This window comes from Cololabis saira, chromosome 16 (genome assembly GCF_033807715.1).
Source record: "Cololabis saira isolate AMF1-May2022 chromosome 16, fColSai1.1, whole genome shotgun sequence".
NCBI classification, from domain to species: domain Eukaryota; kingdom Metazoa; phylum Chordata; class Actinopteri; order Beloniformes; family Belonidae; genus Cololabis; species Cololabis saira.
The window spans coordinates 12,943,005-13,048,290 of NC_084602.1; the positions used below are offsets into that span (position 1 = coordinate 12,943,005).

Genomic DNA, 105,286 nt, shown 5'->3' on the forward strand with positions numbered 1-105,286 from the left:
GGTAAAAATTGTTGTTTTTTCCAGTGATGAGTCTTGTTTTGAGTGTAATGAGATTTTTTTTACTAAAATAAGACATTTTAACTAGAAATAAGACAAATATTCCTGTTAAGGGCAGCACGGTAGCTTAGTGGTTAGCACTGTTGCCTCACAGCAAGAAGGTCCCCGGTTCGACTTCCAGGCCCGGCAGGGGCCTTTCTGTGTGGAGTTTGCATGTTCTCCCCGTGCTTGCGTGGGTTTTCTCCGGGTACTCCGGCTTCCTCCCACAGTCCAAAAACATGCATATTAGGTTAATTGGTGATTCTAAATTGCCCGTAGGTGTGAGCGTGAGTGTGATTGTGAGCATGGTTTGTGTGTTTATATGTGGCCCTGTGATGGACTGGTGACCTGTCCAGGGTGTAACCCCTGCCTCTCACCTGAAATGAGCTGGGATTGGCTCCAGCAGACCCCCGTGACCCCCCAAGGGATAAAGCGGTTATAGATAATGGATGGATGGATGGATTCTTGTTAAGATTTTGAGTTTTTGCAGTGATCCATTTTACTTATCCTGTGAAGGACAGACGTATATTTATAAGTTCATAAAACTGTTTTTATTTTTGTGTTTTGATGTATTAGATGTAAGCCCAGTGGATATTTAAAGCTTAAAGGCATTTAACTGCTGCTATGTCATTCCTGCAGTATTTTTGCAGGTGTTGTGGTCAGTGCTATTATTTGTAATATATTATATTATTTATAATCAGCACAAATTATCTGTCCCCATATGATAAAATCCACCATCCCCCCTGATTTTTTTTACAACTTGAGTACTGATTAAAATGCATATGCTTAGAAAAAAACAATAATAAAAATAATGTATTCCAGGTTTCCTCCACAACAGCACCCCCTAGTGTCCGCGGGGAGTATCGCCCCCGCGCCTCTGAGCAGCACCAGTGTGAAGATGGCGGAGGGTGAATTGAACGTGGATAGCCTCATCTCTCGGCTCTTAGAAGGTACAACTATCTGATAAGTAATGCGATATTAATATATCGACACAGCCACAACGGTTGAGGTTTAGTGTCTCTAACCTGGGTTTCAGAGTAATGTCACGGTTGACTGGAATACCGCAGGAAAGAGTTAGCTCCCGCCGCTGACGCCAGGCTAGCCTCGGCTAGCGCTAGCCGCCTGTCGTGTTGAAGACTGATTTATGGTCCCGCGTTACACCGACGCAGAGCGTACGCTGTAGGTACGGCGTAGGTTCTGCGTCGATTTAACGCGGAACCATAAATCCGGCTTTATAAACAGTCTACGCCTACATGTTTCTGACAGCTGTTTGCCCAGCGCTACTCCTGGCATTTAATTGATCAGGCCGTGGTGTTTAAGGTGTAATTAAAGTAAATCCCGGGTGGTTTTGGGCTCATTTATTTAGCAGAAAGGGCTGGTAGTCAGGAGGGGCAGGGATGTGTTTGTCTCGGAAACAGACAGTCTAGTTAACACGTTTAAGATAAATAAACTAGAGGGAGACTAAAGTAAAACCTGACCAATAAATCAGCTTTTGTTGTGAGGAAATGTGCGTCAAATAGCAGTATATATATTTACCTATGTAAGGGGATATTGGATGTCTTTATCATACTATTTAAGTGCTTAAGAGTTTATGCTCTGTACCTTTTTTATTTCTCACTTGGTTCACAAGTGACTTTTTCGTGCTCACTTAACTAGAAACTAGAACTAGAAATTAACATTTGATTTGATTTATTTTGTTTTTGTACATGTAAAAAAAACAACACTTCATGAGAAGTTTAAGAAAACAAAACAAAGAATTTCATCCTTTAAAACTTGCTATCTTGATTTACATGTGCCAAAAAAGGAGTAGGAAGAAGTGTAAACTTATTTAGTCCTACCCCCACTCAATAATCATTTAACCTGTGTTTATAAATATCCACACACTGTACTCACACTGCTAAATAACCATATTATTATTAATTATATACTGTAATTATACTCACACACATACTTATACATGCATACATACTTACACATGGGAAGGAACATAGTTCCTTTGGCATCTCCACATACACAAAAACACATCTTCTCTTCACAAACAAGCATGGAGAAGGATCTGCATTAATGCTTTACTGGTGACATTACATGAGCTCCTGAGAAGGAGAAGGAGAATGAGAAGGGGTTTTCTGCTCCCCTGAGGGATATTCTGAGTCAGACCACTAAGGTAAACTCAGATGTCCTTGGCATACTTTCCTCTCTTACCTGAGACGGTCAAGATTTTTTTCTTTTCGTTTTGGGCTTAGGCAGAAGATTTTGTGTGTTTGTTTACCTGACAGACGTGTAACGTGACCATGATGATGCTATTTGTGATCCTGACTAGGGTTAAACAAATATAGCAAGTGGATGGATGAAGTAATTTTTGTCAATCAAGTGTAATTAAAGGTTTAATGGGATACTTCGTTTTTGTAGAGCCGTTGGTTTAAGATCAGTTTTTCTGCCTTCCATCACAAAATTGCCTCTGAGGAATTATTTGACACCCTGTTAGATTTCGGTTCAAGTCAAATTGTGCCTGAAGGGATACGGTAATTCTAGTTAATGAGCACTGAAGTGGAATTGATAACGTCCTGGATGTATAAGTTATCAGAACGACTGGAGATAAGTAACTCTTTAACCATTCCTGAGGAATGGGACTTTAAGTAACTAATAAAATTATAATATTTAATCTTAACAGACCTTATTCAGTTCTTCATCGTGGAAATATATAGTAAAAGTGAGAGACACATCTGTGTTATTCTAAGAGTTTAACTTTGTATTTTCTATCTTTTTGCTGGAAAACACTCACAATATGACTCATGTTTTTCCACTAGGTTTGTTTTTTACAGATTAAATGTAAATTAAATGAAAATATACAAAAAATGAAGGGCCTCAGAATCTGTAATAAACTTCTTTTTGATATTCTGCTCCATTCTGAAACAAAATCACATATGTCGTGTAACATATCATGTTTACTGGCCACTTTCATGCATAGGTTGTGGTTAAATGATGCACTGGAAATTGTATCTTTGTCCTGCTTCCACCCTCTAGATGTGGATTCACAATAATCTCATGAAGGTGCAATTTTTTGAAAATCAGCATTCGATCACTCGCTTCTGAATCAAATCTTCATCAGATTAATCAATGTCATATCTTATGAAATATATGATTTACACCCATACTGAGTTTCATTGGCTGGTCAATCATGCCCATTGAATTGGCAAAAATACTCTCATGTGTTATTGACCAATAAAAATACTGACAAAGATTATTATTATTATCATTATTAATAAGCCAAGTTTTTTGTGTATGCCACAAATCTCTGATTAAATTCTATCACTGTATCAATTCAGAATCTTTCATGTCCACTGAGTGCTGCATCCTAAATTTGAGAAATGTCCACACCTCTGTTATTGCAATAAAAATGTACAGGACATAGTGTAACTTTGACCGGATACATATACAGTCACACGGCTGCATGTGTGCTGTCTCACATAGAGAAGTGCAACAGTTTATGATGGTTGCAAATCCTTGTCATTGCTTCATTTCAGCCTTTGCCCCTCAGTGTTCTTAAGAACATAATCTCTCCTAAAAGAGCCAGCCTGCAGATTGCCAGTGCAAACCGCAAAAGGTTCCGTGTTAAAGCTGAGCAGGCTAAGCATCCAGGCTTAACTCACTCTGCTCTGATGAAGCCTGGAAAGGAGTCCTGCTTCTGCAATTTCATGCTTCATGCAGTGCACATTGTTCAAGTACGCGATAGATGAAGGATAAGTAATAAACCAGCAAGGGTGGTGGAGCCCTCAAATGCTTTACGGCAGTGAGAATCATCCTCTGCAAGGACCCATTTTTCCCTGTTTACTTTAACTGCTCTTTGCTTTGGTTTAATTACATGTCTAAGGAGACAGAGTTTGAAGAGATTCTTCAGTTAGTACTCTTATTTGGGTCTGTATTTATAAATGCTTGGAAAAGCATTCCCTGAGCTTTCAGAATTGTGAAAGAATAAATCCAATTTAACTGCTCCTGTTGGCATTATGTCATTTCTCAGAAACGAAAAGGCAATAGAAAAAGGGTGTCAGCAAACTTCCTCACTGAGTACGATGCATTTGTTTCACTGGGCTCTGCCATCCTTTAATAGACTCCAGTGGGCGTCCAGCTGTGTGGCGATATAGAATTAGTTATATAATTCCTGAGTTGTGGAGTTGCTCATCAGTTTATTTATTATTATTCATTGCAAAAAAAAAAAGTTTTCAGTGTTAGTTTTTATGTTATTTAACTATTTATCTAGGGTTCTGTGGGACACTCTTTTAAATCTCAGGATTACCCATACCATTTACTATTGACCATTTTTACATGCTCAGTTTGTAATTTATGCTACTGTCAGCTGTGTGAAAAGCGCACAACAAATAAAGCGTGGTGGATTGATGAATTTAAAATTTTCGTGCAACTCCCTGTTTCAGCCGACTTTCACCATCGTTGACAATTCTTGCTTTTCTTTTCAGCTTTATATGATAAATCTGAGTTGTGGCCGCAAAGTAGGCTTAAGCTAACAGTGTAAGTACACAGGCAGTAAAACCACTCTGCTGCTGAAGATGCGGGCTGTTCTCATGGCGTAAGCAGTGGCCTTTTTAAGTATGGCTGAGACTTAAGCGGTTAAAAGCTATGGAATCATAACGTCTCCAGTTCATCAGCTTATAAGATGGCTTTGTGGGTCTATTTGAAGATTTTGCTCCTCTGAGTTAGAAAGTTGTTCTGCCATTGCATTCATCTGATGAACTTTGTGGTACAGGGGACTTTCAGTTTTGTTTCATAAGAACTAACTAATAATATCAGAAACACTGACATAGTTTTTCTTTTCTCACCAGTGCGAGGATGTCGTCCGGGGAAGATAGTCCAGATGACAGAGGCAGAGGTTCGGGGCCTCTGCATCAAATCCAGGGAGATCTTCCTCAGCCAGCCCATCCTGCTGGAGCTTGAGGCCCCCCTGAAGATTTGTGGTCAGTTTTTTAATTTTTTTAATTTAGTCCCTTGTTTTAGTACATTTTTTTCACCATATTCTGCCTTTCTTGCTATTTTTATTTCAATTTCTCTCATGATTTCTGTCTTTTGCAACCTAATGTCCAGTAGTGTCCTACTGTAAACTCTGCTGGACTTCTGAATTATACGCTATACGTGCATAAGAATTAAAATAAACTTTATAATCCAAAAATAACCTTTAAAATATAATATAGTTTACTGAAGGATATTTAGGACCTACCAAATTACTTTTTTCCTCCTATTGCTTTAATTGACGCTGCTTCTTTTTTGGTATTTTACCCCTCAAATTGTAATGCAAAAGGACAATTTAATTATAGCTTTGAGAAAAATAATAGAGCACATCTACAGAGTTAAAAACTGAAGTTTTCTTTCAGCTTTCTTTCTGGTCCAGTAATTTGTTTCAGAAGTACTGTGTGTGTGTGTTTGAGCATTGTCATAATGATGTCCACAAATCTTAAACTGGACCATTTACATTTTTAAAGAGCAGCTCATGCAGAAAGGTACATTCTGGCTTTGAAGGGTTGGGAGCACCAAGGGCAGTCTCCCACTCAGCAGAGCAGAGTTTGCCACAAAATCTGGTCTTCCTACCCTCAAGCAACAGCGTATTACTTTGATGCTGCTCAAGAGTTTCTTTTGTAACAAGGCTGGGTAACACTTATACAACTAGGACCACATTTACGTATCTGTTCTTCCTTTGACTTTGCTGCTGGATACTTACATAAACAGAGATTGTACACCACTGGGGCAAAGACACAGTCTAATTCAGGGAGTTTCAAAACAAGCAAAGAAGCCCACATTCACATGTGTGCTCTTATCAACAGCTAAAAAAGCTGGCTGGCTTCTGCGTATCTCAGCAAACACTGGCATACTTAATGTCTTTCCTCAAGTGTAGCATCACAAACAACTCACAGAATATATTTGCCATTCTGAGAGAAAACCTTAACGGGTGTCATGGATACCAGTCTCCCCCTTTACACACATTTGAAACTGTTAAGTATGTTTAATACTGACCGTATCATTATCACATAGTGTGATCTGTTTTGTAGTAAATGCAAAAAAACAACTGTCTCTTTAAAATCCCCAAATGAGCTCTTCCATGTATGCTTGATTCTGAAATGTACACACGTTTGAGGTGGTATTATTTATCACTGTGGGAAAGTTCATGGGCTTTCCTTAACCTCCTTTTTTTCTGAACTTTTAACCCGCGGCCGATGAGCTGCATGTAACCCACTGCCCTGATGCCAGGCCTCCTGAGCACCAGCAGTGAACATGAAGACCAAGCAATGGATGTCCTTAATTATTTAGATTAGGTTCTGTGTTAGCTCGGTATCAAACTTTAATCTCAACCGTTTGGCTTTATAGTTTAGTTGTTTAAAAATGTTTATGCTGTTTTTGCAGTTACATAGATTACAATATTTTGGCTAACAAAAAAACAACAACAAAATATTGTTAGCATGAATCGCTGTGGTTATAATTATCTGCAGTTGGTTCTTTACTGAAAAATGCAGATTGTCATTTAGATTATGCAGTGTAGTGCATAATTCAACAAAATAACATTGCACGGACTTTATAAAATAAATATGTTCAGAAAAAAATAACATATTTTTTCACCTTCAACCACATCCAGGTTTGTTTTAACGCAGTCTTTTCCTTGTTCTTTGTAATAACATTCAGTGGTTCCTAAACCAGTGAAAAACTTGAATAGCACGACAGCCTTTCATGTTCAGATGATGTTTAATGTTCCTCTATCTCATAGACTGATTTCTTTACTTTTTTACATTAATTTTATCATCAAAACTGAACCAATTCTGGTCCTTAAATAAAGGTAATGGTTTACTATGCTTAACTATAGTATACTTTTCTAGATACTTCAGTAATTAGTCAATATTCTTAGGAAATGTAGTTTCTTGGGGGCTAAAAGTTTTCGCTATAACTGCATATGAAAGCTGTAAAAGTTTTGTGGTTTGTGTCCCCCTGTTGCTTTTCAGTCATTTGGTGTGAGACCGCAACAACTTCAAAACTCCAGATCACAGTTAAACATATGTATAATGTGCACAATATAACAATCCAGTTAAGTAGAAACACATGTTGTACTTTATGTACTTGGTTTTAGGAAGATGGCAAAAACATGACGAAGAGTTTTACTTGAAATATGATGTAAAAAAGCACATGCAAGGAACAAATCGCAAACAATCTGAAGAAACGTAAACAAGACTAAATTGTTATTGTTCTGACGGGTTTCCTGCTTCCGCTTTGTTGACGTAATAAACGATGTAGGGTCCTGGCTCTCCGGTGCTCACCAACCAGCGGAAAAGCAGGCCAGTTATTTGTAGAACCTGTTTGGAACTGGCTCTTGCAACAGGCTAGCACCAGCACCGATTTTGAATTGGTTGAAAAGCCACAAAAGTTTCCACTTAACTTGGACTTTATAACAATTATCCTGTATAACCACCTGCTAATTGCAGACGTTTGTTCTCCTCAAATCAGCTCACTGAAGTGAGCCTGATGTGCATTTTCCACGAAGGAAGAGTTCAAAAGTTTGTTTCAGAATAAAGCCAGTCATCTTTAACCAGGAAAAACTGCATTATAGCCACTTTGTGGTTGCCCCTTTTTTCCTCAGTATTTCCAGTCCCATGATTGTATTTATTTATTTTTGGACACATTATTTATTAAGAAGTTACATAAGATTAAAAAGAAAAGGTTTTTTGTTTGTTCTGGATTTATTTTTGTTTTGTTTACACCATATGTACCGTACTATTCATTTATGTTTAACATGAGGCAGAAACAGTTTACAACTAAACTTTCTATTCCAGCTCAGCATGAAACACAGTCCATGGAACAATGACGGGTAATCTTAGCACTAAAAGTACTGGAGCAGCAGAACAAACATTTAATCTGAGTCTCACACTTGCTTTTAAAGTGCAGTTTTAAACTTATAAACGTCTGGGGAGTTTGTCCTCCTCTGGTAGAAGAAGTCTCTTGATTGCCACTGTGAGTAAATCAATTTATCGCAGCACCCAATCAGTTTTTATGTGGGAAACCAGGCATTAATTTAGGACAGATTTGGAAACTTGCAAAGCTTTCCTTTTAATTAAGAAGTCTCTTATTTTCTTGATTAAAGAGTATGGAGTAGATTCCAAATCTGTCGGATAGACTCAGGGTAGATTGGTTCCATATATTCCCCATCTAAGTTGTTAAATCGTAGAATATGACTGTCAGTGGTTTACCAGACAATTCGATTATATTTTATTCGTTCAACCCTCCTGATATACATTTCATTTATACTTGCATACATTTAGGTTTATCCACTTAATTCAATAAGAAGTGACCTTCACTGAGAAATGCTGTCATGGTTGCTGTCTCTAGTACATTGCAGCATCTTTGAAAAAGCCTGTTTAGGATAATTGCTGTGCTTTCTCATTGTAATGATAATTTAATAGCAAGGGCTCTTTTTTCTGCGTTCTTTCAGTGAGAACAGGCAGTCTGAGGTTGGTTAAACGATCTGGAGCAGGCATCAGCAGTAACGTGGCAACAGTTGTACCCCAAGAAGCTCTGCATGCGATCATGTATTGAGATGATGTATCTGCATTGAGACGAGAGGGGCCTGTTAATCTTGATTATGTGCGTGTAAGGGCCGGGACACACCGAACCGGTTATTTGCCGTTGGACGGAGTCGGGCGAGGTCGTGACTCAAGTTGGGTTGGTGTGTCCTGTGCAGTCGTCCGCCTGCGTCCGTGTTCATTTGGCCAATTCGACATGTAGAATCAGACACTAACCATCCAGAGTTAACCGGAAATGACGATGGTAAAATTACTAAACAGTAATGGCACAGACACTACAGTACACTCTATTGTGGCATCGGTTTGGATTGTGTTTGATTGTGTTGTGAAATCCAATATATTTTAATTATTAGCAATCGTATTTTTGATAATTTTTGACTTCTATCAGAAATGATAATACTGACTTATGACATCGGGCTCTGTTCAGAACTCTAGACTAGAGTCATCCTTCATTTCTGGTTGTTCTTCTTTCCTTTTCTTTTTGGGCGACTTAACAGATTAGTGCTGCCTGCAGTTATGGGGACGTATTACGCCTCGCACATGCGCAGAAAGTATGCTCCAGTTGGCGTAGGGTCGGTGTGTCCAGGAGTCATTTTTTGAACAACTCGGGGAAACGGGAGCCGACTTTCAGTTCCACTACTTTTCTGCCGATGGTCGGTTGTCGGGTTGGTGTGTCCCCGCTAGGGATGGGCAGTATGGACAAAAAGATTTATCACGATCATTTCTGGCATTTATCCCGATAACGATAAAAATGACGATAGAAAAAAAACCAATTCAACTCCACCCTTGTAAATATAAATCTATCACCACATTCAGTCTTTGGAACCCCCAAATCACTGCTCTAAAAGAATACTAAATGCTACTAAACTACACCAATTAAATTGAATTAATAAAAACCAATTAAATTAGTACACCTGTACTGCAAAACTGTAATGACTCAAATGAAACAAGTTTGAAATGTAAGAACAGATTCGACATTTAGTCAAACTGCATGGCTTAAACAGTGGGATAACTGTGCAAACAGCAAAAGTACCATTGTCCTTCAAGTTTTCCTAGCTTATAAAATCACAAAGTAGAAAAAAATACAACCTGATAAATTGCACTCACTGTTTTTTTGCAGACTCTGCATATAATAGATGATGTTTGCTCCTCGTCACTCTTTTTAGATCCAAACCAGTTCCAGAGCTGGAGCCGGAGCCTCGTTTAACAACGAGCTCCTCGCTCTCAGATCCGCCATGTTTGTTACACAAAAACGTCATCAACGGGAATTTATCCTTTTTACCGTGAATTTACAAATTCTTACCGTGGGGAATTTTTTTGACGGTTTATCGTGAACGGTAAAATATCGCCCATTCCTAGTCCCCGCCTTGACACAGAGAGAAGAGCTCACTCGCTACACTCAAGAGAGAGCTAAAAACATGATTAAATACTAAATATGTGAAGGGTTCACCAAACAAATGTTACATGTGAGGCCATCTGTGCACCTGGGTGAGCTAAACTTGAAGTTGAAAATCAGAAACCATAACATCTGATGAAAATGTAATTTTCTTTTTCTTTCTTTTCACATTTTTAATTTCATTTTGAAAAGGGAAGTTTTATCCATCAAATTAGACATCTTCTAGCTATACCTAAACAAATGCTCCAACATGCATTGTTTTTAGTATATAGCTGAGGGTTTCCCAGATTATTTTCTATTTCTCTACCTTGTATGACGACTAAGATAAAATCTTTTTTATGCTTTTGGCTTGTAAAACACATCTATGAACAACCACAGGTTTGCATTATTTATTCATTTTAAATGAATGGAAATTCTCCCCACTTCTTCATCCTGGAATGTTACACAGCTGCTGTCAGCTGTTAAACCCTGCAGAAATGGGTTAAATTAAGGGTGTAATCACTTTGATCCCATAATTCTTTGTAATAGGGCATGCAGAGTCTGTAAGATAAGTATTTATCACAACTTCACTTTCATAGCACTAACTTGGCCGTGCAGCTGTGATTGTGAAGTAGGGGATACTTGCTGTGAAACTGCTTTGAGCTGCAGTTTCTGGAACCAGATATTAGTTGAAAAATCAGATGTTTTTCTACCCACCACAGTGCTTTAAACATACGATGTAACAAATATATTTCTGATAAAAAGGTAGTCGCAGCCACCGGGGAACTGTGGACTATATAAAATGAAATGACAATAAAAGTCAGCTGCAAAGCTGAATGAAAGAGGAGTGTTTTATAATCCAGTGTGCCCATGTTTTACCACAGTACTGAGTTATCCCTGCTAAGTCCTGCTCAAGCTGCAATTCACTCACCTCCAGCTGTCATATCAGAGTTCAGGATATGTTTACATGTAGTTTCAAGCATGAATTTGCCCCTACAATACCTTTTTCTTTTTCAAAGCAAACACTGGTAGCTCATATGGACAGCTGTGATTGTGTTGTGTCCATTTCTCTTTTTCTGTTGACACAAGCAAGAATTATTGTATTGTGCCATGACCTCTGTATCTAGTTCTAATTCTGTAGTTCAGCGTGCGTTGCCATTTAACTGCTCATCATCACTTTCCTGTGCAAACTCCAAATCGGTTTCAGATAATCAATTTAAGCTATGTTTTAAAAAGAGTCACTAGTTGCATCAATGTTAAACAACCTGAAGCTGCGTGCCCGGGGAGAGGGGGTAAATAGGAAAGCAAAAATATGGTTTATACTCAAAACAACTGGCCAAGGGCACGAGGAGCACTGAGTATAAGGTAGACCAAAACTTCAGTCAGAATAGTTCTTAACTCATTCATTTGCAAGGAACATGTGCTTTTGCGTCCTAGCATATATACAGAAATAAGTGTCGGCTTGTAGCCATCTATTTTTTGATGCCAGTCGTGGTTTGGGTTTTGGTGTATAGAAATGTGACTGGCGCAGTGAAATTGGGAAATACCGACTAGTTTCACGACCTCGATATGAAGCAACCGTTTTGTTGGTCAGTTTAATCTCAAGGCCAGACAGCTGCGTAGCTTAACAAGGGCTTTTACTTCACTTTAATTTGTATTTGGTGCGATCTCGTAATGAAGCATTTCCTTAAAAAGAGTGTGGCACATAAATTAACATTCCTTCTTGGTTACCATAAAGCCGGTTATTATTGTCCTGTTCTGGTGGGGCTCTCTTCAGTCATCTGTGTCTGGAGCACTTAGCCCAAATTAGAGCGGCTCTTAAGATGGCGCAAAGAGATATAAACGGAAGCAGGTCTTGGCTGGGTGATGAAGTGAGTCTCCACTGCAGAGATCTGGGCTTTCGTGAGAGCAGCTCCAACTCATCACTCCCTGACTGATGTCACAGATAGAAGAGGTCGACCCTAAATCCTGGGAGAACTGTTCAAATTAATGTTAGTTGTGTGCGCTGTATTTTCGTGACTAACCTGGATTGTGAAAGTTCTTTCCCTTGGTCGCTGATTTCCCCTGGCCCACAGCATTGATCTTGTGGACTTTTATCCGGTTCTTGTTTGTATAAATGTCCTTCGGATTGTTGATGCAGCTTCATTAAATCACAGTCACGCTCATGTGTCCCCATCAGCCTTCACGAACTCGGGCGCGGTTCTTAATATCACATCTTCAAAGGTAAAGAAGTAGGTGTTTACCTGTGTGGAAACTAGAACGTTAGTTAAAATCTGAAGTTGATTTATAGTGTAGTGTGTTTAGATCCTATTGCTGCTTTTAGTAATCTTCCTCTTTTACTCACATTTTTTTCTTTTTCCACCATTTGCAAGATTAAACTTCTAAACTGTCAAATTGACGCCTTGTCTTCTCTCTGTTCCCTTTGCCTCCCACACTGTTTTTAGGAGACATCCACGGGCAGTACACAGACTTGTTGAGGCTGTTTGAGTATGGCGGCTTCCCTCCAGAGGCAAATTATCTTTTCCTGGGCGACTACGTGGACAGAGGGAAGCAGTCCCTGGAAACCATCTGCCTTCTGCTGGCCTATAAAATCAAATACCCAGAGAACTTTTTCCTCCTAAGGGGCAACCACGAGTGTGCTTCCATCAACCGCATTTATGGCTTCTATGACGAGTGTAAGTGGAAGGAAAATCAAGCTGCACAAACACAGTTCAGAAGCGCATGAACGAGAATGTGTGGTTTCTACGTGTTTCCAGGCAAGCGCAGGTTCAACATTAAGCTATGGAAGACCTTCACCGACTGCTTTAACTGCCTCCCCATCGCCGCTATTATCGATGAGAAGATCTTCTGCTGCCACGGAGGTGAGGTGTAACACCTGCTCTCATTCCTTTACTACACCTTTAAACTGTTGCCTCTTCATGTTTCAAACTGTTGCCCCAAATCTACAGTGTAAAGCAACCGTTTTATTCACCTGTTTCAGGGCTTTCACCTGATTTGCAGTCTATGGAGCAGATCCGCAGGATCATGAGGCCCACAGATGTGCCTGACACAGGTATTGTTTGAGTCTGCATGTGCAAAGACAAGAAAAAGTGTAACGACCTTGGAACTAAAGGATTCCCTGCATTAACTTGCTAAAATAAGTGATATGATCTCTCATGTCCGTACTGAACACACCCATTAAATAGTCACAGAGCAGGTGATAAAAAAATAAGTGAACCCTTTTGGGTTAAGAGCAGGGAAAAGCTCCTGTGACTCCAAACAAGCCGAGCTTTAAACTTCAACCCGTACAGAGTTTGGGAAGATTTTTTTTTACCTTTCCTCACTTCAGCTCAGACCCATTTGTAGGATATCTTGCGTGAATGGCTCTCATTAGAGCATTGCATCAACAGGTCCACACCAGCTTGGTTGCAGCAGGTGGAGGCTCCTCCACGTTGCTAAAAGCAGTAACTGGTGCCTCAAGTTGAGTTACTAACTTTGTGACAGTCAGTCCAGCCTCTTCTCAACATCCTTGTGAGGGATTTGTTTTAGAGATTGCACCTGTTTATGGGTCAATGATGTGACGCCTATATTTTCTGAAAAGCAGGTTTAAATGGATAAAAGAAATACCAGATATATGAACTACCTGTCCCAAATATGGACTCACTTGAATTTTACAAAAAATACTAGTTATTTGGGATTTTGTTGTTGTTTTAAGCGTCAAAATGTCATGTGGTGCGACCGTCCGACCATGACTCTTGTTTTGAAAACGTATTTGAAATCACTCTAAATATTTTTAAATCAATCTTCTGCCTTATCTGGCATGATTTCTGAAGTGTCTTGTAGTGTGTAAGATTGCAACACATTTGTATTTATATTTCCATCATAATATACAAACAAGGTTTGACTGATGTCCATTTTAGGAAATATCATGTGGCGCGAACATTAAAAAACAACCATTTTTGTATAATACTGAAAACTTGTAAAAGAAAAAAGATGTCAAGATGTTAAGGAAATTAATTTATTTTAATATGAATCATGGTTGCACCACATTACCTTTTTTTAGGCTAGTGCCAATTCATCTTGACAAAAAACTCTGAAATCACTTAATTTAAAATGTTTATATGAATGTATGTGTACACAAAATTCTTAATGTTTGAACTACTGCAATAGATGTTCTTTTTTTAAATTATTTTAAAATTGTCCTGTTGAAAATCCTTATTCGTCATTGACTCCAGTTCACACAGGACTCATGTTGCCCCATTACAACCCTGTTCCTATGTACCAAGATGGATGTTGGGATGAAGTGTTCTGCTGTTCTGACTAAGAACTGACTGTGTGAACGGAGCTTTAGTTTCGTCAGCAGCACTGTGAATATTCAATGTTTATGTTCAATAAATGTACCTGATAGCTAATTAATACAGAAAATCTGTTAATTCCAAGTGTTTACGTTTTGTTTCTCGCCACTTTGTGAGAGAGGGTCTTCTGTGTCTCCTTCATTGACGCTGTCTTTTCAACGCTCCCTGGGTTTATATGTGCTGTTCTCAGTTTCTGCTCTCCGTCCGTGTCCACCAGGCCTGCTGTGTGACCTGTTGTGGTCCGATCCAGATAAGGATGTACAAGGCTGGGGGGAGAACGACCGCGGGGTCTCCTTCACCTTCGGGGCAGATGTGGTCAGCAAGTTCCTAAACCGCCATGACCTGGACCTCATCTGCAGAGCCCATCAGGTAATGAGGAATGACAATAAGATGACCTTCCTGTTTTTAATCATGTCTCATAAATACAAGCACTTGTTCATTTCAGCGTACGTTTCTCTCTGTTGAAATTGTTTTCAAACCAGAATGACAAGGCACTTTGTGCTCATGAGTTCCTGTTAAATGGACCAGATCTTATTTCATACATTGATTCACATGTAGGTGGTTTTGTGTGGTCAGTCTTTGCAGAGAAGGTTGGTTTCTGGTTTTTGCTGAGGATTTGTTGGTCTTGGTATTGATCGCCGTAGGCGTTGATGTAATGTCATGTCTTCAAACAGGTTGTGGAGGATGGTTATGAGTTCTTTGCCAAACGCCAACTGGTCACACTTTTCTCTGCTCCAAACTACTGCGGGGAGTTCGATAATGCAGGCGGCATGATGAGTGTTGATGAATCCCTCATGTGCTCCTTCCAGGTAGTCTGATATCTATTAGGGCATGTGATATTTTTCATGTCATTTCAGGGGAAAAAAAAGAAAAACATCACTCACTCTCTGCTTTTCTCTGTCTCTTAAGATCTTAAAGCCCTCGGAGAAGAAGGCCAAGTACCAGTATGGCGGCGTAAATGCTGGCAGGCCCGTCACCCCACCCCGCACCGCCCAAGCCCCAAAGAAGAGGTGAACCCTCAGCCATGACCCCTGCCCCCCAGCCCGTCTTACCCCCCCCCGGTCTGCCACTGAGGCAACCCCTGTAAACACCCGCTGTAGAGTGAAGATACTGGGCTTATCTAGGTGCCCAAATCTTTCTCCTCTTCCTCCCCAACTCCCTCTTCAATTCCACTGACAGCTCTTTTCTTAATGTGTATGTGTACATAACTTTGCTGTGACCAGTCTGTTTTATTATTATTATCATTATTTTTGCCTGTTTGTTCAGATTTTTTATATTATTAACAGTCTTTTTGGTGGTTTTACTTCTAATGCTATGTGAGATTTTCTGAGGTTTTTGCATTCTGTAAAGACGTGACGTGACGGAGAGACAACAAATCTCTTTCAGTTGTTCGGAAATGATAAACCAGATTGAACATTATTTTGCCTTGACCTCCCAAGAAACAGGGAGGATCCTTTGTAGGTGTTTCATTTAGGACTATGGTTTGTGAGCAGAGCAGAATCCACAAACATAAACATTTATTACTTTATAAACTTTAGATATTGAACCTTTGTGGATCCCTCCATTAGTTGCATAGAATGTGAACATACCAGCTTTAAAAGAATATAAATGCTAAATCACACAGCACGTGATTTAGCTGAACATAACGTCCTCTGGGCATCGATTTCTCTGCTCTGTTATCCCTCTCTGTGCCTCGACTACTCCCACACAGAAAAACACGCCGCTTTACTGACAAAGCTGGTATTGAGCGCTTCCTTAATCTATTTATGATTCCTTCTAATAACGAGAATTTCCCCTGGACTAATCTTCTTGTTTTGATATGAGAGCCGAGAGTTTTTGATTACTCTGATTTTAATGAGACAGTTATGGATTTCAGAGCAGCAGGTAAACGTGTTTATAGAATTGTGCTTTGTAAATCTGAGACTGAAGGAAAAGAAATGTGGCACGCTTGGTTGTAGTTTTGCAAGAATCGGACTTATCAAGTATTAAAAATGTAATGCAAGACAAGCCTCACAAAATCCTCCATAATCTTAGATCTGTTTAGTGCAGTGAGCATGTAGCACTCCGAGAGAAAAAAAAAAGTTTGCTTTTTGAAGCTTGGAGTGAATTGCCAGCCTTAATCTCCTATCACCCAATCTGTTGAGGTTCAGGGTGTGAAAACTGGTGAATGTGGGTGGAAGTCGAGGCTGCTTTAGAAAGGCTGGGTGATTGTGTTGCCACCTGGTGTGTAAATACTGCACTACAGCGCAAAATATTGCACGTCCCATGTTTTGTAAATTTGAAAAGTATAGGAGGATGGGCTTGTCATTACATCGCCAGTCAGTTACTGTCATGAGGTACCACAGTTACCCTTAGCAACAGTAAATCTGGTGAATGTCACAACTTCGGTTTGCTGCAGATGCAGTTAAAACTTTAAGGAAAATAGTTGCCTCTTTTACCGTTTTCTTTTTGTTTTTATTTGCTTTGTTGTTTTGGATGTGTCTGTTGTTTTTACTTTGTTCTCCATTCACATCGTTTACTTTGAATTCACTTAATTTATTTCCTTAATGAAGGTAAGATAAACAAAAAGGTGTTATCAAAAGTTGTTTTGCAATTTGTACAAGTTTGTTTGAAAGTATATACATTCAATAAAATGGATGGAACCTAAACTTTGTGTTATTTTGTGTTTTGAATAATGGAATTGGAAATCAATGAAATGCAGAGGAGTGGTTTAATTGAATATTCTGGGCTGACCTGGTTAAGGAGATCAGGTAACTTGACCTTTTAGATGCTTAGTGTCCCAGTTCAGAGCGGTCTGCGTTGGCCCCCAGTACAGCCAGATGATCAGCGGAAGGAGAAAACACCCAAGTGGAGGTGACAATACCCAAGCAAAGGCAAAACACACTGCCGCTCTTAAACAGAAGAGTGTAGTAGATGATGTTCTGAAACCTGAACCTGAGTTCTGAGAATATAAACTGTTTCAATACCATAAAATGATACAATGCTTTTTTCCTCTAATAATAAATCTGTCTGATTGTCTGCAGCTGCTACCTCAGTGTCTTCAAAGCCTTAGCGGTCATGTAGTAGGTGTGATCAAAGCAAGGCTTTCTCTTCTCTTTTCTGCATCTTAAAGATTGATGTGGTTGTAATTCTTCAATATTTAAAGTCAATATATGTATGAATGATCTTTGGATGCACTGAAGAAGTGATTCTAAATGTCAAAACATCCGGAAAATATGTTAACAAGACCCCTACGTATAAAATCAGCTAAGAATATCCCACAAGTTAACATTACTGTTTACTGAGGCGTACTCTAAATAAGACCATTTTATTTTATTCACACACACACATGTGAATTGGTCTCCTGGAGAAGCTATCAAAAGCTTATGGTAGGAGCCAATGAACATAAATATATACCTGCTGTACTTTACTGCCCTTACTTTTCAACATGTGCTTTTTATTATTTTACCTCTTTTCTTATCATTTTAATTCACTTTATTTGTTATTTACTGTTTAATTGTGTCTTGCTGCTTTTAATGTTGATGTAAAGCACTTTGAATTAACTCGTTGAATTGTGCTATACAAATAAACTTGCCTTTCCTTACCTTGCCTAACTATGAGTCAAACTCAGTTATAAAGCTTTTTTTTTAATATGTAATTGATTATTCCATTTAAAAAGCACAGGAAGCTTGATAGCCAAGACATTTAATTTTTGATTGATTTGTAGTCTGCATTACTTGTGCTGCTGAAGCAAATACTGCAGCAAGACTAACACTAGTGAGAACTTTTTCAAAACAAGAGCACAAGATTGAAATGTGTAATTCGCCCTCCAAACAGGTGGGGGCGACATAGATCCAGATAAACGGCCTCTGCGGCGGCACTGACCGATGGGTCAAATCAGTGGTTAGTGCGCAGGCGCAGCAGCTGCTGCTCAACCAGGAAGTAGCCCAGAGCTAAAATGATTTATGAAGAGTCGTTTGAGCTGTGAGACTGATGTCTTTAAACAAAAAAAATCTATTTAATGTCCCAGCTTTACCTTAGCGAGCGACATGTGTGAATGTAAATGCAGGATGACCGATGTTGACAAGTGTAAAGTTCAGAGCAGGTAGAGTTGTCATAGCTGTAACATTGTTTCATAAGAGTAAGAGGCTTTAACTGCATTTTTAAACTGTTACTATGCTATAATCATATAACAACAGCTGTCAGCTCTGCATGGTTGCGTTTTTTTATTGTTTTCCTCATTCTAGTAAAAAAAATACGACAGCGCATAAAGACAATATTTAATCTGTGATTTATTAAATGGGCATTCAAACTAAACTGTCAAACATCTAATATACAGTAATAGCATAATTTATGTGCTTGTATTAAGTTTTGAGGATGTAATTAGTTATTTTGCCTTAAATTACTGGAACATGAACTAGAGCTGCAGCATATGGTAACTGAATTTATTCACTTATGGAAATAACAATAACTGGAAACTTCTTTGAATGTCATATCAAGCAGGTTTTGTCAATGTAATCAATCCGATATCTCGAGAAAGAATCTTCACATATATACAACAATACTTTATATCATATATTTTACCATTACAGAAGATTGTCTTGGCTTCAGATATCGCTCACATATGTCTTTTTCCATTGTTATGATACGTTTTCTAAAGTAAAATTGTATATTATCAATATGGTAATACTAAGCATACGCTGTGGTTAATTAGTTATGCACGTTACCCATGTCAGTTTTCTTATTTCAGTAGATTGTTGATTATTACCCTTACATAAAACGCATCTCACTTGTATCTTCAAACCCCCAGGCTGAACAAAAGCTCAGACGGAGATTGAATGGCACCACCTCCAACACTTGTCCCACACTGATGCCTCTACAATGATCCGTGGAAAAGCTCAAGCCCTGAGTGAAGAATGGCAAGGTTTAGGCGCAAGACTTGCATCACATTAATTGCCTTGGCGTTGCTCATACTCATCATAACTGTGGTCTTAAAGGCGCTCGAACCTGAAGACCCTCCTTTCGGCGGCCCAGACGGCTTTGAGCTGTTTCCAGACATAAACCATGACCCACAGATCCACAGAGACGTGGAGAAAAAACCAGAGAAGATCAAAATGAACGACTCAGCTCAGTCTGTCAGGGATGCAGAGCTTGAAGCCACGCTGAGGAAGTACCCTCCTCCAAACTACTACCTCCATGCTTTCTACTATGTGTGGTATGGAAACCCCAAGTTTGATGGCAAATACATCCACTGGGACCATCCACAGCTACCACACTGGGACTTTAAGGTGGCTCAGGGATATCCACAAGGAAGACACAGCCCCCCTGATGATGTTGGAGCCAACTTTTACCCATCTTTAGGGGCGTACAGTTCCAGGGACCCCTCTGTCTTAGAGTCTCATATGCAGCAGCTGCGAACAGCAGCCATCGGTAAGACAAAAGTTAATTAAACTTGTACCTAAAGTGTAATCAGTCACTCAGTTTGTCATCTCAAAGTTTCACATTTACCGTTTTTTTGGAATTTATGTAGTACTTAACAGCACTCTGGGACCTTATCTGCTAACTATAACCCCAGTTCCCAAAAAGTTAGGGTGCTGTGTTAAATGTAGATAAAAACAGAGTGCAATGATTTGCAAAGCTCATAAACCCATATCTTATTCCCACTAGAAGATAAACTTTTTTGAAATTTAATGGAAAATATTCGCTCATTTTAAATTTGATGTCAGCAACACATCTCAGAAAAGTTGAACAGGAGCAACAAAAGGCTGGAATGATTCAGTCATACATCCCTTGATGCACTCGGATGCACTTCTGTACCTGGGCTCATTAGGGGTTTGGGGTCTTTCAATTTGAGACCCCGTCTCCCAGGCAAACCGGCTTGAAGTGATCAATTCCCAGCCTGAATCCAAGTAGCACTAACCCATGGCCCTCATGATCCAAAGCCATCTTGAGGCCTTTTCTGCAGCTTGTGCAGTCTTGTTGATGGCTTTCCTTATGGGCAGTACTCCAGTTGTAAAAATAATTCAGGGGGGATGGTGGATTTTATCATATGGGGACAGATAATTTGTGCTGATTACAAATAATATAATATATTACAAATAATAGCAGTGACCAAAACACCTGCAGAAATACTTCAGGAATGACATAGCAGCAGTTAAATGCAGCCTTCTGTAAACTTTAAATATCCACTGGGCTTACATCAAATACATCAAAACACAACAATAAAGAACAGTTTTCTGAACTTATCAATATGACTCTGTCCTTCACAGGATAAGTAAAATGGATCACTGCAAAAACTCAAAATCTTAACAAGAATATTTGTCTTATTTCTAGTTAAAATGACTCATTTTATAAAAAAAAAATCTCATTACACTTAAAACAAGACTCATCACTGGAAAACACAAAAATTGTCACCTGTTTCAAGTAGATTTTCACTTGAAATAATTAGAAAAATCTGCCAGTGGGACAAGATTTTTTTGCTTGTAATAAGAAGATAAATCTTGTCCCACTGGCAGATTTTCCTACTTATTTCAAGTGAAAATGTACTTGAAACAGGTGAAAATTGTCAAATAAGTTATTTTTCTGGTGTTATTTTTCTGGTGATGACTCTAAATGTTGAAATAGCAGTAAAACCACATTCATTGATGAAATGACATAAGGGATGGAAAGGGGGGATGGCAGTTTTACAGGGGGGATGATTTTGACAGTTTTTATTTCAGGGGGGATGCCATCCCCCCCTCAACTCGAGTACTGCTTATGGGGGCCCCAGTGATGCAACAGGTCAATAGCATGAATGGGTTGAAAAAGACCGTTTCATAGAGTCAGTGCCACTCAGATGCAACGATGGGCAGAGGTTCACCAATTAAAATGGTAAAGTATTTGCAAAATACTTTAAAGCTCAAAAGAGTCAGAGAATCAGGAGGAATCTCTGTGCACAGGGGACAAAGCCATGGATCAAAACTGGATTTTTTTTTATCTTTGGGGTCTTGGACAGCAGTGCATTTAAAAACATCCATGATTTTCTACTGGAAATCACTGCATAGACTCTGCACTTCCAGACATCGCTGTCTGTGAGCACAGTTTATGCTGCAATCCACATAAGCAGCTTATGGCTCTATCATGCACAGAAGTAGCCATATCTGAACACGAGTACACTGCCATCTTCTTTGGGCCAAAGCTCATCTAAGATGGTCTGAGGCAAAAGGGAAAGCTGCGGGACTATCTTGCTAGTCATCAGCGCTGAGTTTAAAAGCCTGTGTCTCTGATGGCATGAGGTTGGATGAGTACAGTACATATGGCACGGGCAGTTCTTTCAGGGATGGCCTTGTATTCCAGCAAGACTAAACCTCACTGTATCCATCTAGGTGCTGAATTGGCCTGGCTTCAGTCCAGATTCTTCACCAAGAGGAAACATTTGCGTATCATGAAACAAAAACTGTGAAGAAGAATGGGGCAAACCTTCCACTACTAAAACTCCAGCAACTAGTCATCTCACTTAGCAGATGTTTACACTTTTAAAAAGTGGAGGGAAAGCTATTAAAACTTGTTTTTAATCATTTTGCTGCCCTCAAATTCAAAATGAGCTAATATTTGCCCATGAAATGGCAAAATGCCTCAACATCTACTTTGTTTTTTTTCCAATGAGAATATAATATATTATAATATATATAATATAATATAAGTTAGATAGATATGGAGATATGGAAAACATTGCATTTTGTTTTTATTTGCATTTTACACTGCGTCCTAACAGTTTTTGGAACTGACGTATGTCATGGCAGAGGAAACTGAAGCCCTAATTAGACCTGAGTGATCTGATCACATGTAGAGAGCATGTGTTCACAACTGGCACTAACATGCATGTTCACAAATGTCTCAAGTGACAAATTAAGATCGGGTCTGACGACCCCTGACGTCCATGCAAATAAAGAACACAATTTCCACCTGCAAAGATGGGGACCATTGCTGTGTTTTTAACTGCAGGAGGCAGTAATGCACTACACTGAGCCTCGTCAGGAGGATCTGGCTGCAGACTGTGGAGAAAGTGGAGCTCCACTCTTGACTAGAAACATGTGACCACTCTGGAGCCAGTGCTCCATTTACAGAGGCTTAAACCCAGGTTCGAGTCCTGACCTTTGATCTTTTACACCATCGTGTAGGCAAAAACAAACAAAATCTGGTTGTGCAGATGGAGCCTTGAATGCATTGTTTGTATATACTGCTGAAATTATGTGACCACATCTGATTGTAATTTTTACACTTGTATTTGAGATTGGATCCCTCAGGTTGGATTTTAAAAAACCAAGAGTACAAAGGGCTTAAGAAACTGAGGAGGAGGAAATGAGAGTAACTTCCAACTCCTCTCTGCTAAAAATTGCAATAGTTCATGGCCCTGTTGAACATGTCCTAATGTTATGAAGCTAAAAACATCAAATAAAGCTTGTAGAGCACACAGCCCGCAGCCACTGCTCTTTCATTGTTGATGAGGGAAAGGCATGCTCTTGATTATAGTTCTAAGACATAAGAACAGAATACGCCTAAATCTTTGAGGGTTAACCTTTTGAGAAATTCTGATGTGGGCAAGAAAATAGTTGTATGAACCTGCTGAGTTGTCTGAGATCAGGTTCCTCTAAAATCTCCTCTGTTGTCTGTTCTCAGGTGTCATCGCTGTTTCCTGGTATCCTCCCAAGACCAATGATGACAACGGTGAGCCCATAGATGAGATTGTGCCTTTGTTGTTGGAGGTGGCACATAGGTACCACATTAAGGTGTGTATAAGCACAGCTGTGAGTTTGTTTTTCTTTCATCGTCATTGGAAGTTGCTCAATATTAGGTTGAAAAACAAAAGTGAAACAGAACATTTGTCTCGGTGTTTCTAATTTTCTGTCTTTGTTATGTTTCTAGGTCACTTTTCACATTGAGCCATATAAAGGAAGAGATGAAGTCAACATGCGCACTAATGTCAAATACATCATTGAAAAGTGAGCTTGGCTGTGCTTCCTCACGGCAATCATTGTTTTATTTATTTATTATCCCTGTGTTATCAGTTTAATTGCACCCTTATCTTTATTTAATATTAGTCTCTATTTCCTCAGATACGGAGAGCATCCAGCATTTTTCAAATACCGCACAAACACTGGCAAACTTCTTCCACTTTTTTATGTGTATGACTCGTATCTGATGAACTCGGAGCAGTGGAAGAAGCTGCTGAAACACACGGAGAGCAGCAGCATCAGGGACACCCCGTATGACGCCATCTTCATCGCCCTGCTGGTTGAGGACAAACACAAGAGGGATATCGTGACTGCAGGGTTTGATGGAGTCTACACCTACTTTGCCACTAATGGGTTTTCCTATGGCTCCACTCAGCGTAACTGGGGCTCCATTAAAGCTTTTTGTGAAGACAACAACCTGATATTCATTCCAAGTGTGGGGCCAGGATATATTGACACGAGCGTTCGACCCTGGAACTTTCAAAACACTCGAAACCGCATCAATGGCAAGTATTATGAAACCTCTCTGAGTGCAGCGTTAGAAGCCCGGCCTGATTTCATCTCTATCACATCTTTTAACGAGTGGCATGAGGGGACTCAGATTGAAATGGCAGTTCCTAAAGCCAGTCAAACTGTGTATCTGGACTATCTGCCCAATAAACCAACTATCTACCTGGAAATAACTCGCAAATGGGGAGCGATATTTGGTGGTGAGCGACGAAGATGGCAGGACTGATCGAATAGATTAAATGACAATAAAGTGTAACTTTATCTGCAGAAAATGTGACAAAACACAAATGATGAATACTTGTATGATAAAAAACCAAATGATTGGCAGAGTTGACTACTTCATTATAATTTTGGCTGCAGTGTTGTCTGCGGTCTCAGATAAATTACTTTCAATTCACCTATTGTCTTATTATTTGTCGTTTACAGACCATACACATTTAGATATGATTCATGGCTGTCCTCGCATAACCTGAATAGAAGTGAAATATGTCACCGAGAGGAGAGAAGGCGGTTGGCATCTGCCTTTAATACAAGTCAAACTTGCTCTTTCAGGTTCCTTCCCGGCTAAAGGATTAACTCCCTTTAACTTGTTGATGCAGGTAGCCGATGAGTGACAGGATCGCAGCTTTGTCCTTTCTTTCCTTTTCTTTGTTAGTTCACCGTCTCATGAATGCTGTGTGTGTTGTCATGGTATCAAAGTGGTTGCATGAGTCACCGGAATAAACTGATCAGATATTGGAACTGCATTGCTGCTTATATTTGTCTTCTCAAGTTCACATCACAAACCAGATCTATGCGTGGACTGTGACAGGATTTTCTTTATTACACCATAAAATGTATTTGAAATGAAGCAGATGAATCACTATTGGCTGTAAGAGAAATGGCCTAAGAAGTATTTCCTATAATGTCTTATTCGCTTTATCTAGCGTCTTATTAATATTTGAGTTAATAGTAGATGACTTTACTGTTGGTGCTTTCAAAATCAAGGACATCAACACGATGCAATGTATAATAAAGTCACAATAAGAGTTGTTTTTATTAGATAAGGCTATGGATGAGCTGTAAACTGGGTAACGTAAAGGCCTAAAAGATAAATAGGGGATAAGTGAGGTGGAATAATTGGGTTAAGACAGGGATCAGCAACCCGCGGCTCCGCCGTAGTGGCTCCTGTAGCTTTTTGCAAAATGTTTGACCTTTTTTTTCCTTTTTTCTCTTTTTCTTTTTTCTTTTTTTCTTCCTTTTTCCTTTTGCTTTTTAATCTCGACATTCTGACTTTTTTCTCGACATTTCGACTTTTTTCTCGAGATTGTATTTCAACATTAATCTCGACATTCTGACTTTTTTCTCCAAATGTTGACTTTTTTCTCCAAATTTTGACTTTTTTCTCGACATTGTTCTTCAACATTAATTTCGACATTTCAACTTTTTTCTCGACATTTCGACTTTTTTCTCGAGATTGTATTTCAACATTAATCTCGACATTCTGACTTTTTTCTCAAAATGTTGACTTTTTTCTCCAAATTTTGACTTTTTTCTCGACATTGTTCTTCAACATTAATTTCGACATTTCAACTTTTTTCTCGACATTTCGACTTTTTTCCCAAAATTTTGACTTTTTTCTCGAGATTGTCCTTCAACATTAATCTCGACATTCTGACTTTTTTCTCAAAATTTCGACTTTTTTCTCGACATTTCGACTTTTTTCTCGAGATTGTACTTCTACATTAATCTCGACATTTCGACTTTTATCTTGACATTTCGACTTTTTTCTCGACATTTCGACTTTTTTCTCGACATTTCAACTTTTTTCTCGACATTTCAACTTTTTTTCTCGAAGTGCATAATGAAAAAAAAATCTAACCCCAGTTATAACTAATATAGATACATGCAGCATGTGTTACCTTCATTCTAAGGCTTATACAAGACTTTTCATTTTTTGAGGCTCCAGACATATTTGTTTTTTGTGTTTTTGGTCCAATTTGGCTCTTTCAACATTTTGGGTTGCCGACCCCTGGGTTAAGAGAAAGCTAAATAAATTAAAAATAAAAGCGACATAACGACAAAGCAGCTGTCCTCTTCTGCCTGCAGGAGCTCCTTGGAGTTGCATCCGTAATGGCAGCCGAGGTTTTGTGGAGTTTGTAGGCGACTCACACATCCCCATGTTGGTATAGGTGCTAAAACGTGAAAGAATATTTACTGAAATGCCGTCCCTCAGGTCAAATCTGAACAACCTTGCACTCAGCATCCTCAGCTGTCAACAGCAACGTGCTTATTTTTGCTGTCGCCAGTAAAACGAATGCTGATTCTGCGCTGTGTGTGTCTGAAAATGGCTTGTCTATGCACATGGGGGCGGGGGTACCTGTAAAGCTGATACAGAGTTTTTATATCCAAATAGTTTGTTTTATGTTTTAAACCCACATGGGTATGTGTGCCAGCATGTTGCACAAAACTGTGGCTCCGGTGTCAGAATGATGTCATGTTGATGGTCTCTTATTTAACCCTGGTGCTGTCTTTGGGTCAAAATGACCCAATTCTTCTATCCTTCTTTCCTCCTGCTCTGTCCTTCCTTCTTCCCTTCCTCTTTTCCTCCTTTTTTTTACCCTCCTTCACTCCTTTTTCTTCCTACCTCCCTTTCGTCATTCGTTCCTTTAACTTCTTTGCTTTTCCTTCTTTCTTTCCTTATTTTCTCCATTCCTTCCTTCTTCCCTCCCTTCTTTCTTCCCTTTTCTCCATTCCTTCCTTCCTCCCTTCTTTCCTTCCTTTCTCCCTTCCTTACTCGACGATATATATATAGAGGTGAACCTGAAGAAAATAGAATATGTCAGTACTGTGAATTAAATGTGGTGGAGAGTGAAATTCATTTTCTTTTATATTGTCCTTTATATCATGATTTACGTCATGTTTTGTTTGAAAGAATTTATAATCCTGATTTAGATCTGTTGGGTATGGAGGAAGGCGTTTTGATTGAGTACCTTTTTGGAAATGTTTTTGTTTTTTTCTGAGTTTTTATTTAAAGCCTGGGATAGAAGGAGAAAGGTAACTTATATGGGTTAAAATCCTCAATTTGTGTGTGTTTCTCTGTGACATGGACTGCATATTATTATTGTATGGATGGGTTCAACTGTCTGTAAGGGCTGGTATTGGCTGTTGTGGAGTGAGTTATATGGTCTAATTATGGACTTGGGTATGGGGGGGCTGTGTGCGTGTGGGTCGGTATTTCTGTGGGTGTATTCTTTTTGTATGTTGTTTTGATGTAATTAATGTGTCTGTGTAATCCCATGAGGGATGGGTCATTTAAATGTCCGGACACGAAAATAAAATCAATCATTCAATCATTCAATCATTCATCCTACTTCCTTCCTTCTTTTTCTCCTTTCTTCCTTCCTTCATTCCTTCTTTTCTCCCTTCACCCTCCCTTGACCCAAAGACAGCACAAGGGTTAAAAAATCCTAAGGTCTGATGATTATAAATTCTCTGTAGGTGTGTGAGAATCCTTCGCTGACTCAAACAATTTCTTTGTTTAATTCAACTTTTGTTTATGTGACTAAATTATTGAACAGCTTTCAGAACTGCAGCCATTTCTTAAATAGCACCATCATGATCACACCTACTGTTTGACTTGTGATGGATGAGCCATTTCGCACTGAGGTGGGGCTTGTTAGCTTGTTATTTGACGTTATAACGTAAGAAAATCAAAAGTTTGAAAGACATTCGTAGCTCGTGATAAACCTTTGGTAGCGTTTTGAGGAAACTCTTGTCATATGTGGCTAAAGAGGTGATGACGTTAGAGGAATAGCCTGACCATAAGCTGAATGAAACTCAACAGACATCAAAGAGATCTCATGTGTCATGGCTGAAGGTCTGCGTGAGTGTGCAACGATAGCACCGACGAAGTGCAGAGACATGTGCTTTTACTGTCAGCCAATGCTGCAAAACTAGGGCAGCCCTTTACAGGACAGGATAATGACTCAAAATATACCCTGAGGTGATCCAAGAATCCAAGAGCTTTTTAAGGAAATGAAATGAGACATTGTTAAATGGAGAAGCTACAAGGAGGCAACAACAGGAGACAGAGACCTCAAATGCCCCGGCCGGAAAGCATCCGTCATTTGTTGGTGATTAAGCAGAATTTGTAACAAAATGCAAGAGATTTTAATTTTTTTATGATTCTATTGTTGAGGTGTTTAGTGTCTATTACGCTGACCTGACCTGCTCTGTGTCCAACCTTGTTTTTGCTGTACCAACAACAGGGACAGGTCGGCTGGGAGAACAGCCTTACCTCTACTTTTTCCTCTGTATTTCTTTGATCAAACATTGCTTGTCCTCTGTGCTCGGTCACAAACAACTATAACAAACAGCTTGACATAAAGAAAATACCTTGAGTGAGTTATCGCCAGCCCAGTGGATTAGAGGTGACCATCACCACTGAGATTCCTCAATTATATTTCAGAGAATGGTCACCCTGATTCAAAGACTTAAAATACAACACTGCACCCTTGATGATCTATGTTTAACAGAGGAATGGACTAGATTAGGTAGCCTTGGTTTGGACTACTGTGGTTGTTCATTTTCCTGAATGTCTCATCTTGGGATGTGTGTTGTGTAATTGGAAGCTGGTTGTTGCAGGTGAGCGTCTGGCCTGATAGTCCAGGGGCCAGAGCCCAACATTTCACTTGTCAGTACCACTCAAGGTGACCAAACTTGCTTATATTTTTTGAAAATATCCATAGATTATATTTTGGTATGATAACCTTCCTGAGTGGCAGCTGGATCATAGTTATCAGCTCATGAAGTTACCCACCCCCTTCAGAAAATTACATTTTAGATGCTGCTGCATATCCTGGTTAAGACTCATGTACAGGATATCTGTCAAAGTTTCACTATATTGTCCTTGGTATCATTTTAAAGGGGACCTTTAAAGGAGCTTGAGGCTCCTTTTAAGAAATGAGACTCTCTAGCGCCACCCTTCACCACGACGGCCGTTGGGGGTACTGCAGCCAACAGTGAAGCCGGCACGGGAGAACGGGGAGAACGGGGAGAACGCACATGCAGCGTCATGTGACGTCACATCCACAGGGCAGCGTGGGAAATTCGGGACCGAATTGCAGCACATTTTGCAGCACACAGCCTGTTCAAGGCAAAGGAGAGATACACTAGAGGAAACATTCTTTTGGGTTTGGAACGCTTCATCTGACATTATTACTAGAAAAATTAAAATGTATACAGATTTTTTTCATAAATCTTGCTACAATCCGGCCTCAAGCTTCCTTTTCCCTTTCCTGAATCCTTATGTTCCTGTGAATATTCCAGTTTTTGTATTTTGTGTCTCTGTTGTTCCTAGATGACACAGGGATAAAAGATACTATATCATTTAGGCGAAAATTGTGTAAAAATGTGTGTTGTTTATAGTTTAAAGGGCTGCAGTGACCTCGATGTTGGTCAGAAAGATTCACATCTTAGCTTGAATGAATGCTTAAAATGATACCAAAAACAATATAGTGAAACATTGACAGATATCCTGTACAGGATATGCACCAGCATCTAAAATGTAGTTTTCTGAACTTCATGAGCTGATAACTATGATCCAGCTGCCACTCAGGAAGGTTATCATACCAAAATATCATCTACAGACATGGATCTTTTCAAAGATTATAAGCAAGTTTGGTCACCTTGAGTGGTGCTGATATCTTGTCTGGCCCATGGACTATGAGGACATGGTCATCAACAGGAGTGGGTAAAGATGTGGTAAAATACAGCATCATTTCCACGAAGACACAACAGATGAACCAACATTAGTGCCGAGCTGTCTGAAAGGATCTTTTATCTTTGTTATTCTCCGTGAACAGCATTGCTTCTCCTTTTTTCTTCCCGCTCACACTTTGGTAGACCGCTTCCGCTCTGCTCCATCACACTGCCATCATTCTTTGCGATGAATAGATAAAAAAGACAGTCTCTTTATTTCAGTTTCAATTAAACTCAGCTTCTGCAAGAAGCTGACAAATGAACCTCTCCCATCCTTCTGTGGATGTAAAAGCTTCAAAAAGCCTCTGCTCGTATTCTTTAGTCAGTTTTCCGTGCAGATAGTTTCACTTTCTGAAATGTCCTTTTGTCCCAAATGAACCCAGACATGTCTGAGTCATGGGAATGTTAAGGGTCTCCAAAAACTATGTACAGTATTTCAAAATGCCTCGGGGTCTCGCTCGTTGTCCGAGAAATTACTGTGTTACAGTCTTGTCTTCGTTTCCTGAAATATTCTTTTGTTTGAAATGCTTGCTGTGGAAAACTAAGTGATCTCATCTGGGTAACTTCTTTTTGACTGAGAAATGATTCTGCTTTCCATTTTTGACAGAGTACATGATATTTGCATCCAGAATTTGCTTACGTTTTTTTTAAATCCATTCCCATCGTCACCACCCCCCAACCTTTCGTTCTCTCTTCTGACTTAACCACCTGTATCTGGGTTATCCAGATGTTGCTTACTTCAGATATTTTACATTTGTATAAAAATCCAACAGGGCTGGATTTGTTTCCTGGTTGGCTCATTCCTGAACCAGCTCTGTACTTCTGCTGGCTCGTCAGCTCGCCTTGCTGTTATGCAAAGCTGCTTTTGGCCTCAGTGAGTAATGAGAGACTGATATACAATGTAGGAGGGTTTAATATTTTGGATTTTTCATTCATAGTACCCAATCTGTACGGAAGTATTTGAATCTGGGTTATTCCAGCCTCTCACTTTTGATCATTCATGTTTCCAAGCATCTCTCACCAGTCCTCCACCTTGGAAGTAGGCTGCAATCTTTGCACATAACAGTTGCTTCTGTGCATGATTAATTTATGAGATTCTGAAAGACTTAACGGTAAAAACCACATTCATTTACCCCTTTCTAGATAATTTATCCCCATTGATTTATTGGTACATTAGTCTAGTCCGTTAACTTCGACCTGAATGACCTAAGTTAATGAGCAAATCTTGTGAAAAAATGTTTGAAATAACTCTCTGCTTGATTCCTCATTGTGCTTTATAATCGCTAACTGATGGCCATAGTTCATCTTTTGATTTTCTGACATTAATGTTAATAAGTTTATCATTTTTGAACATGCAAAGGGAGACAAAGTGTTTTGATACTATGCTACCTGGCAGCAGAAATATGCAAATGAGAATCATGACCCTTGTTTAGTCTTCTTTGTATGCAAAAAAACTCATAAACACCTGAAATCAAGTATTTAATTGAATTTTACAATGTCAAAGCCATTGTTTTTAATGAAAAAATAAATGTTATTCGTCAAAAGTTATGTGAATATTTGAGTTTTTCCTCCTCGCAGGGCTGACAGGCTGAATTTAAAATAATGAACAAGTTTCACAGTCTTTCTAACATCTATCTCATCCCTTGCCGAGTCGGTGGCTGACGTGTTTGGATCCTCAGGTCGATGTTGGAGACCTGTCAGAAATGCCCGCTTTCAATGTGCGGCGTTAGACGCAGAGCCGGATTAAATAAATGGACTACACTAGGCAGACTGTGATTTTTGGGCCCCCCTCCATCGATCTTATTTATGAATTGAAATCTTAAACTTACGAAAGTTACTAATAAAAGTTAATTCACATTTTACATGCCTGCCTCATCATCATCTCTTGCCTCGACGCGGGGCCCCACGGCTGCTTGAGACCCGGTCGGATCAGTGATTTTTGTAACAAATTTATCAAACGAGAGGCATTAAACTCTTCAATTTTCTTTAGTTTTTTTCTTTTTTCATTCCCTGATGGAAATTTCTTGAATCTGTCTCGTTCTCTCGACATTGTGTGAGGTTTGTTCCAACTCCCCCCGTCTGGATCACAGAGCAGCTTGTGTCTGCGCTTGGTCTGATCAGTTGTATTGAACAACAGACACGCGCATCATTGCACATATATTTATTGATATGCACAGACTAGTACACATTTAGGTCTGTAATGGAAGGTGACTGTTGATATTTATAAGGGAAAAAAGGAAAATAAAAATAAAAAAAAAATTTTTTTTTTGAAAGAAAAAGAAAAAAAAAACGGCCCATAGCGCGAGGCCCCGTGCGGTCGCACGGTTCGCACACCCCTTTTGGCGGTATGTATGCGTATATATATGTATGTATACTAAATATAGTAATAATGCACATATATATATGCCTTAGGTTTTTTACCGGCATGGTATCAACCATTAATATGTGTGCAAACAAAAAAAAAAAAAAAAAAAATTTTTTTTTTTTTTGTCCCTCTGTCTGGGCCCCTCCCCTATCAATCGGGCCCTAGGCACATGCCTAGTTTTCCTTTGCGTTAATCCGGCTCTGGTTAGACGTTCCTGTCAAAGCTGCTACTTTAGTGGACGTTCATGTAGGACTGGTCTTGTTCACCACCACAAAGGCATTTCATGAGGAAACCTGCATTACATTACAGAGGATAACCAGGGACCAACGGGCAGCATCACCTTATAATGGCTGTCCACACCTCCTTCACTGCAGTTGTTCTCCACAATGAAAGCTGGCCCACTGTCCTCACTTTTACTGACATCAACTGCTGTCTGCAGTGTTCTCAGGAGGACCATATTCTTGTTCTTTTCTTTTCTTTTTTTTTACATGTAAGAAACTGGAGCTGGGGTGAAGATAATGGTAAATTTCCTGCAAGCAGTGCAGGCGGGAGATCAGACTTGTTCTCAAGCACGCCCCAACAAAAGTGATCTTCCTCTTTAGGTGCTGCCGTCGTGGTTTACTGTATATGAGATAAAGAAATGATCACATCTTTAATATAGCCCACCCGCTTATTCCTGTACAGGGTCACATGAATCTGCTGTCCCAGCTCTCTTGTTTGGATGACATGTATAATGTGTATTTATTCCAGTCTCTTTCAAACAAAATCAGAAAATACGGGAAACTGGATGGCTCACGTAGACCTACATTTGGAAACACATTAATCTCTTTAATGCGGCACAAAGAAGATTTTGCAGATTTTTATATATTTATTTTTGTGCCCTCATTTCCCCCTTGAATCCTTTTTATTTTGTTTAAACTGATGGCAATTATAGGAAAGGGCTAATAATGTTGTTTTTAAATATAATAATCGGCCATTATTTAAAAGTGATGTAAGAGGTAGGCCGATTGATTGATCAACCGATTAATGAAAAGTGGGTAGAGTCGGCTGCCCTCTGAACTGGAACGGTGCCGAATCAAACTCTATGCCATGAGCCAAACTGTCCTTGGGCAAGACATTGAACCAAACATGCCCCCTCTGCTGCTCCATCCATTAAGGGGTCACATGACAGCGCTCTCCAAAAGCACATAAAGCCCAAACGGGGAGTGTTGTACCAGGAAAGGCAATCCAGCATAAAACCTATGCCAAATCAATATATGTAACATAAGATTACTGTGGGGACAAATGTGTGATATAAGAGTTTGTTTTGTTATAAGTTATTTATTTTTTGAGCAGCATATATTACAGCAATTGCAAAGGCAAGGCAAGGCAAGTTTATTTATATAGCACAATTCAACACACGGTAATTCAAAGTGCTTTACATCGACATTAAAAGCAGCAGTGGATATTTAAAGCTTACAGAAGGCTGCATTTAACTGCTGCTGTGTCATTCCTGCAGTATTTCTGCAGGTGTTTTGGTCAGTGCTATTATTTGTAATATATTATATTTGTAATCAGCACAAATTATCTGTCCCCATATGATAAAATCCACCATCCCCCCTGATTTTTTTTTTCACAACTCGAGTACTGCCCTTAATTCTAGCAATGTTTTTTAGGTGGTAAACATGTCAGTAAAATCACACTCAATATATAACTCTACACCTAAATGAGTTAATGTAAATGTATTTTAAATGAGGGTTTTTTCAATGCCTAGCTGTGGTGGGGGGTGCCTAAGGCTCCAGCATGGTGGAGACCGGCCCTGGCTCCAACACAGCCTGCAGACGCATTATTAAGGGTGATTTATGGTTCCGCGTTACACCAACGCAGAGCCCACGCCGTAGGGGAGCGCGTCGCCGCGTACCGTATGGCGTAGGCTCTGCGTCGATTTAACGCGGAACCATAATTCATGCTTCAACGGTAAACAGAGCAAGGTAGCGCATGGGCAGCCAGCAGGGAATTATGCCGCATCATATCACATCTCCGAGCATACATGGCGCCCTCTAACACCGTGACTTTAGTGTGCAGGATGAAGAGTTAACCACCACATTCCCCCCCCTTTCTTGTTGTGGAGATCTCGGCTGTGCCTGCGTCGGTGTGCGGCAGAGAAGCGGCGCATTGCTGGAGGAGAATAGAATAGAATAGGTATCATCACTTCAGACCGAGACGACGGATGTGGGCTCATCCCGTCCTGCTGCTGCAAACACACAGATCTGCCTCGTGTTTTTATTCCATCCACATCCCCTCTATGTTGCTAGGTGTCTTTGAAAAGGATGCGAACCTCTGGGGGGAATTGAGATGAAAGCTCCGTTTTTACTCGCGCCTGACGAGATGGTGAGTAAAATGCGTGTATGATTTTGTGCGCTGTTTTTTTTTTTTTTTTATTCTACACTCCATGGCAATTTGGTTAATTAGCAACGATTTCAGCTGAAAAAAATTGCACAGATATAGCAGTGGTTTCAGATATCGTATTAGGGGTTTTGTTGTTCTTTTTTTGTAACACATAGATTTTTTTTAATGTAATAATTTAAATGTTAGATGCATCGGATAGATATAAAAGTGATGTGTATTTTAGGTCATGCTCTCTTATGGCTTCAGTGTCATTCTCAGGGTTATTTTCCAGGCGTTTAGGCTACAAAAAAGGGTATCGTTTTGGGCAACACATTATTATATTCTAAAGATTGTTCCTCTGATCATTATATTTTCAGTGTTGGAACCATTTTAAGAGTGTTTCCATGCATCATCAGGTTTTAAAATGACCTTCAATGCTCGGTGCCTGGAAATGAATTCTCACCTGGGATGAAGTGACAGCACAATCGGAGCGTTGTGCTTCTTGAGAGAAAGCTCGTAAATCTGACACCAACATTTACTCAATAAATATACGTAGCCTATGTATATTTGCTGGGAATTAGAGGATTCAATTTGCTCTTTATTCTACCTGTTAGTTAAATGAAATCTTGATGTATTTCCCTGACTGATGCTGCCAAAATGAGCGTGTGAGTGTTTTTTCCTGCAGTCATCTTAAACGTGGCCCTGCAGACACTCACCCATGCGCCGCTCGTGTCCCCAATACATCACAATGCATTTACCAAAACCCGTGTTATTTAAAACGTGAATGGCTGCTTGAGCTGAAAGAGTTTTTTTTCGGCTCACCTTGTTCCTACTGAGATGCAAAGGGAAGGAAAACCATTATTATTAAAAGGGACACAAACATATTCTTGAAAATCACTGAGGAATGAAGATACCTAATTATGGAATTGGGTTGCCTAATGATCATTTTGAGCTACAAATGAAATATAAACTTTCTTCATGAATTCTAAAATGCTTGACCTTAAATTATTAATTAATCCAGACTTTCTTTTGAAAGAAAATGTGTTTAGCAATTGCTAATTAACAATGACTTTGAATAGTCTGGATGCAAACAGAGGGACAGTTTGGCCCAGATTTTTTGGAAGGATGTCAATTTCATGCCAGAGTTGAACTACTGTCAGCAATTCTGTTTATAAACGTCCTGGACAGAATTAGGTGCAGTCAAGGGGTGGAGGGGGCCCGGTTTGGTAGCGTCCGGATTACATCTCCGCTTTTTGTAGATGATGTTGTTCTGTTTAAGCTGTTGTTCTCAGCTCACATTGGAGAAGTTTAGCCGAGTGTGAAGCAGCGGGGAGGAGAATTAGCAGGAAATCTGAGATTATATGGGTTCCAGTCAGGTAAGGGTTGAATGTCCTCTCTGGGTTTGGAAGTGAGGTGCCTCAAGTTCATAGGGATCCTGTTCATGACTAATGGAAAAATGGATGAGGAGATTGACAGGAGGATCAGTAAGACTCTGCAGTATTGTGGACTTTGTTCTCATCTTTTATGGTGAAGAAAGGTCTGAGCCAAAAAGCCAAGACTCTATATTTACTGCTCTACATTCTGACCCTTGCATATGTTCACCAACGGGATCTAATCAGATTGCAGATATAAATGGCTGAAATTAGTCTCCTCTGTTGGGTGGCTGGAATTTTTCCATATAAATGGACTGATCAAGAGAACCCAGTTAAGGTAGTTTGGGCATCTAATTGGGATGCCTTCTGGACATCCTCCTGGGAAGGTGTTTTGGGCATTTCAAACCAACCAAAACACGGGGCAGAACTGGGATACGCTGGAGAGATCTTGTCTGTTTGCAGACTTAAGAATGCCCTGGTATTCCTCCCCAGGGCATGGCCAGAGAGAGAGATCTGGAGCACCTACGTTGCTGCCACTGTGATCCAAACTTGGGTATGTGGAAGTTAATGAAGGGATAGATGGCTGATTAGTTACATACAAAACAAGTGAGGAATTCATTGAGGGTGACTTGATAATGGATAATTAGTAATACTTCCCTGGTATTTTTTAAATAAAGGATCATAGTAGATAATGAGCTGCTAAAAACAATGTCAAATATTCTATGTTAATTAAGGATCAAACAATAATTGGATAAAAAGTATCTGTCACTCTGTCATACTTGCATTCTATTGTGAGGTTCTGGATAACTGAGAAACCTGAAAAAGCATCACAAAACTAGCAAAACCCCATCGGTACTACAGACTTGAGCCTTAGTTATTATGTTTCATCATCGCAGCAATGATTTCAGGAGAATCATGCTGAGAATCATGCTGAAAAAAGATTGACAAATACTGAATCAATATTTCATGATTACCTGTCTATTAATTGTCTTTTTTCGTGTTCCTTTCTTGTAAAGTGAAACTTTATAAGTTAGATTCCCATCAGCTGATTGACAAGGATTGTTAGGAACCTCAGGGTAAAAAAAAAACAAAAAAAGGTAATGCAGAGGATCAGGCGCCAACCAACTCATCCCCCTCAGCGTTGGTCTCATTTTTCCTGTTTTTTTCTTAATTTACTTAATCTTTGCAGTGTTCTTCTTTTATTTATTGGTAGTTGGGCAAACAGCCACCGTGCTGCCACCAAGTATTATAGAGTTGATGTTTTTTAAGGCCACGTTTACACATAGCCGGGTATTTACAAAAACTGATATTTTCCCCTCTACGTTTTCAAAAATATCCTCGTTTACACGGACCCGCATGAAAACGCTGTTAACGTCATGCCAGCCAATCAGAATCCTGGAAAAAACATCAACAAATGACACGTGTAACTTCCAGTTAAGGCTGATTTATGGTCCCGCGTTACACCAACGCAGAGCCTACGGCGTAGGGTACGCGGCGACGCACACCGTACGGCGCGCATCGCCGCCTACCCTACGCCGTAGGCTCTGCGTTGGTGTAACGCGGGACCATAATTCAGGCTTTACTTCCAAGACGGAACGAGAGTCTGAGAGAATTTAAAACAGGTAAAATAAAATAAAATATTGACGGTAGCCAAACAAATTGTAAACACAGGTCGCACTCATGACGCTGCTGGTGACGTTTCTGTCGCATAATGTGACGTAAATCTCTGTTTTCCTCCGTTTTCTCTGTTTTGACGCAAACGTGAAAACAGAGTTTTTGAAAATCTCCACTTTGGCCGGAGTTTTCAGAAATGGTCGTTTTTGGGGGCTTTGACCTCCGTTTTCGTGTAAACGAACGGCCAAAACGCATGAAAACGCCTCCATTTTTGCCCCGTGTAAACAGGGCCTAAGTCAGTAGATCCTACCAGGTGCTCCACTGTAATGGAGACACAATGGCTAAAAGGATCAAGGTGGAGGCCAGCTCTGTTACAGTTCTGGCTTCCCATGTTTTACACCACCAAGTAGTAACTCATTACTTCATTGTTAGCTTGTCTGTAGCTATGGCTTCATCAACAGATATGCTCTTTAAGTAATTAATTTGTAGCTTGAATGAGGACTCCCAGGGGTTCCAGATATGTTGCTTGTTAAATATCCATTAGTTATGGTTCTGCAGTGCATCAGCGAGCATCTTTGTCAAGTGTGAGTTGTTGAAATATGTCAGTTTTCATTGACCCACTGGTGAGCTCTGACTGGACATGTGTTGCAGAGTACCTGCTCAATTCCGCTCAGGGAAGATGTGCATATTGTACAGTGTCTAAAAAAGTTTGTGTTAAAGAATTCATAATTTTTCTCAGAAAAGGAAAATAAAAGACCTGGAGCTAGTTTAATATCTTTTAAAGGCTCCTCGCTGAGAGAAGTGACCTGGAAGTATCAAAGTGGCAGCCATGATAAGGCAAAGGAATTTTATTTATTGAATTGTACATTTCCGGCCCATGGGTAGTTCAAAGTGCTTCACAGCATATAGATTAAATAAATTCAAGATGTTGCACATTAGAAATCATGTACAAGAAAGATATTGCAAGAACAAGTATATGAGAAGTTAAGAGAAAAAAATTAAACATAACAATTTAAAAGAAAAAAAAACAAAAAAAAACCTTTTGGTTCCAGTAGTTGTAGTATAGTGTAGTATAGTATGTATTATAATAATAACGTTCCCATATAACTTGGTTAATAGAACATTTTACTGCAGTTAAACAGTTCATTGAACTGTTTAAATCCATCTGTTTTCACCTCTGAAACGACTTATCATTTCCATACAGTAATTTAACTGTGATGATGTGGAAGGATGAAGCACGACTCCAGAGGTTGGTCAACAAGCCTTTATTCCAGACAACGGAATAACCACTTACAACTGGCAACTGACAATTGACAATTGACAACTGACAGCTGACAGAGAAGACGCGTAACTAAGCAACCATAAATCTCCCCGTGACCACGCCCCCTTCCCTACAGTCCTGATGGGTGCGAGGTCCATAATTCTGTCCGCCACACAGTCTACCCCCAGAACACCCAGAACGTTGTCCTGGAAGGGCCCATCAGTCCCTCACTGGTGGCTTAATCAGCCGACCATAACGGCTGCGCCGTCCTTCCTGTACCACAACAGGAGCATCACTGTGAGCAGGACACTGAGGGGAAAAAACAACAGTGTTAGGTGGTAAATTAGAACATCCATCCTTTGCAGCAACGACAGGAGGTTTCAGAGGAGGGCGTCCACGACAGGGAACCTGGGGGGGGGACCACAGCTTCATCTGCGTGTGTGCGGGTTTCAGCCTATCTAGTGCTCTTTGCAGCCACCTAGGTCTAGCAAAAAGGCCTTAGGGCCTCTCTCGAGGACTCTAAAGGGACCATTGTATGGAGGCTGTAGAGGAGAACGATGAGCATCATGCCGCACGAAGACAAACCGAGCCGACTTGAGCTCCGATGGGATGAATGCTCGCGGAAAACAGTGGTGAATGGGCCCCGGTGTCAAAAAACGATTTGATGCTTAGGAACTGCTTGCTGGGTGAGTTTGCAGAGCCGAACTTTCAGGCAAAAATTCTCCTGGCACACGAAGCGGGTAACCGAACCCGAGCTCTGCGGGCGCCGCATTTAAATCTTCCTTCGGGGCCGTGCGCAAACCGAGCATGACCCACGATAAGCGGTCCACCCAGTTAGCATCAGAGAGCGCAGCACGCAGTGCTGCTTTGAGGGACCTGTGAAAACGTTCACAAAGGCCATTAGCTTGTGGGTGGTATGCAGTAGTACGGTGTACCTGCACTCCCAAAGCTTCTGCCAACGACGACCAAAGTTCTGAAATGAACTGGGGCCTCTGTCAGACGTGATGTCAGACGGGACACCGAAACGTGAGACCCAGGCACCCAGGAAAGCACGCGCCACATCTTTTGACCCTGTAGAGGACAGAGGCACTGCCTCGGGCCACCTGGTGGTACGGCCCACCATGGTGAGGAGGTGCGTATAACCCTGCGATGGAGGAAGAGGGCCCACCAGGTCGATGTGGACATGGTCAAACCGCCTGGCTGGAATGGGGAACGGTTCCAGGGGCGCCTTTGTGTGCTGGTGGACTTTAGCCCGCTGGCATGCTACACATGCGGCTGCCCACTCTTTAACTTCCCTGCGGAGGCCGGGCCAGACGAACCTGGCCCCAACCAGTTTCACCGACCCCCGGATGCCAGGGTGTGAGAGGGAGTGTACTGAGTCGAAAACCGGCGCCAGGAAACCGGGACCATCGGACAGGGCCGACCAGTGGAGATGTCACAGAGAAGGGCTGGACCTCCGACCACCAAGTTCTCCAGTCTGAGACCGGTACCTGCAGACTTAAGAGTCGCGATGTCCTGGTCATCGGCCTGGTCAGCAGCCATGGCAAAAAAATCAACTCCCAGATGTACAAGGCACACGAGCGCGCATGACAGGCAATCGGCCACAAGGTTTGCTTTACCCGCCACATGCCGAATGTCCGTGGTGAACTCTGAGATGGACGCTAGATGGCGCTGCTGCCGAGCGGCTTATGGTCTACATATGCTGTGAATGAACGGCCTTCTAAGAAAAAACGAAAATGACCGGTTGGCGAGGTACAGCGCCAACAACTCACGGTCAAAGACGCGTAACTAAGCAACCATAAATCTCCCTGTGACCACGCCCCCTTCCCTACAATCCTGATGGGTGCGAGGTCCATAATTGTGTCCGTCACAATGATAGGATTTCCAACTTAGAGTATCAAGCAATATTTAAGCTTTTTGGTTTAAAATTTTCATGTTAAAAGCTCAGGAGGATCCTAAAAGTGGCTTTCTGATACAGTAGATGCACACACCAGGCATCCCACTTGTGTGGGATGCGACCATAAGATGCATTGCAAAAAGAATAAACAGATTAAATATATGGCTGTTGCAGATTTATTCAGTAAATTACAGGGAACAAAATCATTATTTAGGTCCACATTTTTTTTTGTTCTTTAAAAATAGACCTGTCTTCATCTCGTCCTTGCAATTACACTGTTATATTTCGTTTTTTCTATTTATTTTTTTATTCTGCCCCCTTGAAAAAGTAAATAAGTAACTAAAAAGAAAACTATATATGTGGAAAACACTGTGTGTTAGCATATGGCTAACTTTGCTGCATTTTAACCCAATATTAGTCAATCCACGACTTTTAGAGTTTAACTTGGAGCTTCCTCAAAGTACAGCAGAGAGTCAGCATTAATCATGCATTAATAAATGAATCAAAATAAATGCTTGCAGTAAATAGTGAAGGACACCTATTGAATTATGTCATCGTTTTCTGTCGTTACGGGAAGTGATGTGATGATTTAATATCAACTATCTAATTGAGCACTTAGCCTGGCTTGTTCTTCATTGACATGTGCTGACACTATTAAAGGGTACTTTGAGACACACAGAGAGTCAAGACATGAATGGACATCCCAGTAGCCAGGAAGAACAACTAAAGTCTGTTGATATGATATTCAAATTTAATAAAAAGGCTGAATAACAATATGCTTGCACTGCAAATGCACATTTTTCTGTTGGTCTTTCACTTGGAAGCAGCATCTCCCAAAAGCTTCAATAGGATGAATAAAATGACTGTGTCGGGTGTGTCAGAGAAAAGACAGGTGAGTGCTAAAACTCACCTGTATCAGATTTAAGCAAACATGCTAGAAAAAAGACTTCTAGTGGTTGATTTGATCTTATTTAATTACATTTTAAATATTTTTTTTTGTTTAGTCAAAGTCAAAGTCAAAGTAGCTTTATTGTCGATTCTTGACATGTCAAGACATACAAGAAATCGAGAGGACGTTTCCCACTTCCCACGGTGAAACATATAAACATATAAACATAAAGGGCCTGATTTACTAAAGGTTTGCGTGCGTAAAAACGTGTGCAAACTTGACAGCACCCGCAAACCAATGTGCAAGCTGATCTACTAACAGCGTGCAAAGAGGACTGCGCCTCTCAAATGCGCAAAATAGCACACGCTGTTCATTTAGTACTTTTGCCCTGATGAATAATCAATATGGGGCGTACCCGCCAGAAATCGCTAAATACTGGGAGGGGAAAATGCAAATAGGTCAATTTACCACACGCAATGAGATTTACCAAGCCTGAAAGTTTTTGCGGGTATTGTGATTGCGTCTGTATTTAATACGTTCGAAAGGAAGGTGCTAATCTGCCCAGCATTACGCACCGATGGCTGCTGTTATTGTGGCAAGGAGGCGACATCCAAAATCAAAGAATACGCAGAGAGAGAGTCTTTATCCTGCTGCATGCTATTTTAAAAATGGTTGCACAAGTTTTATTAAAGGCCACTTTTTCTTTAGTTCTCCGCCTTATATCTTGCCACCTTCTTTTAATGTGCCCCCCTCCACTCGCCCACAAGCAGGCCAAGCCTTTGTGCCAAAACTTTGTATTTTATTAATTACTTATCTTATTGAACGTGAAATCATCCTTCGTAAATTACATTTAATTAAAACCCGTGCTTATTAATCACAAAACACAGGTTAAACATCATGACCAAATCCGCTCCGACCCGCTGTGTCAGTATCAGCGCAGACAGACTGCAGCTTCGCCTGAATTATGATTACGTTAAATCGACGGCGTAGCCGACGGTGTAGGGTCGCGGTGCGGTGTGCGTCGCCGCGTACCCTACGCCGTCGGTTCTGCGTTGGTGTGACGCGGAACCATAAACCAGCCAATCAGGGAGCAAGGGGTTGAGGGAGCTGGGTTGATGTTGATCCGCGGACAAAACTTGTTAAGGAGCATCAAACTCACTCTTATCTATGCGGAAATAACGCTAAAATATAAAGAAGGCTTCCCAAAGTGTGATCTATGGTGAAATAGGAAAATTAAGATGTGCAACTCTTCTAAAGGTGAGACATGCATTTAATTGACTTCATGGCGCCAGCCTTGGCGTTTATTATTACGCAAATGTGGAATGTTTGGGTCTGTCTAATTTCGTCAAATTAAATTTGGAGATTCACCGTTCACATTTTTATGTTGTATGAGAGAGAGATGGAGAGGGCGAGGGAGGGAGGGAGAGACGTGGCCTGTACGTCGTTGTTTTTTGTTTTTTTGCAGTTTGGGAGCACAATACACTTGTGTGTGTGTGTATTAAAAAGAGATTTTGCAGTATGTTGTGTAATTGAAACTGGTTTGCTGTGATCGTTGATGGCAAACTCATATTAAGCATTTACATCGCTGGTTATTATGTGCCCCCCAATTAGATCTGTTCTGCCGCCGACTCTGTTTTAACCTCATCTGCCGTTCTTTTTGCATTTATTCTATCGCAGTTTTTCTCCGATATTGCGTTTCTTTTGGTAATGTTTAAATTTCTTTGCTGTAGTTCATGAATGTGTTTATTTGCCTCTTCCACTAATATCTCTAACTCCAACTCGTCAAATTTCATTTTGCGCTTGTGACTTGTGACTGTGCTTTCCATCCAGACTCTCCATGGCGCAGAGTTTGCGCCGCAAACCGTAACACACGCAACACCTCATTTAAATACTGAGGTTTGCACGTGTTATCAATTGCGCGAGCATTCTTAGTTGATCACCCGCAAAACACACAACAACAGCACGTGCAAACTTTTTCAGTGCACACGCAATTTAGTACTCTTTATTTAGGATCTTAGTAAATCGGGCCCAAAGTGCGCAGGCGCAGGCACGACAGATAGGCAGACATTCTTAAAAAGTTTCACATAAAATAAATACAACACAACACAACACAACATTTACTAGTACTAGAGATGAGTGCAAAAGGCAATTTTTGTAAAAAAAGGAAGAAAAAGAACCATATTTGGGTATTGTGTGCAGTATTTAGACATAAACATAAACATTTGCATGAACAGTAAACGGTAAGTAAAGTGACACAGTGGTGATGTTTCATAGTCCTGAGTGTTCATGTGTTCCTGCTGTATTCGGTGCAGCTACCGCCCCACACAGTGATGCAGCTGGACAGGATGCTTTCAATGGTGCCCTGGTAGCAAGTCTTCAGGATGGATGTGGGAGCTCTCGCTCTCTTGAGCTTGCGGAGGAAGTAGAGGCGCCGCTGGGCTTTCTTTCTTAGTAGCTGTATTCAGGCTAAGTTTCAGATGCAGTTTAAAAAAAAATTACCACAATGCAACAAGGTTTAAGAGGTAACATCAGAATCAGAATCAGGTCAGGTCAGGTTTATTAGGTCAGCTTAGAAAACTGTTTTTGACTTCGGATACACAATGGTATTGTGCGCCTGTTCGCACATGAGTTTCTTTTGTATTACTCCTTGCCTCCAGTGAGTGTGAATGTGTATGAATGTTCCGGTGGTGGTCGGAGAGGCCGTTGGCGCGGATTGGCTGCCACATTTCCGTCAGCCTAACCCAGGGCAGCTGTGGCTACACATGTAGTTTACCATCACCAAGTATGAATGGAGTGAATGAGCAATATAGGCTACGACCATTGTAAAGCGACCTTGGGTTCATTGAAAGCCACTATATATAAATGCAAGTTATTGTTATTACTGTTACAGTGGGTTGAGTACTTGACCTTCATTGGAATGAAATAAGCCCCGCCCCTTCTTCTGATTGGTCAATATTTGATAGATTCTATTTTCTGCCATAACTTTTGAATGGTATGACAAACAGAGTCGTGGGTGGTGTCATCGGACTCGGTTTTGACTCCTTCACCTTAATTGGTGCATATTAGCCCCGCCTCTTCTTCTGATTGGTCGATATGTGATAGTTCCTATTTTTTTCTTTTGAATGGTTTGACATAAAGACTCGTGGGTGGTGTCATCGGACATGGTTTTGCGTCCTTGACCTTTATTGGTGAAAATTCGCTGCTTGCAGCTTTAATTGTTACATTATGTTACAAGGGGTTAACAGGGAGCAAACCTCAGGAGTTTCCCCCATTGAGGGAATAATAAAGGATTATCTTATCTTAACTTAGAGCTAACAGGATCACGCTTTGTCTGTCTGCCAGTGTATTAATCCAAGTAAGAGTTTGTTTGCAAAGGTAAGAGGCATGACATATGGCTCAAGTGCGATCACTGAGGTGTTATGTGTACATAACATGGTGTGACTCAGAGTCGCCACCTACTCGTGGATGTCGGTGACTGTGTGAGCACATATGAATAATTTACACTACCAAAACAGAGTAAATGTCTCCAGTTGGTGAACATATTTTGAGTTGGTGAAAAGAAAACAGAAATTCACTCATTTTTATTGTAGTAAAGGTACTGCCAGCATATTACAAATAAACAGCAAAAAGCAATAAAAAAATTGGTTAGTGGTAGAGCATACAGGTATCTGTTTCCTATGAAGTCCATGTAGGTCTACGGACGGGGTTTGTTCACTGACTCACACCCTTAACATCATTAACACCACACAGCGACTGACATCAGGTAACGTTTCCCTCCGTCGGCACACCCAATTCAAATGAATGGGTTGTCAGGTTTTCATTAAGGTCCTGTGTCTCCCTCTCTGCCTGCAGCTCTTTGAGTTTGCTCGGACTCCGGAGCGAGAGTCACATGGACGTGTTACACTTTAACGTGTCTTTCTCGGAGGCTCGCAAAGTCCTCCTTGCTTGATGGGAAATACCAAGGTCCCGGGTTGGGAAACACTGTGCTGATTGAGGCTGAATGAACTGACTGACTGAAGAGCGTAATGCAGTTAAAACTATCGCTGTACCAAACCACTTTTTTTCTTTTTTTGCTTATTGTTACTAAAAAAAAAAGAATAAAAATAAAACAGAAATAAAAAAAATAGCTGTCTGATTTATCCAGTGCTTGATGTTTTTCTGAGTATTAGATAAATAGTTTTAAGCAAAAAAGTAATGTGTTGATCAGGGCTTAATTCAATTTTCTGAAAATGATATACAGCATAGACAAAGTAAAATCATCAGTTTTTATATCAAGACACAACAGAACGTCTAATTTGATGATAAGAAGTCATTATTAATTTTTTTAAGAATCTGGAAAGGCTCAAGACGATTAATCTGACCAATATAGCGATACATTTAAGTAGAATAACTCACCTGTTATGAAGCTTGTACAAACATATACCTTCTTATAGAGATGTGGAGAGAAATAATGTTTCAAAATAAAGGTATAGACTCTGTAAAATGCTGACGGTTTTAAGGTTTCACAAATCCTACAAAGTGATGCCTGCTTTTAAATATTTGAATAGGCTTACATTTTTAATTATGTAAACTGTCACAAATGTAATGTTTGCCACTTTTAACATTCAGAAAAACGGACTGCAAGGTGTAAAACGAGGATGGATTTTGGACAGACTCTAAAAAACAAGTGACAGTACTGAGGTACTGTCACTTGTTTTTTAGATTTAAAACCACTCTATGAAGCAATACCTCCTCTGACCACATGGGGGCACAAACAGCTGCTGTGTTGACAAACAATGGTGGATATCCCATGTTTTTAACGCGCAGGTCTAACCTGTCCTTTTTACACTGACCAACGCTGGGTGGTGTGTGTCGAACTACCCTCCTCTGAGGTACACTTAACCGCTGGGCAGGTCTAATGTAAACAGAACTAACACGGGGTGGCGGGTCGTGGACGGGGTTTTCTGATCACGTAACCTGAGTACAACCCACCAGGGGGAGGCTTTTTAAAAAAATGTTTTATTATTATTCTATAAAATAAGGAAGTAGCTCTTGAGAGTAACAACAGCAGCAGAGCGTCACAGGTAGGGCCTATATTTGCAGGATGAGTAACTGATGACACAAGGAGATCCGCCAGCTACTCAGCGTCTGAGCCGAGGACGCCATAAACCAACATATGTCCGGAATCACAAAGGATGGTTTCCATTGTTTGTGGACAAAAAAATGTAAAACCAGGGCTTTGCAAGTAAAAAAACAAACGCTTATCCTTTTGAAAATGGCACCTGTCTGACGGTGATAAATCTTGCTGATGTGGGGATAATACATCTTTTTACACGCCCAAACAGGTTACATTATGTTTCATGGATAAGGCATCCCGACTCGCCTTCCCTGCCCTCAACTCGCCTTCAGGTATAAGGTGACAAATAACACGCCATGCATATATGTATATATGTATATATATATATATATATATATATATATATATATATATATATATATATATATATATATATATATATATATATATATATATATATATATGAATGATGAAAACATGTTTAACGTACGTTGATATACATATATATATATATATCAACGTACGTTAAACATGTTTTCATCATTCAGCGATAATACCAGGATCCGATCTAAAAATGCTTTCTGACAATACTGAACTAACTGATATGACAACATTTATACAACATTGTTCTCTTTTCCTTTTTTTCAAAAAAGCACTAACATTGCCAAAAAAAATCTAATTTCCACACTGAGCCTGGATAGGAACAATCAAAGCTTCTCGTACACACGTATCACTAAATATAGTCTGCAAAGTCTTTCTTAATAATAATAATAATAATAATAATAATAATAATAATAATAATAATAATAATAATAATAATAATAATACATTTTATTTGTAGAGCACTTTTCATGTATAATCTCAAAGTGCTTACATCAACAAGGGAAAGTCAGGACACATAAAAGACCAGAAGTAAAAAAAAAAAAGCATAAAAATAAAAACATCTAAAAAAGACCAGGGAAAGCCTTCCTGAACAGGAAGAAGAAATCTTTATTTATGTTAGATAACACTTTTATAAATATATGATACTCATCACCTACATTCCTACGTGATAAAACCAGGTAAGGTAACTATTACAAAAGCACTAGAACAATACAATGATAACAATAGATGAGATAATCTACAGGTAGTCACCTACGTGTTCAGGTGATCAGCCTGGATACAACACCCTCACTGTTTAATGCTACGTTAGAAATGTTGCTGAAAAATGAGGCCATTATTTAAGTTTTTTAATCAATGAATGCTTTAATAAGTCCAATTGTACTGCAAATTATATTGAATTTAGCGCAGCCAACCATTGGAATTCACTCCTTCCTGAAATGCGTCTGGTACCCGTTGCATTTACAGCCATTTTCCCCGGTACAGAACCTACCGAGCCATTTGCAAGGGGCCGGGGGAAGGAAATCAAAGCTCAACTGCACTCCATTCCAATCACACATTCACTTATCTTGTTTTGAGCATTGTTTTGAGTTAAGTGCATTTACATTGACAATACTGTCTCTGGGAAGTGAACTTTAAGTACCTTGACGAGGTACTTAAAAAGGTCAGATAATTGAACGTGGGGTGCTGCACACGTTTCTACAATCTTGTTGAAGTAGTGGACGGGGTGGGAGCCTGCTATGCCTTTGGATGAAACGAGGACAGTGGTCCATCTTCGGCACCAACGATAGCTGTCATCATTTCCGGGAAAGCCATGGTGGCAGTTTTACATTTGGAACAAAACTTTATTCCTTGTATTGAAGAGGAAAACAATTAAAGGAGCATGAGGCTCCTTTTAAGAAATGAGACTCTCTAGCGCCACCCTTCACCACGACGGCCGTCGGGGGTACTGCAGCCAACAGTGAAGCCGGCACGGGGGAACGGGGAGAATGCACATGCAGTGTCATGTGACGTCCAATCCGCAGGACAGCGCGGGAAACTCGTCCCCAGCACTGCAGCACATTTCGCAGCACACAGCCTGTTCAAGGCAACGGAGAGACACGCTAGAGGGCTCATTCGTTTTGGTTTGGAACGCTTCATCTGACCTTATTACTAGAAAACTTAAAACGTTTACGAATTTTTCTCATGAATCCTGCCTCAAGCTCCTTTAAGTTTTGTTTAAGATATGTAGAAGTAAAACTGGAGCCACATATCCATACATTTCTTATATATCAACGAGCTTCCTGTTGTGTGTACGCTGCCTTAGCAGTTGGAAGATTGGAATGTCTCTTTGCACGTGTACTCTGTGATTAAAAGCAGTTGCACCTATACCTGTTCTCCGTAACTGGTTTAATGGGGGAGTGGTGGAAGCTCAGGAATGAACTCTACCTGAGGAAACACAAGGGATTGTGGTAGTGCAGTGTTCCTCTTGTCTTTGCACTGCATACTTTCACATGTCATGAGAATGTACAAAAGACACTCAGTGGTTAAATCCTGGGGTGCTTCATCAGTCATATCACGCTTGCTTTTGGCTTATGACATTTTCATAAGTGTATGTGCTTTAAGAGTTTTCACCAGCATTTGCAGCGGTAGCTAGGATACCGCTACATAAACTCAAAACATAATGTAAATAGAAAATTGTTTTGCAAAAGAAGTACAACAGCTCATTATGCATTTCATGTTTAGAGCGAGGAACCACTAATCCATAACTTGGAGTTCTGAGGTAGATTCATCTTATTGAATCTCACATTCATCTTGCAATCAGACTTTCCTGTGAATGTGACAGCACTGATGTGCACCAGATACATTTCGGCATGTATCCTTTGTATCTACAACAATAGACAGTGTTTTCTTTCAACATTCAGCTCCAGAAAACAGGACAGACCTGCCCAGCAACATGTGTATAGTTCAAGGTGGAGGAGTGCAAAAATGTGAGTGTATTCTACGTGCGTCCTCTCATGTCACACGGCTTTGCATATATATCCAATCCAGGACCACATATTAAAGTGGCAACATGACAATCTAATATATTGATTAATAATTACACTCCAGTTCAAACATGAAATATTGGATGTTTGTTACTTCAGCCAGATATTTACAACAGATCCGTTTCAGGAAAACTGTGAATGCACCCAGTGACCTGAGAAATGTTATTGTATAGATTATAATATATTTAAACATCCTATATAATGCTTTCTCCTACTTTACGAGGTTCAAAATTGGCTCAAACGTACATGTTACCTGTGTTTAGGCCATCTAGTTGTCATTTTATCATGCTTTTATTGAATCTGTTTTAACCTTTTCACTAGCATCATGATTCGGAAACCTGCCCCTAAAAGAAAGTACGGTAGCTCACTCAAGCAGATCATTAAATGGTCGGCTGATTGGGGAAACACAGGTGGACCTGGAGTCGCTGTACGGGAAGCAGTTGCAGCGGCTCCAGCTCCATTCCCAGTGATCCTCCCATCCCTTAGCGAGTGAGTTCCAGCTACTGCCATCAGGACGCAGATTCATAGTCCAGAGAACTAGGACCACACGCTACAGGAACAGCTCTGTCACTGCTGGTGTCTCTCTTTTAAACAATTCCTAACACATTTTATTTATTGCTGAGGTCTATCCTGCTATTAACTTTTTGCTATTAATTTTTTATTTCTATTTATAAGAAACCCTGACCTTGGTTCTACCTTTATTTATTGTTCTTTGCCTTGAAGGCTATATTTACTTTTATCCTGTTCAGTGAGCATTGTGAGTACCTGCCATGTCTGTCTTGTGCCGTCTTAAACCTGTTCTCTCTATTTGTCCTGTGTCAAATTAATGTCTGTAAAGATTGTGTGTGTAAAACAAATCTAGCTATGGCTACGAATAAAGTCCACTTGAACTTGAACTTGAACTTGATTTTTAGGTTGATTAACTATTGAAAACCAGGAGCCTCCAGATATTTTAGTTTTTTTAATCCTTTTTTGCTTTTTGTTCATTTTAACATTAATGCTGGTTGCTGCTCTGAACTAGCATAATTAAGTCCAGTCCATTCATTGATTAATTTTCAAAGTACTAAAAAAAAAGAAGAAAATCATCCCCACTTGATTGGTGGTAAACAATGACAGCCCACTGAAATTGAAAACGGTGTCACATGTGCATGCAAGACTGAAATATTATTCTGGCTCCTTACATTTTGATGTGTTTTCAGTTCGGCTGTATATTACAATATTGATGCACATGTTAACTTCTAAACTTATACAGCTGACGATTAATAATGTCTTCACATTTTGCAGATTGTAACTGCTGCTATTGAAACTGGGACTCTTCCTGAAAGCAGATATAAAACTGATAATGTTTACCATCTATGCTGCCTCTCAAGTTTGAAGACGACACTGGAACATGTACAGATAAGATAGCAGTGTTTGCTCGGAGAGCCATTGGTGGTCCCCTGAGCTGGTTTTCCAGCTGGGTCTCTTTTAAAACCCGCTGTTTATTGTTCTACAGCAGTATGTGTGACATCACTGACCAAGCTGCAATATAGATATAAAAAGATGTGCAAATTCCCAGCCTTCCCGGTCCTGAACAAAGGCCAGCTGTGAAACAGGAATATGGTGACAAACGGCTGCCAGTTCCCCTCAAAGCTGAAGAGTCCCTAAAACAGCAAACCAAATCACATATCTCCCATGAAGAAAAAGAATAAAAGGTTCTCACTTTTCTAAGGGCACTATTAAATCACTTTTATTTGCAGTGAACTATAATCAATTCACTTTGTTTTTATTCAATAACACTTCATTAATCCCAATGACAAATTACAGATTTGAAAAATAAAAAAGGTTATGTCCTTTATGTGTCTGCATATATATGCCTTGTAGTCAGCGTATATAACGCTTTGGCATTGTCTTTTCAAGACAAGCATTATAGGTCTGTGTAAGTGACAGCATGGTAGATTTATGGCAAGTAAAACAATATTGACTGAGGGGCAGATTTCTGAATAATCCGTGCTTGGTTTATTATAAAGCCAATATAACATGGACAAATATTGTATCTCAAACATCAAATTGCTCAGGTGTCTCACATGTATGCAGCCACGGCAAACAACAGTTGAAAGGGGAAGGCTCAGAGTATCTTTTGAGAGACCTGAAGTGGAGGTGCAGTCCATGAGACTGCATTTAGCCTGAATGCAAAAGCTGCTTTAGCCAAGTGTCAAATAAAGGATCTGGGGCCTCATTTAAAATGGACTGCGTAGGAGTCATACTAAAAGTGCACGTACGCTCAAAAGCCGAAAATGGCGGGCGCAAAAAAAAATCCGGATCTATAAAACCGCGTGCACGCAGACTTCCACGTAGGTTCTCTTTATAAATCACAGTCCAGCTGGAAGGCTGCGCACGTGAATCCGCCTGGTATCCCGCCCCCTACACGCCCACTTTCTACCGAAAATGGAATCATTTTGCATATGAATGAGCCTGCTGAGCATGCGCAGTGGCTTCCTGCAACCTGTTTGGCTTCAGAATGAATGAATGAACATGTCGAGCCACCGTGCCACTGAATTTCACTGAGATCTGAGATCTAGATGTTGTTGATGAGGAGGAGGACAGGAAAACCACATTATTTTGTGGTCACAGTAAAAGTAGAAAAATAAATAGTATAAAATAAAGCGAGTGAGTGGCAGCACGCCGTTGCTGCGCGGAACGCCGTGAGTTCCCCGGTGCAACAGGGGGACACACGTCCCCCCGTCTTTTCAAAATCATGTTTATTTTCCCCTTACTTTTTACAGTTTAAAAACTAACGGTAGGCTCAGCCTTAAATTGCAAATTATCAAGACACTGTATGAAAGCGATACGAGAACGGCCCCGCAGCCCCGCTTCGGCCCCGCAGCCCCGCGCCCCCCCCCCCCGCTCCTCCTCCTCCTCCTCTCCCGTCTCCCCTCAGAGCGGCTCAGGCGGGTTTATGGTTCTGCGTCACCAACGCAGACCCTACGCCGTAGGCTCTGCGTCGTTTTAACGCGGGGCCATAATTTAGGCACCATACACCCGCACGTAAAGGTTTCACGCGCCCGTAAAACTCATATGAAAACAAATCTGAGTTCCTTTAGGGAAGAAATGAGGGGCTCCGTGGGGCTCCCTAAACGCAGCCCCTCATTTGTTCTGTCCTAAAGCGGTGAAGGAGGTTCCCGGCGTGTCCTGCACCGCGGCTGCAGCTCCAGCAGCACCAGAGTCCTGACTGACAGCTTCACACACAGAGGGACACGATCAGCGCTATATTATTTTATTTTATTATTTTATTATTTTAAGTCTGATATATTTTGTGATATGTGATGACATTATTAAGAGTATGACATGAATCTGGCTTCATTTCACCACCTCAATCCCTGCGTCGCCAGTTCTCCGTGTCTTAAGTAAATTCTTACGGGAGGGTCCTAGTTGCCGTAAAGATACGCAGATTTTTCGGTTAGTTTTTTCTTTTTAGATCCGAGGATTTGCGTAGAAGGCGGCTTCCGCAACTTTCAGGCGCTTTTTCTGCGCAAGCAAGCTTTATAGATGAGGCCCCAGATTACATGTTTTTCATACTGCTGCTTGGCAATATGAAAAGATATGAATTATGCCAGCTTTACATAATCATTAAAGCTATGACAGCACTCTTACATAACACATCACATTATGTATGCCTTTGCACTGAAATCTCAGAGCAGAGCTCTGCCACTGCACACTGTGTGAATCTTTGTTGCTTTCTTCTTAGTTGAATAAATGAAAATCTGTATGGTGAGCTAACACCACTGACTCACCGTGGTAGAAGACAGGAGCTGGGAAACTTATGCCAAAATGGGTTTATAACGTTGAATGGGACATCCCATCACAGAGACAAACAAACATGCACACTCACTTATTAAGTCACCTTTGGAATATTTTGTGGGGAGTGCTTCAGGAGTAAGGGAGACTGGGTGCATCACTGGAGCCTGTACAGTCTTAAATATCTTTATTAGTCAGGTTTGTTCCAGGGGAGAGTTAGACTCTGCCAGGGGTTGGCCTTTGTCACCAACTGCTTCAAGTGGAGGAGTCTAAGTACGTTGGGGTCTTGTTCATGACTTGGGGAACAATGGAGTGGGAGATTGACAGATAGATCAGTGTGGCAAGGCAGGTTTTTTCGTATAGATACACATTATAGATATAGATATACGTTGTCCAGTTCAGTGGTCCTCAACCTTTTTTCAGTGATGTATTCTGTGAAATATTTTTTCAGCCAAGTACCCCCTAACCAGCGCAAAGCACTTTTGGTTGTAAAAAAAAAGACCTAAAACAGAGCACTGTGCCATCAGTAACTGATTTATTAAACATAAAAATATTGCTGCTATGCTTCAACCACGACTCCATCGTTGGTCCAAGTGATTGACAGGTGAAGCCAGGTGATTGACAGGTTAGGTGGAACCATCCTGGTGTGGGGGATGCTCTGGGGTTTTAGGATAATAAGTTGAATAGCCTACTCCTGAAGATAAAATTAATTTTATGAATTTAGACTTATATTTTCCTCAATTATTCATGAAATATTTATTTTTTAAATGATTTTTGCATGGATGCTACTTTTTTAAATATATGTATATTTTAAAATCTCACGTACCCCCTGGAGTGCCTTCACCAACCCCCAGGGGTACGTGTACCCCCATTTGAGAACCACTGGTCCAGATGGTTCTTTTTCAAGAGTGGTTTGATGACTGCTGTCTTCAAGGTCTGGGGGAAAACACTTGCCGAAAGGGATGAGTTTACTATTTGAATCAGATGACATGACGGGTAAAACTTTCTTCAAGAGAGCTGTGGGTAAAATATCGAGACATCAGGAGGATGAGTTTAGCTGATACACAATATCCTCTATGTTTTTGTAGCTGGTTTGGTAAAATTGTGTAATTTTTTACAAATTGGTTTTGATTGGACACAGCACTGTTCCTGGACTTAATATTGATACTGCTTTGGTGACTTGGTGAAGGGTTTCATTTAAGTTGTGCTTCAAAAAATCTTTTTTTTTGTAACTTCTCTTTGGCTAATTGAATAGATGGAAATGGTGTTTTCAAAAAAAAAACAGAAGAATTCAGCTGGGGCAACATCAGTCACAAAGACCTTGGAAACGCTATGACCCTTACTGTTTATCAAGTCCTAAGCATTGGTTCGTTGCCTGTTTCACTTGTTGGGTCAAACCAAAACGTTTTATCACATCACATAGTTTTTTAGTTCCTCTGTTTTGGGGGGTGTCAATATGGATGTTAAACACATATCACAGACAGCAGGTCTTGACATTTTTGAAAAATTTTGCATTGTGTTTTGGAGGCCTGTTGACATTCATCAACATTGCCTTAGAAGGAGCTTTTAGCTGAACAGGCAGATATTCTTAGGACTCAAATTTTCCTAAGAAGAGCTTTTAACGCTTCAGTAACTCATGAAACAATTGGTATTGTTTTTTGAGAAAGTTGTGTTTGACAAGGCATATACAGTATGTTAATGCTTGTGTTCTGTTTCTAATCTTAATACCTTTTTTTTTCTGTCACGTATCAGCACAGATATTTGACAGCATTCTCCTATTTAGGGCCCAAGCTTTTTCATGGAAAGAGTCAGTGCTGGTAATCTTTCCACCTGGACCCAGTACATGTCAGTTTGTTCTGAACACAAAAAGCCTTGTCCTCCTTGATATGCTGAGGTGACAGATCATGGTGTTACCTTGAAAGAACAGTTTGTTGAGGAGGAAGCTGGGCAGCTCGGCGACTTTTGGCGGATGCTCGTTTATGTGATGGAGGTTATGAAGAGAAAACATGAGACTTGGCCGTGGTGTGAGTTGGATTCCAATCCTGATCAGGTTTTTCATCTGGTCACTGTAATCCAGGAGAGGGGCGTCAGAGCTGAGGGAGGAGGGTGGAGGAGGAATGTTTCGGGTCCTCTGTCGGGGCTGAGGGGGACACCACATGTTGTGCTGTTGGAGTCTGGGGAGACTCCACTTATTGTGGTGACGTTTCAGTCCCTTTCTGCGTCTGCTGCCTTCTGTGGTCCTTCCTTATCTCAGCAGGCTGTAGCAGTTGTCCTTCAGAACACCATCTTATCAGTTGTTGATTTCCTTGCCCCCTGTTCTGGGGGCAAGTTTATCTTGATTCACAGGATAAAAACGGTTTGAGCTGTGTACCAGATTTCTTAAGACAGAATCTATCTTCCTCAAAGAGGCAGAAGATAAGATAAGATAAGAGGCAGAAAATGTTGAAATTGTCAATAAAATTCACTGATTGTGTAGCAGGTGTGCTGAAGGTGGGCTGAACCACAGTTAAATTGCATGTGGGACTGTAAATAACAGAGTGCTTGTAAATGTAGGTGAAGCATGTCGCAGAAAAAAAATGAAAACAAATGTTTCCATGCCAACCTTTCTCGATCACTATATTCGCTTTTGTTAGAATTAAGAGTCAAACATGCAGAAATCCAACTTTGCTTCAATGTTCTAGATCAGTAGTCGGCAACCCGCGGCTCCAAAGCTCTTTAGCGCCGCCCTAGTGGCTCCTTGGAGCTTTTTCAAAAATGTTTGACCTTTTTTTTTTTTTCCTTTTTTTTCTTCTTTTTTTCTTTTTTCTTCCTTTTTTTCCTTTTTTCTTCTTTTTTTCTTTTTTCTTCCTTTTTTTCCTTTTTTTCCTTTTTTTCTCGTTTTTTCCTCCTTTCTCCTTTCCTTTTTCTCAAAATTTAGATTTTTTTTTTCAACATTTCGACTTTTTTCTCGAAATTTTGACTTTTTTCTCAGCATTTCGACTTTTTCTCGACATTTCGTCTTTCGCCATTTGCCTTCATTCTAAGGCTTATACATCTAAGACTTTTCATTTTTTGCGGCTCCAGAAATATTTGTTTTTTGTGTTTTTGGTCCAATATGGCTCTTTCATTATTTTGGGTTGCCGACCTCTGTTCTAGATATAACTGTTAAGCTGCAAAACCTTGACATTTCATAAACACACAAGGTGACTCAATGATTGGATTTTTAGTGCAGGTGAAGTCATTGTATGTGTTTTCTCTGCTGTCGTTCCTGCTCTGGTACCAGGTGCTGAACACTCGGTTTGAGGGAAGTTCCCACCAGGCAGCTCAACTCCTCCTCCATCCCGTCCCTCGTGCTCCTCTGGAGTGTGGACGGCTGCAAGGATGAACATTAAAAGACACAGACAAGAAGAGCGCCGTCTTCCGAACAGAGACTCTTAGCAGACGGATCTGTGCAGCCCCTGCTGAATCATCGGAGACCTTCCTGAACGGCATCATTCATCTCTCTTGTGCCCGTTCAAAGATGCAGTGGGTAAGACATCCATTTGCATATACGGCATTTTTCTTAAAGAAATGATAAAGCAGAGGATATTGAATCAAGTCCTGGAGACTGTTTGTTTCAGGGCTCTCCTGCTGTCACACAATTGATTAAAAGGTTCATACTAATGTCAGGCAGCTAGTTTATTATAGATCCATCTTTGCATTTCCGAGCTGCAAAACATTTCGAAAAAATTGGGACACTGAAGCTTTTGTAATCTTGCCACTCCTTCTCACAACATTATAAAGGCATGATGGAGAGTTCCAGTTGCAGTGCCGTCCCATTCATGCTGCAAACACGTCTTAAGATGTGCAAAAGTATGAGCTTGTTGCATGTTTTGTTTCATAATCTTTAACACATTCTACATAAGAGAAAGGTCAGAGCTACAAGGCAGGTCAAGACTCGTATCTTTAACCTCTGTTTCCTCAGCCATCCCTGGATAAGATTTTTTATCGTCTTGTTAAAAAATGCGTGGACATTTCTGGAAAGAAGTCATCGTGATGGACGCAAAGATAGCTCTAAACTCTCAATGTACTGTCTACAGTAATCACAGAAGTGCAAATGATGCTGGCAAAGGGACAATAATCAACGGCACACCATCACAGGGCTTGGCAACAGTCTAGATCGTCCTCTTCTTCATCAGGCCAGTGCACACAGCTCCCGTTTCCTCCTGAAGAGTTCTGTCTACTGAGAGAGTTCACCTCCGTTACCTGCTAATGGTGCATGCAACATTACCGGGACAGCTGTTGCCTGGCAACAAACACAATACTGCAGTGCCATCATTATGATCTTTGGAGATTTCAACCACACTTATCCCTCGTCTACACTGCCTTGTGTCTGTGACGCTCAAAAAAAAAAAAAAAAGATCAAGGGCGGCCGTTCACCTTTATAAAATACACCGTAGTTGGGCAAACTTTTCTTTTTGAATGAAGTTTTACATAGAAAATAATGAAACCTGTTAAAAAGTATGATAATAATAATAAATTAAGTCAGTGATTTTTGTTTGTTTCTTTGTTTGTCAGTTCGTCAATTGATATGTATTCTAATACATTTTGTTTTTTCAGCATCTTATACATTGTACTGGTGATGTATGATTCAGTTCAACGTGATTCAGTTAAATTCAGTTCAGTTTGTAAGAAGCTTGACAGAAGTTTCCCACTGTAATTCCTTTAGCATGTGATCATTTCACTTCTTGACTGAACGATGGTTCAGTGCCGTCTGAGGGTTCAGGGACCACTTGCTCTCTCTTGCACGTGTGGGAAATATGCAGACATGCACTGCTTATGTTCGTTTGAAATAGCCTCACCTGCATCATAATTCGATAAGATAAAACATAAATATTCTGCATTCATCCTTGGGGCAAAGTTATAAATTGAAAGTTGAGCTTATTGTCCCAACTTTTTCTGACTCGAGGTTGCAAAGTCAAAGATGCTGAAGGCCAGTCGTGCTCCTGATATGACAAAGAATAAAAAAGTCCAAGAGCCTTTGTGCTTCTCTCAGCCTTAAACTGTCAGATAAACTTTTGACTTAAATTCATGTTTGAAATTAATAACGTCAAATAATACTTTATACAGGATTAGCAAATTAGTAAATTATTCATTTATGCAGACGAAGACTATCTCTGTGTGTTGACTGAATATATTTTTGTGATGTTTTGTATTCTTTCACTCTCCTTGCTTAATTTGTTCTCTTATTCCTTCCCTTCCTGCTGACGTAAAGGAGGCATCATTAGGACAACCTGCTAAGATCAAACGCATCTCATTTGATCACTGAGGACTATAATTATTCTGCTGAGGAGCGGAGAATCATCTCTCATCTGGGACCTGCAGTTTTTCTCTATTTTTTCTTTTTTTTCCCCCCTTTTTATGAGCACTGAATCAAAAAGGAGATCGATCCAGCTGCCTGTTCCTTCCGGCTTCCACAACGTCTGCTTTTGCATGGGTTGGAGAATACAATCTAAACCAGGTTTGTACAGCACTATGAAAAAGGGCTGGGCGATATGGACCAAAAGTCATATCTTGATATTTTCTAGCTAAATGGCGATACTCGATATATATCGATATCTTTTCTGTGACATAATTGGGGTTTCCCCCAAAGCATTGTAGCATAGCATCTCTGTTAGCTTCATTTTTTTCTGAGGCAAACCCTTAAAAAAACAGTCAGTTTTAATACAATGTCGTGCCAAATGTCACACAGGTACCTTTATTAACAGAGGTCTGCACAATATCAAAATGTATAAAACAAATGAAATAAAAATAAACTGCCTGCATATATAGAATAAAAATGCTTCTTGAATAAAATAAAACAAATATCCCTTTCCTGCATAACAATTAAATTAAAATACACTGTGCAATTAATACAATGTAGAGACAGTAACAGGCAGACTTTTCCACTGAGGTTGACAGTTTGTGCAAATCTCAAATAAAACATTCAAGTCAATTTGTCACAAAATAAGCTATATCAAAATCATAAAAAAAAAAATATATATATATTTTTTTTAATCGATATAAACGATATTGTCTCGTACCATATCGCGTTTGAAAATATATCGATATATATTAAAATCTCGATATATCGCCCAGCCCTACTATGAAAAAGGATTCATCAAATCTGAACATGAATCTAACTGGATTTAATGCATGAACTTGATTTTTCTGTTGTTTCTTGTTTGCAGGACAGAGTATGTCATCGGCAACTTTTCACAAAATCCTACGACCCCTTCTGCTCACAACCTTCGTTCTGGGATGTTTCGTGACAGTGTTTTTGATGTATTTTAAACCGTCCACAAGCTGGTTATATGGTCCGGTGGAGTCAACGGTCTCCACGGACAGGGTCAAGAACCTCTTTTCCACCAAGAGTGATAAAAATGTGACCACGGTGCTGGTCTGGCTTTGGCCCTTCGGACAAACCTACGACCTGAGTGTCTGCGCCTCTCTCTTCAACATCGATGGCTGTTTCATCACAGCGGACAGAAACCTCTACAACAAGTCGGATGGGGTCGTCATCCATCACAGAGACATCTCCAGCGACCTGACCAACCTGCCGCCGCTCCAGCGGCCGTCCTTCCAGAAGTGGATATGGATGAACCTGGAGTCACCGTCGCATTCGTCCCAGCTTCCTGGGATTGAGAACATGTTCAATCTGACTCTGAATTACCGCCAGGACGCTGACATTGAAGTGCCTTATGGGTCCATCGTAGCAGCAGAGACTGAGGAGGACTTTGTACCGCCGAGCAAAAACAAGCTCATCTGCTGGATTGTGAGCAACTGGAACCAGGACCACGTGCGGGTCAAATATTACAACGAGTTATACAAACACATTGAGGTTCATGCATACGGACAAGCTTTTGGAGAGTACATCTCTGACCAAGACTACTTTCCCACCATGGCCAGCTGCAAGTTCTACTTGTCCTTCGAGAACTCGATCCACAAGGACTACATCACCGAGAAACTGTACAACCCGCTGTCCGTGGGCACAGTCCCGGTGGTTCTGGGTCCAGCCAGGCAGAACTATGAGAACTTTATTCCAGGAGACGCCTTCATCCATGTGGATGACTTCACTTCGCCCAAGGAGCTGGCCGAGTACCTGCTGCTCCTGGACAAGAACGAGGGAATGTACCTCAGGTACTTTGAGTGGCGACAGCACTTTAAAGTAAAGAAAGCCTACTTCTGGGCGGAGCACACGTGCCTGGCTTGTGATTACCTAAGAAGGCACAAGGAATACAAGGCAGTTAATAACCTTGACAAGTGGTACTGGGGCTAACAGCCCTTTAAGGACTACTATAGTGCCCATCACCTTTTCGGAGAGTGGATCAAAACTGAAAAAGTGGTAGCCCTGCAAAGACTGGCATATACGTAAAGATATATGTGATAAGTGAGGCATTATGATAAAAAGAAAAAACAAACCATCTCACCCGTGCTAGTGATGCAGTCACCTATGCAGCGTACTGAATTCAAATGTGAAGGTGGTTCAGTAGTGTCATGTACATATCTTTGGAATTCCGTAGCTGTAAAATGTCCATATATTTGGAAGTTTGCATTTGCATTGCTAATCCAACAGATTGTTGTGATCTTTATGAAGATTTAGAGTGAATATTACTTTAAAACCTAGGTCCTACTGAGCGGCGCCCCACAAGCTGCTGTAACTCGCAGCCATTTAAGTCAATGGTCGCAGTCTCGCTAGAAGGGCTAGACCGCGGTTTAGAGGTTTCCCAGAAACCTCTAAACCGCTTCCTCTTCACTCTGCTCTGCACAAGATATGCACTGAGTGTTTTTTGACACTCAGCTATGGCTGAGCCATGTCGAGTTACAGATGGCTGATGGAGCTGGCAGGCTTAGACAAACCGGTCAATTTTCAAAATACCATGATTGGGCTCCGACTCGTACACTGACAAGACATTTTATTTTGACACCACTCATCATTTTTTAAATGTGGAGTAGCAGAAAGGACATAAACATAGCAAGAAGTACAGATTACCATATGACTCTCACGTGATCTCAAAAACCTTGTGCAAACACATAACTTTACAATTCACGAGAACAGGCAACGCTTCGGTTGAGACTTGTGGTTGCAAAGAGGATGGAAAAAAAAAGAAGCCATGCTTCCGCACTCAGTGGGACCCAGGTGTGATAATCTCTCTAAATACATGAAAGGTTAATATTTAATAATGTTTGAACTAGGAATGGGTGATATTTTACCGTTCACGATATACCGTCAAAAAAATTCCACACGATAAGAATTTGTCATCTCGCGGTAAAAACGATAAATTCCCGTTGATGACGTTTTTGTGTAAAACTGATTTATGGTTCTGGAAGGAAGGAAGGAAGGAAGGAAGGAAGGAAGGAAGGAAGGAAGGAAGGAAGGAAGGAAGGAAGGAAGGAAGGAAGGAAGGAAGGAAGGAAGGAAGGAAGGAAGGAAGGAAGGAAGGAAGGAAGGGAGGGAGGGAGGGAGGAAGGGAGGGAGGGAGGAAGGAAGGGAGGGAGGGAGGGAGGGAGGGAGGAAGGAGCGAAGGAACGAGCGAACGAACAAAATGAGCCTGAAAGAAAGAACGAACGAACGAAATGAGCAAGAAAGAAAGAAAGAAAGAAGGATAAATTCCTGTTAATTACGTTTTTGTGTAACAAACATGGCGGATCTGAGCGAGATAGATTTATATAAAAAGATGGAGTTGAATTGGTATTTTTTTTTATCGTCATTTTTATCGTTATCGGGATAAATGCCAGAAATTATCGTGATACATTTTTTTGTCCATACCGCCCATCCCTAGTTTGAACTGCTCACGTGGAATGTGTGAGATTTCAGTTGGATTCCACATAGATAATTTGACACAACAGTGCAGAACAGTGCAGAGCAGAGCAACATGAAGCCCCTGCTGTGGTGATGTTTTTCATTTTGAAAAGGCTGACATTTTTAACTGACTGAAACGAGCACAAAAATCAACGTAACAGTTACTTTTCTGTGCTCTGCACCCTTGTCTGAAAGTGGTACCTCAAATTTGTGATATTTATTAAAACATTTTACCAGAACATGTTGAATTGAAGCTATCATGGGAGGAGGGCAAAAAGAAATTGCAAGATTTATTGAACGATTATCCACATTTTTCTCTGGGACTTCTCCGCAGGTCAACGGTTGCATGCAAAAGAATTTGTTCTGTATTTTTCTTTGTTTATCTTTGTTTGTCTTATTGTTTACAGCACATGCACATGCTCAACACCACTCTACAGTTCAGTATCTGTGGTTGTCATTTTTAGGGAACCTCATAGTAGTCTAGCAACTGAACAATTATTTTAACTGCACTCAGAACTGTTATGTAATTTAATGATTTTATCTATTTATTTATTTTCGTTTCACAGCAAGTTCTGAGCAAAAACAATGTCAACTTTTTATGCAAAATGAGTCGGCAGCTTCTTGGTCAAATTCCTAAGCATACGTTAGGTTATCATTTTGATAAAAGGGACCAGTGTTTGTAAAGTACCTTCATTTATTTTTCTTACTCAATCTGGCCCTTAATGCCATAAAGAAACTTGTCCATGAACCTTGTAGTGAACTGGGGTTCCAGCTGGATCAAACCAGCCCGATTATCCGAGATCATTCCTGTGTGCGCAGCAGTCTTGAAGCTCCAGAAGAGGTCACATTTATAAGAAGAAAGAAAAAAATAAATAAAAAAACATACAGCTTGCTGTATATATTTTAAATGTCCAAAACTCTTTATAAGATGTACATGTTGTCAGGAAGTTAATGTGATTCCACTTTATCTTTGCAAGTAATGAATGGTGCTTCAGTGGGCTGTGAATAAAGGGTGGAAGCTGAGGGACACTCGTAAAGTAATCACAGCGTCATAGGCAATGCTTTCCATGTATGTGTGTGTGTGTGTGTGTGTGTGTGTGGGTGTGTGTGTGTGCGTGGAGGGGGGGCAGGGTTGTATTTTACATTTACTTAGTTTTTGTATCATGTGGTGATCGTTTTGGCATGACCTAACTGGGAAAGTTGTGCCATAATGCAGCAGATATAGCACTTTTTATTTGTGTGATAATCTGTAGTGTCCTGTGCTTTGGGCCGTCTTAGACGGAGCTGTTGAGAGCTGAGACTCTGCTGAGACTCAACAATGAAACTCTGGATCATGGTTTTCTACTGTACAGTCATCATGTTGTTGTTGACTTTGAGGATCATATTTTTATTTCTTTTTCTATGCTTGTTATTGGTCTCTTTCATCCTCTCTTTCACTCTTTTTCCTCAAAAACCAATTTGTGGCTTCTTTGTCCCCCTGTCCGAGTTTGTGAGTGCGTCGCATCACCAGAGAGTCAATCAAGATGTCTCTTAAATACTATCTGACAAGACTCTGACTTTTATTGGTGTGCTTAAAAACACTGTATACTGAATGGGATGAAATTGACGTGACATTTCTTTAGAAATGTAGATGCTCTGCCAGTTCACTGAAATGATAAGTCAGTCAGTTTTTGCCAAATCATTGCATTTTGCCAAATGTAGTAAATGTAGATGTCTGATATCGTCAATAATGAATGAATTAAAAAAAATGACATGGCTAAATGAATACAATGATGACTGATGTACATTCTTTTTGAAATCACAAAACACCAAAAGACTGGGGGGAAAAAAATATCTACATCACCTCCTGTACCTGCAGATCTGACCCTCTGTGTTTTCATGCAGCTCCACTTCATCTGATATGAAGGAGTTTTACTTATTGTACCATTGGTGTTTGCTTGTTATATAAAGTATTTCAGAGGTTACATGCTGCATTTTAAGGTGGACTGGTTTTCATGATACACAGATTTCTCATAAATATTAAGCTGACAGTCCAGCGTTACCTTTAGCCAATCATCAACAACTGTAGACACAGAATATAACAAAACTATTTACTGAATCAATCAGCTCACTTTTTCTTTCATCCAAGACAACACAATCAACTGTGGTTGTTGCTGCCGTTTCCTTTCATTTTCAAAGTCCCTCTACTGCAAAAACCGCATCACTGACTGACTGCAGCATATTTGATGCCGTTGATGAGCCACGAATCTGCATGTGACTTTATTTGACACAGATGGCCATGCGTGTTCACAAGAGCAGTCTGTCTTGCTCTGCCTTTCTCCTTTCCTGTGATTTTTCCTCTTTCTGCAGACAGTCTCTTAAAAAAACTAATATGTGTTTGGAAGTAAAAATTACCGTGGCTCCCAGTTTCTTCAGCCCATCCAGATAAATAGATAGATAGATAGATTTATTATAGTACCCTTGGGTAAATTTGGTTCACAGTGAGTGATTCCTCATACAATCTAAAAGCATACACTCAACAACACAGGATAATATAAAGTGACAACAGTGCGTTGGCTAAAAGAACAAAGAACAAGAAGGACGGCCCCAAGATAAGAATCAAGATAAGTTAAAACATCAGTAGATAAAAACAATAAAAATATTAGAAACCAAGCAAAAGGATAAAAAATGTGCCTTTTCATAAAAACAAGATAAAGGAAACAATACAAAACATAAATACAAAGTTATGTGGCAGTTCCCTCACTTATTAATGGCACTGATGGCTGCTGGTACAAAGCTATTTTTGTAACGTTTAGTTTTACAAGCAGGTACCGTGAACCTCCGACCTGATGGAGCAGCTGAAACTCACATTTAAGAGGGTGGGAGTTGTCTTTTAAAACAGAGCCAGCTATCCTCTGTAACTGTTTAGAAAACAGGGTTTCTGGCTGAAACCGAGACCCCGTCCACACGTAGCCGGGTATTTTTAAAAACGAATATTTCCCCACTCCGTTTATAAAAAAAATTGCATCCACATTACATCGTTTTAAAAAAAAAACCCTTCCACACGTAACCTAAGATCTGCGTTTTCGACCACATTCATAAGCATTCTAACCTGTAGATCATCTGGTCTTCCGGGGAAGCTGCACCTCCGCGGGGGCTCCGCGGGGGCTCCGCGGGGGCTCTGCGGCTCCGCGGTCGCTACGCCGTAGGGTGCGCGTCGCCGCGTACCCTACGGCGTAGCCTCTGCGTCAGTGTAACGCAGTAAACGGCTGTCCAGACCAGAGACCATTTATTTAATAAATAGCTTGGAGAACAGATGCTGGATCATCTGTAGTTCTGTAGTGAACAAAAGTCGCACGTCAGAGCAGATTTGTTGTTGTTTTGGCGCATAATGTGACGTTCGAAAACGCAAAACTCCGGTTGTGTGTGTCTACACGCATCTACATAAACAGAGTTTTCAAAAATCTTCACTTTGCCCGGAGTTTTTTTAAACATTCGTTTATTTGCGTTTTCATGTGGATGACAGGTCAAAACGTAGGAAAATATCTCCGGTTTAGCAGATATCTGCAGATATCCGGCTACGTGTGGACGGGGTCTGAGACTCTCCAATCAGCTTGCTCGACCATTTCACGATTTGGTTTAAACAGTTTTTGTTTTTAAGGGACACATTTCCAAACCATGAAGCAAGACAGAAAGATAAAACTGATTCTATAAAAGCACGATAAAACAAGATCAGCATGGTCCTGGAAATGTTAAAAGTGGACAGTTTTCTCAAACAAAACAGGCGCTGGCGTCCCTTTTTGTACACAGCTTGACAAGTTTGCCTCAAAGTTCAGTTTGTTGTCGATGACAGTTCCCAGATATTTATACACTCCACTGCCTGACCTTTTAAAACTGTAGCCTCTTGGTTGGGAGCACTGTTTTTGCGAAAGTCAATGATCATGTCTTTTGTTTTAGAAATGTTCATTTGAAGAAAAGACTTACTGCACCAGTCAAGGAAATCATTGACAACTGGGCCGTGGCTCGTCTCATTGTTTTTCAGCAGGCTGACAATAACCGTATCGTCAGCATACTTTAAAATGGTTCTATCCTCTCTGCTGCTACGGCACATATCCGTATAGAGGATGAACAAGAGAGGAGAGAGCACACATCCTTGTTGGGAGCCAGTGGAGGATGAAACCTGCTCTGAAACAGTTCCATTCACTCTCACTTTCTGTGTCCTGTCAGTTAAAAAGTTCAGAATCCAGCCCACAAGATTTGTGCTTATGTTAAAATGTTCTAAAAGCCTCAAAGCTAAAACATGGGGTTGAATTGTATTAAAAGCAGATGAAAAATCAATAAATAAAAGTCTCGCAAGTGTTCCTTTCCCCTCCAGATGTTTAAAAAGCAAATTTAATAAAGTGACTGTGGCATCTTCTACCCCTCTGTTGGGCCTATAAGCAAATTGCATGGGATCAAGGTCATGCTCAGTTGTCTTCAGAATTTCTGATCTGACAAGTTTTTCAAAAGATTTCATTACAATCGATGTCAGTGCGATTGGTCTCAAGTCATTGAGGCTTTTGGGAGATATCCTGGAGATAAAAAAGTGCTGATCATCAATCACTTTATGACTCACTTCCTGTGTTTCCTGACTAAAATCAAAAGCATCAAAGCGAGTAGAAAAACAGTTAAGAGCATTCGCAAGTTCAATGTCCGTCTCAAAGCCATCAAAAGAGATAATACGAGATGATAAGAGATCAGAGGAGCTGCAGAGCTGCTGGCCATGTTTGCCGCGGAATATTCTATTTCAAATGTGGTTTCGACGGAAAAATCTGAAATCACTACTGCGTTCAGCTGATGCTGCAATCGTACAAACGGACAATTGCTTTGCTAAGCTTCACAGCATAATGATGACTGGTAATGATAATGGTTAGCCACTGGATAGGTTGGCTGTCAATCAAAAAGTCTATAAATAAATGTGTTGCTTCTTAAAAATTCACCCGAAGAATCTACCCCCTCATTGTTGTCATTCAAATACAATTCAAATTTAAAAAAAATACTATATTAATCCTCGAAATTAATTGTTGCATTAGTAGTAGTAGACATCACTAGAATATTTTTTTTTTTTATTATTATTATTTACTACTATTATTATAATAGAAACACAGGCACAAAGTAAGCTAATACTTTAAACCCAATCAAATCTAGACAGAATATTGAATATTTTTCTTAAAAGACAAACAAACCTGTTGAATTTTTAAGCTCAGGATATTGTGTGCTCTGTTATTTTTGTTGTTGTGTTGCAAGGTTCAAGGTCTGTTCTGTTCTTTCTGTTTTTTAGTTTTTTTGTTTAGTTGGGTTGGGGGGGTTGTCACTAAACCATGTGTAATAGCAGCCTATCGCCTGAGGACAGGTGGTTGAATATTTCCTGGCCTGGGTTTGTGGAGTCCAACATCCTGGTTGTTGCCCTAGTTCTTCATCTACTGTTGAGTGTTGTTTTTTAAGCAGCTTGGAGCACTTTTTGAAACACTTTCTTCCCAACCACAGAGCAGTAGGAGAAAGATGACGTTCTTGAGGATGTCTGGGTGCTCTCACGCCACATCGATAAAAAGAAGTCCGGAAAGGAAGTCAGCACAGCCGTTGAGCTCCTTTAATCATTCACTTTTAATGTTACAATTTCACCTTTTGGAATTGGCAAGAAGAATCAGGATTCACAAAAGCAACTTCTGCATTTACACTCAAATCACAAGTTTACCATTAGTTTGTATTTTTTTTAAATATAAAAACGCAAAACAGCTCATTCATAATTTCAAATAATTATAATAATAAAACCAAACCACAATGTTATTATAAAGTTTGTACTTGATGCCAGTGTGTGTTATGTATACATGTATTTTGTCATTTCAACAAATATCTTTTGCACGCATATACATAGACAAAAACTCAATAATCAAACATAAATCGAAGGAGGAAGCTTATTTGTTAAATATTCAATTCTCGTCAAACTCCTCCTCCTGTACTCCATTGTAGACAGATAATAAAGATTGAAAAAAAAAAAAAAGGTGACATGTAAAGCACGTTTATCCAGGAACTTCAGCAGATAAAATATGTCCCTTGGGTGCAGTCATCAGTCATCGGAGTCGTCTTCTTCTTTCTCTGTCAAAAGAAAAATAAGGTAAGACAAGCTCCACGCACCCTCTCAGCTTACTTGTACTCTTCCATCTGCACCTTTTGATTTGAAGCAGTTTTATTCCAAATGATTTAAATACAAAATGTCAGAGTGTAGTAGTAGAAACTGGCTGCCTGGATTTGCTTTAAATCTAAGTTTCACTTATGGATTGACTGTTTTATGTGTGTTTTAGGGATTTCTTTCTTTCATAACTGGCATTACAAGGTTCTAGTTCCGTTTATAGTCTTCATCTTTCCATATTCCCACCCTCATCACCTATCAGTCAACAGGTTTTTTATTTTCTATACTTTTTAGAAAATATCTAAATCTAAGCAGAAATTGCAAATCATAGTTTAAAATAAGTATTTTTTATTTTCTTTAGCTCCTCTCCTTTTGGGAGGAACTTTATTAGATACTTCTGAGCGATGGCTCAGATGTATTTACAATGAAAACGTTGCATGACGTGCCTCCGACTCAGACTTCAGCTGTCCTGTAAATCAGGAAAAACAGCATCTTGTTACCACAGACAACAACCTGTTGCGATGCAAATGTGGTTCTGCGCCTTTAACTTCTGTAAAAATGAAAGGGTGGAAATACTCCTGCAAAAAGCACATCTTTTCTTTTGTAAATTTCAAATAATTTTTTAAGGATACTACAGTTTAAACGTTTGAACCCTTTCTCATTCATTAAAATGGGAAAATGATCTACACTTTTGTTGGTAGTGTATATCTACATGACTTTTCCTTTTTCCAAAGTGAAGTAATGCTATCCTGATATTGTTTTCAGTCTTTTGTAAGAGAGTAGCAAAAAAAAAGGCAAAAAAAAAAGTGCACTGACAATGGCGTCATCGGTAAACCTGTTTTCCTTGTATGCAAAGTGAAGTTGGGTGGGTTCAGATGAAGAATGTAGGCTGGCTTGATCATGGGCCACTCTGTGATTGTTAACACTGTCTGAATGGTGCTTCTTTGGGACCGGGCAGAGAAGTGGCTGATTTAAGGACATTAGTGAAGACACATGCAAGTTCATAGGTGGAGGCCCTGAATATCTTTCTGGGTTGTCTGTCCAGGCCAGCATCCTTGGCGGCTTTTAAGAGTTCGTACCAGTAACAGGAGGAAAGGTTTGTGATTGTGGAGTTTTTGCATTAAATTGCATAAAGAGGCAGGTGAGGTCTCCTGCCAGTTCTGGGGGATGATTTTAGTGAGTGCTGCCCTTGTAGTTTGTAATCTGTTTGGGCTGTTTTATATTTCATTTGAGGTACAGTAATGTCTTGGAGTGCTGTAGAGGGCATTAAAGGCCACTTTTTTAAGATTAGACTAGTTTTTTTTATCTTGCTTAGTTCTTAGTTCTTTTTCTTGTATTGTAGTTTTAATTAAAAAATATTATCATCATAGCTGAGCAGGTTATGTATTCTTTAAGTGTTCAAAGATGTCTTAATCAGTTCATGCAAAACAAGTTTGTAATTGCGAGACAGCCTTAAGGTTAGGTTTTAAAAGTTTGCTGCCGCAAGACATACATACATAATAATGGGAGTTATTATTGGAAATTTGTCTCTGTATTTCTTTAGTTCTGAAGATTAGAGAGTGAAGTTGGATGAGGTCAATCAGACTTTTGAGGAGGAAATCCAAGAAGAGGTTATTTAAGGAAGTGGGTGTGGCCTAATTGAATTTTCTTTGTCTGGGACCATGCTTGTAAGTTTGCTTGCTTCTGCCAGGTGTTAAGGAAGGTAGAATGGTTTTGTAGGTTATGTAAGGGGGGTTGTTGTGTTGGTGTGGAGCAGTGAGGGTTGGCAATAGAGGAGTGACTCTGGGACGACAGAGATCACCGTTCAGCCTTCTGGAGGTGTCATGGGACTAACTAAGGAAAATACTGGCAAAAGAAGGTTCCCACTTGAAGACCCCTGAGACATGACAGTTATTGCTGCTCACAGGTATATTGTCAAATTGTGTCAAGGCCTTTACCGAGTGCTAAACCTTGAGCACAAGTTTCTCGTGTTTTGTTTATTTATTTTCTGAAGTACAGTCTCTAAGCATAATTGATCATAAAGTCACCAGTGATGACAAGGAATCCATAAGGGTGTTTTGTTCATCGTGCAGAAAGCCGTCAGTGTTCAACTGTGTTTCATTAAAAAAAAAAAAAGACGACCAAAATACATGCATTATCAAAATTTGTTGCATTACTTTTCTTAATCAACTTAAGTTCTTGTAAACATTACAGGCTTTTAATTTCTATCTATTCTTTATAGCCTGTATGCCTCATTTACCTGAGCTTATGCATCTTGAATTTGATCTCTAAGAACCATAATTTCTGGATCAGATAAAAAAAAGTGTAGGGTACTGTTTATCACAAACTGCTTCATGTGAAAGTTCCCAAGGACATTAGTTTTGAAACCATTTAAAACTTTTATACAATCATAAAAAGTAACACTCTTTGTGTTCCTAGTCACTTTTGACAATTTCACAAATATTCCAAGATCAATGTCTTAATACATTAAAGCAGGGGTCTCCAACCCCGGTCCTCCGACGCCCTCGCCTGCATGTTTGAAATGTTGCCTTGCATCATCACACCTGATTCTAATTAATGGTCGTCATCAGCTTGTCATCCAGGTCTGCACAAGTCTGTTAATGACAGTCAGTATCAGGGTGTGCTGAAACAGAGAAGCATCTAAAACCGGGGTCCGCAACCAACTGTTCAATTGTTAAGATGTGTTGAGATTTATTATCTGTAAAATTGGTTGAGACTGTTGAGTCAAGATGTGAAACATAAAAAGGGAAATTCAAGCTTTTCCTCCATTTATTTTATTTTTCTGAAGTTAAGCACTTTATTTGAACATGCAATTTTCATTTATTTTATTATTTTATGATTATTTATTTTCTCTTATTTTGAAATGCAGCCCTTCTTTTATTTAGTTAATGAGAAAACATTATTATACCATTATTATATATCTGCAGTCATACATTTCTATTCAGTTCTATGTTACGTGACAATAAATATTATCCAAAAGTTTTTGAATCGTACTGAATTAATTTGATTTGACAGGCAGGTATTGAGTACATGCAGATGTTAATACAACTACTAGGCTACTTAAATATATATCACACTAAATAGTTAGACATTATGATCTTCCGGACGTTGCTTCAAGAAATTTTCTCTAACCGGACCTCTTTAGGTTTTAGTTGAATACCCCTGATCTAAAACATGCAGGGCAGGGGGTCCCGAGGACCAGGGTTGAAGACCACTGCATTAAAGAACAACAATAATATTACAATGTTCATCAGTCTATCAAATGTGATTTTTGCCTGATAACAGAAAGAAACGGAAAGCTGATAACAACTTAGCAAAATAGTTCATATTTAATCGAAATGATTTGATCTTTGTCTCCAACCCGCTCTTCATCAAGGACCTGCACCAGCTGGGTCTGAAATGGAGGACAGGGTTGATGATAGGGTGTTATTTTTTGGGGAGAACTGTCAGGGTGAGGGAGAGTTTGTTGGGCTTTGTTTAAAAGTAAGTCAAAATGAAATGCAGAATCAGTACAATGATCCTACATTACGTGGTTAACTACATGTTTTGATGCTGAATGTTGATCACCCCTCTCTATGGTTTCTCCTTTTCAGGACGGGAGAATGGCACCTCCAGTTTTTGTCCAACACATGTTACGCTGTATTTTTGTCGTGGCATTTTTTGCCCTTATCTTTTATATGTACTTCAAGCCATCCTTCAACTGGTCAGAAAGCTTGTTACCATCAATAGCTTTCACAGATAAGGTCAATGAAGCCTTTGTCACTGGGAGTGTTAAAAATGTAACGGTGCTGGTCTGGCTTTGGCCCTTTGGAAAACGCTCTAACCTGGCTAACTGCAGCGCTCTCTTAAACATCGAGGGCTGTTTCATCACAGCGGACAGAAACCTCTACAATCAGTCGGATGGGATCCTCATCCATCACAGAGATATCTCCGGAGACCTATCAAACCTGCCGAAACAACAGCGACCACATTTCCAGAAGTGGGTATGGTTTAACATGGAGTCTCCAACGCATTCATGGAAAAATCCTAGGCTGACAAATTTGTTCAACCTGACTGCCAATTATCGCCGGGATGCTGACGTTAAAACACCTTATGGCTTTCTCCTAGCAGAAAAGGCTAAGGAGGATTTTGTACCACCGAGCAAAGACAAGCTGGTCTGCTGGATTGTGAGCAACTGGAACCCAAACCATAATAGGGTGAAATACTATAATGAACTTAAAAAGCATGTTGAAGTTCATGTATATGGAAATGCTTTCAAAGGGCGCATTTCTGGTGCAGACTACTTACCCACCTTGGCCAGCTGTAAATTTTATTTGTCCTTCGAGAACTCGATCCACAAGGATTATATCACTGAGAAACTTTACAACCCGCTCTCTGTGGGCACAGTGCCGGTGGTTCTCGGCCCACCGAGGGAAAACTATGAGAATTTCATTCCACAAGATGCTTTTATCCATGTGGATGACTTTCCTTCACCCAAAGAGCTAGCTGATTACCTGCAGCAGCTGGACAAGAACATGTCTATGTACCACAGGTACTTTGATTGGCGACGGCACTTTAAAGTAAAGGGGACTCGTTTCTTGAGCGATCATGCATGCCTGGCCTGTGATTACATACGAAGACACACACAGTACCAGACAATTGACGTTGACCAATGGTTCTGGGGTTAATAAATCTTTGCATACTTACACATGGAATGTCCATCTCCTAATGGAATAATGGGAGTGCCACAAGACTGTTTTATAACTTTTATTACTTTATTTTTTATTTGTCTATGCAAGTATACAGTATAACCTCCAATGGCTGCCTGAATGTTTAAAGCGGACATTTCAGATTATGTTAAATATAAAAGTGAGAATTACTCAGGCTGATGGCATCATGTTTTGGAGCGAAAACCATTTAAATATATTTATTTTTTGTGTGACTTGTCTGGAATTCACTGGTTTGTATTGCAGAAGTGTTCTTTTGGTTTACAGTGTACTTCTGTAAACAAGTTCAATATCACACTAAAAACATATCTGTGGATCTCATATCACATTTAGATATCTGAAGAGAAGCTTGTTAACCTGTGGATTTAAAAATCATCATACCATTCTTGACCAAACTGTCTGAAATGAATCCGTGTCTACTCTTGACTCCCTCCGGAATGACTGAACTTCTGAACAAGTCAGAGTTCGCTGTCGAAACTTATTTTGACATTTTGTATTTACAATCTCTCAGGTTTCAGATGCAACCCACACTTCATCAGAATCGAAATCAGATTCCAAGTACATAAACGCACAAGGATCTTGACTCTGGTTTTTCTTAGCTCACAATGAACATAAATAAACATAACAAACATTCAACTTTAAAAAACAGAACAAAAAAACATGTTTTTTTTTTTCGATTTTTTTGGGCTCTAGTGGCCCTTTATTGAAGATGCAGACTAGAAAGGGGTAGAGAGAGAGAATGGGGACGACACGCAGCAAAGGTGTGCAGGGATTCGAACCTGCTGCCGCTGCAAGAGGACTGTAGCCTCAGTATATGAGCCGCTGCTTAACCCACTGCGCCACCTGCGGCCCCAAAAAAACAATATGTTAAACAAAGGTATAAAAGTAAGTAAGTGAGGTAAGTATATAAATGTTATATTATTTACAATGAGGATAAACTGTTAAATGATGTACAGACAGGATAATGAGCATACCTAGGATGATGGGGCATAAGACGTATAAAAGGAACGATTGGTTTTGGAGTCAGGGGGTTCATCAGTGTGACGGCCTGGAGGAAGAAATCATTTTTGTGTCTGGATGGTTTCAGAAGTGAAGGTATGAATGTAGATCAACCGGTTAACAGAGGTTAACAGAGAGCCCTCCCTTTCAGCTCTATGAGGTTGATCCTGCAATCTATCCTGTTTATCAGGATAGACAGGATATCTGATAAAAGTTAACATCAGTGGGTGATCAGCCGACAGGTCCACCCCTCTGTTCACACAAAAAGACCTATACAGTCCTAGGGTGGCCTGCTTGTTGACAAATGAACATTAGATGGAACTACCTTTAAACCTTTCTATTAAAAAACATCAAATCTTTTTTTTTTTTTGTCTGCATATTTATTAATGGTTAATATCAAGTTTGGTAAAACCTAAAGCATATATATGCATATATAATCTAATCTACAGTGGGGAACCTTCAGGGCCTTCTACGCCTTCAGAAAAGGCCTAAAAAAAAAAGAAATAATAAATGTAATAATATGATAATAATAAAGTATTCAATAAAAAAAATCTATCTCATTTAATTTAATACAATATATTTAACAGATTTTCTCTCATCCATGTTCTAAAATTAAGTTTACTGTCAAGTTCATGTCCTGAAAACCTGTTATCCCATCAGAATGGTCTGTCTCTATTAGGGCCCGGTTAGCTGCTCATTCATTGGTCAGGACTTCACAAATTCCAAGGAAGGCCAAGCTATGTGTTTTGATGTGGAGAGTGACGGGCAAATCCATCAATCACGGTTTGATTTCAAGTGGGCGGGAATAAAACATCGTAGGCCTTCATGAAGTCCCAACATCAAATCTCTGCAGTGGTGATAGCCGTTGAGAGAGTTAAATGGCAGAAGATGAGAGTGACGTTGTGGCAGCGTCACGGGGTGACATTCTGGGTGACCTAATTCTATATTTCCAGATTTCGGCTTTAGAGTATGTTTATTTAATTTCAACTATGCAGCCTAAATGGTCTTCAGTTTTGCAAAGTTAATGTTGAGAATGTTATTGAGGTTATGGTCTATTTGTTTACGTTCTTGTCATTGTTATTTTATTGTAAATCATTGTGATTTGAGTTTGATTTAATTGTTAATTAAATTTGCACTTGTTAAACCCTTTCAATTTATTGTACTCTTGCTTTTTCCGCGATTATTTCTTTTATCTGTGATGAGGTGAAGGCCCAGCGGTAGTGCTCACGGTTCGCCACTGCTAATCTATAATGCTTTTTTTGTTAATAACTAATATTAGCTTATGTGAGGGGGGTCAGGGGGTGAGGGGTGGCATCAGCTGCTAGTCTGAAATGAGAGAAACACAGGGAAACACTCAACGGGCATACAAGCCTTTGAAATCTGCAAGAGAGAAAACAAACAAACAGAAACGGGAAGAGGCAGAGACACAAACAGCAACCATTTCAGGTCCCTGAAACTGAGGCCCCGTTTACACGGAGCAAAAACGGAGGCGTTTTCATGCGTTTTGGCCGTTCGTTTACACGAAAACGGAGGTCAAAGACACCAAAAACGATCATTTCTGAAAACTCCGGCCAAAGTGGCGATTTTCAAAAACTCAGTTTTCACGTTTGCGTCTAAACAGAGGAAAACGGAGATTTAGGCTCAGAACGTCACAGAAACATCACCAGCATCATTTGTGCGACCTGTGTTTACAATTTGTTTGGCCACCGTCAATATTTTCTTGTATTTTATATTCTAAAGTCACACTTAAAAAGTAAGACCCCGTCCACACGTAGCCGGGTATTTTTAAAAACGAATATTTCCCCCCCTCCGTTTATAAAATCATTTGTATCCACATTACATCGTTTTTAAAAAACCCTTCCACACATAACCGAAGATCTGCGTTTTCGACCACATTCATAAGCATTCTAAACCTGTAGATCATCCGTCTCCTTCTCTGTAAGCCGCAGTTTACGAGCCCGAGTCCCCCCGTGTCCCGCCACGGAGCTGCCGCGTTAATATCTTAATATCTTCGGTTTAGCAGATACCCGGCTACGTGTGGACGGGGTCTAACTCCACTTCTCTGTCACTCCAAACGAAAGACTCTCGTTCAGTCTTGGAAGTAACTGGCAGTCAAGGCTGATTTATGGTTCCGTGTTACACCAACGCAGAGCCTACGGCGTAGGGTACGCGGCGACGCACACCGTACTGCCCCCTGCAGGTTTGGCTGCTCATAGCACCTTAACAGCGTTTTCATGCCGCTTCGTGTAAACAAGGATTTTTTTGAAAACGTAGAGGGGGAAATATCCGTTTTTGTAAATACCCGGCTACGTGTAAACGTGGCCTGAATCAAGACTAGGCTACTGCGATTAACTGTCCCCCAAAATTTAACCCGTATTTATAAATATTCACACAGTGTGAGTAGAGTGTGTGAATATTTATAGATACGGGTTAAATGATCAGTAAATGGGGGTAGGACTAAATAAGTTTACACTTCTTCCTACTCCTTTTTTGGCACATGTAAATCAAGATGGCAAGTTTTAAAGGATGAAATTCTTTGTTTTGTTGTTTTGTTTTCTTAAACTTTTCATGAAGTGTTGTTTTTTTTTTTTTTACATGTACAAAAATAAATTAAATAAAATAAAAAAAAACAACTGTGGAGTGAGTATGTAGGTGAGTGTGTATGTCTATGTAACTGTGTGTGTGCAAAGTGAAAACCTGTTCAGGGCTTTACCTGAACTGCAACTATAGTGGAGGAGGGAGGGCACAACCCGAACCCAGGCCACCAGCAGCCCACGGAGGGCCAGAAGAGGGCAGGAGGAAACCCCCCGTTCATCCTTTACAGGGTCACCGGAGTCTGTGAGAACCTATCCCAATAATAATAAATATTAAATATATAAATAAAAAATATATAAAATAAATCTTTTTTTTTTTTTATTTTCTGCTGATGGAGGCCCAAAGTTTGGTGCATCTTCCATCGCAGGACACCCTTACACACCCACACCCACTGACAAAGACATGGACAATCATTCTCTCACCAATCCCATCTCCATCCGGAGGCCCGGCAACGGCAGGCAGCCCCCCACCATGCTGCACGGCGAGCCCATTCCCGGGTCCGGCCACCATGGCCCCCCCGCCCCAGGCCGACGCGGGAAACACGGGTGGAGTAAGCCTCGCTCCCACACCAGTCTGGCCCTCGGCAGGAGGGTCCCCCCTTATGAGCCTGGTCCTGCTCAAGGTTTCTTCCCTCCTAAAGGGGAGTTTTTCTTGCCACTGTTTGGCTTAAGGTTTTTCTCCCACTAGAGGAGTTTTTACCTGCCATTGTTTATGTAATAATTGCTCGGGGGTCATGTTCTGGGTCTCTGGAAAGCGTATAGAGACAACTTTTGTTGTATTAGACGCTATATAAATAAAATTGAATTGAATTGAATTGGTGATGAGTGTGTGTGTGGGTGTGACTAATGCGGTAAAAACAGGGAGGGGGAGGTCAGAGTACCACATTTGACAGTGCCCGTCCCCCTCCAAAGACCCTAATGGTGCTTTTGCATTAGTACCGCCTTAACTCGGTTCTACCCGCCACGGCCCCGTTTTGCGCTTTTGCACTAGGGGCTGAGGCGGGTAGAGCCGCTCCAAGCAGATACTATTTCTGTAACCATTTCAGCGAGGTTCTAATCAGGGCTGAGCAGGGACTATTCTGACGTCACCACCCTCCGCGCCACTGATTGGTCGGGGGGCGGGGCCGTCAAACGTTTGAATCAGGAAGCGGGAGTCAGCGCGAGAGCGACCCGCGGCTCGCAGCGATTTTATTATAAAGCGCAAAACGTCTGTTTGGTGATCCAACTCTGAGGTGCAGATGTTCATAAACCTGGTGGCTGTCGAGAGAATTAAAAAAGGGATGTAGACGGGCTGTTTTTTTCTCAGCCGCTCGTGGCTCCAGCTGATTTCTGATCAGCGCCGACATGAACAAAGGTGTTGCGCAATCGAGTACGTCACAGCAGCTTCACCCCAACCTGCCCACTTCTCACCTGGCTGTGGAAAAACACACGGGGACAAACGGGAAGAGCCGCGACGAGCCGCGCGGAGCCGAGCCGGGCTAAGGTGGTACTAATGCAAAAGCGCCATAAGTGTCCTGGTCCGCCGCGTACCCTACGCCGTAAGCTCTGCGTCGATTTAACGCAGAACCATAATTCAGGCTTAACTTTGTGCCGCTCATACTGACGTATGAGCGGCGCAAAGTCATGAGATATTTTCACAAAACAAATACTGCATTTAGTAACGCAGTAACGCAGCCTTCTTTCAGAAAAGTAAAGGTAATCTAATTACTGTTTTTGCAATTGTAATCCCTTACTTTACTTGTTACTTGAAAAAAGTAATCGGATTACAGTAACGCGTTACTTCTAACGCGTTTCTTATGGGCAGAAATATGTGCCACTAGAAACTGAATCTGAATCACATAATTTGAATTTGTATTGTTTAATTTGAATCATTGCATTAAAAAACTGAATCTGAATCACATAATTTGAATTTGTATTGTTTAATTTGAATCATTGCATTAAAAAACTGAATCTGAATCACATAATTTGAATCTGCATTTTTTAATTTGAATCATTGCATTGAAAAACTGAATCTACATTCCGAAAAACTGAATCTACATTCAGCTCTCACAATTCAAATTCAGTTCTTGAAATTCAATTTCAATTCTACTGTGCCAGACATCCGGGTCTTCTGGAGGAACAGCAATCGAGTGCAGATACAAAGAACTCGGGTATCAGTCACGTGACGTTTTTTGTTGTCAGCGCCATCTGGAGGACCGACATACCCATACCTGCCAACACACACACACACACACACACACACACACACACACCATCTTAGCTGTCCATCGTGTACGATGACGACGCTTGCTCCAGGGCAGGGAAGGGGGGTGGGGGGCGTCAGCGCTGTTGTCGCTGGTGCCACTTGATGTGGCTGTGGAGGCCGATGCGTGAGCCGCACATCCTTCCTTATGTATAAAGTCCATGACTTAAAAATATAGAATACAGAGATTAGTAATTAACGGTGATTACAGCTGGAGGTTCCTGTGAACAGTTTTAGAGGCTTCTCTTTTACTATTGCTGTCTATGGGAAAAAAGGGATTTTTTGTTGCAGTACCGCGGCTGGCCACTGGGAGAAACCGGCGTGCTGCAGAGTGCGAGACCGGGGGGCTGGAATGTCCCCGGTCGGTCCTCCAGATGGCGCTGACAACAAAAAACGTCACGTGACTGATACCCGAGTTCTTTGTATCTGCACTCGATTGCTGTTCCTCCAGAAGACCCGGATGTCTGGCACAGTAGAATTGAAATTGAATTTCAAGAACTGAATTTGAATTGTGAGAGCTGAATGTAGATTCAGTTTTTCGGAATGTAGATTCAGTTTTTCAATGCAATGATTCAAATTAAACAATGCAAATTCAAATTATGTGATTCAGATTCAGTTTTTTAATGCAATTATTCAAGTTGAGCAATTCAAATTCAAATATAAATGATTCAAATTCAGTTTCTAGTGGCACATATTTCTGCCCATAGTTTCTGCCCATCACTGGTCCCGGGGTATGTGAGACAGTGTCCCCCACGCCCTGGACCCCCCAACCCCTCGGACCTAAGTGAGTGTGTGCGTGAGTAAGTCATGTAGAGGGCAGTTCCACTGGCCCTGATAGGCACCCATGTTCCCATAACACAACACGCCCTAAACCTTCTGTAAAGATCATAAACTAAAGAGGCGTCCCAGCCAGGCTGGAAAAACATGAAAGCAGGTGGAGGCTACACAGGTTTAAACAAATGATTGAGAGCGGTATTAAAGCTGTAATTAGATCAATATTCTTGGTGTGCTTGGATGAATGTTATGCGGGTGAATGTGTGTATACGGACAAAAACAGGACATCAAACTGAGGTCAGGTTCTACGTCAGTCAGTCTGCCAAGGAGGGGAGCGAGGAGGCAAATTGCCAAACAGTGTGTGGGTTCTCACACAGGGGGAAAAAGCTGCATGAAAAACTTTTATTTCGAGATAAAAATATGTTTTATTTGTGAAACATGTAGCATGTCGTCTTTATGTACACACACACGTACATACACACACATCCCCCATAGGAACGTGAGTTTAGTCCAAACAGATTAAAAGGTAGATAGGGGCTGATGGGAGGGGCTTTTGGGAGTTGTAGGTGTGCTACAGGTGCGCTGAGTGAAACTGTAACTGAAGTAAAGGCTTTTGAAGTCTCCTTGTCCTCGCCCTGCACGGCATTATACATATATTTATTAGAATAGAATAGAATGCCTTTTATTGTCATTGACACATGTACAGTGAGGTATTCATACATGGAATGAAACTGGAGCATCTCCCTCTTTAGTGCAACACGTAATAGTAGAATTTACAGCCCTTGACTTTGTTATGTGGGGGTCAATGATTGACGACGCCTTGACTACGTGTACCACGGTTGCTTTTCTCAGACCAAAGGATGCAAAGGCTCAAAGGGCCAACTATGGAGGAATCAGGCTTTGCCATCAGGGAGCGGCCACAAAGTCATAATAATTTCACAATGCATACTGGCTGCTTAAATATTTCATTAAAACGCAAGAATTAGAAGACTGAATTTTGCTGCACTGGATATCGTACAATATGTCTTCACCTTTATTTTTGACATTGTGCCGCAAAGTGAAAATAAAACATTAATTCCAGGAGCGATCCTATGGGGCAGCTTTAACCCCTCCTCCAGTAGTTAATAGTTGGAACATAGCCATAAAAAAAGATAATAGACAAACAGAAGATGTTCTTTCAGGGACTTCGACAGATTCACGTGTCCATAAGCCAGAGAATCATCATAGCTGTCTTCAACAACAGGCTTCACCTGTCTCATCTCATCTTCTATTTAACCCACAAAAGGTAAGAAAGCTGCAAGCTCTTGCTCTGCTCACCTGTACTCTCTATCCACAGCTTTTGAGTAGAAGAAGGCTTTTTTTTTTTTTTTTACAAAATACAGCTATGTGACACTGTAAAAACAGGAAAATCAATGGTGTGGAAACATACACACAAACTAGCTTTATGTTGTTTTTTCTTTTCTTCCCTTAATACTCAGGTACCAGCAATGACAGGTCTGGTTTCAATAGGAGGCTGATATTAGCAGAGTTCATATTTGAGGGTAAACTTGTATTCTCCTTAATGTTTAAGATCATTTTATGAAATGTTGGTGCTAATATGATCCAAAATTCTTTATAGAATTCGGCTGGAAAGCCATCTGGGCCTGGAGCTTTATTATTGGGCATATGCTGGAGAGCTTCATGGAGTTCTCCCATTGAGAGAGGTGAATCTAGATTCATAACCTGCTCATGATGTAACTTTAGCAGGTTGATATTTCCAAGAAACTGATCAATGGATTGGTCTGGTGGATCAATTTGTGATGAGTAATTTACAGTAAAAATCTCTGAAGACTGAGTTTATTGAACAGGTATTATGAGTGATATTCCCTGATTGATCCTTAATGGATGTTATAGTTGTTTTTTCCTTGTTTACTTTTAATTTTATTTAATTCGATCTTAGCTTTCCTTCTTGTGTTCATCTGCGGAGGCCCGGTAGGGTGCTTTAATTTCACATTCTAATTCCCTTATTTTCAAATGTTCCTTCTTTTTCTTATTTGAAGAGAAGGAAATTATTTTGGCCTCTCATTACTGCTTTTCCTGCTTCCCACAGAACAATTGCTGATGTTTCAGGTTAGTCGTTGTTTTGCAAATATATGTCCCATTCTTTTTTTTTTTTTAATTAACAAAGTCGGGATCTTTAAGTAATGATGCATTAAAACTTCCAATTTCCGGAAGGTGGTATGATTCCCTTCTTCACCAGAGTGAAAGAAACTGGTGCGTGATCACTGATAGTAAAAGGAGGGATTTTGGATTTTGAGATATCTCTCATCAGAGAGCTGCCAACTAAAAAGTAATCTAGCCTGGGAATATGAGTGATGAACAGCTGAGAAAAAAGTATAATCCCTGAGAGTTGGGTGGAGAGAACTCCATGCATCGCAAAGACCAAGATCATTCATATATTGCTTAATATTATTTGTGGACTGCCAACTCCTGTGACTACCTGCGTTACTGAGCCTGTCCCCTCCAGGGTCCAATACCAGGTTGAGGTCTCCTCCGATGATGACTGTGTTGTCTAGGTGATCAGAAAGTGAGGTGAAAAAAGAGTGGAAAAATGAGGAGTCATCAACATTTGGACCATATACATTAGCAATACATTAGTTCATATTTTGAATGCATAAAACTAATATTATAAATCTACCCTCTGGGTCTACATGTGTGTCCTTTACAATACAATTCAAATTAATAAGTTAATAAGAATAGCCACCCCTCTTTGTCTGGAGTTGTAACAGGCTGAAAACACATGAGGAAACTGTGCTGTGATGAGTGTATCTACTGTTGTTTTAGAGATGGGTCTCCTGTAATAAGACTGTCTGCCTGCAGGGTTTTTAGTTGATTAAAGAGTTAGTCTCTTCTCTCTGGAACCAGCTCCATGCACCATAGCCTAGGGGTTTGATGATGATGGGATGACGAAATCGTACTGTCCAGCTGGTATACCAGCTGATTTAGCTGCTTTAAAGTGGACATGAGATGCCCATTTCCAGCCATTCTTGTCTTATGTAAGATTCTTCCTACCCGTCATCCCTCTAAACACTTTGTAATGACTTTTGTCACAAGTAACGCCAGTTGCAGGACTCTGCGAGACTCAGAAGGCTCAGAAATACAACAAGACTTCGTGAATCTCTTTAAAACTTACGAAAAAAAAAAAAAAAAAAAAAACTTATGATAACATTCAAAATAAGAACTGATCCTTGCAACAGTTTAGGTATGACCGAAGTCCAAAAATATGCAAAACCATGTCATTTCTACTTCAAACAATTGTTCTGTGTCACTTTTTCAATTAGGGGTTCAATGTAACGTGAAGTTAGTGGGAAAACCTATGAACAAAAGAGGAACTAACTTTGAAGAAGTAATTGATGTAAATTCTAGACAGAATTATGGGAAGGAAAAAAAACGCCCATTCAGCACTAACATTTGCGTGGGTTAATGTTTTATCAATTCCGAGGTAAGGTTAACACTTTACACTGTTGACTCAGCTTTATGACAGTCAGAGAGTCACCTAAACACCTTACAGAGAATTCATTCAAAACTCAATGCTACTTACAGTAAAAGCTTATTTTTTCATCATAATTACTTTAATAATAAGATTGCCACTAGTTATTAAGATGCAAACCTGACTTAGGACAGTTTATTTCACACAACTTCAACTAACGTGACGTTGGAAAGGTTCCTAACCATTAGAAGTTATTAGAATAAATATTTCTGTTTAACCACTATACCTGTATATGGTTTATTTATTTTTCCATCATACAGGGAGTGGTTGTGGTATTGAGGGTGAGGTTGTCAGAGTTGCTCTGTCACTGTATAACTGTCCCTGAGCAGGACACTTGATCCCTCACTGCTCCATCTGCAAATACGCCTGGATGAAAAATGATGGCTGTGTGAGGAAAGGTTACCAACATGAAACCTATGCTTATTTCTTCAACTATACTCTCATTTATGAATGGCTTGGGCAGCTACATATCTACAGGAACTGCTTCGTAGTTGCCATACAGACTTGTCCAATGTTGGTGTCTGTAATTACGCCCCCTCCCCCCCCAACATTCAACAGCAACACAGGCAGTTTTCTGCAGTGCTGTAGCCCAGGGGTTCCCAACCTTTTTTGTGCCGAGGACCAGCAGAAGTATAAACAAAAAGATCAGGGACCGGTTGACAATTTATGTCAATTTTAATAAACATTTTAGAAAAAAACAATGCATTTTAAAATGCAGGCTATCATTGTTTACTAACTTTACAATGGTTTCAGGTGCATATATTTATCCACCAACAGGTGGCGACTCATTTTACGAAAATAACAGCCTATTTCAATTGCCAGACCGCTGCGACACTTTGCCAGCTGCTTTTCCCCCCAAAAGTTCGAGGCAGATGTCTTTTGCAGCGGGCAGTATTAGCTCCTCTCCAATTGTAAAAGGCTTTTTAGCTTTTGCAATCCGGTGAGCAACGAGATATGAAGCCCTCGTTGCAGCGACGTTAGCTGATGTTGTGGCCTTTAAAACTTGCTTCTGCAAATCTAACTCAAGTTTTTTCCTTTCGAAAAAATCCACTGGTTTGTCTTTGAGAGAAGGATGTTTTGTATTTAAGTGTCTTTGGAGCTTGGATGGCTTCATTGCTTCGTTGCCGAGCATTTCTCCATATAAAATACATAGTAGGTTTGGCGCCTCCAAATCGCCAATTGCAACAAATCCATATTTTATATACATAATGTCGTACTTGCGATTAAAGCTTTTGCTTTTCTTTTTGGTAGGATTTTCCACTTGTTCATCACTATTTCTTTTACTCGAACAACCAGTAAAGAAACGGCTCATGGAGGTTTGCTGAGGTCCGCTCATCTCTGCAGCTGACTGTATAACCTGCATACAGCACCTGTGCATGGCGCTGTTCAGTCCAGTCGGGTACCAGAACTTATTGTCCGCCAAGCCATGACAGGGCTGCCACTCAAAGAAACACATTTAGATTTATACAAATTTTGGATGAAATTATATGACAAAAAAATGCTTCAGGTGAAGAATATGGTGTAAAAGTTAACTTATTTCAATAATTCAACTAGTATATGGTGTAAAAGTTAATCTATTTCAATAATTCAACTAGAATTTGGTTTAAAAGTTAATCTATTTCAATAATTCAACTTAAAAGGTGAAACTAATATATTACCTAGTCTTATTACATGCAAAGCATGATATTTTGAACCTTTGTTATAATTTTGATGATGGAATTGTTTATTGATTTCATAAAATATTCTCTAATTTATTTTTTATTTGGGGTTTTCAAACTGTGAGCCATAATCAGAGAGCAGCGTCTTGCTGCTGCTGCAGGAAACTGCTGCACGCAGATGCGTGACGGACACTGGCTGATTTATGGTTCCGCGTTGCAACAACGCAGAGTTTACGGGGTAGGATATGCGGGGAAGCGAACGTACGGTGCGCGTCGCACGCGTACCCATCGCCGTACCCATCGCCGTACCCATGCCGTCGATTTAACGCGGAACCATAAATCAGGCTTAACGCGGGCGCATTGTCAGTTTTCTTTTCGTCTTTTCAACTGAGCATGCAAACACAAACTGAGGGTGCAATGCTTGCTTATGCACCATCGTAGAACCGGGCCTGGCATAATATATGTCCGTATTGGTTCAATACGGAACTTTTAATTCCAATTCCCAAGCCCTACCTGGAAGTGAAGCCCGAGTCCTCCCCGCTGTCTGTCACACACATAGAAGGATCTGGGCACAGACCCAGCAGGTCCTGTTGTCCCGCCACAAAGATTTTGCTGGCCTTAATGTTTCCTGTGTTTTATTTTGTTATTATTGATCAATTTAGTGTTGATGTGTGTGTGTGACAGACAAAAAAAAAAAAAAAGGCTGCGCTGAGACGTCCTGCAGCGCAGCTGTCGGCAGAGATTGTATGAGGTGAAGTGAAGTGAGATGCCTCACTCCATTGGAAAAAAAACGTCTGGTGAGAATTGCCGACAATTTTGATTATCGCTTTTTTGTCGACAACGTCGGCGAATCGTTGCAGCCCTAATTATGATCGGAGCACAAGCCATTCCACGGCCCGGTAGTAACGGCTCTACGGACCGGTACCGGTCCGGGGACCGGGGGTTGGGAATCACGGCTGTAGCCTACAAGCCCACCCTACAACAACTTGCGGTCCCTTAATCGTTTGTGCATTCAACCATGTCAGCTGCTGAACAAAAGCACCTTAGAGACGCTCTGGATCTACAGCATGGATCGTAATGCAGCCCCCTCAGCGTCTTCCCCTTCAAGAAAAAAACGAAACCCCATCAGATTCTCTGATGTCACCTGCGGTAGTTAGGTTGGCTGAACTGGAATAAGGCTAAAGGTCCGGACGGTGTCAGCCCAAGTGTCCTTAAGGCGTGTGCAGACCAGCTATGTGGGCTCTATAGTACTTCCTTAACCCTTAGAAGCAGACAAGAGATACTTCCTGTGTTGCGAATGATCTCATGAATGATTTCATGAACTTCAATAAGATAAATTCCATTAAACTAACAATAGAATAGAAGTTGTTTTTTTTCATGAACTTATCATGAACTCAGTCATCCGCTTTCTGTTTCATTTTGAGTCAGTTCTCTCAGGTCACCACAAATGTTTAGATTGCTCTCATTTGTTCACATAAGATAATATCAACTCAGAGTGTGACACATAGTGTCATGACAATACTCTGCTTTGATTCCTTCAGAGAAAAAAATCTACTTGAAAGATAAAGAGCCTCATGTTTTCCATGATCTCTTCGCAGATTTGCATTTCTATGATAGTGACAAAGCACTAACTTTCGAATTTCAAATAGCTCAGGCACAGAAAAATTTAGTCAGATTTACGAAGTACTTAAGTTTGACACTAAAGTAATTCACATTTAGATGATTACAGCAGATTCTAAATGAAAAAAAGGGAATCTTGGCAACCATATATATTCACTTGACTCCTGAACAATAATGCGCAAAAGTGATTTAATGTAATTTTAATCTTAATATAATTGTAACATACATATGAGTATAAGCTTGATTCAAAGTGCATTAAATAAATACTCTAGTGAAGGAGTTACGAACCATTTTTAAATAAGTGGATGACCCTTGACTGCATCTCTATTTCTACAAATCTAACTTTTCACACCTGTAAAAGGAGAGCTCTTCATTTTTTTACTTATTTTTTTAAATATGTACACATTTTTGCATAACGGATGTATTTCAATTACGTGTACTTTTAGGTGTGTACTTTGTTTTTATATATATTTACAATAAGCACAATTTTGTAGTAGTGAAGCACACCCAGTGTCCCTCCAGGCTCACACAAAAAACCATCAAAAGGATGTCCTGCTGATTTAAGATCAATTAGACATCACTGGATCATTGAGAACCATTGTTATTCTGTTTTAAGGATACGTTGTCATTTTTGTTCATTTGATGTCACCGCTTGAGTTTTATAAGAGGGCATATTCTGTTCTCTTCTCATTGTCGCTGCACATAACCTGAGTGATAAAATAAACTTCCTAATGCATCCAAAGTGTTCTTATTGAAATGTTGTGACTTGTACATTGACCTTTTATAACAATAATGAGACACAATAATCGTAAGAACACATACAAAGTACTGCTTGGGCTCAGTGATTGCCTGCAGCAGCACAGTTACCAAGCAACATTTAATTAGAGTTTGAGAAGTCTGTCAGCTAGCCAGTGCATGTATGATCAGATTCTGAAAACTGTCATTTGTCATTTTTCTACTGTGTATTGTGACTAACAAACATAGTCCTATGATTCTGCATCATCTGACCTGATATGAAGACATCCCCATAATCTGACCACTGCCTGCTAACTAAGCCACTAAATCACTATGACTGTAGTCAGAACTCACATTAGCCACTTGCTAATTACATTGTTGACAGAAGTTACAACAGGGCTTTGGGGGTGCTGCAAGTGATCACTGTGCTCAGACAGTGGCACTGCAAGAAGATGAGAGTTTGTTTTTCCTTGGAGTCTACGTCACGCTGCTCTACTGCACTTGTCAACTGCAGAAAAGGTGTCATTTTGTTCTACTATTGGTTGCACAAATCATTTTGAAAAGCACAACGAAACTCGCTAATTTTACAGAAAACCATAAACTTGCAAGGCAAAACTTTCAAGGCAAACAAAGAGACGTCTATGGTTACAAGCTACAGGGTGGAAAGGTTTTTATTAGTTCTTATCAGGGCTCTGTCTCACGCAGGTTCACGCAGGTTCACGCGCTCTCACGCGCTCTCACGCGCTCTCACGCCACACATGGCATTTCTCACGCTGAGAAATTAATTTCACCGTCATTCTAACAGCCCATCTTACAAACGAGTTAAAGGAGCATGAGGCTCCTTTTAAGAAATGAGACTCTATAGCGCCACCCTTCACCACGACGGCTGTCGGGGGTACTGCAGCCAACAGCGAAGCCGGCACGGGAGAACGGGGAGAACGCACATGCAGCGTCATGTGACGTCACATCCGCAGGACAGCGCGGGAAATTCCGGCCCGGAATTGCAGCACATTTTGCAGCACACAGCCTGTTCAAGGCAAAGGAGAGATACACTAGAGGGCTCATTCTTTTTGGTTTGGAACACACACAAACACACACATACACACACACAGGGTCAGAATAACCACTGCCGTTCAAGGGGCCCGTTTGGGTTAAATGTGTTATTTAATATAGCATGAATGTTGTGACCTGGCCTTTTAACCATACCAAAAGTTAGAACCAGGACACACGGGGAGGTTATTATGGTCCCCGATTGTGGAACAGCCTCCCGGAGAACCTCAGGGCCGCAGAGACTGTTGATGTTTTTAAAAAGAGCGGGAGGATTAGATGGAGATGGGGCAGTCTCAAATGATTTAAAATATTGCACAGTGTATGTCCAGCTTTACAGGTATGGAACAGCATGTGAGCTGGCTCCATATTGTTATTGTTTTTGATGTCGCAATTACATGACTTCACACAATACACGCGCTGGGTGACGCCTCCGCTCCAACGTCAATGCTACGGCAACCCGTCAGATCAGTCAATGATGTGGCCCAGTCTGAACAGAGCCAGATCCAATATGGACACTTGCTAAAAACAGTGTGGACAGTCAGCCCTGAAAATCGGATATGAGAAGGAATCAGATATGAATCAGATTTGCCTGCAGTCTGAACGCGACCTTTGTGTAGAATTGTTGCCTTACAATAAGATATCAGGAAATACCAAGTATTTTATTTAACTTTTTTATACGTTTTTGTGGCTCTAGTGGCCTTTATTCAGAGTTTAGACAGGAAGGGGGAAGAGAGAGAGAGCATGAGGACGACATGCAGCAAAGGGCCGCAGGCGACCGCTGCAGGAGGACTGAAGCGTCATTACATGGGCCACTTGCTTTAACCACGGTACCACCCAGCGGCCCATAGCAAGTCTTTATAGTCAAGTTGAAAGTCAGAAAATGTGTCGCTCTTCTCCTCAGTGTCAGCAAGCACTTCTGTTATTGGTCAACGCATGTTGCGTGACACTGGCATCAAGTTATTTGCATAGGAGAGATCGTGGGCAGTATCTAGAGCTACAGATCAGTCCGTGTCGTGACAGTTTTCATAAACAGTTTCAACAATCGCCTATTTTTTCATTTCATATCAATCTTAGTCACTCTGTCAATACAAAATCCACACACAGTATTACATTGTGTTTTTTTTTTATAAAAAACATTTTAGTTATACACATGATAATGGAGACTTTTTAAGAAGTTCCTCTACAAGGTAAGAGAAAAAGGAGAATATATTATCTCCATGGAGATTAGAATCTACTCAAAGTTTTGTTGGAGATTACAACACACTTGAAGTGTTGTCATTAGAGGTAATTTGGACAAAGTGTAAGTTTTGTTTTGTTTTGCTTTATTTTGAATCAGTAAAACAGAAGAACGTTGTATTCTGAGGCCAAATATAGTTTAGTATGACTCATTATTTTAAACACTTTTAGAAAAGAGTAGAGGATTTATGTAATTTGTAGCAATTTATAGTTTTTTGTGTTCATCATGGTATATAAAGCTCAAGATAATTCAGTTTAGACAGATAGACCATTCCTACCTTACATTTAGCAGAAAAGCACAGAAAAATCAAAGAATTTTACAAACAAAAGTTGTATTGTGTCAGACAGCCATATTTTCATTTGAGCCTGGAGAGCAACGAACCAAAGTGCCAACGAGTTTTCACTTATGGTAGAATCAAGAATCGTGTGTATTTTCAAATATATGACAGGAATACACTTATTGCTTTAAAAAGATTTGTATATTCTTCTACAGCAGTGGTTCTCAACCTTTGTGGGGTCCTGGACCCCCTGTAAAGTCTGTTAGCTTTTTCTTTTCTGGTGGCTCAGAGTCTGCTATGTTCAGAACAAGCTGTCTTTTTTTAATCGTGCCATCATTGTCTACTTCTTTTATTCTTCTTCTTTTACTTTGTGTTACTGTGCTTATCGTCTTCTTCTTTGTCTTGTGTTTTACATTATTGCAATTTCAAGCCCTTTGCAAGTAAATGAGTGTTCCCCCAACAGCTTCTTGCATTTATTTCACAAAAACACATTTTTTGAGAACTGAATGGCTACTGAAACACTAGGGGTCTCATAATTTGAAAAGGATGCAGATTCTGTTACATTTGTATTAACAGTGTCATGCAGTAACTTCCGATGGCTTAGCACTGTTGCCTCACAGCAAGAAGGTCCCCGGTTCGACTCCCGGGCCCGGCGGGGTCATTCTGTGTGGAGTTTGCATGTTCTCCCCGTGCTTGCGTGGGTTCTCTCCGGGTACTCCGGTTTCCTCCCACAGTCCAAAAACATGCGTAGTAGGTCAATTGATCATTTTAAATTGCCCGTAAGTGTGAGTGTGAGTATGACTGTTTGTATATACGTGGCCCTGCGATGGACTGGTGGCCTGTCCAGCTGAACCCCTGCCTCTCGCTTTTTAAATTTTTTTTTTTTTTTATTATCATAGACCCACGGACCCTTTGCAATTACACCTCGGACCACTAGCGGTCCACGGACCCCCGGTTGAGAATCACTGCTCTACAGTATATACCTGCTTATACCACTATTGTATCTTATTGCTATGAAGTAAATGTACATGTCACATTATTTGAATAAGATCATTTTGAAAGCTTATTTAGTCACTTAGGGTACATGTAGTGATACACTTCCAGTCTAACTGGGTGCTAACTCGGTGCAGAGAAGGGATTGACAGCAAATGAGCCTCTTTTCCTCAATGTTGCCGTAGCGCTTTTAGAGAAAAGTCTCTCAGCTTTGACCTACAGTTTCTTTTAATTATTATTTTGTCTTTCTTTTTTTCATGAGCATGGAACTAAAAATATTAAATAGCGATAGCATGTATTTCAGAATACAGACAAAATCTGATTTATATAGGGATGAGATTAAGGGGAGTAGTTGTACATAATTCAAATAGTTTCAGCTCAAAAACGTAATTTATCTTCATAGTCACAAGGTTAAAAGTCAGGAGTGTGAACTGAGATAATTGATATTCAAATAATTGATTAACTGTATTCAAGTGAGGAACAAGCTATATTTAAATGTTATGATTCAATATAAGAAAGCTTACATAATAAACTTGCAATTTATTGGCTACAATCGTCATTAAATCATTATTCTGGTTTTTCTCTATGGTTTGCCCTTTCCAGGAGAGGAACATGTCATCAACATCTTTTGACAAGATCCTGCGACCCATTTTGGCCGCTATTTTTTTTCTGGGATTTTCTTTCACTGCCTTTTTTATGTATTTTAAGCCAACCACTAGCTGGTTATATGACATTGTAGAGTCAACAACATCCACAGTTGAAGAAAACAAGCCCTTCTTCACTAAAAGTGCTACAAATGTTACCATAGTGCTACTCTGGTTTTGGCCCTTTGGACAAATCTTTGACCTGAACGTCTGCAGCTCACTCTACAAAATTGAAGGATGCTTCCTCACAGCAGACAGAAACTTTTATAATCAGTCGGATGGGGTTGTCATGCATCACAGAGAGATCTCCAGTGACCTTTCCAACCTGCCGCATCTCCAGCGACCACATTTCCAAAAGTGGATATGGATGAACATGGAGTCGCCGTCACATTCGTCCATGATCCCTGGAATGGATAACTTGTTCAATCTGACTCTCAATTATCGCCGCGACGCTGACATTGAAGTTCCTTATGGATCCCTAATAGCAAGAGAGACTGAAGAGAACTTTGTTCCACCTACAAAGGACAAGGTGGTTTGCTGGATTGTTAGCAACTGGGACGTGAGCCATTTGCGGTCAAAATATTATTTCCAACTTCAAAGGCACATTGCTGTTCGTGTATATGGGAATGCCTTCAATAAGCATCTTCCTGATGAGGATTATGTTTCTACTCTGGCCAGCTGTAAGTTCTACTTGGCTTTCGAGAACTCGATCCACAAGGACTACATGACTGAGAAACTGTACAACCCGCTCTCTGTGGGCACAGTTCCGGTGGTTCTCGGCCCACCGAGGAAGAACTATGAGAACTTTCTTCCAGGAGGTGCTTTCATCCACATTGATGACTTTTCTTCAGCCAAGGAGCTGGCTGAGTACCTGCTGCTCCTGGACAAGAATAATGAAATGTACCTCAGGTACTTTAAGTGGCAGCGGTACTTTAAAGTCAAGTCAGTCTATTTCTGGGCGGAGCACACATGCAAGGCTTGTGATTATCTAAAACGACAAAAGGCGTACCAGGCATTCAATAATCTTAACAGGTGGTACTGGGGCTAATAGTGCTATGAAAGAGGAGAAGCTGCTGCTGAGACTGGGGGTCTGCTGCTGGGAGAAGGTGCTTGCACGTGTGAGAGTGTTTGGTGAGAATAAACAGTTTCTGCACGAAAACTCCGTGTCCTCTCTGTCCTGTCGGTCGGGCCCCCGTAGCACTCGCCCTGCTACATGCAGCTTTTCATGGTTCTTCGTTCCCTTCAACCTGGAAGTTGAAATGTTGGCACCCTCTCTTGGTTCTCTCATACAACAAGCAAAGTTCATAAGAGGAAGCAATCAGCTCATTCTCCAACCTTCCCGACTGAGATTCGTATAGATTAAGAACCAGTTGAAAAAAGTATGATAAAAACGAAGTAGATAAACAGAATTACTGGTAAGAGAAGAGGAACCAGGAAACATTGAAGAAAAAATATTATTTTAAATAATAAAAGCTTAAAAACAAGAAATAAAGAACATATATGAAAGGGAAAAAACTGATTTACATAGATAAAATAAACAGATTCTTTTAAAAAAAATCAATATGTACACAGATAAATTAACAACTTATTTATTTCGGCGTTTCTTTAAATAACAGGATGATGCATATCTTTAAAAAGTTTACACTCCTAACTTACTCGATAAAGTCATATATGATACAACCTCAGACATGTATGTTGATATTTCTTTAAATATTTTATAGGATGATGTCATGTGAATATATGGTAATCGGTAACATCTTAAAGTGAATACTAAGTTAAAGTCATCATGTGTGTGAGTATTTTGTTCATATGTGTCTGTTAATGTATCTGGGCCCATTTCAAGATCAAAAGTTTGGCTTAGATTGAGAGTTTAACCTATGAAACCTGTGTGTGATGTCAGACAGTCCTGTGACATCCTAAACCCCACTATCCTGTTGGTTTTTTTTTTGGGGGGGGGGACTACTGTTTAACCTGCTGCAGGGTTTCAGCTTTTCAAATAAGTGTCACATCAGTCAGTAGAGGCCTCTTTTCCTGCCTATTAGCTCACCAAGACACCAGTTTTGTTCCTATTTGTCCTCTCTCAGGCTTATGCAGGGTGTTGCCCTTAAAGATTGACAGAGACGTAAATATTTATAGAGCGCTCTTTATCACATAGGACCGTTCACAATGTGCACTCACGCTCAAAATAATCGCTTTAAGGATAATGCATGACTAGATTTAGCCTGCTGGATGAAGACTGGCAATGCTCTGAATGACATTTGGTCATTGAGAGCATCTGGCCTGTCATGCATCAACCTTCATGTGCTTTTATTGGTGCTGCTATGTCCGCACTCAGAGAACTTGCTCCTCAGCCGGTTCATCGGAGTGCAAACCTTTCGTGTGAAAAATAAAATGAACGAGAGAAAAAGAATAACTGTGTTGCGGTAATTTTCAGCTGTCCTCTAGACATTAGGACACCCATTTTCCAACCCTATTTTAAACACGACACACAATTAAACTGCACGTTTTCATCTGCACCAAACTCTTGTACACTGCTGACTTTAATTATAGCATTTAGGTGATTTATGAGTGAGTGTTTTCACCTGCAGGATATCATTTGTAGCTTTTTTAACCTTGTACTCTCCGTCTTAGCCAAATAATTATATTATTATGTAATATCCAATTGCTGCTTATTACTCTTTGTGACAAGTCAAAATATGGTGCCAGCAAACGAAATTACTTAGATGATTATTATATTATTTTCTAGTATTTGTTTTTGCTGCAGCAGCATTTATTTCAGCTCATTAGATTATAAACCCAGTTTAATAGCTTTAGACTCTTTTAGTTTGGACGTTTCCAGGAGCACCTCGAGTCCTGACTCCACTAGAGACCCAGACAAAAAAAGAGAAAAGAAATGACAACAGTTTCCTGATGATTGAAATGAGAAACAGATTGTAGTGAGTCGTCCAGTGGAACAGTTTCCTTGTAATACTTTACCTACACGCGTAACCACACTTTCCGGAACATTACATCCTGAAACAGTAGTGTACTTGTGTGTTTTATGGCTTCACTGTGGACCCAGCAGGATAACACATTTTCAGAAACATATTCAAATTAGTTGAGCTTAAAATAAACAAAAATATTCACTTATTCATGTATACTGCAAAAACGACAAGACAATGTGTTTTTTTATTATTATTATTATTACCTTTATTTAACCAGGACATTTGTCATTGAGATTAGAAATCTCAAAGTGTCCTCAATGTTTTATCCAATCAATAAAATATATTAATGAATCATTAGCAGCTGATAATACATAAAATGATCATTAAAGCAAGTAAAAGATTTAAATAATCAAGTCAATAACAGATGTAAAAAGACCAATAAAAGTCATGAAGATGTTTAAAAGAATGAGACAAAACATCCACAGCCTGTTGACTTACTCCAGTTTGTTTAACTTCCTCACAAAAGCAGCTACTGGGACCAGTTAAGTTTCAGGTCTTTTTGCATATTGTTCTGAGTACTGGGAGCAGCGCGACAGCTCATTTTTCTATTTCTCTACCAATCTCTGGTACAGATAAAAGGAATAAATCCTGAGACCAAAGACTATGCTCATTTTTACATGGCTGTTCATGTTACTCAATCACACAGCAGCTCTGTATGCAATAAGACAAAGCATACATACAAAGTTGGTGTAAAGCTATGCAAATGTATTGTTATGCAAAGTTTCAAAGCCGTGCCATTGAAAGTACTCTGATAAGACACTGGCAAAATGTCTTGATAAAACTAAACTAAAAAAAGCAGAGGTTTTATTTAAAAGTCTCTGTGTGGGTTACAAAAATGATGTTTAAATATTTGTTTTAGAGACAAAGCATGAGAGTCTTGTAGCTGCTGAGTTGTGTTTGTCACTCGTGAAGTATGTAGGTAAGGTAAGTTGGTCGTTGAAGCATATTTCAAGGAGAAAAAAGCTGGCAACAGTCACTTCTGAACCTTTGAAAATGTTCCCACAAATAACCATACTGCAGACTTTGTCTTCTAGCATAAGGGTGCATCCTCGCCACTGCTGTTTCTGATCTGCAAAGTGCAAATGAAGCTCCATTCTGAGAAAAGTATCAGGTATCTCCACTCCTCCAACCACTCCCTGTTTGTTTTTCCGGAAGTAAGCAGCTAGAGAGGATGACCATAAAAAGTGACAGACGGGACTTACTTCCAAAGAAACTGCAACGGGAGAACCTGTCTGACAGCTGAGGAATCATCCGTTTTGTTGAGCGACCGGCTTCCCCCGCCTCATCCTCCAGTAAAGACACAGAGGGGTAAGACAAGACAAATTGCACGATCCATCCTCTGCTCACCTTTATGCTTCCTTTGCCTCATTTAAATAGAAGCCGGTTTTGTTGGGAAAAAAAGGTGTGGAAACACACACAAACTATCTGTTTATTTGTCATGTAACTTTCAAATGCTGAAGCTTTGTCTAAAAAATAAGTTCAGTGAAGTTCAGCAAAGTATGTTGCAATTATGTCTGCTTTTCTTTACTAATATTAAGAGATGCTGTTTAGATGTCATTTCTCTATAAATGTTAAGACATAGTCTAGCTTTTTTTTTCTCCATAAAATGTTATTAAACCTATTCAACATTGCAGTTGAACTGAAATCTTTCTACGTATACAAACACTGACGACTGATGCCGGTTCTCTTGTTTAAGACAGAAACAAAAGTGACTTAACTCAAACACTGGTTTGTCTTGTCATGACTTTTTCATATTAAGTTTGTGGGACTATTAAAAAAAAAATACTGCATGCTTGTGAAAAAGGATATAATCTAGGATTAATTTGTTAAAATTATATATTTTAACTTATAGAAAAATATTTTTTAAAGTGAGATGACCAAAATAAAACACATTTTCAGGATGGGGGGGGCGTGCTTAATATCAGAGCTTAACCTTTGCAGAGCTGAAGTGCCCTGTGAGCTCAAGTTACTGTCCCGTCAAACCAGTTTACAAGCTGTTGTAGCGGTGTGAAGCTCTGGTTCAGAGTCGTTTTGGTTCCAGGAATTTGATTTAATTTAAAAGAAAAACAAAGGAGGGTATATTTCGGTGAATCATTATTTAACAGATTTAATTCAATTCAATTCAACTTTATTTATATAGCGTCTATTACAACAGAAGTTGTCTCTAGACGCTTTCCAGAGACCCAGAACACATCTATACCCTTATATACATATAAGTGTGTGTGTGTGTGTGTGTGTGTGTGTGTGTGTGTGTGTGTGTGTGTGTGTGTGTATGACATAGAGTTCTATGTGAACTCTAAAAGTTTTTTATTCTTCTCTGGTGTTGTTTTTAGCTACCCTGCCCTCAATTCTTTCTCTCTACCATTAAGGAATAGATCCAACCGTCTCTTCCCTCCTCTTCCCCCCAACCTGTGCCGTTACTGGTATTTCCTGGATTTCAGCATTCAGTCAAAACCAGGTGTGTATAGCAAGTGTGATAAAGGAAACCTCACAGTTAAGTGTTGTAGTATTGAAATTAGAGCAACCTGTTTTCAACTGAGGTGAAATTGTTATTAAGAGACCATGATGTGGGATAAACAACAACAAAAAAACCCTTAACTTTCTTTTATGGCTAGTTTTGATATTGAATTAATTCTGATTCTTTTCTGTGGTTTGCCTTTTCGTTACAGGAATATGTCAGTGACAGCTAATCACAAAACCCTGCGACCCCTTCTGGTTACCACCATTATTCTAGGAGTTTTTGTAGCTGCATTTTTAATGTATATTAAACCATCCACAAGTATGATCTATGAGTTGGCCAAATCAAAGGTTTCTACAGTCCAAGTCATCCAGCCAAATTCAACCGTAGTGCTTGTTTGGCTTTGGCCCTTCGGGAAAACCTTTGATCTCAGTGTCTGCAGCTCTCACTTCAAGATCGAAGGTTGTGTCATCACAGCGGACAGAAGCCTCTACAGTAAATCTCATGGGGTCATTATTCATCACCACGATATCTCTGCAAACCTGTCCAACCTGCCACGGACCCAGCGACCACCATTCCAGAAGTGGATATGGATGAACATGGAGTCACCGACGCATTCGCCCAAGCATCCTGGAATCGGGAACTTGTTCAACCTGACTCTCAATTACCGTCGGGATGCTGATATTGCGTTGCCTTATGGGTCCATCATAGCAGCAGAGACCAAGAATTTTGTACCACCGACAAAAGACAAGCTCATCTGCTGGTTTGTGAGCAACTGGAACCAGGACCACGAGCGGGTGAAATATTATGATGAACTTAAGAATCACGTTGAGATTCATGCATATGGAAACGCCTTTGGGAGTCACATATCTGACGAAGATTACTTTTCCACCATGGGCAGCTGCAAGTTCTACTTAGCTTTCGAGAACTCAATCCACAAGGACTACATGACTGAGAAACTGTACAACCCGCTGTCCGTGGGCACAGTCCCGGTGGTTCTCGGCCCACCGAGGAAAAATTACGAAAACTTTGTTCCAGGAAACGCTTTCATTCACGTGGACGACTTTTCTTCACCCAAAGAGCTGGCCGAGTACCTGCTGCTCCTGGACCAGAACATGGCAATATACCTCCAGTACTTTGAGTGGCGACGGCACTTTGAAGCAAGGAAAACCTATTTCTGGGCGGAGCTCACATGCCGGGCTTGTGATTACCTAAAAAGGCAAAAAGTGTACCAGGCATTCAATAGTCTAGACAACTGGTACTGGGGCCAATAGTGCTTTAGAGACAAATACATACCTATACATACAACATCAAAATAAGTGAGGCATCATGACAGAAAATATCTGCATTTGCTTTGCTAATCCGGCACTAGTGTGCACCTTTAAATATGAAAAAAAGTACTGACACAAAGTCAACAGATGAAGTATTTTGTGGAGGATAAATATCAGGTTACTTTATCGTTTACAGCAACAGAACCACATTACCGTCTTATGCAGTATAAGCCAGCAGCTTCTTCGTCAAGTTGTCAAACCAATTTCAGGCCATTTCAGGCAATTGCAATTCTGAACCCTTGTTTTTAAGACAAATTAATTTATTTTTCTAGAATAGATTTGAGGCCAGAATAGATTCTGGCCTCAAATGCTGTACTGAAATTTGTCTGTTAATCTACTAATATGTTTTGTTTTATGTACTGTTGACAGTATATCTCTGCCTCTCCTCTCTCTGTTCTTCATCCTCTCTTTTCTATCTCCCTCCTCATGTATTCATCCATCCAGCTGGCCTTTGTAAAGTCCCCCCTTATGAACCAGGTCTTGCTCAAGGTGTCTTCCCTCTTTAAGGGGAGTTTGTCCTGTTTGACTGTATAAAACAGTGGATGCAGTATTAGGTCACCTGACCCATTGGTTTCTGAAGGGTGGTTTTGAAGCCTGTTTTTCTTCGTACGGGGCACAGCCATGTTGCTTCCCTAAAGGGAAAACACCTACTGTATTTCAAAGTTAGCGCCTGAACCCAGCCGAAATATCATTAGAACTGTCATCAGACATCTACAGCAGGGTATACAGTTTGAGTCGATGGCAAAATCAATAATGACAGCCACATTTAGACAACCGTGGGTTAATACAAACGGCTATTTGATTTGATAAGCAAATCAAAGCATGAGGACGCATCAGGAAGAGATAACAGCTAGCCATTGGCTGAGCAATCATCAATCATTTTAGAAATAAATGTAATGCTTAATATGAACTCTCCTGACTTGGTACAAAAAGATCCCAAGAATTGTCATGGGTGCAAAGTCAAACAATTGAGACTGTTTTTTGGATCAGGCTGTAAATATGTTTATTTCTGCTCTAAAGTTGGACACGTAGGTCAATTAAGATAGACTCGTTTTTGCAGCCACTTGAGGAACTGCAATGAACCTTAGGAAGTTGGAGGCTTGATTTTTCCTTGCCACTGTTTGGCACTGTTTTTCTGCCACTAGGGGATATTTTACCTGTCATTGTTTATTTAATAATTGTTCAGGGGTCATGCTCTGGATTTCTGGAAAACACCTAGAGACAATTGGTATTGTAATAGACGCTATATAAATTAAACTGAATTGAATTGAATCTTGCACTAAATAAAATTGGATCTTATAAGGCTTAGTAACTTTGATCTTTTCTTTGTGTTGCACATATTTATTAACAAATATTTAATGTTCTATTCTCTTTATAACATTTAAGCGCTACATGTATGCTAAGGGAGTCTTATTGATTCAGTGAATATCTCCTTACCATCTGCAAGTTTCCAATCTTGAGAACACAAAAAATCTAATGTCTGATTAATATCTTTTAAATATCAATAGATATGATGTCATCCAATAAAGACTTACCCTAACTTTAGAGACACTTGAAGTGAAAGCATAGGATCACAGGCAAATTTATATTTCATAACTGTTTTTCCTTTTTTCAAGTTAGGTATGAGAAAAAGGACAGATTTTCCAAACTACATTACATAAAAAGGGCTTTATATGTGCGTGATCTTCTGAGTAGAAATGTGTTCCGGGTCATAGTAGACGAAGCGTTCGTGAGTTGAGACGCTGTCAAGCATCATCTGTTATCTATTAAGCATGACATTCATCTGTTCAGCACTTTAAGGGTTTGTACTGCCAATTGCGTTGTACTGGTACGTACAATGACAATAAAGACAATTCATTCATTCATTCATTCATTCATTCATTCATTCATTCATTCATTCATTCATTCATTCATTCATTCATTCATTCATTCATTTATATAGTTCATACATTCACTACGGGTGAAAAGGTTAACCATATTTTGGTATACTGTGATGGTGTAAAGCCACAGAGGTGACACCGTGAGATTTCCAACCTCACAGTGACAGTAATTCAATATTTATTTTAATATAATGTGGCGCTGCCGGCGCAACTTCACATAAAAAAGAATATCCACAGCTTAAGCCCAAGCAGGTAAGATGAATCATTGTAAATCTCACGGCAGCCGATCTACGATGCTTCATTCAAAGAGCAGGTTATTGTTGCACGTCGATTTCATTCTCCGTGAAACGGCGTGGTCTTGTTGTCTAAAGGAGATACAGATCTACAAGACATCACTACGACGCTTTGCAACGCTCTGTTAGCTTGCAGATTAGTTGTTTGTTTGGCGTACGGCAGTGAGGTAATTTCAAAGCGCAACTCGAATTTGACTAAAGAAAGAAAAAAAAGATGAAAGAAAGGAGAGAGAAAGATGGACTATAATAGGTTCATGCATAAAACAGAGAGATGCATAGTAGAGGCAGTATGACAAGTGTGTGTGTGTGTGTGTGTGTGTGTGTGTGTGTGTGTGTGTGTGTGTGTGTGTGTGTGTGTGTGTGTGTGTGTGTGTGTGTGTGTGTGTGTGTGTGTATTATACAATAAAGAGAGAGACTTTAGTGACTGAATATAAATTACATTGAATTGACACTTACTGTAAGCATAAACCAAATATAAGTTGTATTACTTTACATAAAGCATGTACATTATTTTGATACTGATACTTATACATTCATTGATTCATAAATTCATCAATGCATTATTATTTTTCAATCTACAATAAAAATTGAATTTTCTGTCTTTATCTATATGTTAGACTTTACAGGGTTAAAGATTCTAGAAGAAGTTATTTTCCCACAAGCATTGTTTTTAATTAACTGTTGATTTCTAAAAGAGTCATGAAAAGACAATAAAATATTTACCAAAGAACAAAAGTGAGTGCATGAGTGTTTTAAAAAAAACTTTTTTTAAGGTGTGCATTTAGATTAATTGAAAAGCCTTTAAAATGTATGCTACATTTAAAACTGTAAAAAGACTATAACATTGTTTCAGGAAGTTAATTTTCAAATTGAAACCAGCAACAGTTTTCAGCAAGGTGCCTCGCCTTTCTGAAAACAACAAAAGAGCAAAAAAAACAAATGCCTGACTAATGTTCACAAAACTAGTCGGGCCACTTCAGTCAGGAATGTGACAAGCTTTAAGAAGGGATTAGAGGCTGGTTCAAGTGGAGTCAGCCGTTATGTGAATCATGCATTTATGATAATACAATCAAAAAACAAGCTGTATGATCATCAGTCTCTGAGGCAGTGCTGCAATAAAAGCAAAAGTTATTTAGTCGGCTTGTAGCTGCAACAAATGCATCTGAAACGTCATTATGGAGAGAAAGAAATATCTGTAAACAAGATACAGAAGCATCACTGCCTGTTGAAGTTTTTACATGGACTGGCATGTTTTTATTTTTTTCACTCTTTTGCACAAACACAGTTTAAGAACAGTAGCCAACTAGCAGCTCGCCTGTTGATGTTCCAAGATCCAGATTAAAACAGAAAGGTGACCAATCATCTGCAGGGGCTGATCCAAAGGGGTGAAAAATGATTACAGCATTGCAGACAAGCTCAGATTTCTGTTGAACACTCACCTGTTAACCTCCTTAAACTGAGTTCATGATACTCTAGAGCAGTGGTCTTCAACCCTGGTCCTCGGGACACCATGTCCTGCATGTTTTAGATGTTTCCTTGCATCATCACACCTGAATCTAATTAATGGTCGGTACCAGCTTGTCATCAAGGTCTGTACATGTCTGTTGATGACACTATCGGTGCGTCCGAAATCCCGTACTAAAAAGTATATACTAAAAAGTATACTTAAATTCGGCACACTTTTGAGTAAATATGAGTAGTGTGCATGAATTCGGACGTACTATTAAGAGCGCTTACGTCACTTCCTGCCGTAGGGAGGAAGGAATGAGGGAGGAATGAGTATGCATGGTGCACACTATTGAGTATGTTCTAATGTTTCAGACGCACTAAAAATCTTGCACACTCATTTTGCATACTCATTAGGGTGGAAGTATGCAATTTCAGACACAACCAGTCATTTGTATCATGGTGTGCTGAAGCAGGGAAACATCGAAAACATGCAGGACAGGGGTTCCTGAGGACCAGGGTTGCGCCATCTGCTCCGCCATCATCGGTCGCATCAACAACGGAGACGAGAGGGAGTACCGAGAACTGAACCACAGATTTGTGGACTGCTGCCAGCGGAACCGCCTCCAGATTAATGCTGGGAAAACGAAGGAGCTGGTAGCGGACTTCCGCTCTCCGGTGAACATCCAGGGAACAGACGTAGAGATAGTGGACTCTCACAAGTACCTGGGTGTTCACCTGAACAAAAAACTGGACTGGACTGTAAACACTCAGGCACTTTACAAGAAAGGCCAAAGCCGACTCCACCTGCTGTGCAGACTGAGGTCCTTTGGAGTGAGGGACGGCCTCCTGAGGACCTTCTAGAATAGAAAATAGAATAGAATAGAAAGCCTTTATTATCATTATACTGGTACAATGAGATTAGGCAGCAGCTCCATAAAAGTGCACACATGCAAAGACTATGTAAACAAAGACTGTGTAAACAACAAAATGAGAAACAATAAACATAAATATATATACACTATAAAAATGAGTGAATGAGTGAATGGGTGGAAGAATATTGCACTTGAATGGATGGAAGAATATTGCACATAGATGAGTAAGGAATATTGCACATAATGGATAGAGAATAACTGTGTAGTGGCGTTGGCCATCTTTTATGGTGGGGTCTGCTGGAGCAGCAGCATCACTGCAGCAGAGAAGAAGAGACTGGACAAGGTGGTGAAGAAAGCGGCTCTGTCGTGGGCTCCAGACTCCATCCTGTGGAGGTGGTGGGGGAGAGGAGAATGGTGGCTAAGATGTCCTCCATCATGGACAATGTCTCCCACCCCCTTCATGAGACTGTCAGAGCCCTGGCGAGCTCCTGAGACAGCAACATGAAAGCATGGATCCATCCTGCCTTGTAACGGTTCAGGCTGGTGGTGGTGGTGTCATGGTGTGGGGGGATATTTTCCTGGCACACTTGGGGCACGCTTTGTACCAAGTGAGCATCGCGTCAACACCACAGCCTACCTGAGTCTTGTTGCTGACCATGTCCACCCCTTTATGACCACAGTTTGCCCGCCTTCTGATGACTACTTCCAACAGGATAACGCGCCTTGTCATGAGTTCACTGTACTCAAATGGTCACCACAGTCACCAGATCTCAATCCAATAGAACACCTTTGGGATGTGGTGGAACGGGAGATTTGTGACGCTATCATGTCAATATGGACCAAACTCTCTCTTAAGGCAGTTCTGAAGGCAAAGGGGAGTCCAACCCAGTACTAGCAAGGTGTACCTAATAAAGTGGCTTGTCCCTTGCCCTTGGCAGAGAGAACAATTAAATGACGAACCAGGTAAAACAGATAAGATGTGACTTCCGTCTGCCTTGACAATAATGTAACACGTCTTATTGTCCTGTTAGTTGTACTAAGAAACTGCTAGAGCTGGTTTTATCTAGGCCTGGCTCATTGGCGTCTAGTTATTGCAGGAGCTGGATCGTCTGGTGGAGCAACCTTTGCCGCATCTCAGTTCAGGACAATGTAGACAAACCAGACGGACAGAGTGCAATCAACTGTCGCCCATGGGTGATTGTCGCCCCTACCTGCGTGACAGCCTAGCCATAAAGAAAGGATATAAGTTGCTCCCCTGCGGTGCTCCAGATGTTTCAAGACAAAACCCAAGGTTGCAAATCTTGGTGTTTTAACTGACTCAGACCTGAGCTTCAGCATCCACAAAAGGCTTTGAATCTGCTTTTATAATCTCAAATTAGTTCAAATAAACACAAGAAAAGACAGATTAGCACTCAGTGAAAGACTGAAAGGGTTTTTAAGTGGCTCCCCTATCTCTTCATCACCAGCAGACTTAACCTTTGTCGTGGTCCTTTGACATGTCTTTCAAAACGGACAGTTAGATGGCGTCAGCTCATCGACAAGGCTGCTGCCAGGAAGAAAGTGGATTCAACAGCAGCACTAGGCCAACAGTAGCCTGTATGCCTGATGTCTGTTTACAATACAAACCAAATGAGGCACTGAGACCTTTCTTTTGTCTTATGGATTTAATTTCTGCGTTTATGCTTTAAAACCTTCCTTTGCCTCCCTAAAGCAAGTTTTGTGTTTGAAATGTGCCTTGCCTTTCCTATTCTAGGAGTTTTTGTAGCTGCCTATATTAAACCATCCACAAGTATGATCTATGATATTATCTGCTGTGTTCTTCCCAAACGCACTGCTTTCCTCAAGGATGTCTCTCAGCCCTGAATCGGCAACATGATGGCCAATGACCTTTGCAAAGTTCATTTTGCACATGAAAGCCACCCAAGAGGATCACCAAGTTCTGACACTCCTTTTGATGGTGCCGCTGAAGCATCTATGCTTTACAATAAAGCTGCTCATCAAATGTTATTACTGTGTACTTTTGGCATAGGTTGTTGGTCAAGTTATGGCAGTTTTTTAATACTGTCCAAAGTGTATCATAGTCATGCGTTGGAGAATTAATCATTGGCATCATTCCGTTCAGTCAAGCGCAGAAAGTGAAGAACCAAAAAAGCATGGTGCAGAGCTTGCCTTGCTAGCTTGCTTAGCTACCTAGCTGCTTCAATTAGCATAACATCCCATAACTAGTTAGAATGCAAAAAAAAAAGATGCTTATTATGTGTGTGTTCAAAACGCCTATAAAAAAAATCATATTTTTTAACCAATATTGGACAAAATATAGCAATACAGTTAAAAAAAAATTTCCAATTGATGTTTTATCCATTTCCCTAAATATAAAATCTTGAACATTGAAGATTTTGCATATAAACTGTACATTTTGACCATTATTGTGACCATATGCATGAATTGAGTATTTGAATGTTACAGCGCTTCCAGTGGTCACCAGCAAAAGATCCAAGATGACAACACCCCTATTATTCCTCCAAGGGGTTCCTTCTAACAAAGAAATAAGGTTGTCAAACTTCACCCAGAAGCGTGAGCATACAGTAGTTATCAATCTTAGGGTTTGCCCCCTGACTATCCCTAAAGCAAGTTTTATTGCCTTTGTGTTTGAAATGTGCCATGCCTTACTATTGTTGTGTGTGAGCCGCAAGATGCAGGTGTAGTTTTATTTAGGGATATGTATCAGGTAACTCTACCCCTCCTTTAACCCCTCCCTCTTGCTCTTTCAGGAAGTTGACATCAGGCAGATAAGCATAAAATGTGACAGATAGCAGAAGGTTTTTTTTTTCCTCCAGAGACATCTCTCCAACAGAGCAGAATCTTCAGGTCGGAGTTGCGTGAAGCAACGGGCATCATCTTCCTAATTTTCCGTTGAAGCCAAAGAGGGTAAGACAAGCTGGCAAGCTCCTCCTCTGCTCACCTGTCCTGCT

The 105,286-nt window shown here is 40.2% G+C and overlaps 7 protein-coding genes across 12 annotated transcripts in view; all 7 read left to right on the forward strand.

Moving 5' to 3' along the window:
* The first annotated feature begins 903 nt into the window (after nucleotides 1-903).
* Nucleotides 904-16,940, forward strand: LOC133461943 (serine/threonine-protein phosphatase PP1-beta catalytic subunit-like). Its single transcript, XM_061742973.1, has 8 exons — nucleotides 904-986; nucleotides 4,872-5,003; nucleotides 12,423-12,653; nucleotides 12,735-12,839; nucleotides 12,959-13,030; nucleotides 14,530-14,681; nucleotides 14,987-15,121; nucleotides 15,222-16,940. Exons 1-8 carry the CDS (start codon nucleotides 935-937, stop codon nucleotides 15,324-15,326), a joined length of 984 nt encoding a protein of 327 aa, XP_061598957.1. The 5' UTR covers nucleotides 904-934; the 3' UTR covers nucleotides 15,327-16,940.
* Nucleotides 16,941-18,202: 1,262 nt separating this feature from the next.
* On the forward strand, nucleotides 18,203-25,059 carry manea (mannosidase, endo-alpha). Of its 2 annotated transcripts, none has more exons than XM_061742982.1 (5): nucleotides 18,203-18,396; nucleotides 19,102-19,721; nucleotides 22,950-23,059; nucleotides 23,196-23,272; nucleotides 23,387-25,059. In XM_061742982.1, the coding sequence occupies exons 2-5, from the start codon at nucleotides 19,208-19,210 to the stop codon at nucleotides 24,018-24,020; spliced, it is 1,335 nt and encodes a 444-aa protein (XP_061598966.1). In that variant the 5' UTR covers nucleotides 18,203-18,396; nucleotides 19,102-19,207; the 3' UTR covers nucleotides 24,021-25,059. The 2 variants fall into 2 exon arrangements, with proteins under 2 accessions (XP_061598966.1, XP_061598967.1); XM_061742983.1 differs by lacking the exon at nucleotides 18,203-18,396 and adding an exon at nucleotides 18,522-18,726.
* An 8,857-nt stretch (nucleotides 25,060-33,916) lies between these two features.
* Nucleotides 33,917-61,391, forward strand: fut9a (fucosyltransferase 9a). Its single transcript, XM_061743101.1, has 4 exons — nucleotides 33,917-34,271; nucleotides 56,304-56,549; nucleotides 58,275-58,520; nucleotides 59,230-61,391. Exons 3-4 carry the CDS (start codon nucleotides 58,421-58,423, stop codon nucleotides 60,315-60,317), a joined length of 1,188 nt encoding a protein of 395 aa, XP_061599085.1. The 5' UTR covers nucleotides 33,917-34,271; nucleotides 56,304-56,549; nucleotides 58,275-58,420; the 3' UTR covers nucleotides 60,318-61,391.
* A 6,518-nt stretch (nucleotides 61,392-67,909) lies between these two features.
* LOC133462381 (4-galactosyl-N-acetylglucosaminide 3-alpha-L-fucosyltransferase 9-like) lies at nucleotides 67,910-74,838 on the forward strand. Of its 3 annotated transcripts, none has more exons than XM_061743601.1 (2): nucleotides 67,910-67,974; nucleotides 71,583-74,838. In XM_061743601.1, the coding sequence occupies exon 2, from the start codon at nucleotides 71,592-71,594 to the stop codon at nucleotides 72,654-72,656; it is 1,065 nt and encodes a 354-aa protein (XP_061599585.1). In that variant the 5' UTR covers nucleotides 67,910-67,974; nucleotides 71,583-71,591; the 3' UTR covers nucleotides 72,657-74,838. The 3 variants fall into 3 exon arrangements, with proteins under 3 accessions (XP_061599585.1, XP_061599587.1, XP_061599586.1); XM_061743603.1 differs by lacking the exon at nucleotides 67,910-67,974 and adding an exon at nucleotides 68,910-69,085; XM_061743602.1 differs by lacking the exon at nucleotides 67,910-67,974 and adding an exon at nucleotides 69,096-69,895.
* A 5,620-nt stretch (nucleotides 74,839-80,458) lies between these two features.
* LOC133462904 (4-galactosyl-N-acetylglucosaminide 3-alpha-L-fucosyltransferase 9-like) lies at nucleotides 80,459-99,128 on the forward strand. Of its 2 annotated transcripts, none has more exons than XM_061744409.1 (4): nucleotides 80,459-80,589; nucleotides 95,187-95,339; nucleotides 96,401-96,489; nucleotides 96,701-99,128. In XM_061744409.1, the coding sequence occupies exon 4, from the start codon at nucleotides 96,705-96,707 to the stop codon at nucleotides 97,761-97,763; it is 1,059 nt and encodes a 352-aa protein (XP_061600393.1). In that variant the 5' UTR covers nucleotides 80,459-80,589; nucleotides 95,187-95,339; nucleotides 96,401-96,489; nucleotides 96,701-96,704; the 3' UTR covers nucleotides 97,764-99,128. The 2 variants fall into 2 exon arrangements, with proteins under 2 accessions (XP_061600393.1, XP_061600394.1); XM_061744410.1 differs by lacking the exon at nucleotides 80,459-80,589 and adding an exon at nucleotides 81,340-81,413 and having other exon boundaries at nucleotides 95,191-95,339.
* LOC133462905 (4-galactosyl-N-acetylglucosaminide 3-alpha-L-fucosyltransferase 9-like) lies at nucleotides 80,481-92,230 on the forward strand. Its single transcript, XM_061744412.1, has 2 exons — nucleotides 80,481-80,589; nucleotides 91,007-92,230. The coding sequence occupies exon 2, from the start codon at nucleotides 91,016-91,018 to the stop codon at nucleotides 92,093-92,095; it is 1,080 nt and encodes a 359-aa protein (XP_061600396.1). The 5' UTR covers nucleotides 80,481-80,589; nucleotides 91,007-91,015; the 3' UTR covers nucleotides 92,096-92,230.
* A 5,665-nt stretch (nucleotides 99,129-104,793) lies between the features above and the next one.
* Nucleotides 104,794-105,286, forward strand: part of LOC133462457 (4-galactosyl-N-acetylglucosaminide 3-alpha-L-fucosyltransferase 9-like) — a 6,858-nt gene continuing 6,365 nt past the window's right edge. For both annotated transcript variants that reach the window (XM_061743710.1, XM_061743709.1), the window contains exon 1: nucleotides 104,794-105,242. The gene's annotated coding sequence lies outside the window, so the exon portion shown is untranslated. The remainder of the gene's footprint in view (nucleotides 105,243-105,286) is intronic.

What these genes read in the sequence shown, in the direction of transcription:
- LOC133461943 (XM_061742973.1), top strand. Translation starts at nt 935, where the DNA reads ATGGCGGAGGGTGAATTGAACGTGGATAGCCTCATCTCTCGGCTCTTA. An exon ending in TTATGGCTTCTATGACGAGT is followed by an intron (nt 12,654 to 12,734) that starts GTAAGTGGAAGG and finishes ACGTGTTTCCAG; the next exon opens with GCAAGCGCAGGTTCAACATT. An exon ending in CACAGATGTGCCTGACACAG is followed by an intron (nt 13,031 to 14,529) that starts GTATTGTTTGAG and finishes CGTGTCCACCAG; the next exon opens with GCCTGCTGTGTGACCTGTTG.
- manea (XM_061742982.1), top strand. Translation starts at nt 19,208, where the DNA reads ATGGCAAGGTTTAGGCGCAAGACTTGCATCACATTAATTGCCTTGGCG. An exon ending in CACATAGGTACCACATTAAG is followed by an intron (nt 23,060 to 23,195) that starts GTGTGTATAAGC and finishes TTATGTTTCTAG; the next exon opens with GTCACTTTTCACATTGAGCC. An exon ending in GTCAAATACATCATTGAAAA is followed by an intron (nt 23,273 to 23,386) that starts GTGAGCTTGGCT and finishes CTATTTCCTCAG; the next exon opens with ATACGGAGAGCATCCAGCAT.
- fut9a (XM_061743101.1), top strand. Translation starts at nt 58,421, where the DNA reads ATGAGCACTGAATCAAAAAGGAGATCGATCCAGCTGCCTGTTCCTTCC. An exon ending in GAGAATACAATCTAAACCAG is followed by an intron (nt 58,521 to 59,229) that starts GTTTGTACAGCA and finishes TCTTGTTTGCAG; the next exon opens with GACAGAGTATGTCATCGGCA.
- LOC133462381 (XM_061743601.1), top strand. Translation starts at nt 71,592, where the DNA reads ATGGCACCTCCAGTTTTTGTCCAACACATGTTACGCTGTATTTTTGTC.
- LOC133462905 (XM_061744412.1), top strand. Translation starts at nt 91,016, where the DNA reads ATGTCATCAACATCTTTTGACAAGATCCTGCGACCCATTTTGGCCGCT.
- LOC133462904 (XM_061744409.1), top strand. Translation starts at nt 96,705, where the DNA reads ATGTCAGTGACAGCTAATCACAAAACCCTGCGACCCCTTCTGGTTACC.